This window comes from Chelonia mydas, chromosome 2, assembly GCF_015237465.2.
Source record: "Chelonia mydas isolate rCheMyd1 chromosome 2, rCheMyd1.pri.v2, whole genome shotgun sequence".
NCBI lineage: Eukaryota > Metazoa > Chordata > Testudines > Cheloniidae > Chelonia > Chelonia mydas.
In genome coordinates, this window is record NC_057850.1 from 126,317,657 (window position 1) to 126,461,835 (window position 144,179).

At 40.4% G+C, this 144,179-nt stretch overlaps 1 long non-coding RNA gene and 1 other non-coding gene across 3 annotated transcripts; one reads left to right on the forward strand and one right to left on the reverse strand.

The window, feature by feature from the left end:
- The first annotated feature begins 31,244 nt into the window (after positions 1-31,244).
- Positions 31,245-85,247, forward strand: LOC122464573. 2 transcript variants are annotated; one of them, XR_006288746.1, is made up of 4 exons: positions 31,245-31,367; positions 57,538-57,652; positions 70,791-70,898; positions 84,545-85,247. It is a non-coding gene; the product is annotated as an uncharacterized LOC122464573 (long non-coding RNA). The 2 variants fall into 2 exon arrangements; XR_006288745.1 differs by lacking the exon at positions 31,245-31,367 and adding an exon at positions 45,139-45,239.
- Positions 74,273-74,354, reverse strand: TRNAL-AAG. Its single transcript has one exon. It is a non-coding gene; the product is annotated as a tRNA-Leu (tRNA).
- Positions 85,248-144,179: the final 58,932 nt, after the last annotated feature.

Genomic DNA, 144,179 nt, shown 5'->3' on the forward strand with positions numbered 1-144,179 from the left:
CTACCCTTCTAAATGCTAATACAAAATGTATGAGAGAGAAATGACCAATTCCACCATCTTCCTTATTAGAAGCTGCTAGTACGTAACTGAATAAGTAGCTAGTAGGTAGTTTACAAATTGTGGGAATGAACTTTCCCCTCATCCCCCAAATGGTGGGAATGGGAGTAAACTCTCTTGAAATCAATGGTGTAAAACTTGTGCAGTGCCTAGCACAATGGGGCCCCATTGGCCCTTAGGCACTACTCTAATAAACATGCTTAGTATTAATTGATGCAGATAAATTGGGCTCATAATGGCTGTCATGAAACTTTAGCGAGTAGAAAACTTAGGCCCTGATCATGAAAGACTGGCCCTTCGTGTGTTGTAATCAGTATCGTTCAATCATAACACAATGTGGGCTTTTAAAATAATATACATAGCTTAAATCTAAAAGAAAAAATCAGAGAAATAGAAGTGGAGATTTTTTAAAATGTCCCAGAATATCCATTAGCTGAACATCACTATTCTACAAAATGACAACTGAATTTTCGCCCCAACTGAGCATGACAGGCATAGTTATGAAATACTATATTAGCAAATGTCAAGTCACAACCAAAGGTAATATTTTAAAAACCATTTGCTCTTGCATTTTTCAGATTACTTCCTCTGCTTCTACAATCATTATATGTTTAACCTAATTAATTGCATTATCTACATTTTATATCCCATTATTTTACCAGCAGTGAACTCTGGCCCAGTTTCAGCATGGTCATTTTGTGATGCAATATATGAACTCTTAATAAATCCTACCACTTCTGTTCCATGGATTGATCTGTAAATATTGTTCTTAGTGTACATTGGTGACTCATGGCACTGAATGTTTTTATTCATTGTTTGTGCTGTGAATTCTTCACCTCTCCATCTGGGATGTTCCTCAGTTTTGTGTTGGCCTAAATTTGGTGTAACTGCGAGATCAGAGGTAAGGCACAGAAGGAATTGCATCAGCTGTACAGCTAGCATTCCAGGTTTCATTACCTTTGTACTACAACGAGAGTGGATGGATATGAAAAGCAGTGCTGGTCTCAATGACTCGAAGGACAGGTCTAGTGTTTCATATAAAATGCACAATCCACGCCTCCTTTATAGGACTAGATGTCATGTACTATACATCACATGTCTTGAGAGCACATAGGGCCATTTTCCTAGGGAGAAATTCACTGCTGTTGAGAGGACCAGCACCAGACCTTTACACTGCATCCTATCCTGAAGGTTTAAGTCTGTCTTAGGGGTGCATATCTTTGTGCTAACTCTCTGCACAGGGTGAATTTCAATGCATGCAATTAAGCAGGTGAAAACTGAAGGCTTCTTTCTGTAATGTGAGGTTTAAATGAGGTAACATGCATATGAACACAGCAACACTATTAGCATACTTTCAGATGTATTCGTGCTGATAAGAAACATGACTGAAGTCCTGAAAAGCTGAATATAATTTTCAGTGATTTTTTCATGAGTGCTATAATTGTCTTGGTCTGAGCTAAACCACACTGGGACTAATAAAATCAGACACATTAGACCAACATTTTTGGGGGGGAAAAGCACAAAACAAGTTTTGCTGTCCTAACCACTGTGTTCATTACAGTGGAGCTGACCTTTTTGCACTGGTATGATGGAGCTGTTTAAGCCTGACTGGCACAGTGAGCCTTTTAGGCATTCTTTTGCTCCACTGCCTGATTTACTGCTAGCAGAAATAACAAGCCCAAGAGAGAATACCTTCAAAATAAAGTGTGTGTGTGTGTTGGGGGTGGGGGCGGAATAAATAAAACAAATGGAGAAATGGACTGTATCTTGTTTACCACTAAGAGCTCTCTTAATTCTTACACATAAAAGAGAGACAATCTTGTTAATATTACTGCAACATTGTTTTAAATAAAGACCCACTGCCTTGCACAGTTGGTGCCAAGAGATCTATGGCAATAATGTGATCAATTTAGATAAATTAAATTAATCTATTACAGATAAACAGTATCAACTTCTTCTAATCATTTTGCAGGGGTCAGATCTGAGATCTGCACCACTCAGGAGGTGCTCCTTAACTTGAAGCATCAGGTATAAAGATTTAGGCCAAAACTTTCCATACATGTGTGCCAACCAAGATAAGCAGCCTGAACCTCAGAAAGGTGAAGCATGTTTGATTTTGTGTGTGAGCAGAAAAATCAGACCACTGAATTAGATGCCTAAGTATAGGCAGCCACATCTGAAAATACTGACCTTACTACAGTATTGCTAAACAAAATAGTCAAGACAAAGGGCCCAATTTATCTCTGAAGTATGTTGATTTCAATGGGGTTAAACCACAGATGAATTTGGTTCAATTTTTTTTAGCAAATTGTTTTAATCAGAGTAAGTTTCCAGATATATACATCTGTCTTAATTCTTGAAGCAGGAAGCTATAATCGCACAAGGCACATGTGTGCACACACACAATCATTGTTCTGTAGCACGCTGTGGTAATTGACATCTTGTGATTAGCATCACATTCTTGTTGGCAGTGTCCAAATGGAATACATTTCAAGGTGTTGGCAGGGAGGGAAGGGCTGGGGAATCTTTTGATAATCAATGCTTTTTTGTTTACTCTGTTGCATTCCAAAGGCAAACTATTTGCTTTTCAGAAGTATCTTTAGCCAGGGATAGGAGTCACCCTTGGCAGGGATGGCTTAGCAGCATCCAAAGATGGGGCTGAGCACTACCAGACACAAGAAGATACCTTTATCTTTCCTGTTTCAAACAGTGCTTGTTGGTGTAGTTAAGGCTGTGAAAGCATTTCCTTTTTTACAGTAAAATCCCTAATTTCAATTCAGCAATACATTTTGCTTCAGTCTGGAAAAAAATATATATTTGGCTAGCTTTAAAAAAACCTTACTCTAAGAAATGATTTGTCATCACTACTGTTCCTGTTTGCACCAATTTTAATATTACACTTGTGTAAAACTGGATTAACTCCAATGAACCTGGCATGAAACTGGAGCAAATCTCTAATGAAACAGGCTCTAGCTCTTTTCTGACATTAATATCAGAATGTCTTTAAAAAATTAAATGAAATTTGAAAAAGTGAGTCGACATTCTAAACTAAATTGCTTTAATATTATGGCAGGTGACACCAGGGGGTGCTGTAACCTATAGTCTTCCAAGTTCTTTCTTAGCATGCAAGCCATGGTCAGCCTTGGGAAGACATGCTGTAGTATTTTTATGCCAGGTTCTATGTAGAAGCAATGATCTTTGGAGAGGGAGCTGTATGAGCAGCAATATATATATATATTGCCTTGGTCTCTGATTTGAGTAAGTTTTTGACAAAAAGCAGAGTGGCTGCCTGGGAACCAAGTATTGTGCTTGGTCTGAGATTCTTGAAAGATGGGATTGCCTGTATGATATTAGATTCCTTCTGTTCCAGGACTACGGGATGTGTATGTAAATAAAATAAATTAAAATTAATCATACCCACTGAGAAGTTAACCCACAATGTCCTGGACAAATGGTACTGCTTGGCCGGAAGGCAAAACTGGTGTCAGAATGGGATGCTGGTGCTGGATGAAAGGGCCACTAGTATATAATATATATATATTAAATCCTAGATATTTGTCAAGTAGTTGCTAGTGCTGGACAAATATGCCACCTAGATGTTTGGGGGGTGAGGGAGGGAGATGAAGGACTTAATGATGTTTGGTGTTAGAGAATCTGTAAACTTTCAGAATACAGTTGCTTAAGTTCATAAAATTCAAAATAACTTAATTTGAAAACCTACTGTGCCTCTTCAAGTAAACTTCTTTGGTTCTGACAAGTCACATGAGAGGAGATGGGGAATGTTCAGGTTATTAATTTCTGATGTAACATTTCAGAAGGTAAAGCGAGAAGCCCAAAATAGCAGAATTCAAACTTACAGCAACATACCAAGGTAGATAATTGCACTAGAAGCATCTCTTGGGTCTCTCATGTCTCTTTGGGCATGACTCTGAAGTCCAAAATACTCCACCAGAGGCTAGTTGGGGGGTCTACTGCAGAGATTGGCCTAGAGGGTTGAAAGATTATAGTCGTGGGGAATGGTCCAGTCTGAGAACAGTTTGCTGTTCTCCTTCCCTGTTTCTTCATCCATCAGCAGCCTCTCTTGCCCTAGAGAAAGGGATGCAAGCTCTTGCTCTTTACCTAAATTCCTGGATCTATAACAGAGAAATCGACAATAGATTAAAATACTTCATAACTATGTTTGAAACTTCTGGCCTAGGTGACTTCTCCAAGGTCACATACTGTCTGTTTGTTGTAGAGCAAGGAATAGAACATAGATTTTTATCATACTCAGTCCTGCGCTTTAGCTGCAAGACAATTCTTTCTTACTTGTTTTAAATTGTTTGCACAATTCAGATTTTTGACTTCTGTAGATTATTGAGTTAATAAAGTTCATTAAAATAGACTCAATGAAATACCCACCTGGTTATGTTTACCTTATCTGGCAGTGTTTTGTAAGAAGATTAGAGCTAAATCAACAAATCTAGCTAGAAATCCTCTGCCAATAGCAGGCAGGCACTGGTATATATCTTGCAGTATGCTGTAATGAAGTGGGGAAAGTGACCACCAATAGAAAGTTGATTATTTCATGAAAGTGTCAGGAGAGCAGAGGATAAAAAATCGCAGGTACATAAAGCTGTTGCCATGGTGTTCAATTTTTCTGCCAGTGCGTCTGGATTTAGCACCTTAGACTGAATTACAAAATCATATATTCCAAAGGCTGCTTATCATTTCAACAGTCTAGTAGTAAATGACAGTAGATGCATTACCTGTCCATGATGCCTAAGAGTACATGAGTAAAGATTGGATCCAGAGTTTCTAAAAGACTCACTTTTTTTATTGACATGTGTCTCTCCTAACATACATACAAGGTTTATAATGCTGAGATCATGAGTGGTATTGGGAGGAAACAAAATTCCGTGGCCATAGAAGTGTTCAGGAGACATGTGAGATCATGAAGGAAGAAGGATCTATGCAGTGTTTGCAGGTCTAGTCAAAGGTCAGACTTAATGTTTTTTCTTTTTTCTTTAAAGTATAAGTGCTTTTGTAGTTTCATAGACTAAATGAAATATTGGGAGTTAGGGGAGGGGAGTGTGAGAGAACCTTAGAAGACTGCATGCAATGTGAGGCCAGAGAAAGATAATAGACAATAATGGAAGGTCTTACTAGCTAGCAGAAGCATCCATACATTTAACTTGTGAGGTTAAGAGTTGAGGCCCAGCAGAGAGTTCTGGGGCAGTGAGATGGAAAGAGGAGACATACCTAATGAGGAACAGAGCAATGAGAGCAATAAGACCCAGAAGAGAGGACTAAAAGTAGTTTCTTGGAAGACTATCAGAGAGGCTAGGAGTGTCAACAGTTATGGACAACTGGGGTGAAAAGAAAAAGCCAACAGGAATAGTTCCTTGGAAGCGGGTCTGGAAAAGCTGAAACATGAAGCCCAGTAAGTGAGGGCATTTTGAAAGGATTCAGTGTGAATAATGGCAATGTAAGCTTTAAGAGTGTAAAACTTGTGTGAAAGTTACTGGAATGCATTTAGTGTGTATATATAAGGCATACATTGGTTCAGGGAGGGGACAACTCCATGACCAGGTTGATTTCTTCCATTACAAATTGATTCTTTGCTCCTTCAGTTCTGCCATCTTCCTAGCTAAACAGTTCTAACTCCAATTTAACTAAATCTCATGTTGGTCACAGCCACCTTTTTGCAACCTCTGATTATTTATCAAATACTCCCATCCTCTCATTTTCCCTTCTCTTCCTTTCTGCATAGGATCTTGCCAATTTTTTCCACGAGAAAATTGACAAACTACAAAATCCCTCAGCTTGCCTTCCCATCCCCTTCCCTGTCCTATAACCCTTTCCTTCTCCCATGTCATAGACACAAGTGTCTGTTCCGGTCTTCTCCCTTATCCCCTCCACTTGCACCAGTGACCCTCATCCCATTCCATCTTCTGATCTTCCTCGCACCCACTCTTTTCCTCTCCCTGTCTTCTGGCTCTTTCCCCTCACAATACAAGCATGCGTTAGTCACTCCTATTTTTTTAAACAACCTTGACCTCACCTCCCCAACTACTGCCCCATCTCCCTTCTCCCTTCATCGCTAAGCTCTTAGAAGACACTGTTTACAATTGTTGATTAAAGTTACATTTCCATCATAGAGTCTCTCCAATCTGGCTTCTGCCCCTTGCACTCCACTGAAACCACTCTTGCCAAAGTCTCTAATGACTTCTTCCTAGCCATATGTCAAACAGTACTCCGTCTTATAGAATCACAGAAATATTGGGCTTGAAGGCACCTTGAGAGTTCATCTAGTCCAACTCCTCCCTCCCCTCACTGAGGCAGGACCGAATATACCTAGACCCTCCCTGACAGGTGTTTGAAGGTTTTTAAGAACAGGTTGGACAATGACAGAGATGCCACAACCTCCCTTGGAAGCCTATTTTGGAGCTTACCTACCCTTAGTGTTAGAAACATTTTCCTAATATCTAACCTAAGTCTCCTTTGCTTCAGATTAAGTTGATTGCTTCTTTGTCCTACCTGCAACAGACATGGAAAACAATTGATTACTGTCTTCTTTATAACAACCTTAACATAGTTTAAGACTGTTAATGGGTCCCCTCTCAGTCTTCTTTTCCCAAAGCTAAACATTTCCAGTTTTTTAACCTTTCCTCTTAAGTCAGATAATTTTTTAACTTCTTATCATTTTTGTTGTTCTCCTCTGGATTCTCTCCAGTTTGTTCATATCTTTCCTGAAGTTTGGTGCCCAGAATTGGACAAAATACTCCAGCTCATATCTCACCAGTTTTGAATAAACAGGAACAATTGTCCCCCATGTCTTGCATACAACACTCCTCTTGATGCACACTGGAATGATATTACTCATTTTTTGCAACTGCATCACATAGTTAGCTCATATTCAATTTGTGATCCACTCTAGCCGCCAGATCCCTTTTTAGCAATACTTCTGCCTGCCAGTTATTCCCTATTTTGTAGATGTGCATTTGATTTTTTTCCTTCCTAGGTGGAGTACTTTGCACATGTCTTTATTTAATTTCATCTTATTGATGTCAGACCAGTTTTCCAATTTGTCAGCTGTTTTGAATTCTAATCCTATCCTTCAAATTTGTGTCATCCACAAATTTCATAAGCATACCCTCCACTCTATTAGCCATGTCATTAATGAAAATATTTAATAGTACCAGACCCAGGACTGACCATGAGGAACCCCACTAGATATATCCTCCCAGTTTGACAGCAAACCATTGATAACTATGTTGAGTATGGTCTTTCAACCAGTTGTGCACTCACCTTACAGTAATTTCATTTAGACCACATTTTCCTAGTTTGCTTATGGGAATGGCATGTAGGGTGTGTAAAAAAACCTTACTAAAAATATATATATATAAATATAAATATCCTCCTTGACTTGTCAGCCACCTTCAACACCTTTGAACAGGCTCTTCTTTAAATCTGTGACTCTGTCCCCTCCTGGTTTTCCTCCTACATCTCTAATTGGTTCATCAGTGTGTTTTACAGAGAATCCTCCCAATGCACCCTCCAACTTTGTGTAGGGATTCCCTAGGGCTCTGTTCTTAGTCTCTCTCCTCTTCTATCTCTAGAACTTATCTCTGAGTAACCTCATCTTCAAACATGCTAAATTTTACATCTTTTAATGCTAAATGATATTAAAATACATTGTACCCTGAATATCTGTAAAAACCAGGAGAGCCCCCTGCCCCCAGACAAACTGAACATCAAGGGGGATGAAAATTGAACTATGGCATATCATTGCCTTTGCCTCAGAGCAACCTGACCTGCTCTGTTTCATTGTGAAGTACCCACTGTTTACTTTAAAAAAAAACACAAAGCTGGAATTTGTTGGCAGGTTTCAGATTTCTTTCATGAAATCAGGAAAATAAGAGAAGGGAAGAGAGTAAATAAAGAGAAAAGTGAATATGGGAACATAACTTAAAATAATAAATTCAAAATGAGATTTAGAAGAGATACCCACATCCTTCATCATATAATCCAATCTCTAACTAATAGGGGATTAAGAGGAAACTTTTTGTACGGGCAGATTATCCTGTAGCTGCCCACTGCAGGGCTTCTTGCAGTTACATCGGAAGTATCAGTTGCTGGCTATCATTGGAGACATTACTCTGTGATCCAGTATGGCAATCCCTGTGTTCATATATTGGCATACTCTTATATTTAACAGGCAAGCAATTCTGTTTCAACTCATGGGATATATACTGCATCAAACATGACATAGACTGCAGTCTATTGATTTAAACAGATTACATTCATGCTATTATCATAGCAATCAAGAGAATATGGTAAAAACTGTCATGGATGTTAGGCTGTACAGAAATACCGACTAGACATAGAGTAAAATTTTCTAAGTGACATAGGAGCTCAACTGTAATTGAAAGTCAGTGGGATTTGGAGGCCTAAATCACTTTTGAAAATGGGATTTAGGCATCTCAACCACTTAGTAAAATTTTCAGAAGTGTCTCATAGTGAACTGCCAACACCACATTATCAAGTAATCCCACTCAGTTAATACCCAAGACATGTAGAGAAAAAATTTGAAAGGAATAGCTACAGGAAACTTCCATTGAACTGAAGGAAGAAAAACAAACAACTTGATAACCATAAGCAAGGTGCCCATCCCAGCTATGCCCATGGATACAGATTCTAGTTTCACTATGATTTAGTTGATGTTGATCCTGCTTTGAGCAGGGGGTTGGACTAGACGACCTCCTGAGGTCTCTTCCAACCCTAATCTTCTATGAGTCTATGATTCTATACTCTCTTATACTGACATGTGGAACTAACATTTGCCTTATCTTCAATGTTGTGATCCAATCCAGAGGGTCAAAAGCAATTTTACATGAGAGCTGGTCAAAAAATTTGAAATATTTAGCAAAGGAAGGGACACATTTCATGAAAAATTTCACACAAATGTTCCTGTTTCTCTACCAGCTCTACATTAGGCAATTCTCTTCAGACACACCACTCCACAATGTTCTGTGTGTAGCTGACCTAGTATCTGTCTAAATAGTGGCTGAATAACTAGCTGAAAATCCCATAATAATCCAGATTGAATGGATATTTTAGTCATCTGAGATAACAGGGCATACACATTTCTAACTTTCCTAACATCTTACCATGTAGCACCTGGTCCAAAACCTGGGCTAGAGTTGTATTACAACTCAAGTTATTTTCTCACTGAAGTGTGCTGCTACTTTTCTAAAAAAGAAAATAGCTGACAGTCTGCAGGTCACTGAATGGCAGAGGTACAGTAGATGAGGCACTCGCACTGTGATATCGCATATCTGGGCTTGTGAGCATGGGAATTTCTAGGTATAACTAAAGGTCCATCTTTCCAGTCCACTGGCAATATACATGGGAGACCCAGTGTGAACACCAAGGACAATCTGTCAGAAGCAGGAATCTTCATCTTGGAAAATATTCATGAAACGTAGATTCTGGAGATAATTCCAAATGGTTCTCATTTAATCCATAGAATGCACGCTGCTTTGTTTAGTGTTCATGAAGCAAAGACAACTGGTTTCTGTAGCCATAATGTGGGATATGGCTGTTCCCTCCCCATGATGGGATGCTCCATACACCAATTGGCTGGGGAATCAGGGTCAAAGTATGTAAACTTCTGAAGCTAATCACAAGTCTTTAGCTTCTTAAAAGCTTTATCTCTTACCTGTATGAATTGACAACACCATGAAAATGATTCAGTATTCTAGCCTAATCCTGGATGAGGAATGGAACATTAGTAGTAAGAGCTAGTTGGAAACTTTTTGACAAATCTTGTTGGGGTTTTTTGGCCAAAAAATGCCAGTTTGTGAAACCAAAAACTATTCATGAAACAGGCTAAATTTTGATAAGTCTTCCTACTAGAAAAAAAATGTTGACGAGAAAAAGCTTAGAAATTGATGAAATGTTCCATTTTGCTATTTTTGAACTGGAAGGCTTTTTTTCCAGTCAAAGCAACTTTTGATTTGAAGTTTTGGTACATTTAGACTAAAAAGTTGGGAAATAAAAGAAAAAAGATCCAAATTGAAATGAAACACATGAAATTATCAAAACAAAACATTCCAATTGACCTGAACTCCATATTTTTTCTTTCAAATTTTCAGTTCATGAAAATGTGAGATCGACCTTTTTGATGTGGTTTAGGACAGGACCATTTTCTCAATATCTCAAACTTTCACAAGAAGGGAAAACTTTTTTCTGCCCATCTCTAATGTTAAATAATTCAGTATTTCAAAAAGTGGACTCTCAGTTCTGGGCAACCATTTTGGGTCTCGACCTTTGCTGTTGCACTCTAAAGGCTAATAGAATCAATTACATGGCCCAAATACTCCAGACTGATGGAAGAATTCACATTCGTCTCTATGAACTCATGCAACCTAATTCTCCAAACTCCACTAGGTTTTATCTACATTGCTGATATGTTCCCTTCCTTTCTTGCAGGGTCAATAGTCTATCCTGTAAATAGCATTGTGATCCTGGCAAATCATTCAATATCTGATCTGTAGCTTTTTGGAAAAAGGCTGGTGTCAGTATGATCCCAGTTTGGTGTCTGACTGGTATCTGTATAGAGTTTTGTATGATACAGTAGACCTACCACCAGCCTTACTGCAGCCTCTGTACTCAGTTTCACCAGAGTGAGATTCCATACAAGAGTGGACTCATCCACTATTAATGTATAGGCCCTGCCACTGTGAGGATATGCACGGTTATTTCTATTGAGTTGTTCTCTGTTCTTCCTGGTCCTGCTCTAAAGCATGCAAGACTTTTTCCTTGCTATGTCTCATTAGTTTTTATTTCTATTTACTTGAGCTGTTTTTTCCTGTTGACATTTTCTTCTGCCTGTAGGTGTTTTCTTAATGTGTCCCTTTCAGCACACTGCTTGCATATCAAGTCTTTGAACCAGCACATTCCTCCTGAATAACCTGTCTTGCTGCATTCTTAATGTCCCTAAATACATGACATTGTGCTTGAAAATTTGTCTGTTATCTTGGCATTTTCATAGATGCATTCAGCATCTGGGACTATGCTGTTTCAATAGGAAATAGTTTTTTTTTCTCTCCCACAGCTTTCTGATAAGTGAAACTATGCTTAGCATTAGGGAACATGTCTATTGTCTCATGTAGGCTACAGGGAGAGCTGTCATGAAATATGTCATTTAACATAGCGTGCAATTTGCAATGTTCAGTGATCCTCTTGAAGACTGTCACAAATAGTGAATCAATTTCCCCCTCTTTTTGGATTCTTTGATTAATCCTGAATCTCTCAACAATCACTAGCAGCTTCAGAACAAAATATGTATGGTTCCTTGCACAATCATTGTGTAGGGTTTTTGTTCCTGTTCCATCTGACTGAATAATAGAATAATAATAATAGTGAAAGATTTACTCCTTTTTACTCATACCAGGGTGGGGACAGCTTCTCTAGTAGGACACTTGTAACTACAAAATATTCAGTATAGCATCTTGACTGCTCCATATTCTTCTCACCAAACTGTCCAGTAATAGCTGCCTTTGGGTGACTTTTTAAAAAAAATTCTAATTGTCTCCACTGAGGCAACAAACACTTGACCACAACCAACTTCCCCTTTTCTCTTAGATCTATTCAGCTGCATTTAAATGATATTGGAGTTTCTACTTTTTTAGTATGTAGCTCACTTTTTTCCTTTAACTACCATTCTCTTTCCTCCTCTGTATTAGGATCTGGTTTTCCCCTACAGGGAGCTTCTGTCTCACTTCACTGTATAGAAGGTTCTGGGAATACAAAGTCCAGTCTTTTCATGTACAGTACCAGATACACTGGCAGGTAGCCAATTGGGTCTTGTATTTCTCTTTGCCTGTTCTTTCTTTGCTCCACAATCTTCCTGTGTTCTTGTTCCTGATAGTGATGTCTCAGTGGAGTTGTTTGTTCTTGGGGGGGTTTTAGTGGTGATAAGGACAATCAAGTCAAGCTGGTAAAAACTGGATTTTTTTTAAAAAAGTTTATTTTTAATTTAAAATTATTTTGGTAGGAATAAAATCAACAATCAAACTGACACTTTTTTCAAAGTGAAACTAACTTTTCAGTAAAAAAAAAATCATTTATAATTTTCTATCCTCCCCCCCCCTTTTATTACTCCATTTGTTGTAGGAAAAGATACATTTAAAAAGTGAGGCAAAACCCACTTGCACATTTTTTAAATTTTTCCTACTGGTGGAAAAATAAATGACTTTTTAAAAATAAGCTAGCATTTTGACGAATTTTTGAAAACTTGTTTCCAATTTTCTTTGTTTAAAATGACAAATTTGTGTGGGGTGAAAACGCTATATCTAAATGTGTGACTATGCTTATAAAATAAACCCTATTATTATGGAGACTATGCTTATAAAATAAACCCTTATAAAACGGAGACTATGCTTATAAAATAAACCCTATTATTTTATAAGCATAGTCTCCATTATCTAAGTTATTAATGAAAATATAAAATCTATGGATCACACCAAAGTGGATCAGGTTTGCTAGCACTTTGGAGGACAGTATTAGAATTAAAAATGACGTTGATAAATTGGAGAATTGGTCTGAAATCAACAAGATTAAATTAAATAAAGACAAGTGCAAAGTACTTCACTTAAATGTATGGATCCACAGAAATGGATGGGGGAGTTGTAGTGGGTCACAAACTGAATGAATTAACAATGTGATTGTTGCAAAAAAGGCAAATGTCAATCTAGGATATATTAAGAGTGTCACATGTAAGACACAGAAGATAAATGTTCCACTGTACCTGGAATTGGTGAGGCCTGACCTGGAATACTGTATTCAGGTTGGGCACCACGCTTTAAGAAACGTGGATAAATTGAAGAGAGTCCAGAGAAAAACAATACAAATTAGAAGAGGTTTAGAAAACACAACCTCTGAGGAAATATGGAAAAACTTGTGACTGTTTAGTCTAGAGAAGACTATTATGTCCCCCATTCAAAGACATAAAAGTTTCTCATAAAGAAGACAGTGATCAGTTGTTCTCCCTGTTCACCAGGGGGAGGACAAGAAGCTTAATTTGAAGCACAAGAGATTTAGGTTAGTTATTAGGAAATCCTTTCTAACCTTAAGGATAGTTAAGCACTGGAATAGGTTACCGGGGAGGTTGTGGGATCCCCATGTATGATGCTGGCAGACCAAGTGTCAGCTCATGCCAAGGCTGCTAGACCTCACTGAACACTGACAAATGCAGAGCTGGAAACCAGGCTGGCTCAGATTGTTAGTATTGTTAAAATAGGTATTAGGTTTATAGAGATGTTCAGTGTTTGGGCTTTATGAAATTCTTGTGAGTTGCTGCATGCATTAATCTCACTTATAAGATCTGTATCCTACATTTTATGATAATAGTTAAGTGTTTGCTTTGTAACTATAAAAGCATTTGCTATGAAACTGAAAACCCTACAGTCAGGAGAGAAGCATTACCAAGTATAAAATACTAGTTTACCTCAAGAGGTGTTATCTCCTGCTCAACATAAGAAGACCCATAGACACTGGACAAACAATTGTGGAATGTCAGTGGACAAAATACTTTGATTGCTCCCCCAACACCCATGAAGGGGGGACCTACACAAACCTTTGTCCCATTACAGTTAAACTCTTGAGGAATAAAAATCCCTGATTAGCAGGATCTGTATTACTATGCTGCTTGGGATTTGGAGAGGACAATATTTCTAAGCATAAGTAAGGGATCCCCAAGCTTGACTTGGATTAGCTCTAGAGAACATAGAAAGCTTGCATATCACAGCAGTTTCTATTACATTTTGGAACCTAAGACGGTAACTCATTTGTGTGTGTGTGTGTTTACCTGCTTTACCCTTATAAACAACTCTCATTTCCTTTTCCTAGTTAATAAACATTTAGCTTGGCTACATGTATTGTCTTCGGTTTGAAATCTGAGGTACAATTGACTTAGAGTAAGTAACTGGTCCTTTGGGACTGGGAGTAACCCGGATATTGTGATTTTTGGTGAAAGGGACCCTCTATCACAATGGCAAATTTATCTGTGTGGCAAGATAGACCGGAGTACCCAAGAGGACTATCTGTGACTCCATGGTTAGGCTGCTATGGTGCTTGAGGAGTTCATCCTTGATACTTGGTTGAAGAAATCTAAGTATGCGCTAGGTTGGCACTCATGGCTGTTAGCAACTCCAGAAAGCTTGACACTGTGATCGGAGGTTTGACAAACACACCTGTCAGGGATGGTCTTAGATATACTTAGCCCTGCATCAGCACAGCAGGATGGACTATATGACTTCAAGGTCCTTTGCAGCCCTCGGTTACTATGATGTTTTAGAACCTTATAACTGGATGAAAGGCTTGATCCTGCAAGGTGCTGAGCCCCCTGATCCTAATGTGGCAAAGTACTTAAGTATATGCTTTACCTTCAGCATATGAGTAGTACTGTTCACATGCTTAATTTAGATTTTTTTTTTTAAAGAAGTATTTAGCCATTGTTCCACTTAGCATTTCAACCTCTAAGTCTCATTGAAAGTCAATGGGATTTACATAGAATATCAGGGTTGGAGGGGACCTCAGGAGGTCATTTAGTCTAACCCCCTGCTCAAAGCAGGACCAATTGCCAGTTTTTCCCCCAGATTCCCTAAATAGCCCCCTCAAGGATTGAACTCACAAGCCTGGGTTTAGCAGGCCAATGCTCAAACCACTGAGCTATCCCTCTCCCCGCTTTTGAAAATGAGATTTAACCTCCAAAATCCATTACACATTGCAACTCTGACTACAGTTATGTCTAAAAACTGGGCCCAAGAACTTTGCTTGATCAGAGCCAGCATGCTCAGCATCTAGCAGGATTGACACCTAAATGCTTGAAAGTTATTCCATAATTTCCAGATGAGCTGCAAAAGTATATATTTTGCTTTTGTAATTAGAGATGCTAGAATTGCATATGTCCTGAAACAAATACTTAACTATATAAAAGATTCAATACCATGTATGGTAACACTTAAGAGTGAAACTGACTCAGGTACAAGACCTATGTCATACCTAACTCCCTAAGTGCTGAATACATACTCCTTATTCTTGCCCTCTGCACATGAGTGAATATCATCCTAAAACGTCATTCCTTTAACATGCTTGGATGCTAAATTCCTATGCTCTGTTCTCTATCCAGCTTCTTATAGAGGCATCTGTCTATATTGTATTTGTTTTCCACACACCTGATAAACTCCCAGGTTCCAATATCTTCTCCAGATACCTTGATTCGGATTTTTATATCTTGTCTTTTTAGAATGTATATTCTTCAGGGCAAGGTCTGTTCATATGTTTGCACAGCTCCTAGCCCAACCTAGTTGTGGCACTTCATTCGCTACTACAATATGAATGTCAAATATTTATTTTGTTAATTTTGCATGCTAACACACACAGTTCCTTAATTAACATTTCTAATGACTAATCTGCCTTCTTCTAAATGAGTGAAAAATAAATGCCAAAACAAAAGACAAATGCATTGCTAAATTAAAAAGCACATTCACGCATGGGATTAGAAGAACAAGAATTAAGATTTAAATCCAAGCAGTTTTGTGTAACAACGCTGTTTAACAGCATTATTTCTATGATTCACTGAGAACAATATAGCAAGGGCAGGTCACAGGATCATCGTGACAACTAACTTTTTCATATTAATCTGAATCTATTTATATGTATTTTCTTCTGTTTAACATGACAGGACATGACAGTAACAAGTCTACAACAGAAACACAAAGAAATTTGTTCTGGGAAGACAATGTATAAAAAAACATTTTATAGATTACAATGCTCATTTTCTGAATACATGGCTATTTTAGAAAACACTGTGGGCTGATGCTTATTCACTGTGCTCAATTTTTGAAGTATTTGCATTCATGAATCAGTGTTTGATATTATAAAATAAAATATAAATATGTCAAAGGAGGCAATTTGAATTTTAACATAGGAATTTAAGCCCTAGTACTGTCATCTCTGAAGTCTTCAGTTCATGTTCATCATTTTTTGATCATCAAGCACAAATTTTCATTTATGTCAACATTGTATTTTATCTAAAACACTTTTTAAAAAGTTGATAAATGCATGGTGGCAAAAAGCATGACGAGATTAATAAAGTACTGAGTTTATTTTTATTTTCAGAAACAGAATTGTTCTCAGTGAATCAGAGAAATAAATGCTGCTATATGACTAAATTCTGCCCTCAGATGTATACCCTGTTTAAGTTACTGGAAATCTTGGGCATGAATCTAATGGTAAAATTTGACCCTAAATATTTGAGGACCTCCTAATAGGCAGGTACCAAACTGCCTGTGTCAGGATCAGGCCTCTTCCCCTAAACAGGGAAGATATCATTTTCTTTTTCTCACCCTAACAGAAATAGCTCTCCTTTAAGTGTTCAATGCACACAGATAAAACAAGCATGTAACAAAATACACTGTAGTGTAAGGCAAATCCATACTTAAAGGTTTTCCAGTCCGGCAATACTAGGAATGCTAAGGCTTTCCCTCTCCTGCCATTTCTACCCACTCTGGGTATGTCTACACTGCAATTAAAAACTCACGGCTGGCCCGTGTCAGCTGACTTGAGCTTGGGCTAAGGGGCTGTTTAGCTGCAGTGTAGACATTCAGGCTTGCACTGGAGCCCTGGCTCTAGGAAGTGTGAGGATCCCATAACTCTGACTGCATCCTGAGCCTGAATGTCTACACCACAACTAAACAGCCCCTTAGTTCAAGCCCTTCAATCCAGAGTCAACTGGCATGTGCCATCTCTGGCTATCTAACCGCAGTGGTAGACTTACCCTCTGTAGCAAAATTAATATTCCTTTAAGTACTGCCTGTGGTGCAATATGCCCACTTTATAACTGATGCAGCAAGACATGATGGATAAGAGCACAACTCAGTGAGCATGTCACCTTATATTACAAATGGAAAGAAACACCACTTTGGGGTTAAAAGCAGGTACAAGTAGATAATTGCCCATGAAATGTGTGCATTTTCCGTCTCCAGTGGATTGATGAGGAAAGAGGCTTTTGAGACTGCTAGCACATCTCTACTATTAGACCAAAGTGACAAAACAAGCTTTCAGGGCAAGGGCCTTATTCCAGTGCCCTGTGTAGCTCTCTAGATTTAGCATCACTTGAAAGAAAGTGTACAGATGTACAAAATTTTCTTATAGCCTCCAAAGATTGTTCTCTCCAGTCAGGTAATCACTTTTGTGGCCTTCACTTCACTTATACAGCAGATCACCTTCGATCTCAGGGACCTTGACAATTGTTCTTTCACATAGAGGAACTATTTCTACAGCAATTGTTCTTTCACATAGAGGAACTATTTTTCAAATACTTCTCCATTGTTTTTATAATATATAGACTACTCTTCAGCATGCAGCAAACAGCAATTTGTTTTCCACCTTCAGTATTTCTCTTCAACATTCTTTTGACTTTACTTATCATGGGCATACTGAGTTAGTGAAGACCCAAACAAGAATAATTAGTTTTTGATTTTGTGACAGACAATTACTACTTAAAACCAATAGCCACCTGTATTTCTTTCATTGTTTGATACCTATGAAGTATTCCATGCAGTTATACAATACTGGATATAATTTAGCTGTCTCACTTTTTCTCTGCCCCATGGTGGGGTTATCATTAGGGAGCTGGCGTTTCAATTCCTTTCAAGTGTCAGGTCACATGCTAGGTATATTACAGACTAGGAGCTAAGCATGTTGTGTGCTTCAGATGGTACATTTTGAAAGTTTTAGCACTTTTGCTCCCATTAAGTAGTCACATCTAATATCAATGGACTGGTAGGACTTGCAGAAGTCAAAGGCTGCAGATACCGTAGTTACAAAGTCCTAGTTAGACAAGGTGTACAGTTAATTTCTAGATGAAGCCCCTTGGAAGAGACAATAGATGGGTTCAAAAATAAATCTGCTTTGTACCCAACACCCCCCCCCCCCACACACACACAAAAAGCAAATGGTGGGTGTAAAGAACCTCCTGCTGAGGTTTAGTATCAAAAATACCCTTCAAGGCCTGCCCTCTCTTTAAGGGAAATAAAGCCATAAACTGTTATTCTCAGAGACTTGGGCTTGGGTTTGGGTTTTCCTCCAGTAGTCTGCAAACTGTCAGAGCCATGTTAGTAGGGGTATTGTCACAGCTCGCCAAAGCAAGGTGTCTTGTGCCCTTTGTTAGTCCTGTAACAGTTAGTTGAAGTTCAACTCAAAAATGGCCAGCTGGGCTTTTAACTCCACAACAAAATAAACAGTTTGTTGCAAACTTCTATCAAATGTACAGTCGGGTTGTGAGGCCCTGATCCAGGTTTTGGTACTCTTGGGCACTCCTCCAGCCCCAGTTACATCCAGAATTCCTCTTTAGGATAAGCAGACAAACCTTCTTATCTCAACTGGTGGATCCTGAGTGGGTACTGCCTCCTCATGGACCTTCAAGCTGCTGGAGGACCAAAGCTTGTTGGTTCTGCTGATAGCAAAGCCTGAGTTGCTTCTCTAGACAGTGCCCACAGGTCTAAACTCCCTCTTTCCCAGGTACACTTTTCCTGTGGGCAGGTGTGTCAGGGAAGCAACACCTCCAACAGGGAGCAGAGAAGGACTGGTGCATTTTCACAGGCACATTTTCAGTGTGAAAAAAATATTGTCCTCTGGTCTGCTGTGTCAAATCCTTTCAGCGGTTAAATGATGATAGCTCCTGCTTCTGACCTGTGGCTCAGGCATTCCATGCAGCCTCTGCTCAGATACTTGACTCTTTACCAAGCACTGCCCCTGTTTTGTAGAAAGTGAGTTTAGTAGCAATGTCTGTGATGGCTGCAGCTGCAGTCTCTCGTTGGTGAGCATACTCCAGCTTCTGTTGGCACCATTACTGCCAACTTTCCAGGTTTCTTTTGCACTGCTTTGGGCGTATTTAGAAAAAAAAAACACTTTATGTGAACTCTTTAAAATGCTTCTTTTATGGCCTCTCCTGCGTCTGTTCCATGGTTAGATGTGATACAGGATGGTCTTACTTGATCCATGCTCTACAGCTATGTGTATGCTGACTGACACTTATGAAAACTTTAGTTGCATTTTAGAACCCTTAATTTAGGGTTTTTTTGTTTTCTAAATATCTTGACCTTGGAGCAAATTGGGGTACTATGCATAAAACTCCTTATTCTGCAAGTTGTGGAGCCCCTCCCACAAGAATGTGTTTAGTTCTCATTGAAGTCAATGAGATGATGATGCTTGGCACCTTGAAGGATGGGCTTCTTCAAGTATTCAATCTATTTCTATCCCTTTGATATATTATGACATCTTGAATATCAACTCTGTCTCTCTCGCTTGGGAGCAAATCCTAGTCTTATTGAAGTATATAGGGCATTTTCCTGGGACTAGGATTTGGGTTCTCCTGCTTCCCTCACAAGAGATGCCCTGAGTTCAGTACACATCCATAAAGCAGGGAGTGTTTTGTTCTGCTTTTAATTCTAATCACTTCTGTCACTACCACCATCATGACAAAGCATTTGTTATATGGCTGTGTGCTATACAGCACATTGATTCAAAATGTAGCAGAGAATGCTCAAAAGGAGCTAGAAAGACAAGTTGGGTGAAGTAATATCTTTTATTGGACCAACTTCTGTTGGTGAGAAAGACATGGTTTCGAGCTTACACAGAGTTCTACTTCAGCTCCTGAAGTAAGCTCAAAAGCTTGTCTCTCTCACAAACAGAAGTTGGTCCAATAAAATATATTGCCTCACCCACCTTGTCTCTCTAATATCCTGGGACCGACAACATCGTTGCATAGAAAAGCAGCTAGACAGTCTCATTTAGGTGAGTTAACTCTGTATTATCTGTACCTTCCTAACTTCACAGTTTGGGAACAATGTGGCCAAATTCATCAAGAATTCTAATATCATCCTCACTGCTGGTGTCTTCCAGTGACAGTCTACACATGGTACATCATTCTCTGATTTCCACATGGTACAATCCCACTGAATTCCTTGGATTGCATCTAATGCAAATGAGGGCACATTTTAGTTAATGCTTTGTTCAGCTATCACTGTCAATTAAGAGGTATCCATTTAGGAAACAGTCCACAATGCTGGCACATTCTTTAATTACTCTAAAAAGATTTGGGGATCATATCAAAATCCAGATAAACAAAAGCCTTCTATGTATGAGCTCATTTAAGACATACAGATTGGATAAATATATTTTATTCATGATTGAAGGTATTTAACTTGAAACTATGAGAACATGAACACATTAATCCAACTACAACATTGATATCGGGTCACATTCCCTTGAAATCAATAGGGTTTTACCTGCTTTTGCCAGCAGCAGCTTTGGTTCATCATGCACAATGATACCAGTCAGGATTTTGTTATTTCCTTCTCAGTTAGCCATATTGAAATCCTTCGCCTTTTTAAAGAGCATCATTAGGCAATTTTAAGAACATAACGGCCATACTGGCTCTATCTATCTCAGTATCTTGTCTTCTGACAGTTGCCAATGGCAGATGCTTCAGAGGGAAAAGAAGAGAAGAGAGAAATTATGGAGTAATGCATCCCCAGTCATGCCCTCCCAACTTCTGTCAGTCAGACGCTTAGGGATACCCAGAGCATGGGTTTGCATCCCTGACCATCTTGCCTAATAGCCATTGATGGACCTGTCCTCTTATGAACTTATCTAAATCTTTTTTTAAACCCCATTATACTTTTGACCTTCAACATCCCCTGGCAATTCCACAAATTGACTGTGTTGTGTGACTATGTTGTGTGTTGACTTTGGCTTGTTTCAAACCTGCTATTAATTTCATTGGGAAGGGGCTGAGTAACCTTTGTCTTTTAATCCCACTTATATTCAGGTTCCTTACCAGCGGGTCTCACTTGACCCAGAACCCCCTTCTGAAGCCCAGGCCTCTTATCAGCTGCGGGAAGGGTCTCTCCTCTTGGGATGAAGTTCTCATAGTGAGCTGTGATGCTGCAAACCAGATGCTACGTCATGCTATGCCCCCTAGGCCTCATTGAACACTGACAAATGCACAGCTTGGAACCAGTCTGGTTCACCTGTGTGTTAGCTTTGCTAAAATAGATTTTAAGTTGATAAGAATGTGTTTAGGCTGGAATAAACGCTTATAGGATGCTGCATGTGTTGATCTCACTTACAACATCTTGGTATAAAGTTATATTGAGTGTTTGCATTGCAAACCTCTGTAATTGTGTCACTTGTCAAACAGAAAAGAAGCATTAATTAGTGTAAAAGTTCTGGTCCTACACACAAGGCCCACTGAAACAAAATGAGTCGTTATGAAACAAAGGACAAAGACTTTGTTGATTTTGCCTTCCTGCCCTCCCCCCCCCCCACCCCCCCCGCACACACACACCAATGAAGAGGAGACAGAACAGGTCCCAGTGTCTATCAGTTTGAACGCTGGGGGAAGGGAATAAAAATGCCTGACCAGAAGGAACTGTGTCACAATGCTGCTTGGAATTCAAAGAGGGCAATAGTTCTAAGCATATAAGCAAGGGATCCCCAGGCTGAGTAGGTTGGGTTAGTCCTAAAGGACATATAGAGCTTGCATATATAGCAGGTACTACAACTTTTTGGAACCTAAGACTGTAACTCCTCTGTGTGTGTGTGTGTGTGTGTGTGTGTGTGTGTGTGTGTGTGTGTTTAACTTTTTTATATAATTCATTTCTTTTTTCTAGTTAATAATTTTTTAGTTTGTATTATAGGTGTGACTATGGTTGGTGGAGGGGCTATGCTGAGAATGCTCAATCAGGACAAACTGAAAAGAATAAGACAGGCGATCTGTGTCCTGATGTCTGTTCGTCCCAGGATTCTCTGTTCTCTTAGCCCCCACTTACTGGGCATAGCTTCCTTTTTATCTTGCCCAGGTGCTTCCCCGCCTAATTAACTGCCTCCCATCAACTCAATTAGTTAACTAGTCCCAGGTTAACCTGAGTTGCTTCATTCCATCTTGTGGAGTGTGACTGTCTGGATAGCTTCCACACAGAGGAGGTAGGTGCCAGAGAGGCCTGGCTGAAAGGGAAAGCCCCAACTCTCTGGCCCTGTCAATCATGCATTATGGGAGGAAGTCTTTAAAAGGGGGAAAACTACAGCCGGGGATAATGGCACTGGACTGGTCCAAACAGCTGACTGCAGCAGGGACTCCTGAAACCATGGAAGGAGCTCCCATCCAGGACATCTTCATCCTGACCCTGAGGAGAATACAGCAGAATTCCAGGATAAGATGGACAGACTGAGCCTGACTCAGAGGCCCAAGCCAGAGCAATTTCCCCAGAACCCACTATGTTGGTGGTGGATTACTGGCAGCACTGTAGACTTGCCCACCCTTTGTTGTAGCTACAGGGAGGGATTATCCCCAAACATGTTGGTGTTTGTGATTTTTGTCTGGATCCCGCATCTGGAGAGACTTAAGAGGGCCCTAAAAGCTTTTTTTCCCCAATGAAAAGTTAATCTCCTGCTGTAAATTTCAAAGAATTTTTTTAGGGATTTTCTTGGGACACATGGATTAGAGCAGCTTAATAGCTGGTATAATTTATACCATTTGTGTAAGGTCCTTAAGAGACGATATGCTAATGACGGATCCATGTGTTAGAGTACAGCTCCACTGGGACCAAGCTGGCACTGAAAGTGGTTCTGCTGTTTTTATGCAAACAGCTGATTCCTTTATGCCATGGGAATTCTCTCTTGTCAAACTATGATCAGAATCTGGTCACTTTATGTCATCTAAATGGCTGGGGTAAAAATGAAATTCTGGATTTCATTGAGGGTAAACTATCTCCTCATTCCTTCAAGGTGATAGACCTAGAACAGGGTTGAGGCTGCTGGATTGGTGCACGGAAGTTAGCCTTGCTACTGTTCATTGCTATACTCTACCTATTCTGTAGATAAAGGACTTCCATCTCCAGGACTATCAATCCAACAACTTTAATGAGCACTACATTTACTTCAAAAAGGTCTGTCATACCACTGATTAAAAACCTCTAGCCATGACAAAAAAGCCAAGACCACATATTAGGATAGATAATCTTTCTGATCCTTGCTTCTGTGCCATATGTTTCTTCTTATGACACCATAAGAAGAAAGATGCAGACAAAACTAAGGAGGATTAGAGGCGATACATAATTGAAATAGAGGCACTGCTGTTTTCTCTAGGTAATTTTTTTTCTTCAGTAACACCCCCGCAGAGAAGTAAAGCCCTATCTGCTACTACTAAGTTTCCTTAAGCACTGACCACACATGGATAAATGAGCAAATGTGATTGCAAGACCATCCATGTTGAAATAAAAACTATGCTAGCTTCCATCATGTTTAAATGATTATTACCATCACTGTTTCCCTGACCATTTGTAGACAGAATCTTTTCCTTCTTGTATTAGAAAATTGTGCTATAGACAGTTGCACTTGTTGTAGGGATGAGGTTTTCCAACAAGACTATCAAACAAAATCCATCTTTCCACTAGTCAGGGAGAACTGAAAGCTAGTTTATCAATTAAAAAACACTTCTTCCAGATTCTGATACACCACTTTTTCTTGTCTTCCTACTGTCTACATCCACCCATTGAAACTGTAGTCAGTTAATTAAATCATGATGGGAATGAATAGATTTCTCATATGTGGACAGATTTCCTAATCAATATCTAAGTGTGAAGAGCTATTCAGACCTACTATACATCTGAACAGTTAATTCCAAGAGAAGTTTCTTTTGGAAAAAAGTGTTCTTGTTAGGTAAACTGGGCTGTTGTAAGCCGTTTAGAAGGATGCTTAATTTATGTTTAGAGGCTGTTGCAAGAATGTTCTTGCTTGCTTGTGCCAGAAGAAATTACCCTGAATGCTATGGTCTTGCAAGTAAAATGACATTTGTAGCGCCTCACATGGACATGATTGTGATGCTGGTAAACCAGCTGCCAGTTCTTCTCAAGACTGTAGGAGATGTCAGCTGAACACTGACAAATTCATAGCTGGAAATGAGACCAGCTCACCTATATATTAGTAGTGTTGAAGATAGGTGTTAGACTTTAGTGCTTAGGCTCTATAAAATGGTTGTAAGTTGCTGCTTGCATTAATCTTACTTGTAATGTCTGTCTCCCATGCTATAAGGTAACATGAAAGTTTTGCTTTATAATTGGGAAAAAAAATGACTGTTCTGAACTTGGGAACCTAGGCAGGAAGAGTGGTTCCCCTGCCCGTCAAGGAGGACTATCAAGACTAAATGGGCCATTGTAGGACAAACACACATGAAGTTACATGGAGGAGAGTTCATCTCATCGGTTTGAGATCTGGGGAACAGCATATGAAGATGCTCATGAGAAGAAATGTTCTCTCTGTGCTGCTTGAACCATCTCAAGGGCTTGAGCTAAGGAACAAAAGCAAAGATCCCCAGGGTCAACCTGGTTTAGCCCTAAAAGACATTTCAGTGCTGACAGATTACTACATCGGTTACCTTTTGAAACCATAGACTGCAACTCATTTGTGTTTATTTTGCCTGCTTTAACCTGTAAATAACTCTCTTATGTTTCTTAGTTAATAAATATTGTGTTAGTTTATGATAAGATAGGCTACCAACATTGTTCTTGCTGAGAGATCTAAGGTATAAATTGATCTGGGGTAAGTGACTGGACTCTTGAGATTGGGAGCAACCTGAATCCTCTGTGATCTTTGGTATATGGCAACCAACTGTCACTCAGTCCATCTTGACTGGGTGGCAAGATAGTCACCTTGGGCACTCTAGTCTGTCTGTGATTCTATGGTAAAGCTGTTACAGTGCTTCAGGAGTTTACATTTTTTACTGGGTTGATGAAATACAATTTTAGAACATACAATTAGTTTGGTGTGTCTGCCCTGCTTTTTGACAATCATGGTCATTAACCACTCCAGACAGAGTGACTATGAAAACTTAATTTACCATACTCTAACCATCTTTCATGGTGTTTAGTAGTCACTATGTGGTAAATAGTTTTTGATGGCCTAAAGAAAAGGTAAGAGACAGAGTAAATGTCTCTCCACCATTAGATTTAGGTGACTGTAACATGGAGCTTGGAGAAGCCAGGTGGCCTAGTGGATGGCACACCTGACCTCCAGCTGTTTTCTTCCCTTGTTGATGTGCCTCAGTCTTTTAAGTGGTGGGGTAGGGGATCCTGGCCTTCCCAATCCACCAGGTCCCAGCCCAGGTCTTTGTGTTAGTCGACCCCTGAACAGGAGACCCTCCCTTCAGAGAGTATAAATCCACTGCCATGGGCTCCTTCCTCCACTGTCCCTTCAGTTTGAGCCATGGCCCCTATAGTCCAATCTGCTGGGGTGGCTTGGCTCCAATAGTTACCTTTCATGGACCTTGGATGGCACACTATCGTGGTCCCAGGCTCCTTCGTGTGGTGCAACTGTAAGTTTGGCCATACCCCACAATATCTCTGTGCTTCAGTCTCTCAGTTACTGGAGGTTCCTAGGTTGTCTCCACAGTCTGCCTTTGCTTGGGAGACAGTGCTTACTCCCTGGTGGCTGCCTTCGCTGGCAGGCTAGTGACCCTTCCCCTCAGGTAGGGAGACAGTTAGCTCCTGCCTCTTCACCACTCAGCCCTGAGCTGAGCCAGTTTCTGTCATTTCCTCCTCCCTCCAGGCCTGTAATGGGCTTCAGGTATAACAAGGCGGGCCTAGCTGAGCCCAGAGCCTCTCTTTGAACCCTAGTGGACAGTTTCTCTGTTCTAGTCTATTCAAATTCTTATTTCCCTTATGTTCAATCCATTAGGACACATGTCATAAATATAAAGGGAAGGGTAACAACCTTCCTGTATACAGTACTATAAAATCCCTCCTAGCCAGAGGCGCAAAATCCTTTTACCTGTAAAGAGTTAAGAAGTTCAGGTAACCTGGCTGGCACCTGGCCAAAAGGACCAATAAGGGGACAAGATACTTTCAAATCTGGGGGAGGGGGGTGGAGGTTTGGTCTGTCTGTTCTGTGTGCTTGCCGGAGAGAGATCAAGAAAGCAAGCAATCCAGCTCCATTAGAATTAGTAAGTACTAGCAAGGAAATGTGTTAGTTTAATTTGTTTTGGCTTGTGATTTTCTCTGTGCTGAGAGGAAGGCGTATTCCTGGTTTTCTTTTTGTAACTTTAAAGTTTTTGCCCAGAGGGAAATCCTCTGTGTTTTCGATCTGATTGCCCTGTGAGATTAGCTTCCCTTCTAATTTTACAGAGGTGTTCTTTTACCTTTTTTCTTTCTAATAAAGTTCTGTTTCTTTTAAGAGCCTGACTGATTTCTCTATTGTCCTAAGACCCAGGGGTTTGGGTCTGTGATCACTTTGTAACCAATTGGTTAGGATATTATTCTCAAGCCTCTCCAGGAAAGGGGGTGTAAGGGATTGGAGGGATATTTTGGGGGAATACGAACTCCAAGTGGTCCTTTCCCTGATTCTTTGTTAAATCACTTGGTGGTGGCAGCATACCCTCCAAGGGCAAAGAGTTTGTGCCTTGGGGAAGTTTTACCCTAAGCTGGTAGAAATAAGCTTTGGGGTCTTTCATGCGGGTCCCCACATCTGTACCCTTAGAGTTCAGAGTGGGGAAGGAACCCTGACAACACAGTAGAGGATTTTAGGGCAGTGGCCTTTACCAAGATGTTTTTCCTTACAGAGATTCACTTTTCTTCCTCCCTTAAATAGCACTCTTCAGCAAGATGGCTTCTCTTTTCAGTCACATCTAGATTTGCACACTGATAGGTCGGAAGAAGCCCTTGTCATTAGAGTTCCCTTATAACTTAGTATTTACACAGTGCAAATATTCTTGCTTTTTTTGTTTCTGACTAAATAATGTTTAAGCACACTCTAACTTGGATCTGTTGCTACTTAAGGTTGGTTTTAAAGGTTTTCTATCTATCTTCAGTGTATGACAAGTCTGATTTTTTAAAATATTATTTCTATTGTGTCTGTCTTCTCACACCTTGACCAGTTTTCTTTCTCAACAATGAATGAATGAAAGGAGTTTAAGGATGATTATTCAACATTGTCAAAACTATCATGAAGAGTTTTAAGATGTGAAACATCATCCATTAGGACAACACTCTTCCTGGTATTACTGCCCTGCTCATGCCTTCTACTTTCAGAACAAACATACGGTACAGACTGGATAGTCAGAATTCATCTGATAGAATGAGCTATTGAAATTGAAGGATTTTTAGCACTTAGCTGGAATCGGAGAAGTCTCTATTAATGGGTTCAGGAAGACATCTTACGTGTCACCAATGTATTTGGCTGTCCTGTTCTGAAAGGAGGGCAGAAGAGCCAGTGCATATATTCTTGGATTCTTGTGAAAATGTAACACACTACCTGTACTTCTGTCTTAAGAGGAATTTGTTATGGGTGTAGATTTGGAAGTGCAGCAGATGAACCCCTGGTGGTGGTGATGATCCCAGACCAATGAATACATGTGGGGAGAGTACAATGGAGGATTAATACTGTGCAGAATAGAAGTGAGACCCCTTATATATGTGCTATTATGGCCATCTTTTTCTTTAACCTCATGATTTTGTTTAGAATGTTTCATATCTTTTCACTCAGGAGAGATGGATTTGTCAGAGTTCCTATCCAATCATAGCAGCAAAGAAGAAGTGCATCTGAAGAAATGGAGCTTATGCTTCAATACGTCTGTTAGTCTATAAGTTTCCACAGAACTCTTTGCCGCTTTTACACATCCAGACTAACACGGCTACCCCCTGATATTATCCAATCATAGAAATCTGTTTGTTTCATATATTTTTCCTGATGACATTGTTGCTGATCTGTAGCAGCATGAGATAACACTGACCCCTGTCACAAATATAAAGGGAAGGGTAAACACCTTTAAAATCCCTTCTGGCCAGAGGAAAAACCCTTTCACCTGTAAAGGGTTAAGAAGCTAGGATAACCTCGCTGGCACCTGACCAAAATGACCAATGAGGAGACAAGATACTTTCAAAGCTGGAGTGGGGGAGAAACAAAGATTGTCTCTGTCTGTGTGATGCTTTTGCCAGGAACAGAAAAGGAATGGAGTCTTAGAACTTAGTAAGTAATCTAGCTAGATATGTGTTAGATTCTGTTTTGTTTAAATGGCTGATAAAATAAGCTGTGCTGAATGAAATGTATATTCCTGTTTTTTGTGTCTTTTGGTAACTTAAGGTTTTGTCTAGAGGGATTCTCTATGTTTTGAATCTCATTACCCTGTAACGTATTTACCATCCTGATTTTACAGAGGTGATTCTTTTACTTTTTCTTCTATTAACATTCTTCTTTTAAGAACCTGATTGCTTTTTCCTTGTTCTTAAGATCCAAGGGTTTGTGTCTGTGTTCACCTATGCAAATTGGTGAGGATTTTTATCAAGCCCTCCCCAGGAAAGGGGGTGTAGGGTTTGGGGAGGATTTGGGGGGGAAAGACATTTCCAAGCGGGCTCTTTCCCTGTTATATATTTGTTAGACACTTGGTGGTGTCAGCAATAAAGTCCAAGGGCAAAAGGTAAAATAGTTTGTACCTTGGGGAAGTTTTAACCTAAGCTGGTAAAAATAACCTTAGGGGGTTTTCATGCAGGTCCCCACATCTGTACCCTAGAGTTCAGAGTGGGGAAGGAACCTTGACAACCCCTCTGATTGGTTTTAATATGCGATTCTTCACTTAGGGCCACATTGTTCACTCTGCCATAATGGGTGGATGAAGATGCATTGCATCCAGGTGAGTGGACACAACATGAGAGTGTTCCCTCTGCCACATCATTCTCCTTTTCCCATGGCTTGCAGCAGTCGGTAGGCCAACACTCCTGCAGTGTCTAAGAGGGGTTGGATATTAAGTTGTAGACCAGGATAAGGCAGCTGTGGAAGTAGGTGGGATTTGGAGAGGGATAAATGCTATCCACTGAATTATCTCCACCATAAACTTCTCTCTCCTGAGGAGGATTTCTTGAGGAAGAGTCAGGCAGGAAAACTTCTCCATCAGGAACAGAAGAACAGAAGAACGCTCATACTGTGTCAGACCAGAGGTCCATCCAGCCCAGTATCCTGTCTTCCATTAGTGGCCAGAAACCATGCTGCTTTGGGGTATCATCCAATGCAGGCAGACTGGCCTCCATGGAGCCTATGAGATTGACTGACTGGTTTTGGAGGATAAACCCACTCTTTTATCTGGGAAGCAAACCATCTCCCCAAGCCCGTAGAAGAATTAATCCTCCAGCCATGTGAGGGGAAGTTTGCTTTCTCCTGTACAGCAGTAGCCCATGTAGGAGGCAATGTGATTCCATACACAACTTCACCCCAGACTTTATTTTACATTCTGAATTAAGACATTTTTAGCCTTCCAAATAGAGAAGCGCTCAAGGTTTTTCTTCCACAGTTGCCTGTGTCCCCAACCCTCTCTTTGCAGAAGACATTAGGCTTATTGGGTTTCTTCACTATTTTTAGAACTATTAGAAGTTCACTTTGGTTCTTTCAATGTGAGGCAATTCTGGTGACAATACAGCATTAGTAAACAGTTGTTTATAAATAACGTGTATTTGACCCTCATCTTGACTTGACGATTGTGTGTATTGCAGAGGAGGTCAGAATTTTACTCTACCCTCATCAAAAATTCCATTATCCAGCTGACCTGTTGAGTGAAAAAAGGTTCATAGCCTGGATTCAATCCACTTTTGCTTTTTCTAAAAGGGATAACCACTGGATTCTCAGTTCACCCTTGGGTTCTGTAGTAAGAATCTTTCTAGCATGAGGCTTCCTGATATCTTATACGGAAAGGAAAGGTAGAGAAATTTCAGGCCAATAGGGAGGGCAAAAATGGTTTGGACCTCATGTTAATAGTAACAAACTCCATAAAAAACATGGGTTCACAGATAACCCTTCCTGTCTGTGTGGCCTTGAGAAAGTGCAAGGGTATGCAACATTTTCAGAAATCATCACAGAAAGTTGTTTAGACCTCAGGAAAGCTGGAGCTTGTCCCCAATTTGAGGGACTGTTTCACCTAAACTTGATTTTAACTCAGAGTCCTTTCAAAATCATTTATAACCTTATCTATTAGGATTCTTAATCTGGCAAAAAAAAAAAAAAACAGAAAGTATAACAAACACTGAAAGTCTTATGGCCTAAGTTCCAACTGAGTACAGCAATCTTATGGCCTGGTCATATGAATATGAGTTATGTGAAGGATGTGCAAAGATGTAGTCTTCACAAAAAATGAAGAGTGATTTTATTTTGGGGGGGGTGGGTGAAACAAAGGTTTCTTTCCTTTATAAACAATGCAATATTTAGTTAAATAATTTTCCACCAACAGCAATTGACTGATAAAACTCCAGATCAAAACAAGTTATAAACTCTCATTTTGCTGCGTGAAAGTCTGTACTCATTGCTGGAAATGTCAAAATTTGTCTCTCTGAAATGTCTGAACTCTTGTGGAAATCTGCAAACATCTGTTTTTAAATATGAAGAATATAACAACGTTTTCAAAATAACACAAGTGACACAAAGAGACATCCAAATAATCACAAACTCTGAGTAATTATGAGATCAATAAACAAACAACGGGGAAATTCTTAAGTCATTCAAGTGACCTTTTAGAATAAAGAGAGAAGGCTATGCATAATACAAATCTGCAAACAGATTACCTGCCACATGAATTTTATAATTGTTGCTCTGTTTTCTAAAGCACTTTTCATCAGCAGGAGTGATGAGTTCTTGAGTCAGCATGTTAAAGTCTTGTCAGGATTTAGACATTCTGCTTGCAGTATCGTAATGAACATAACAGTTTAGTTACAGTATTGTATATAATTTAATAAATGTATACATCTTCAGTAGTTGTGGGGCAGTGCAGAAACCCCATGTGGGTCAGGCATAAATGCAGACCATGAAGAGAGAGGATAAGGACCAGCTGAGGTCAATTATGACCACTGTAGAGATTTGGCTTTCAGACAGAACTCTGAGTGGAGAAAAGTGACTGCCTCCTCAGAGCCCTGAGGAGAGGATTCAAGGTTACTGAGCTATTGGATTCTGTAAATGGTTAAGCCAAGCACAAGATGTGGTCAGGGAGTTAGGCTGATTTGTGTTTCTCTGGAGAGGACTGGCTCGGAGTCAAGCCATTCTCTTTTGCTTTTCTTCGATTGGATTGCAAAAAGTCACAAGGCAGTTTCTTTTGTTCTCCGCTTGTGTGTCCTAGAGGGGAAAGACACCTTTCAGTATGGCTGTAGAGAAACATCGCCCTGCTTGTGACTGGAAAACTAGAATGCAGTCAGAGAAAAGCTGGGGGAGGATTTGCTCCTGACATAGAGGTAAGGGACTTTTCCACAGTAGGGCAAATAGTTCTGAGCTGCCAGTCATGTAATAATACTATAGTCAATGAGATGTAGTTACAAGAATATCTAGAACATGAATATGGGTTTGTTGAAGTAAAGTTACTGGACCACACTGTGTCCTTTCTTACACCTTGTGCGGTGCTATAGACTCCAATTGGCTTTCATGGGTGTAAGTCAAAGCAATGTTTACTACAGTTATTTCACTATGATTACCTGAAAATGCTTTGTTTCAGAGTAGCAGCCGTGTTAGTCTGTATTCGCAAAAAGAAAAGGAGTACTTGTGGTACCTTAGAGACTAACAAATTGTTAGTCTCTAAGGTGCCACAAGTACTCCTTTTCTTTTTGAAAATGCTTTATTTAGCGCATATAGTAGAAACTTTAACAAAGATAATTATTCTCTAATTGAGGAGTTCTCTAATTGACTTGGATGGGACCAGTATTTTTCCTCCAAATTTGTGAATGCCCACTTAACAAAGTTATTCTGAAATGTACAAAGCCCTGTGCATGATTTTGTTGCACTGCTTTGATTAAAATCAAGCTACATAGCTCAGATCCTCTGAAACTTTTTGAAAATGCATCCTCTTATGCACATCCATGTGCACCCCAAGAGCTGCACACACTTGACATATCAACGTCTTAACCTTCACAAGGGTAGTGTCTGAGAGAAAAATGATCACTTTGATCCTTAGCTTGACTTTAAGAATGAGCAACCAAGATTTTGAGATAGTTTGAGAACACTGTGGCTCCTGCAGCTCAGACAAAAAATGCTTTGTAAGCTCAAAGTCAACAGGTCAAAAAGAACGTATATTCTTTTGGGGGGTGAAGGGAAAGAAAGTGAAATGTCTATGCAACATTAAGGTTCAGTTAAAATAGGAAAGTCAAGACGTTTACAGTAGCATTATATTGTAAGACAGGCCTTAATCCTACAAAAAAGATCTGCATGTGGATTCTGATCACTTCAACAGAACTCTGCATAGTTAATGGTCCACGTGGGGTTTTAGATAAAATGTCAGTTTTCTTCCTTATCTCTGCCTCTAAATATTTTCACACTATCTGTAAACAATGCATGCCTATGATACGGTGTAAGGATGTGAATTACTTGGCCATCTGATTTGAACAGATATGTAGAATTTTTTTTTATTCCTGCTTTCCTTCTTAAGCATAACCCTGAATGCACGACTGAGGATATTTTAAACATGATTTTGAACACACAGGAAGCAAAATATGGCTAAGAAAGAAGTAATGTCAGAATCTTAATTATTTTATTTCCTTATGCTTTAGACATTAATTGTGCCACTTTAAACATGAAACACTATTCCTACAATGTTAATTAACAACGTTATAGTCCAATAAAGCCTAGTACTGGACGGGAAGCAGTTTAGCCTTGCTATAGGATACGAAACTTAAAGTGCTGTGCACCAGGATGTGCCTGTATGACTTAATAGGGATCAGAGGTGACTTTCATTCAAAGCAGAACTCTTATCCTAGTTCTATTAGCAGCTTAGCAATACCACCATTTGGTTTTAATACATAGCATAGCAACATTTCTTTTAAAGAGAAAATACTAAGACACACTGGCACAGCAGTCAGTACTCCTGGCAAACATGATGCACTCTTAATAAAATGAATGCATGTTAAAAACAACAAACAGAGTTTTCCAGGTACTAGTGCATGTATTTCTGGAGCTAATACATTTCCACTATTTAAGTGCAAGCACAGAATGTACAGTATTAATGCTTACTGGCAGGACCCAATGGCTGCAAGGGCTTGATTGCACAGGCTTGTCTGTAACTGGCTGCATTACTTACTTACCGAGGATTGTGGTGGATTCCCCAGCAAGATTTGGATGTTTTTTCTACAAGAGGGTCTCTAGTTCAAAAAGGCCACAAGATTTCCCTGAGTTAATTCCTGTGTCATACAGGAGGTCAGACTACAGGATCACAACAGTTGCTTCTGGGCTTTAAAGTACAATTCTAAATGCCTTTTTAAAATTAACTTTTGTTCAAACAATGTTAAAAAAAATTGAAGCATATTGCTGTAGTTGGACCTAGGTTTAACTGAAATATGTAGATAATTGCTAAAAGCTATTTGTGTAAATAAGTGCAGCCTCACTGAGATTACCTTATGCTTCCTAAAACCACTATGTCTAGCTATGTTGACCAAATTACGTAAGTGCCTCATCACAAACAACTTGGTTGAAACAATACATCATCAGAATCTGAGTGAAACACTTTTGCTTCTGTAAACATATAATTATGTGGAAGAGGAAGCACGTTCAGATCCTGAATGGATCCATTTGGATACAAATCACTGTGGTGTCAATCTTACCAGCAGAACAATGCAACATCACTTATTTTGCTTCCTCATCTGGCAGCATCTCATTTATTCATTATCTTGCTTCTTGCTCGTTCTCAGCTAATTATACAAGCGCCTGTAAGAAGATCTTTAAATCCTTCATGTCATGAAGCAAGCTCTAAACCAAATTTAATTTCAAAATAGCTATATAATTGATCTATCTGGCTGACAGCTTCTTTAAGATGTTTGAAAACCTTCACAAATTATCTTGAAGTCAAGTGCTTCTGTGCACCATAATCATTGTACGTTCATGTTTTTAAGGAAGGTTTTCTTTCAAACTGAACTGGGCATACTTCAAAGTCTCCCCACTTAGGCAGTAAGGGTGAACCATTTTTACTTCCAATTGCCAAAAGAACACACAATTTGATTTAAGCACAGGGTCTTCAGCTATATTCTCAGTGGAATGTCTGCTGTTGCCTTTGTACTTGCTTAAGTCAGTGTCTTTTGCATAACTCTGAATGGTTAGAATTGAAATCACGATATAGGCCACCAATATCAATGAAATTCTTATGCATAGAGCTTAGCCTGGCACCTTCATAACTATCCTAACAGCTGATAATCAACAAATCCTTGGAACCACCACATAAGGCCTCCCTTCACTCTCAGTTTAGCTTTCTTCAGCTACTTGGTTCAACTTGATGCTGTATCTAATGAGGGAACATCATTTAAGGTCACAGTGGTATTTGCCCCACCTCCCTGAAAAGTCAAGAGGAGCACATCATGCCACCAAACTATCTCTGACGCTATCTCTACTAAAAATAAAAAGCCTATGACAGCACAAATGGCTTTATTGTACTCATTTTGGTAAAGAGACCTTGGGTTTATCCTTATTTTGCTGAAAGACACTATTGTTCCAATAGTGCCAACAAGGCAAGTTAATATAAGTATGTATTTTCACATGCTGAATGGGACTATATACTTCCCCCCAAGTAGGTCCCACGTAAATGTAAGCAGCTTTTATATCAACTGTTCTAGATCACAATAGCGGCCAGATTCAAGTGACACAACAATATTCTATCGGCCAGTCTGGGTATGTTCTAACTAACTAAAGAGGCATAATGGGCTATCTGGTAAGAGAGTCCCCAGCTTGCTGTGCTCTAGAAAATTAAAAATAAGGGACTAATTTACCAGTCTGGAGCTTATTTCTGCAAGGGGCAGATGCTGAATCAGTTGTAGCTTCTAATAAAATCAGAGGGTGGCAACTCTGATTATCAACTTCCTAAGCAGCATGAAAACTGGATGTGGCACATTGGTATGTTAGCAGTGATTCTGTAAAGGAATTGGCCCTGATTCTGAGCTCCAATTGGTTAGATGATGGGCTGGGAGAAAGAATTGGCTACTTTACTCATCCAGAGTGCTGATGGATTAGAGCAGGCAGGAAATTCCACACCTGGCTTCATGCTGCCAGCTGGCCTCACACTGGAGGATGGAGATGGCACCCTAGGAGAGGGAACGTATGTTCCTGTTGTAAAGAAGCAGTAGGACAAACAGCCTGAGTTTGGAGATGAAAGGTGGGTGCTGGGAGCAGCCTGGTACATGGAAATTATAAAGTCACACTGCATGCTAGAATCTGTCCCCGCCCCAAAGGGAAAAATAATCCCTTAATCTATGACTGAGGCCACAGGATCAGTTTGGATTGGTTGCTAATCTAATGAATTGTTTAATAATAATGCTAAACTCTGTGTATGGTATTATGAGTCTTACAGTGTTTTGGGGATATATTCACACATTTTAGCTATTCTGCTAACTTCTGCCTTCCCCAAAGTTGTAGAAGGGCTCTGAACTTGCGTTGAGGGGTGGGTATCTGGGACAATCAAGGAAAAAGGAGCCCCACTACACAGGTAACTGACACCAGTGAAACAAGTGTTAAGACACAACCTGTGTGTCTAACACATTTCTCCTTCCATCTACGTTTAAAGGTGTCTGTCCTCTGGAACAAAGGGTTATGTCAAATCTAACTATTAGTAATGCTGATGCCTGTGGTTAGTGATCTTATATGTGCATTGTCTCCAACTGAACCATTGATTCCACCAGGTGTGTGAAGTTTGGCAGTATGGCTGCTCCCTGATACTACAAAGTGCAGGGTAGTAAGAAATGCTTGGTCTGGCTAGAGCCCAAACCAGCTGGGAAAGAATTTTGGTCTGGGCCTTCAGTACAGAAGATCACTTTCTGGCTAACCAACTAATGCAAACGTGATTTTGCTGGTTCCAAATAATTTAAGTGTGCTAAAAAACTAATTACATTGCTGATTGCATCTGGATTTGAACCAGTGTGGTGTAAAATCTGTGTTTTAAGGTATCACTGACTATTACCAATTCTAGACAGAACTTCTTCTGAAAAGTTTCTTTTGTTTGAAATTCCATAAGCAAAGCAAAATCTGTGGTAAGCCACTCATTTCAATCCAAATTTTCTTTTCCTTATTAGGTACCTGCAAATGTAAAATAATCATACTATATTTGCTTGGTAGCTTGATTTATGTTAAAACATCCAATATTCAAGAATTGATCAATGCTTTATTAAAGTTAACCAACCAGCATATGTAAGGAAACGTCCTTTATGTTGAAGTACTTATAATGTAACCTTTATACTGTTAGTGTTTTGCTTTTTTTGGTGTGACATGCAAAATATAATTTATAAGCTTCTACTTCGTTGAAGCATTTACTACTTTTGCAAATTTTAGTTATCAATATAGATTCTTTCTTAGGTTGTAATCTGAATGCTTGGCATTTATGAACTCACAGAATAAAATACTACAATAACCTTTGGTGTTTTGTCAGATATAATTTGTTGATTTATAGGACATCGTATTAAACTGAAAAATTTCTTCTTGCAATAAGAGCTAGACTTTCTTGAAATTAAATATGCCACTGAGAAATTCCCTTCCTTAAACACTGTAAAATTTAGTTAAGACATTTTTATGGCACAGGAACTGTGAACACTTAAGTCAGGATTTATATGTTTAATGTAATTGCCCATTAAAATGAGTACAAAGCAATGCTCAGTATAAATAACAGAAAATCAGTCAACAGAATTTCTACCATCATTATGTCTTATGCACTTAATATGCACAGACCATCCTACCAAACAATGACACCCTTATGCCAATCTACATCATTTTGGAAACAATATGTACAGTATTGTGTATCAGGTTTATTAGCATCAACAAATAGCAACCTTTGATGTAGGGTGTTAAATACACAAATCACTAATAACAGGTTGTAGAAGCATAGGACTGGAAGGGACCTCGAGAGGTCATCTAGTCTAGTCCCTTGCACTCATTGCAGGACTAACTATTATCTAGACCATCCCTGACAGGTGTTTGTCTAAACTGCTCTTAAAAATCTCCAATGACAGAGATTCCACAACCTCCCTAGGTAATTTATTCTATTGCTTAACCACCCTGACACTTAGGAAGTTTTTCCTAATGTCCAACCTAAACTGCTCTTGCTGCAAATTAAGCCCATTGATTCTTGTCCAATCCACAGAATTTAAAGAGATTTTTTTTCTCCTCCTTGCAACAACCTTTTATGTCTTTGAAAACTGTTATGTCTTCTCATCTTTACACTAAACAAACTTATTTTTTATAAACTTCCCTCATAGGGCATGTTTTGTAGACCTTTAATCATTTGTGTTGCTCTTCTCTGGGCTTTATCCAATTTATCCACCTCTTTCCTGAAATGTGGCTCCCAGAACTGGACACAATACTCTAGTCAAGGCCTAATCAGCGTAGAATAGAATGGCAGAATTACTTCTCGTGTCTTGCTTACCATGCTCCTGCTAATAGAGCCCAGAATGATGTTTGCGCTTTTTTTTTGCAACAGTTTTACATTGTTGAATCATATTTAGTTTGTGGTCCACTAGATCTCTTTTCCCCAGTACTCTTTTCTTGGCAGTCCTTTCCCATTTTGTACGTGTGCAACTGATTGTTCCTTCCTAAGTGGAGTACTTGCATTTGTCCTCATTGAATTTCATCCTATTTTCCTCATTTCTCCATTTTTTCCAGATCAGTTTGAATTTTAATCCTATCTTCCAAAGCACTTGCAAACCATCCCAGATTGCTATCATTCACAGACTTTACAAGTGTACTCTCTATGCCATTATCTAAATCATTGATGAAGATACTGAAGAGAACTAGACCCAGAACTGAACCCTGCATGATCTCACTTGTTATGCCCTTCCAGCTTGACTATAAACCACTGATAACTACTCTCTGGGAATGGTTTTCCAGCCAGTTATGCATCCACCTTATAGTAGCTCCATCTAGGTTGTATTTCCCTACTTTGTTTATGAGAAGATCATGAGAGACATTATCGGAAGCCTTACTAAAGTAAAGATATACCACATCTACCACTTTCCCCTGTCCACAAGGCTTGTTACCCTGTTAAAGACAGCTATTAGTTTGGTTTGACATTGACATGATTAGTTCTTGACAAATCCATGCTGACTGTTACTTATCACCTTACCATCTTCTAGGTGTCTGCAAACTTGATTGCTTGATTATTTGCTCCATTATCTTTCTGGGAACTGAAGTTAAGGTTACCGGTCTGTAGTTCTCTGGGTTGTCTTTATTCCCATTTTTATAGATTGGTACTATATTTGCCTGCAGTGGTCCCTTGCTCTCAAGTGCTCTTCAAGTGGGGAGGGAGTCCACTCCACTTCACAGCACCAGGCAACAATAGTCAGGATTGGGCCCCCTGGGTGATGGTGGTGGTGGGGCAAGTGACAAGCAGGCTATAGTTCAGACCCTCCTGGCTGGGGAAAAACAACTGTTAACAATCTAGAGCTCTGGCCCCGGGTGGGGTTGCGAACTAAGCAGTCTTTAACCCTGAGCCTCCCAGCTAGGGTGGACAGAAATCACCAGTCTAAGGCTCTGACCTTCTGTGTGGGCAGAACAGGGAGCAGGCTTTAGCCTAACTGTCCCTGGCTAAGGCAGCCAGCAAACACACAGTCTGGGGCTCTGCAGCCAAAACACAGCACAGGTCTTCCAGCCAAGGAGGAGTCAGCTGCCACCTCAGGGGTGGGGTTGGGGGTATGTCGATCTGGACCCCACCCTACTTCACCTATTCTCAGCCCAGGGCCCTAACAGTGGTGGAGGGTTCCACCACTGGGTCAGCATGTATCCCATTGAAACACGGTGACTTGCACTCTCTTAGCAAAACTGGACTAAAGTCGGGTTTCCTGGGCTACTAGTCCAGGGGAAGGGATCCATAGTCCAAGAGTCCTCCGTCTCCTTCAAGGACTAGGAGTTAGTCTGACAATCTTTTATAACCCTTTTTCCTTATATTCCATCACTGCCAGGACCATTGATTAGTTTTTGGCCTCTTGCCCCTGGTTGCAGTTCTAAGGGACCACAATTAGGATTCTGACTGCTAGTATAGTCCTCTTGAATTGATACATTATGCAGTGCTTTCAGTACATAAATCCAGCTGCTCCATGGTTACATATACAAAAAAACCTTTAAAAAAATCTGCTAATTCATTCTCAAACTGTTATTCTGAAGTTTGTATTTATCACAAGATGCATATTGCTAAATTTTATAACCCTAGATCAAACACTTGGGCTAAGTTATACTAACTGCTAGATTGTGTGTTAGGCTTCAAATTTATTCCAAAGCCAATTTAAAATCTTATTTTCCCCCTACTTTCATAATATCATTGTTTTTATTATCACTTCCTTATGCATCTTAGTTTTTCCAAACAATTTATAGTTTGATCTTAGGTAGGGACCTCCCAATATCAGTTCAGCGGTCAAAGGTCAACAAATATAACTAGTAAGTCTGAACAGATTCTTAGGGGTGTTAAGCACCAAGTAATTTAGTTCCCCAAATTACAAAAAAATTTATAATCTAGAAAAACAAAGTGGCAGGCCAAATCTTCTCTCTGTTAATGCCACTCCATGGATAAACCTCTCCGACTATTGTAATTGCATGAGGTTCTTTACTGTACCTTTGGCAACACCACAATTAAAGACAGGCAACATACTCACAATTTATTATTTATTAGTATCTTATTACTAAAAGGAAAAAAAGAAAACCAAAACAGAACACAAACAAATAGTAAAAATTGTACTTCAGTCACAGTCACCTCTGTATATTTCCCCGTGGAGAACTGTTAATAGTGACTACACCTTATGATTAGGTCCACTCTAATGGGGACACTTACCTAGGTAAGATACAACTACAATATCTTAATCCAAATATTGGTAGTGAGTCTTGTCTTATTGTAACGACAAGTAACTAAAATGGCTTATAGAAGGCCTATGGAATTTCTTATAATAGTTGGAAAATCCTGTTTGGATTATCAGGGGTAACCCAATTCATAAATGGAGATACGTAAATGATCTTAACTAAGTCACATACAAATTGAGAGTATTTAAATAGATTACTTAAAAAGTCATTCAAAGAACAGTCTTCAGATGAGAACATCATTAATCTTACATTCAATCCCACTAACTTTCTCTGTTTACAAATGTTATCTTATGTCTTCTTTCTAGAATACAATGTCTAAACTAAGGCTGTCAGTTAATTGCAGTTAACTCACAAGATTAACTCAAAAATTAATTATGATTAAAAAATTAATCACGATTAATCAGACTGTTAAACAATAAAATACCAATTGAAATTTATTAAATATTTTTGATTTTCTACATTTTCAAATATATTGATTTCTATTACAACATAGAATACAAAGTGTACAGGGCTCACTTTATATTATTATTTTTATTACAAATATTTGTGCTGTAATAATGATAAAAGATAGTATTTTTAGTTCACCTCATACACTTTCACGATAAAGAGATTGCACTACAGAACTTGTAACTTACAAATATAGATTTTTTTTTACATAACTGCACTAAAAACCAGAACAATGTAAAACTTTATAGCCTACAAGTCCACTCAGTCCTACTTCTTGTTCATCCAACTGCTAAGACAAACAAGTTTGTTTACATTTACGGGAGATAATGCTGCCCGATTTCTATTTACAATGTCACCTGAAAGTGAGAACAGGCATTCACTTGGCACTTTTGTAGCCGTCGTTGCAAGGTATTTATGTGCCAGATATGCTAAACATTAGTATGGCCCTTCATGCTTCAGCTACCATTCCAGAGGACATGCTTCCCTGCTGATGATGCTCGTTAAAAAAATAATGCATTAATTAAATTTGTGACTGAACTCCTTGGGGGAGAATTGTATGTCTCCTGTTCTGTTTTACCTGCATTCTGCCATATATTTCATGTTATAGCAGTCCTGGATGATGACCCAGACATAGGTGCCGACTCTGTTGATGCTCCAGACCCGGGGAAAAATCAGTGGGTGCTCTGCAACCAAGAGCAGCCAAGCTCCTCGCCCCGCCCCATCCCACCTCAACTCCTCCTCCACCTCAACCTTCTCCCCTGAGTACACCTCATATCCCCTCCTCCCAACGCTTGCTGCCGCCAAACAGCTGTAGGGAACTTTGGGAGGGAGTGGGAAGGAGCGGGAATGTGGCACGCTCAAGGGAGGAGGTTGGGAAGAGGTGGGGTTAGAGCGGGGATTTGAGGAAGGAGTCGGAATAGGGAAGGGAGGGGGGGCAGGAGTGGAGTTGGGGCGGGGCTGGGGGTAGAGGGGGGTTGAGCACCCACCGGCGCCAGTAGAAGTCAGCACCTATGGACCCAGCACATGTTCGTTTTAAGAACATTTTAACAGCAGATTTGACAAAACGCAAAGAAGGTACCAATGTGAGATTTACAAAAAAAGCTACAGCACTTGACCCAAGGCTTACAAATCTGAAGTGTTGTCCAAAATCTGTGTGTGACAAGATGTGGAACATTCTTTCAGAAGCCTTAAAAGAGCAACACTCAGATGCGGAAACTACAGAACCCGAACCACCAAAAAAGAAAATCAAGCTTCTGCTGGTGGCATCTGACTCAGATGATGAAAATGAATATGTGCCTGTCCGCTCTGCTTTGGATTGTTGTTGAGCAGAACCCATCATCAGCATGGGCACGTGTCCTCTGGAATGGTGGTTGAAGCATGAAGGGACATAGGAATCTTTAGCACATCTGGCATGTAAATATCTTGCGATTCTGGCTACAACAGTGCCATGCAAATTCCTGTTCTCACTTTCAAGTGACATTTTAAACAAGAAGCGGGCAGCATTATCTCCTGCACATTGTAACCAAACTTGTTTGTTTGAGTGATTGGCTGAAGTAGAACTGAGTGGGCTTGCAGGCTCTAAAGTTCTACATTGTTTTATTTTTGAATGCAGTATTTTTTGTACATAATTCTACATTTGTATGTTCAACTTTCATGATAAAGAGATTGCACTACAGTACCTGTATTAGGTGAATTGAAAAATACTATTTCTTTTGTTTTTTTACAGGTCAAATATTTGTAGTCAAACTGAGCACTGTACACTTTGTATTCTGTGTTGTAATTGAAATCAATATATTTGAAAATGTAGAAAACATCTAAAAATATTTAAATAAATGATACTATATTATTGTTTAACAGCGTACTTAATCAAGATTAATTTTTTAATTGCTTGACAGCCCTAGTCTAAACTAACTGGTATTTTAACAGCTTCTGTTAGTACCTTTTATATTAAAACAACATTTCAATATCCCATTAAAATAATTTTAACAAAAATTTTAAATCCAGTATCTGGCAGTTCTTTTGCAAACTCCATATCACCAATAGTGTTGAAGTCTTGGTGATGTCACATTGCAGAAACAGTGCTTGGGTTGGCAGATTGCTGCTTCTTGATGTTATATTGTGACTTCTTTGTTCTTATTATTAATCTTGTTGCCACTGCTGTTTGCTTGCTTGTAGAGGTGTCAGCTTGAAGGTGTGATGAGATGAGCAGCCTGAGCTGGGAAGGGAAGTGTAGGAGAGAACATAAACAGGTATGCATAAGAATAAGAATACAAGAGTAAGTGTCTGAGCAAATTTGTGAGGGTGCCTCAGTTAAGAGGAATTTGAGGAATAAGGTGGAAGGCACGCGTCTTTCACGGAATTAGCTGGATTCAAATATCAGCCGCTGTCACCATCTCATTGGCTCAACATCATCAGAGGATGGCCTTGCTAGCATCGTCAGCTCGTGAATATGCAGTTTGCTAATGCATATGCAGAAGGATTTTCATTCTTCAATTTTATGCACATTGCTTTTGTCTTGGAGTGGGAAATGTTCAGAACATCTTTAAGAAAGGATTTTAACTTTTTCTTTTATTCACTGCAATTTCTGAGCTATCCCTTCTAGTTCCATCAGGGTTTAATAGTAGTTGACATTCTGTTTAAAATGAGTCTCAACACTATAGAGTCCAAACAACTGTAGAAAAAGTCTTTGAGCTCTTAAAATAGCCTTTTGAAACTTAAATGATTCTTTATCTTAAATGGACATCAAAGTATTTATGGTCTATTTACTCGACAATACTTGTGTGACATTCAGGATACAGCCACCCTTAGGGGAAAACAGAAGGTTTAAACTCCACAAAATTGAGCAGCTGAATCAACTGACTGCATACTGTATTATCATGCTATAAAAGTATATTGAGTAAGTTCTCTTCTGAAAGCTTGTAATGTTCTAAACTTAATGGTTACCCCGGGAGATGTATACAGACTGTGGTTACAAATGTGTATATTTGTGTATCTAGAAATCTCTGCTCATAATTTAGTGCTGCAGTATTCAGCTACACCTCACAGTAGGGAAACCGAGGCACAGGTAGATGGTGCTGCAGCCCAGAATCTGCTAGGTGTGGTGACAGCCTGGTACAAGTAAGAAAAGCTGTGGGCCAGGACTCCACTGGGAGTAGGGAGGCCTACTGGGTGAGATGAGACAGTGGTATAGTTAGGCAATCAGGTGGCTCAGAGCGTCGCTATGAGCAGGGGAACTATGCAGGGCTGTTATATGACGTGGGTGGTAAAACTTTTGACAAATGTATGCTACCTGGTAAAGAGTCGGAAAAGCCCTGAAGGATGTGAAGCAACCTCTGGGGCAAGTGTAGATGTTAAGGAGCCCCTGCTGTGAGGTGGAGCTGAAGTTGCACACAAATTATAAGCACAGTTTTCTAGATACACAAATAGATACATTCATAACCACAGTCTCTATACGTACCTCATAATGCTCCTTACATTACAAGCTTTCATAAAAGATCTTATTTCGTATACTTTTACAGTACAATGAGGCAGTATCAGTTGGTTTGGCTGTTCATTTTGGGGGTTTAAACCTCTGTTCTCCCCTGATTGTCACACCTTGGAAAAATGGTTCATGTCTTTTTCTGGGTTTGGTAAGCAGTTGCTTAAGCCTTGCCAGATAACTAACTCCCCAATTAATATAAATATTGAAACCCAAAGGACTACTTATTAGCATGTCATTTGATTCCATATTTGTACATCAAACATCTCTCTCATATGCATCAAGAGTTAAAAGCAACCGGCAGGTAATGTAAGAAGGGCACTCTAAAACACTTACAAAAAGTTTATGCCGTTTTAAAACTTTTGAGGGAAAACAAAAGGTTTCCTCTTCAAGGAAAAATAAACAGATTAGAAGTAACAAATATATTTTGAGACATTTTCCAACCATAAATGTTCTCGGTTTAAAGAAATGAGATTCAATAAGGATATTCCTAGAAACCTTCTGTGCAGCTTTAAAACTAAAGGCTTTTTTTGTTTGCAAAGAGGAAGAGTAAAGAGTTCTGCTCTTGATTTGGGCTCAGTTATATAACTTAGTTATATAACTTTATTGCTCTGATAACACCATAAGCACCACTCCTCTCTGGAATAGCCCGAATAAAGAATATTCTTACTCTTTCACACAACCACGTCTCTTTCTGAAACATAAATATCCTGAGAAGCTTTTCTTGAGTTAAAGATCATATCTGTACAAGGCTGGTGTCTTGTACAACAGGGAAGATATCATATTTTCTGAGAAGATACTCGTGGTGGTTTACCCTCTAGCCAATGGTTCTTAAATTTGCAGCAAATCTACAACTTGCAATTAGACTCCCATCAAGCAATCAAGACCAGAATCAAATCACAGTAACTTACCCTTAAATACAACATTCAAAACATATTCTAAGAGATACAGAATGTTAAAATTTGATATAAACCTGAATTGCAGAGTGTGTGTAAGCACACTTGGAGGTAATAAATATGGTTTTATGGTAGAGCTAGATGACATTTTACAGATAAATAGCTTATTAGCTGAAAAATGCCATTTTGGGTTGAATGAAACTATACATGAATTTGACCCAAATTTACCAATTTTTAATATGAATTTACCAAACTATACTTTTTTTTGGGGGGGGGGGGGAGAGGGGGAAAGGGGTGGAAGAGAGCCAGATTCATAAGAAGACTTGGTGCTATTCACAAAACTGGAAGGAAGGGGTGTGTCTTATACCCAATAACCCAGTAGCTAGGCCACTTACCTGTGATATGGAAGCCCTTGTTTAGAATCCCTTTGAAACACAGGTCTCTCAGATGAGTGGCCTAATCACCAGGGTGCTGGCTATTCTGGGGTAGGTTTCTGTCCTTCTTGTTGGTGCGCTACTTCTTTTAAAATACATAAATATTCATTGGGCCAAAGTAACAAGAGAGTAATTGTCTAGCCTAGTGGTTTGGGCACATGCCTGAAATTTGGGGAAACCTGGGTTCAAGACCCCCTGCTCTGGAATGGGAATTCAAACTTGTGTCTTCCACATCCCAACTGACTGTCCTAACCAAGTGAGCATATTAAAAGAGCTCCCCTGTCTTGTGAATAGAGCCCTTTTTCATAAATACAAGCTTTAAATGCCTGGAAACAAAGGTTTTGTTTAGGATCAAACAAAAGATATTTGACCCAAAAAACACTTGTCAATTTTTTCAATTTGCTCTAAACTCTGAAATTTTGGTTTGTTTAGCATTTTGTTGTTGTTGTGTTGTTTTCCAGAGCTGCCAGTGAACAAAACATTTATTCATCCAGCGGTATTTTATTGCTTAAGAGATATAGTCATCTAGCTCGTTTGGTGCTTGTCACTGGTTGACTGAAAGCAGAGAATTTCTAGGAATTTACTTCATTAGTTTGAAAATTTTGTTTAATTACATAAGCATGTAAGCATATCCTGCAAACATTGTGTCTAAAATAATTGAAAGTATCTCTTAATTCAGTAAAAAAATGACATAAAATGAGAGTGATATATAATTTATGGGGGGGAGGTTTATTGGGTTTTTATTGAGGTCAACTTCCACAGTGGTATGAGAAAAAAGACAAGAATGACAAAGAATTAAAAAGAAAACTAACAGGTTAAAACACACTTGTGTCTACACTAAAGGGTGTGAAAGGGGGAGAGGGAAGAGGTAACATTGCCTGACACTTCCTTTTTATAAGACCTTATTTTCAGTTGCATAAAAGTATGCCAAACTTCAAGGAAGGAGAGATATCTACTTGAATTTTGGGCAGAGTTAAAGTTGTGGGATGTGGTCTGTGCTGCTCAGTTTTGGTAATTGTGACTTGTCTGTCTCTGGTGAAGTAGAGGGTATATACTGTTAAATAAAAACTCCTTGCTTTTATGGCTTTATTGTATATTGTATAGAAAACTTACCAAAAAAGCTGTATAATTTTTTGTGTTTATATATACACACTCTATGTATATACATAAAGCGTAGTATGTTGACACTCTTCTGTGGCTATAATCTTATAAAACTATTCCACATATTCATTCCTTTTTACCTTTACTATACAGTGTGAGAAATCCATAAACTCTACTTAGTGTGTTATAGACTCTTCCAGAGGCCTCTGACCTAAAGATGTCCAGAAACATAATTTGGAAGTGAAGTTTTTGTATACATACTAGTAACAATAGAGGCATTGCAAGCATCTGACTTGATTATTACCCATACTGGCACAAGTCCTTTAACTGATGGTTCAAAAAAGTGAGTGGGGCAAGAACTTAAGCTTTGAGTGTGTATTGGGTTTTTGTTGGTTTTTTTTTTTTTTGCTTGGTTTTTGCTTTAAGCCAATGTAGTCACTTAAGATTTACACCAGCACAAGCACATTTGGTCTTGTACTTAAATTTTCTGGCTGAAATGTCTTGCCAAGTTTCATTCCTGACTTTGCATTTCATTAAATGTGACTGATGCATCTTCATTATAACGGATGAGCCATAACAAAACACATAATATAAAATATTTGAAGGGGGAGAACAAAGCACTTATTTTTTTTTCCAAAAAATCCATCAGCCTCTTAAAATGTTTGGTTTTCTTAGTTAAAAGAAAAATTTACATTTTTTGTATCAAGAACAATTATAGGAGGCTGTTTCTCTCACCTAAAAGCACTGTTCCCTTAACTAAGAAAGCAAATTTGAGGTGTGTGTGTTGGGGGCGGGGTAGGAATCAACGTCAAGTCTATTTTTAGGTCTAACATAAAGAAAACACTACAGGCTAAGTATGCACAAAAACTAGGGAATTATGAAAATTCAGTGCTATTCTACTCAGTTATAAATACTTTGTGCAGAAGGAAAAGTGCTTTTATATATATATATTTTCCCTGACACAATATTCATTAAGATAGAGTGAAGTTATAAATAGGTATCTCTCTAACTTAAGGGGAAAACCTTTATGTTCTAGTTGGCGAAATCCTAATGTCTGAAAACCAGAAAATCCAGTGATGGGTGCAATTAAAAAAATATATCAGAGTTAGCGTTCTTAAGAGATATTAAAAAGTATGAAGCTACAATTGGAGAATGACAATGTATATGGTTGTCATGGTTTGTCTGTATTTAAAATGGTCTCTTTAGAGTATGCAGAGTTCCTAAAGCCCTAAGGAAAAGCTCATGGAGCTTAGACACCAAATATCATGAGACTCGCAATAGAATTGCAGAATGGTAACATTGCACCATACAAAGAAGTCCTTAATCCAACAATAATAAACCTTAGAATGTAGGAGCCTGAAAAACCTTAATCCAAAAATAACCTGCCTAACAGTGTAGGTGCCGGAAAATCTCAATCCTATTGGTAAATGGTTAAAAGATCAAGTCATAGGCACAAGAAGAGTGAAGATGGGAGGCTAGTATCACTACAGGGGCAAGGTTAGTGCCTTAACTGGGTATTTCTCCAAAGCCATTTTTTCAAATAATTGGGTTTCATTAAAGTTTTAACTATGCACTTCCTAGGTTTCTCATGCTTCTGCAGTTGACTTGTGTGTTTTCTAACTTCTAAATTAGTCAAACTGAAAGTGTAGATGTAATTGTTTCTTTTTTTTTCTGGGAATAAAAAAAGGATTGTTAGGTTGTATTGGATGGATGTGCCAAAATATTGGACAGATTGATAATGGAATACAGTGTACGCAGTAGTTTGCTGTGTTGTTGTAGCCATGTGGGTCCCAGGATATTAGAGAAACAAGGTGGGTGAGGTAATATCTTTTATTGGACCAACTTCTGTTGGTGAGAAAGAGAAACTGTTAATATTACTCTGAGCTCTTTGTCTTAATTTGATTTCTTCAGTATCTTTTTGATTACCTTTTTCCTTTCTTCACACTTTGGAAGGTGCAGTAAATGTTGGGTAAAAAGTAGGGGGGGGAGAGAACAAAGGGAGCAAGAAGTGGCCATGAACTCCTTTTCTTTTTGCGAATACAGACTAACACGGCTGTTACTCTGAAACCTTTTTCCTACAACAGTCATTCTGTTTATAGGGGAAAAGCTTTTCCAAAGGAGATGGCCCATAAAGTGTCAGGCTCTAGACTATTCTACATAGTCGGGGGGGGGGGGGTATTTTCAGGTTTTCTCAATGATGTTTCCAAACTTCCTTTGTTTTTAAAAATGACTGAAATAAAACAAAAAAATTGTTTTGGGACAAATGATGTTTTGTTCGACAAAAGCACTTTTTAAAAAGTATATTTTGCTTTTCCCTAGAACATTTTTTTTTTTGGCTTTAAATCACAGTGAATTTAGTTTTGATTCACCCAACCAGCTGAGAGAGTATTTGCACAGCTTTGGTCATGACCAGTGCCTTGAATTGGGAAGAAAAATGGGCAGAGAGCCAGTAGAGGGAATGAAGCATAGAAGGTATGCTTGTGGCATACTGTTTCCTTGAGGAGATGGCTGCCTCACTTTTAGTAAGAGGGCATCTTTTCATTGATTTTTTTCCCCCTTTTAGCCTCATACACTGTGAGTTACAATAATCAAGTCTGGAGCTGACAAGTGTGTGCATCATTGTATCTAGATTCTAGTGTAGGAGGAAGATGACTAGGAACTTTCTAGCAAGTTGAAGGTAGAAGAAGGCATTATTTTTACTTCTGACACTACATCATCTAGGCCTAGTAAAGAGTTAAATAGGACCCAAGACTTTGCATCACATGGGGGGAGATGGTATGGTGAAGGGGAAGAAGGAGATTGTTCTGAATAGTTCTGGAAGCATTTCCTCAGTCCAAAGACTGTCACCTGGTCTTTCCTGGGTACAGCCTGAGCCAGCTGTTCATCCAGATGCTATTTTCATGTAGGTATCGTGACATCCTTGTGACAGGGTTGGGTGTTATGTCATCCCCGACAGTGCAGCCTACAGTGATTTTCCTGAGAGGTGTGTCACTTTGGGGAATTGGAGCACTTACTTAGTACCACTCACTCGTTCTTTCTGGAGAATGATTGAAGTTCCCCTGGTGTGGCACCTACTCTAGCTATATCATAGAAGCAAGTCAGCAAGATTTTGCAGCTGACTGTCAAAAGCTGCAGATATTTATTGAGTATAGGTCCCTATTAAGACTAATGTCACCCTGTGCTGGGACTGTACACGACATAGCAAGTCGCATGCCCCAAAGAGTTCAGTCTGAAAAACAGAAGTTGTTGAGGTTACAAGCAAGGAGATGCAGGCTCTCTCCACTCTCATGGTGATGTTAACTTCTTGTGCCATCGGGGTTTTATGCTGTCCCCAAACCAAAAGCCCAATGGCAAAAAATCTTTAAAAAAAACACCCCAATCTAAAAAAAAAAAAATCCCAATGGCAAAAAACGTTGACAGATGTGTTGGAGCTTAGTTGTCATTCACTTGGGAATGGGAAGATGGAGACAGAGTGATATTTGGACAGGCTTTTTCCATAGTGCTGGCTTTTTGAAGATTGGACAGATGATTGCATCTTTCAGGGAAATAGGTAATTTCACTTCTCTGAAGGAAGAATTAAGTTGTTGCCATTGGGAATGGTTTATTCACTTTTACCTGCTGAAAGGAGCATAGAACTGTTTTGCAAGTGGTGGCTTGACTTCCAGAGCTGAAGTAGGGCTGAGTTTATCAGTGTAGTGAGGTCAGTGATAAGCAGTCCAGATCAGGTTTCTGGCTTGGCAAGTTCTTGTCTATTTGGTTGCTTTGCTGCAAAGCAGAATGAGAACTCTCTCTGCTTCAGTCAATATTTGCGACTGGGGCTTCGATCATGCTGTCCAACTTGATTAGGTGGCTCACAAAGTGAAAACAACTTTGCTGGCTATAATGGTGGAGAAGTTCTTTGTTTCCCTTATTGTGGTGGCTTTAGTCCTACTGGAAGCCTTCGTGTTGTTGGCAGATGGATTTGGAAAGAGTTTTGCTCAACAGGTAGTTTTCTGTAGTGCACCATGGTTATGTTTGTGGTCAGTACAGGGGTTGGCTTGAGTCCAAATAATCAATGGTTGAAATTAAGTTTGTCTTCTAGTTTGTTGTCACCTTATCCCAGAAGCTTGGTGGCTTACCTTCCTAACATAATGAAAAGCTAAGGTTTTTGGAAGCATCTCTGTTCAGCTTCCCTTATGGAATAGATCCCTTATGCTGATCACTGTCTGGATGAGGTAGTGGTCAGACAAGAAGAGTGGAATGTTAATTGTCACTCTTAAGCTGAAGATTGTATCCAGCTTGTATCTAGTTCAGTGGGTCCAGACATAGATTATGGAAAATCCATTGCTTCCAGTAAGATCTGATCACCAGTCCTACATGTATTCTGGCCATTGCAGGTATGTACGTTGAAGTTGCCAAGAACAATGACTATGGGATATTGCAGAAAAATGGCAATAGGTCCATTAATTCCTCAAATAAGTCCATTGGGCTCCATTTGGAAAACTTGTATGTCTCTTGCACACATCACAGAACGGATGGAGGTATCTGAAGCTTTGATTCTTAAGTGGATTGTCCTCTGTCTGAGGTTGGAAGTAAACAGACCTCCTATTCCACTTCCTCTCCTTTTTGCCTTCACCTGAATTATTCCTTTGTTTATGGAGTATTCAGTAGCCTGACACTAGCTGGACAAGAATCGGGGTTGAAGGGAAGACTAAACAAGGGCTTGATGGTGCAAGCATGGTGTCTCAGTAAATAATATTATAAATACTGCTGTTTTTTTCTGGCAGATGTCCTTCCATTTATGAAGGAAAAATGTGAATCGCTTCTTGTTTGGAGGCAGTTGCTGAGGGAGGGATTGGCCTCATACATGAATCCAGGAGTATTCCCAAACAGACATCTGTGTTAAAGAGGTTATGGTTAAAAGCTAGTGTCCTCATACTTTTCCAAAATGTGGAAATCAGTATCGGAAGGCTAAAACATCACAGAACCAGAAAACAAGCACAACAAAACAAAGCACACCTGCTAGGGTAATGCCTTCCACACCATACATCCTTGACTCTGCCCCTTTGAGGGCAAAAAAACCCAAAATCTAAACATCTGAAAACCAGAAAATGGAGAGTTAAGAAAACATCTGTCATGTGATGCTCAGCCTGTGATGCCTTCTAGCTGTGGCCCTCTGCAGTTCCTATGGCTGCCATGGCAATGGTACTTCCGGCCCTGGAAAAGACAGTGGTGATACCACAATTGTGTGAAACCTCTGCTGCTGGTGTACTTGGGGAACAGGACTGGGGGGCAGACTTGCTGGCTGGTGGCAGTAGTTAGCAGAGGAGTGTAGTAGGTCCTCTTGATTTTCTTCCCCTTGTTGGAGAGAGGACAGAGCTTGTCTGGATGATGCTGCTAGTATGATATTATGGTGGCAAGAGCTGGACAAAGGCTGAAAGAAAATGGCAGGGAAACACTTGGAGAACCAAGTCAAGAGAAGTAAGGTGGTGGTAGCCAGAAAATGTGATCTATCACTTATATGGTGCTATACAGACTCTGGACCAGATGCATGCCTGAATGCATGTGGATGCAAATTTCACCTTCTGTGTCTGAGAGTATCTGATCCCTGGGGAAAGTGGAGCCAGAAGCACTGCTGCTATCCCCTAGGGATTCTACAGGTGAAGGCAGTTTTAAGTTCTGGATGGGCTCCACTGACTACTTGGAAGATTAAAATATAAAGTGTCAATAGAATGTATAGGAGAGGAAGAAATACAATTTTGGATTGAATAGTGTAAGACGTGTCATAGAGTAGGGAGGGGAGAACATATCTTTAGGGGCTCTGCACTACAAGAATTGTGCACTAGTATGATTATTTGCCACAGTTAGGGACATGCATTCTATAATGTGTGAATGCCAAAATATGACTCTATCAGTGAGAGGTGGCACTGCTATAGCTTATGTATGGGATCATGTGGGTTGACAGACATTTTAGTGGCATGAGTTTTGATGTCTACAAAGCCAACAATGGATGGTACCCATTATCCAAAATGAGTATTTTTCATAACACACATGCTGAACTTGACATGCATAGTAAATTAAAGACAAAAATTTAGAAATGTTTTGGAAGGTTTAAATATTAATAGCTTTTTTTTTGTATCTTGTATACTTAGTTATGAGTCAATTGTACAGGTCTGAGGCAACCATAAAAACCTGTGCAAAGGGGCATGCCCTCACTCGGGTGGAGAGAAGACTAACAAACTCTTCTGAGCCTGTTCAGCACTAATTAGGTACACCTGTAAGGCTTGCTCTGCCTGGAAGGGGGGTGTGTGTGTGTGTGTGTGTGCGCGCGCGGGGGAGAGTTTAAAAAGGGAAAACTTGTGACAGGAAGGGGTGGCAAAAAAGAGGAGGGCTTTTCTATCTCAGACTGCTGACCACAGCAAGCGAAGAGCCAAAAGGGAGATAGTTGCAAGACTCACTGCTCCGGAAGCTGCAGACAAGCTGCAAAGCAGGATGCTGCAAGAAGCGTGCCTGGAGGTAGACCCTAATAAGACAATAGACTTACTTACAGGCCAATCCCAAAGTCTGAACCCAGAAAGACTCCCTGAGAGCCAGGCCACCTTTGCTTTTATTTGCTTTCACTTGGATTCCCCTCTTTCATAAGGGAAGGGAAAGAAAGGAAAGGATCCTTCTTATAGAATCCCTCATATGCTATGAACTTGGTGGAAGAACTGTCCCTGGGAGGACCCTTTCAGTGTGCCAAACACCCATTAGGGTCTCACTCATTCACCAGGGTAAGCCACTTGACTTCACCATCTCCTTAGACTGAACCTCCGAGCCTTTAGCACCCCTGCTTCACATTGTGAGCGCCTTTCAGTGAGTCTACTTGAGTTGGACATCAAGAAAAACTTGTACACCCAAAGGGAGCAATGCACACCCACCTTCAGCATCTGCTGTGACACTCAGCCAGTATCGTAAAAGCAGTAGGATTTATTAGATGTCTGGAACACAACAGTAAAAGTCCTTGTTTAGCATAAGGAACAGAAAGTTACGCCATGATCCATCTTGGTCAGCCCAGAGCCTTCTGACTGCTCTCTTGTCCCAGTTCAGGACAGTCTCAAGTTTCCAGCAGCCCACTCTTAACAACCCCCTACCTGGCCCCTCCTCAGTCCTTGTTCTTGTCCCTGGGCAAACATTATCAGCCCTTTGTTCTTCAACTGGTCAAACATGGTTGGTTTCCTGAGGTGGGGTGGGCCCTGCTTGTTACTTGCTAGGTACCAAATGTCAGGGCAGTGGGAGTAACCATTGTCTTCTCAGAATGGGGCCTGCACTCCACGTCCAGGGAGAGACTGGTAGGCATCAGTAACCCCTGTATGTCTGGGTCTGTGCACAGAATAAACAATCTTTTCTCACCACCTATATGCAGCATATAGGGGAACCTGAGGCATACACTATTCACATAAAATATTACAAAAAATTCCCATGCTGTCACAAGGATATTATAAACAACTTGAAGAGGCATCTGGAGGGCATTGGGGAGCCCCTACCCTTCACAACCAGTGAAAATAAGACCAACAGCAAAATAGGCTATTTTTACAAAATAAATTCTAATGACTTCGAAGGCCTAGAAGCAAGTGCTCCTGTGTCTTATCAGAAATTGGTTAATCTTCTTTTCCAACAGTCAAAAGCCCTTGTTTGATATCTTGCAGTGTTGTGAGGTATTAGAGATTTGGAGAGGCTTAATGTGGAGAGAGCAAATGAAGTGGTCAAAGGTGCATGAGATCTTATCACATGGATATCACCTCCATAACTCATGATTATATACATGGAAATGCTGGTGAAGCTCCTAAAACCTGTTTCTAATAGAAAAATGAAACAAGGGGAATGGGTTATGCAATTGTTAACAACGGTAGGGTGGCATTAATTACTCTGATGATAAGAAGGGGGATTTAATAGCAACAGGTGGTATTCCTTATTCCTCCGTCACATCACTTCTGAGACATTCCTTTATGTTGCTTATCTGTTGATGTTTACAGGTGTGTTTGCTTTTATTTATTGTAACACCTGAAGAAACAAAACCAGCACACTTAATGAATTTAAGCTGTTTGTTGGTTCTGCGTAAATACTTACATGAACCAATATGCTAAGCAAATTGTAACAGTACTAAGTCTCACCAAGACACAGTGAGTGACTATCAACATGACAGTGAATGTGACTTGGGAACAATGACAAAATAATTGCATTAAGCATGTGAAGAAATAGAGATATAAAATGACTCCCTGTGAATGTTTAAAAGAAGCTTTTTCCAAGTCTGAATTGATCTAGAGAAAAACCAAAGACTGCAATACTAATTTTACCTTATAATGTGGGATAGTCATTTAAATGTGTTAACTAAATCTCCCAGTACAAAACCATATTGTCCTATCAAAAAATTAGTCAGGCAAGAAACTGACTTCTGAAGCTGGCACTAGGTGTTATAAACTCTAAAGAGATTTTTTTAATTGTCAACCAACTAAGACTGAAGATATGAGGTCTCTTCTCTCACATTTTCAGACTTTCACTCTTCTGCCATATTTCATAAGATCACGTAGGACAGAATTCTGAGGCACAATACTTAAGTAGCTTATTAACCTAAGCTGCCCTTACAAAATGCACTTAGGTGTGCAAGTGGGTAATCTTTCATGGAGAGTGTACTGCTACTTGGAGATGCAGAAACACATCTAGCCAAACAGGTGACAATCTATGTGGCTACCAATTTTGAGAATGCAACTGCATACTTTGTAGGCCTGATTACTAGTGTGTACCCACAAACATAGTATTTATCAGTATACAGGCCTCTAGAGTCTTATTTTCCATTGCCTTCATCCTTATGTAGCAACTCCAGACCATACAATTTGGCGGCATTTTATAATCCCCTTGTGTAGCTGTTCTATGGAATGAAAACAATTTAAAAATACATCCTTGGCAAACCCCAAAATGCCATGACACTCAAGCCAGGACCCTTAGCATTAGGGCGTTAAACATTTAAACATTCACTTCTCAATTCTACCAACTTATATGTCTCTCAAAATATTTAGTGACACTAAAATGCCATTTTACAGGTTAAAAATAGTCTCTTACGCATCTTGATAGGGACTTCATCTGTCCTGATTTCCGAGGAATCAAGATTTTGCCAAGTAGCAGTATGGAGCTCATTAGAATGCAAAGCCAAATTAAAAACAAATTTTGCAAATTTAATCAGTATAGTACATTGGTTTTGGAGGCTTGCAGCTGTTAAGGTCAAAAGTGCCACAGTTTTCTCCCATGTTTACTACTCCTCTTACATCAGGAATCATGCATTCCTAGACATTGGACATTCAACCTACAGATTTTTCATAAACTATTTGCTTTGACTCTGAGGTAGTAACACCAGCACAACTCAGGTTGGAAAGCATCATAGAATGCCTTGGACCATGCTTCCTTCATGAGGTGAAACTATCTAAGCTCTGACTTTGTATGTGTCAGGACAAATGGTTCCATTGTTTACACTGTAGGTGGAGAAGTGTGCAACGTTTGGACTTGACTCTGAAAGCAGACTCCTATTAATGGGGAAAACCTAGAGATAGTCCTACTGGATGAGGCCAGTGGCCCATCTAGTTCAGTATCCTGCTTCTGAAAGTAGATGCTACCAGTTGTGGTAGGGAAGAAATCTTGAAGTAAGTGGTTATGGGATAATCTGCCCCAGGGAAGCTTGTCTCCTGACACCCAATAGCTAGAAGTTGGCTTATGACACAAAACTTGAGAGCTTATATCCCTTCCAAGTGATGTACAATCACTGTGATGCTCCATTAGGTTCCCTGAACTAATATTGTGCAATAGAAATAGATATAACTTTTTAGAAAAGGGATTGAATCCATGACCTAGATCTGATTACCCTTAAACTTTCTGTATATGGTGGACTGGGAGTGGAGATGGTGAGAATTCAGATCTTGATCCAAATTTTACATTTGGCACCTAATGTGTCTCTAATGAACTGGAGAAAACCATGGATCCACACATATCTTTCCACTCTTGAAAATTTTGAAATCTAGAACCTAAATTTGGCTCATGGGCTTATCTCTAAATCAGAGATCGGCAACCTTTTGTCACGTGGCCCTCCAGGGTAAGACCCCTAGCAGGCCGGGCCGGTTTGTTTACCTGCTGCATCCGCAGGTTTGGCTGATCGCAGCTCCCATTGGCCACAGTTCGCTGTCCCAGGCCAATGGGGGCTGAGAGAAGTGGCGGCCAGCACATCCCTCAGTCCACGCCGCTTCCCGCAGCCCCCATTGGCCTGGCATGGCAAACCGTGGCCAGTGGGAGCTGTGATCGGCCGAAACTGCAGACGCGGCAGGTAAACAAACCGGCCTGGCCCGCCAGCGGGCTTACCCTGACAGGCTGCATGCCAAAGGTTGCCAATCCGTGTTCTAAATGTTCAACATCTTCTTCAGTCTTTTTTTTTCTACTGTACTATTTTTCACCTAGTAAACACAACTATCAACTATATCTCAAAAGCTGGTCTCCTTTCCTTGAATGCATATTCCATGCCTGCCACCTGAAACTTCTGGAGTTCTTCCCTTCCCAACACTTCCCCTAAACAAACTTATGATGTGAGTTTTCCCTGTAGAATAATGTTTAAAAGCCTTACAGTTCAATATTCACAAACCTCTCAACTCATGCCTTTTATAGGGTGGTTCAGTGGCATCCTGCTGGTCTGTGCATAAAGCATATTAGTAGCATTAAATCAAGGCATCACTACTCACTTAAGCTGCCTGAACTGTGACTTGTTTTTACTTAAACAGCACAAAGTGTAGGTCATAGCATATGAGCTAGCAGATGTGATAGTGAAATATTTGCCTATGGGAGCCGTGGCCAATCATTCCTCACCAACATTAAAGCACTAAGGATGTTGGAGTGTGTTGCCTTTTACAGCCAATTTTTATCAATTTATGAGCCCTTAAATTACTGTACAACCTAATGGATTAAAGCATTAGTGATGGGTACAGTGCATGGTGCCTTGGCTGCCTCTGGAGACCTGCTGCCATGGTTGTATATTTCACTGGGAGATGGCTGAAGCAATGTATTGTTTACCATGGAATTCCAGTGGACATGCCACTCAGACATTAAAGAGATAAGTGACATAAATACCACAGAAACAAAGAGATACAGCTATTTAATCAATGTTTCGTTGTTTGACATTTGAAAACAAAAGGAGGGGAAGATTTGAGGCTTTTACTGCAGTGAAAAATCCTAACACTTGACTGGCTTCTTACAGAGCATGAAGGCACTGTGTAGCAGGAAGATCACATGCTTCTCCTGATGTCTGGATCGATACAGCTGTCCAAGCGTGGATTCTCTCTCTGTACTTGGCACCAAATTCATCTAAGCAGGTAAACAATCTGAGGTCCTTCCTTTTGGGTAACCAGCAGGTTGTCCCCTTTATAGTTACCTTTTCTCTGAGGGCTCCAACTGTAGGCTTTGTTCTTCTAGACTGCTAGGTAAACAAACTAGCTCGATGCATCGCTGATAACAGCTTGTTCCTTGAACAAAACTGTACAGATAAGAATCCCAGGACATTCTTGTTCAGGTGAATGCAAACTGTCTCTCTTTCCTGTTCACATAGACTCTTATCTCCTTGCTGTGTGCCCCCTAGTGGCCACATTGAATTGTAGCTCTAAACAGTCACAATTAACTCCACAGAGCTGAGAGGTCACACTCATGTAACAAGCTACCTTCACCCTGCTGAAGCCACCCTGGGTATCCTAATGTAGCTCTTCCTGACCCTATGTCATGCTGCTGCTGGACCACTGGGACATGTTGGCTGGAAAAAAAATATGGCCCTGCAATAAAATAAGTTCCTTCATTGCTACTGACAGTCCCAGGTGGAGAGCAACACTGTGAGGGGGTGGAGGAAGAGACCCCATGGTAGAGGGCCCAGGGAAGTGGCATTCCCTACCATCTGAGTTCAGAAGAAGCTTGATCTCAGTGCCTTTGTTGGTGAGGGGCAACACAATCGTGCTCATAAAAGACCCTGTAAGGCATTCCTGGAAGATGGCCACTGAAGAGACCCTGCCAGGATTTTTCACAGCTATGATAAGGGAAGTGAAGAATGTAGGCCACATTTTTGAGTAAAATTTGATGAGAATCTTTATGTAACCATTACCTGGATATTACAATGACAGGTGCATCAGGTAGAGAGAATTCAGATTTACTATAAGTGTATATTAAATAGCAGTGGAAATGACTGAAAGGTTTTTAAATGAAAAATAGCCATGGGTTGTAACTAGAATCCTTACACTATAGATGAAGCAAGAAAGTTCAGTCTGCAATTCACAGGTGAATGTCGAAGATGGAGAGAGGTTCCTAGCAAACTTGAAATGGTGTCAGCAGAGAAAGAAGTCTCTTCCTTTTGGAACAACTTGTTGACAAGTAGTGGTCAGGTGTGACCGTCACAAGTACCTTCAATTTGTTCCAAGTACATGTTTTTCTGTCTGCTCTCAATGGTAGCTAATTAAAACATGATAGTTATGCATATTATGAAAAGCAGTTAGTTCAAGATTGGTGTGTTTTGTGGGCTCTATCTTGCAAGGTGCTGACCACCACAGCCCCAATCTAATCAGACAGTGCAAGTGGTCTTACTGATTTTAATGAGACTGCTTTTCATGCGGCTGGATTACTGGATTGGAGCCAGAGTGTTCTGCACATTGCAGAACTGAGTATTCTAAACTTTGGGAACAGATGGAATTGACTGATGAGATACTGATGTTTGTTTTTGATTTAAAATAACTCAGTATTAAAATGTTTATTAATATGTTTAAGCGAATGCTTAAATTAAAACAAGACAGGAAAATGCTTATGTCTACAAAAACTTGCCAGACAGCCAAGAAAGAACTCTTACCCTCACTTCATTCCCATTTAGGCTGTCTGTTTTTATATATTTAGTAACAAGGCCATAATTGCTTTTGCTTCTTATATCACTAAAAAGTGATATTTTATAAGCAGGCTTACACATTCACTAAAAGCAACATTACCATACCCTACTCTCCCCCTGCCCAAACTTCTGTAGTGTGTGAGACTCTGAAACCAAAGAAATTTGTCCCCTAACTCTTTTACTTTTAAAGAATTTAAAGATCTTATACATATGTTCATCAACCAAAATATGAAGTTAGGTTTCACCATATGACTGATATAGCAGTATTTGGTGATGCAGACAAATTTTATTTCCATTTATTGTCACTTGAACTTTTAATGTGATTACCATTATTGATAGCAATATGGAACTGTTGCTTTGATAATTCTGTATGTGTCATATTTGCTATATATACTGACTTAACGTTTGAATTTTTCACACCAAAAAAAAACCACTTAAAGTCTGAATCAAGCCATGACAACCTTGGTATAGGGCATTTCCTGGAGGCTAATGGTAATCTGGGAGCACTCAGTAGTTTGGAGCCATTAACTCCAGCTGCTCATTAATTTCCAGGAAATGATCTTTGCCCTATACTAAGGTAGTCGGGTATTATAAACTGGAAATGAAGAAAAACATAAATGTAGTTTGAATCAGTAAATATACACAGGACATTTCTAGAGAATACTAATATCCTGGACACTCGCTAAATAGTTTTAATTATCCATTAATTTTATCACTTAATGGCTTCTGCCCTTCTGATGGCTTCCACAGCAATTGATTTTCTAAGAAAGGTTGCCATGTTAGCCCTTCTTATATTTGTCTTTTTCTGAGGCTGACACCTGAAGGTTTTTAGTATGTAAGGCAGGAATGCGTATATGCGAGCTTCTGCTCAGATTATATTTTATTACATCACAGTACCAACACAAGATTATTATCACTATCTGGAGTAGTTCATGACCATGAGTGCCAACCTGAGGGCAGATTGTCAAAAATGGGTGGTAAGTTCGATACATTTCACCAACCCAGTAACAAGTGTGAATTCCTGAAGCACCGTAACAATCTTACCATAGAGCCACAGACAGTCCCCTTGAGCACTCCAGTCTATTTTACCACCCAGACAAGTTGGACTCAGTGATAGTTGGTTGCCATATACCAAAGATCACAAAAGATTCAGGTTGCTTCCAGTCACAAGAGATCAGTCACTTACCCCAGATCACTTTTTGTACCTTTGACCTCAAACCAAAGATGATGCTTATAGCCAATCCTGTAGTAAACTATCTAAGGATAATATTAACTTGGAAAAATAAATGAGTTATGTACAGGTTAACACTGGCAACATATATACACAAATGAGTTACAGTCTGTGGTTCAAAAAGGTGATAGATTTAGTAATCTATGAGCACTGAATGTCTGTTAGGGCTAAACCAGGTTGACCCTGGGGATCTCTGCTTTTGTTTCCAAGCTCCAGCCCTGAAAGAGTCAAAACAGCAAAGAGAGAACATTTTCTTTTGTCTATGTTTTATACCTTTCTTCCAGCGTTCAAGCTCATGGGACAGGCTTTCTTGCATGTAGCACCTTAGGATCATAGAATCATAGAATATCAGGGTTGGAAGGGACCTCAGGAGGTCATCTAGTCCAACCCCCTGCTCAGAGCAGGACCAATCCCCAATTAAATCATCCCAGCCAGGGCTTTGTCAAGCCTGACCTTAAAAACTTCTAAGGAAGGAGATTCTACCACCTCCCTAGGTAACGCATTCCAGTGTTTTACCACCCTCCTAGTGAAAATGTTTGTCCTAATATCCAACCTAAACCTCCCCCACTGCAACTTGAGACCATTACTCCTTGTCCTGTCCTCTTCTACCACTGAGAATAGTCTAGAACCATCCTCTCTGGAACCACCTCTCAGGTAGTTGAAAGCAGCAATCAAATCCCCCCTCATTCTTCTCTTCTGCAGACTAAACAATCCCAGTTCCCTCAGCCTCTCCTCATAAGTCATGTGTTCCAGACCCCTAATCATTTTTGTTGCCCTTCGCTGGACTCTCTCCAATTTATCCACATCCTTCTTGTAGTGTGGGACCCAAAACTGGACACAGTAATCCAGATGAGGCCTCACCAATGTCGAATAGAGGGGGACGATCACGTCCCTCGATCTGCTCGCTATGCCCCTACTTATACATCCCAAAATGCCATTGGCCTTCTTGGCAACAAGGGCACACTGCTGACTCATATCCAGCTTCTCGTCCACTGTCACCCCTAGGTCCTTTTCCGCAGATCTGCTACCTAGCCATTCGGTCTCTAGTCTGTAGCGGTGCATTGGGTTCTTCCATCCTAAGTGCAGGACCCTGCACTTATCCTTATTGAACCTCATCAGATTTCTTTTGGCCCAATTCTCCAATTTGTCTAGGTCCCTCTGTATCCTATCCCTACCCTCCAGCGTATCTACCACTCCTCCCAGTTTAGTGTCATCTGCAAACTTGCTGAGGGTGCAATCCACACCATCCTCCAGATCATTTATGAAGATATTGAACAAAACCGGACCCAGGACCGACCCTTGGGGCACTCCACTTGATACCGGCTGCCAACTAGACATGGAGCCATTGATCACTACCCATTGAGCCCGACAATCTAGCCAGCTTTCTATCCACCTTATAGTCCATTCATCCAGCCCATACTTCTTTAACTTGCTGGCAAGAATACTGTGGGAGACCGTGTCAAAAGCTTTGCTAAAGTCAAGGAACAACACGTCCACTACTTTCCCTTTATCCACAGAGCCAGTTATCTCGTCATAGAAGGCAATTAGATTAGTCAGGCATGACTTGCCCTTGATGAATCCATGCTGACTGTTCCTGATCACTTTCCTTTCATGTACGTGCTTCAGGATTGATTCATTGAGGACCTGCTCCATGATTTTTCTGGGGACTGAGGTGAGGCTGACTGGCCTGTAGTTCCCAGGATCCTCCTTCTTCCCTTTTTTAAAGATTGGCACTACATTAGCCTTTTTCCAGTCATCTGGGACTTCCCCCATTCGCCACGAGTTTTCAAAGATAATGGCCAATGGCTCTGCAATCACAGCTGCCAATTCCTGTAGCACTCTTGGATGCAGCGCGTCCGGCCCCATGGACTTCTGCACGTCCAGCTTTTCTAAATAGTCCCTAACCACCTCTTTCTCCACAGAGGGCTGGCCATCTACTCCCCATGCTGTGATGCCCAGGGCAGCAGTCTGGGAGCTGACCTTGTTCGTGAAGACAGAGGCAAAAAAAGCACTGAGTACATTAGCTTTTTCCACATCCTCTGTCACTAGGTTGCCTCCCTCATTCAGTAAGGGGCCCACAGTTTCCTTGGCTTTCTTCTTGTTGCCAACATACCTGAAGAAACCCTTCTTGTTACTCTTGACATCTCTTGCTAGCTGCAGCTCCAGGTGCGATTTGGCCCTCCTGATTTCATTCATACATGCCCTTCATGGGTGTGAAAGGGCCATTAACCCAGTCTTGTGGCACCTTAGAGACTAACCAATTTATTTGAGCATAAGCTTAAGGTGCCACAAGTCCTCCTTTTCTTTTTGCGAATACAGACTAACACGGCTGTTACTCTGAAACCTATATAAGAACAGATCTCTGAACTGCCTATGGCCATTGAAGCATTTGAGACTGAAGTCTCACTCCCTCTGTCATTTCATGAGTGGATTTCAAGTCATCAGTGCAGACTGCTGCAGCTCAGCACTGGGGCCTCAGCTCTTTAAACATCATCCAAGGATCAGTGGGGAGATGCTCATGGCAGTTGGAGGTGAGAAAAAAGCAACACTACAACTTGAGTCTTTAAAGACACATTTGCCAAGAGCAATCCCTCTTCCATTTGAAAAGGGGCAGAAAATGCCAGTAGAACTACCACTTTTGAATCAAGAGGAGATCCCAACCACAGTCCATAAGCTGCTACCAAATAGCAGTTTTCTCCCTGTTTTACTTTCTCCGTCTGCCACAGCTTCTCTACTGACACAACAAAATTAACAATATAAACAATATACTTGTTTCTTTGAGAACTAAAAACTTTCTTTCAAATTGAGAGAACTCATAAGACTGTATTACAGTGCCATCTGCTAACTTCTGGCATAACAGCTGTGCTGTAACGTGTCTTGCTTGTGGATGAATGGGTCAGATTCTATTTTTAGACCTGGAAATAAGTAACTTGACCACAGCTTTGACTAAGCCAGTTATATCTGATGTCCTCTCTGCTTCCCCTATGCAATAGTGTTAAGTGTCCTTGCTTTTTCAATATCCAGTGACCAATACTCACCCAAACCGTTCTTTAAATAAGGAAATTCATACATCACTTAACATACATTTGGTCCATTGCAACTATCCAGCTGATATGTAGGTGCATTACCTAGCAAAATGGGGGCCTCACCTAACTGAGGTCTTTAGGCACTACCGCAATAGAAATGGTAATTGCAACTGGCTGTCAATGAAACAAAAAAGAAAATCACCAACAAATGCACCACTAACAGTTACTTCAGGTCAGGTACTTCTCCATACAGACATCAGACTACCCAAACACACACTAACTGCTCATCACCATAATAAATGCCTTTTTAATGTTTCCAGTGTACAACCAGCCATGCTCAGGCTGCAGATAATTTTAGATTGGACTTGTGACAATGTACAATGTCTATTGGTATAGCTAATTTGAATGTTAAGGTTTAGATTAATATATTAAATCTGAGGTTGAATGGAGCATGTATGTTAAAATTAAAAATGGAGTTTGTAACAGAAGAGTCTGTTTGCTTGTATTGTATTTGCGTGCCTGAATGTTAATGATGTACCTGGGCAATTTTAAGTCTAAATTTACAAAAACACATAAGGGGACGACACATGAGAATACTGCAACCCATTTCTAGAATGAACATCAGCATACTGCAAGGGGAGCTGGGGATTCCTTGACCAAGGACCACACAGGAAAAAGTGCGGTGAGATTGTTGTCTACAGCATGCTAAGATGAACTCTGCTTTTAAGGCCTCAGAGGAACGATCCTTACTCTGAACTGTGCACTGTCTACAGCACCATGAAAAGATGAAAGGCTGTGAAGACCCTGCAAGGATTTGAAGAGGGGTTTCTAGGAGTCTCCCTAAACCACTAAACCATACGAGAAAGTTCTCCAACAAAACTTGCTTATGATAATTAATAATATGAGTTGGCTGTGCGGTGAGGTGTTGTATACTAAATTATAAGGCTTGTGTATAATAAATAATCCCATTCATATTTTTGAGGTGACTTCTTGTTGTCATATGACTAAAATTGCTGTTACTCATTCGGAAGCGCAATACTGACAGCAATATGAAAATATATAACTGTAGGCGGAAGGTCTGGTGAGCAGCTGGCTTAATGGTCAGCTTGTGGCCTTGCAGGTTTTGCCCATCTAGTCATCCCAGAGTGAACTTCAGCTCCAGCCTCAATCACCTGCTTGTGCTCTGATTGTTCCCCAAGGGGGCAAAATAGGGGGCCTCCACCCACCCACACTACCAATCCTGACCTAGTGGTCTCTCCGTGGCCAGCTCAGTTTCTGAGCTACCCAAAATTGTTATATCCAGGTCAATTCTTACCAGTCTGAAGCTCCTCAGTTTGGGGCAGATTTAGCAGATTTAGCAGACTCTTCTCAGTGTCCAGTGCATTTAGTCAATCTCTCTCAGGACTTTCAACTCCCAAAGATGGCCGGGGAGCCCAAGTCCCTGACACGAGAGCAGAGTTTGCAGACCTGTTGCCACTCCTTGCACAGCTGTCAACATCACCTTTGCTTCCTGTTGCCACATGCAGCTCATTCAACCCCTTCTCCTGGGTGACCAGGGTCATTTTAAATTGGTCCTTCACTGAGAAAATGCCTTGCACCCTTGAGGGACAGGGCCTTACTAGCCCAGCGTTGCTCTACTTCCCACCCTGGTTCAGAGTGGAGCCTGTAGACCCTATCACAATAACAAAATCATTGTGCTTATTTGAAATGTTAAAGCCACTCTCAAAACATTTAAGTCAGTGTTTCTCAAATGCAACCACGCGTGCACCCACCAGGGGCTTTTCTTGCGGCCATAGCCTACTGGACTGTGATTGGGGGAGGGGAGAATAAAGTAGTGGCCCTTCCCCCTCCCTGTTGCTCCTGGAGGCACCGCCTTGGTGTTGGTTGCTGGGGCCAACAGCAGGAGTTGGACCCTGCCCTCTTCTGGACTCACCTGGGGCACAGTGCTGGAGGAGCAGGCAGCCAGTGAGTTCCCCACCTTCCCTGCGATAATGGGGCTCAGGCTTTGGGCTTCAGCCCTGGAGTGGCGGGGCAGCAGGCTCTGGCTGTGGGGCTTGGGGCTCCAGCCCCAGGCTCTGGTTGCATGCCTTCAGGCTCCAGCCCCAGGCCCCTTCTCCTTGCCATGAGGCTTTGGGCTCTGGCTATGGGGCTTCAGGCTCCAGCTCCCTGCTGCCTCCCTGGACCCCCACCCACCCATCCCCATTGTCCCTGGCACCTACTGCCTTCCCCGACCCCCACATCCAGGGCTTAATTTGTCTCCATGCTTGCCAGGACTGCTGTGAAAAGTAATACTTGTATGTTTGTTAATATCACTTTTCACAACAGACTTACTAACTAGCAATAAATTAAAATTATTTAGAAATGTATATGTCCATATCTATTTGATTTTCCTGAAGCTAATTAAGTATTTTAGGAAAAAGCGTGAGAGCGGCCACCAGCAAGAGTTGGTGACTCCACACTGAGGTCACCAAAAAATTTGTCCTGAGAACCACTGATCTAAGCCACAGTATTGATATGTCAAGGCACAGTGGGAAATATCATGCAATTCAAAATTAGGCTAGTCAAAGTATTAGCTCAATATGTGAAACTTGACTTTAATGCCATGACAAAGATAACACCTTCGTTTTGGTGGTGAAAGATAGTGAAGCATATTCTGTAGAGTGCCAGAGTTAACTGTTTTAAGCGGGTCAGAATGGACTGTAATATCTAATAACTGAGATTTTTCAAATGTTAGATTTGCTGCTATCTCCTTGTTGTGTGCCACGTTCAAGAACTTGATGAGACAACCATTTTCCAGAAAGGAAGGAAAATAAAATCTAGCTGTAGTATAGACAGAGACTTCAAGCTGGCATCACTACTACATAATGTGATTTAGTGTGCCCAATGAGCCCCCAGGAGGGGTAGAAAGCTTGGTGGGGTACAAGACTTGTCTACTAGCACTTTGAGCTGTGGGGACCTAATCATTGGTGGTCTTAAATGTCTAATAGAAAACTCATTAATTATTAGGGGGTAGACGTGTTAGTCTGTATCCACAAAAACAGCAAGGAGTCTGGTGGCACCTTAAAGACTAACAGATTTATTTGAGCATAAGCTTTCATGGGTAAAAAACCCACTTCTTCAGATGCATGGAGTGAAAATTACAGATGCAGACGTAAATATACTGGCACATGAAGAGAAGGGAATTACCTCACAAGTGGAGAACCAGTGTTGACAGGACCAATTTGATCAGGGTGGATGTAGTCCACTCCCAATAATAGATGAGGAGGTGTCAATTCCAGGAGAGGCAAAGCTGCTTCTGTAATGAGCCAGCCACTCCCAGTCCCTATTCAACCCCAAATTAACACCTTTGGAAGTGGACTACATCCACCCTGATTGAATTTAAGTATCTTCCCAAGGTCCAGAAGCAAAGCAAGGTTCAGATAGTGGGTCAACTTTGTTATATGTAACCTATTTAAGAGGCCATGGATTTATATCTCCTAGCCCTGCAGAGCTACAAATAGGAGCTTTGTTTAAATTGTAAAATTTCACTATAGACAAGGCAAAGGGTGGGAGAAAGGAAGTATATTTCATTTTACAGATGGGCAGCTGAGTCATATATGTGTTATGACATGCCTGCGGTCATGCATGAATATGAATCAGAACAAAAAGATGAACACAGATCTCTGGAGTCCCAATCCAGTGCCTTATCCACAGGACCAATCTTCCTGCTAGTTGCAAAATAGCTTCTGTAATGTATGTGGCATGTGCAGAGTACATGATGGTATAGAATATGGGCTTTATTGGTGCTCATTTTGCAACAGCTACCAAATTTGTTTGTGGCCTCTGGAATAATGCAACCATCTTAAGCTTGCACCAGAAATGTTGGCATACCCCCTATACTATGTATTTTCACTATATAGACACGTAAACAAGTCTGCCTCCTGGAACACTTAGCGAAATGATTGTCACCAGACCACTAGCTAACAGATAACACTAATACCCCTCACAGTTTGCTGTAGAAACCCCTCTGGAGAAGTGGGCCCCATACTGGCACACTTCCTGTATAACTGTCACAGGCTTGGAATTAATCCTCCTCACACCAGATCTTACAGGATCTGTCACACAGGTATCTGCAGTCAGATGCCGGATCCTACAGAGAGTTTTCAGTTCAGGCTAAATTATTTACCATAAGATTTATATCCCAAAAGGATGATATTGAAATTTTGATACAGCAGTAGAAATAAGCCAATTGGTGCTACAGGAATCTTATTTGGTCTTCATTGGTTTAGTAGGGTGTTGACTCAGTGCACTGAGCTCCCAGGGAAAATCACGCAGCAAATCCTTCTGGTTCTCTTGCATGTTGTCAACAGGGAAGCCCAAGAAGATTAATTAGATTGACTCAGACTGACTGTAGGAAAAACCAGCAGAGTAGGGAATTAGATGGTACTATTCTCAATGGTCCTTTGTTAACTTTTGCCATCATATATGGGGAAAGGGGAAAGAGGTCATGGGAGAATACTCACCATAGTAAGAATGTATCTTTCCTGCAGGAACAGGTGATAAATCAACTGTACGATAAATTGTGATATTCCTTGAGGGCAAAACCACCTCCTTTCTGTATGTCAGATGTCTCTGAATATGGTACTCCATGAAGTTCTGAGGCCAATATGAATGTTATTATATGCCGACACTGGTGTAACAAATGACCATTATCACCCTTCCAGAGTTAATCAGATTTTGGATTCAGGCATGAGGCCAATTAAAAACCTTTAGTGTCCTATGTTTCATGCTGTGCTACGGCTATGAAGCCATCCAGTTGACTGTCAGAACAAGCTTTTCCTGTTATATGTTCTGAATGAAAAAACATATGACAGACAGCTACAGCAGACTGATAGAGCATACAAATCAATAAGAACAGACTGCAACAATCAAGCAGTGTGAATGGTGATAAATTACTGTAAACAATGAAAAATGCCATTGTTTTAAGTAAGAATTCTTACTTATACCTGGGATTCATACATTTAAAATGTTCATGTATTGATACTACCCCGGGATACTGATTTGTAATTCAAGTAATAAAAAAAAATATATTATATGCAAATCAGTTCTTTGAATTGCAGATGCTTATGTGCCCTTATCAGAGATAACGAGACCTCATGCTGATAATAGTTAACTGTGCCAGAAATAAATATGAATGTAACTGCAGTGGGGTTCCTTTGTGATCTATCATTGAAACTGAGGTATTTTAATTGTTCATTGATTAGATTCCATTAGTTTGTAAGGACTCAAAAGAAGCAGTTTAGTGGAGTTGATATAGTTATTGTTCACTTGGCAAGCTTTATTCATTAAGTAAATTAGAAGCTGAATTGACTTTTGATGACACATAATTGGTTTATCTCAATGACTCACTGAAAAATGAAAGTAAAACTAATGGTAAGTGTTCTGGAACAATCTTGGTAACATTATACAAGATCATTAGATTTCAGTGATCAGTTTTCTTTAGGACAATTTTCAAAATTTGCCATTTGTTTCCTGAATATTTCTTGATTATTTTTTAAATATTTCTGTACTTAAAATATGCCAGCTGTGAATACACTAAAGAGATGACTTTTCCTACTGATTCTACCATAAAGAAGAGACCACAGTCAATTGCACTCAGTGCTCAAACTGGAGATGGAGGAAGTGAAACTAGGCCCTCAATCTGAGTGTCAGATCACTCTGAAGAGACACTTCTCCATTTGCACCTCCAGTGACCAACTACCCCCCCACCCCCCACATCTGCATCTCACTACTCCTACTGCTACCACCAATTTGGAATGACAGCACAGCAAAATGTAAGAAAATGATTAGATAAGACTTATACTTCATAAGGACTATTCTTCTTGATCTTTCTTTCCTTTCCATTTTTGTGTGTCTGACTTTCTCTACAAAAAAAGTAATATTTTAAAATAATAATAAACTGTTACCTATTGATTTCTCTGCTCTTAAGGTGCTAGTTTCTTAGTCTTTAGTTTACAGATGAGGAAATTGTGGCAGAAAATTGTAAATTCCTTAGATCAGAGTGAGCCAGTGGCAGACCTAGGAACAGAACCCTGCTCTCTTGAATGGCTGTTCTGTGGCCTGTGTTTCTATCCCTTATGTGTCTCCTCCTTGTGTGCCACTCCTGTATACAAGTGCAATAGCTGAAATCATCCAAGGTGTTCTCTCACAGTTCCTAGATTTGTGTAGTTGGAGACTGGAGAAAGGCATTTTCAGTGAACAGCTCTCAGTTATGGAATTGACTCCTGCTACTGGTTTGAACGAACGTGAATTTCTTGACCACCTGGGGACATTGTGAAATCCACATATTTTTGTCAATCTAGTTGGGAACAACCCAGCCAAACTCCTTAGTGAAGGGTGGAGGCATGTTTATTGTTGTGTATCTCACTGAGTTTGTACAAAACCATATTATCATCAGGGTATCTTTACAGTGTCTGAGTAGTGGACTGAGTATGGGGCTAGGAATTAGGTTCTCCTTCTGATTCTGCCACCAAGTCACTCAGTGAGCTCAGACAAATCACTTAACTTCCCATGGCTGAATGCCACCTCTGTAAAATGGATATAGTGTTTATTCACCTTCAGAGTACTTGGATAACTACCAGTGTGAAGCACTGTGTAGTGTCATCAGGGCCTTTGTATTTATAACATGATAGTAAACAATAGTACCACTACTCCATTACCTGCCAATATATTAACAATGACGGATAAGCCCATTAGTTGGGATGTTTCTGCTAAAATCTCTTCAGTGGGACTCAGTGCAGCAGCAGGGGCCCCACTGGTGTGGAAGCTTGCAGAATCAGGAACTTAAGTTGTCGTTGTTAGGCTGACGCTTGAGTTGACTGCGGTGGTTCCCAACTTTTTTTAGTAGAGCTGGTTGAAATTTTTGTGTCAAAAGTAAGTTAAATGAAAAAAAAAAGACTCTTGCATTAAACACATTTTTGCAGAAAAAATCATTTTTGATTAAATATTTTTCCATCTTAAAAAAAAATGTTCCTAGTAAAGGAAAAGAAACATTTATTTTTCCCCAAAACTTTCCACCAAAAGACTTGCCAGTCTTCAAACATCGCTATTCCTTGGATCTTATAATTTCTTTAGGGCTTTCTTAGACTATATATAGATTCTGACCTGTGATTATGTTCTGCAGCTAAATTCTTTGGCAGCAGTGTAAGATTATGTAAGTTCTCTGGCCTGTGTATGCTTTTTGATACCTATTGTGGTTTTTTGGCAGGATGTTTTGTAGGCAGTTTTCCTTGCACTTTGTTGGCTAAATTGTTAACTATAGTTCTAACTTTATTTTCTCTCTCTCTCCATTTCTTTCATAGAAATAAGGTGATTGGATAAAGCTTACATGAGAAAGCAAGAATATGGAGAAGAGATGTGGGGTGATTGAGGAGGGGAATGGAGAGATGGAAGAGGGCATCTTGGAGGAGGTGAGTGTAATAGAGTCCTTGGTGGGTTATGTGGCCTACTGGTTAAAGCACCTAATTCTCCCCCTGCCCCACCTCCTTGGTGGGTCAGTCTTCAGTCCTGGACCCCCTTTACTCAGAGGAGCAGTAAGGAATACAGATGGTTCAAGTTCCTCCTTTAATGGGGGCAGTGGTAGGGGAACCTGGATCTGCCCACTCCATTGGGCTCTGACCCAGGGCCCTGGAAGGGTCAACAGTATCTGCCCCCCAAAAGTGCCCTTGGAGTTATCCTCCATAGGTCACTTCCTACTTCTTCTTTTCTCTCCCTGCTTTCACTCCCAGATAAGGTAAAGAGAACAGAAAAGGGAACCAAACCATCAGCCCCAACTGGGAGCAGCATATAGTCTCAGCAGGAGCCTTCAGGAGAGGACTGTCCTCCTCCCCAGCCTCCTTTCTTTTGAGCTGGGTTGCTCCCTTTTCAACCTCTTCTCCAGGGGGAGCATGCTCTGCAGGGGTGGTGGAGTGCAGCTTCCTGGCCCAGTACTGGCCTTCCAGGCCAGTGTGGTGATTGTATACTCCATCATGGTGAGGATCAGCGGGCCAAAACAAATGGCAGGGTTAAGCTGGAAAGATCAGTTAATAGCAATATAGGTGGATAAGTTAATAGAAAATCATGGGCTACTTAAATAACATTCCAGTAAATCATTTGTTTTACTATGTGAATCCTCAGTCAATTGGGTCACTCTTTGTTTTTAAACAAAAAAAGTAACAGCACACAAGTACTTTTTGTAAGTTTTGTATATTAATTTGGGGGCTTCAGTGGATGCAGACAGTAGAGTTCTCTCGATAGCATCAAGATTTTATTCATCCTCCCCCAAAGGCAATTTTAATTATTTTGTTAATTCAAAGTGTCTTGAAATCTCTTAACTTCCAAGGGCCAGTAACTACCCGTACTCATCCAGAATAGCACCATACTCCCCAAGTAGTATGCTCTCATTTGCTCCTGAAAACTGTTTTAAAACCAATGTTTAGGGGATGACTATGCTGCAAATACCTGCATTCATATGTAAACAAGGACAACATACCCTATCCATGACAAAATTACTTGCCCTAGTTATACAGCCTGAGTAACTGAATCAGGGACCAGAACCAAAACGTTGGACTTAGGTCACCTATCACAGACGATGAATTAGGAATGGTCAAAGAGAAAGCTGAAGAAAATGGTAATCAATTCATAGACTGAAATATCTTTGCAAAGAAAGGTTTGGCCAGCTATGAATAAAGGGGGGGGGGGGGGAACCCTGTAAAATAGCCCAATTGGTACCTCTCGGGAATTAACCCCCACACACTCAGTTTGCATTTTATTTATTTCTACTATCTGTGATTTTTTCTCTCTCTCTTGCTTTAAGCCTTGGTTCAAAAAAGCACTTTAACAAGTGCCTGCAGTTAACTGTAACCTTAAATGCTTTGCTGAATAAAGGACTTAGTCTTTCCAAATCACATACCCAACAGAAGTTATGAATTATAGCCTAAGGGTGTCTATTTTAAGCACCCAAGGTTATAAGCAGGGTATTACAATATAAATACATATCAAGGTCTCCAAATTAAAACTCCAAAGCCTAGCTCAAAGCCCTGATCTTTTTTAATCAGCAGCCTAAGAGCTCTCTATTCCCTCCTGTGCTCCAGTTAGCTAAATGATATTGCTTAGATAAACACTATACCTATTCTGATTAGCTTCATGTTTATTCATGGAGTCAAAGAGTTTAGAGGTGGGGAAGAAACCTCCCAGGTCATCTAGTGCAACTCTTTGCCAATGCAGGATTGTTCCCAGTAGGATATTGCTAGGTGTTTTGTATGCTCCAGCTTCAAATGATTCAAACTGTGGGGCTTCTGCCACTTCCTGTAGGTTGCAGTGGTGTTCCCAAGGAAAACTTTTACCCAGATTAATAGACTTTAATCTTTAAAAAAATGTGATGATACAGTTTGCATTTTCCTTTGCTCAATTTCTTTCTATTATACACAGACTAGCTAAAGCAATGGCCAAATGTCCTTATTAGGGTATTTTTAGACTAGAGCTGGAGGTGTAATTTCCAGTTTGAGTTAACGTAACCATTCTCAATCTCATTGAGCTAACATGACACATATGGAAATGTTGCTATGATGGTGTGAGCCTGCCCAGGATTGTAGGCATATACTCGGGGCAGTTAGCCCCTCCTCCACTCGCTCTGCCTCGGCTACACTTTGATTTTTAGCCCGCCAGTTAGATCCGAGCTAGGCCTGGTCTACACTAGAAAATTAGGTCAGTGTAACTATGTTGCTCAGGGTTGTGAAAAATCCACACCTCTGAGGAACAAGTTAAGCCAACCTAAATCCCTTTGTAGACAGCACTGGGTTGATAGAAGAAGAAGGGGACTACCTTTGCCAATGGAAGAACTCCTCCCATTGGCATAGGTAGTGTCTACACCGAAGTGCTGGGTGACCTATGGAAAACACCTGAAAAATCTGGAATGCCAGCAGCAGCACTTTCTTTGGAAGATCCTCAACGTAAAGTGGGAAGCTTGTTGCACTAATGTCGATGTCCTCACAGAGGCCAACATCTTCAGTGTTGAGCTGAGGTGGAGCAGGAACTGTGTGTGCATGCCTGATCTACGCTTACCAAAACAACTGCTGTACACCCAACTCACCAAAGGAGAAAGGAAATGGGGAGGCCAAAAGAGATGTTTTAAAGACACCCTCAAGATAAACATCAAGAGATGTGGCATTGACACCTCACACTCAGAGACAGCAGCCCAGAATAGGGATAATTGGTGAAGACTTGTCTGAGAGGAAACATCCACTTTTGAGGAAAATCTCCTTGCCCTGGTTGCAGCAATGCCAGAAAAGAAAGGAAAGACAACTGTCACGCAGCAATTGTGGCCCAATATAATGTCCCAAAGATATTGCAGGAAGTTGCTCTGTCTGCCATAGTAGCATCATTACTGATCATATTTTATGTAATCAATTACAGGAGCTATGTAAATGAAATCTCAGTCTTGACTGAGCATCTGAAAGGATCAAGATAGTGACAGAGTAAATATATCTATTAGGAGAAACTTTTCATTTTACATTTTATCAGTTCAATAGATCTTTAATGGAGCTGACTTTTGTGATCTTATATTTATCAGTAGCGTGTACTGCATATATATAATACCATTCAGTGCATAAATATGAATGTGAAGATCATAGAATATCAGGGTTGGAAGGGACCTCAGGAGGTCATCTAGTCCAACCCCCTGCTCAAAGCAGGACCAATCCCCAATTTTTGCCCCAAATGGCCCCCTCAAGGATTGAACTCACAACCCTGGGTTTAGCAGGCCAATGCTCAAACCACTGAGCTATCCCTCCCCCCAAAAGTGTTGTGGCAGCGGTGGGATTCAAACCCACATCCCCGAAGAGACTAGAGCCTTAATCCAGCGCCTTAGACCGCTCGGCCACGCTACCTACCTACCTACAAGATAAAAGAGAGAAGCTGAACATTTTATCTTAAATAGGGAAAACAAACAAAAAACAAAAACAAACCTTTGTTTTATTTTATCTGCATTTTGATGAATTGAGGGAGGCCAAGTCGATGTAACCCTGACAGTTGCCTGGCCGTGACTTTTTTTCCTCTTTATTGTGTACAGAATTGCAAGTCATGGCTTTCAGGTTATGTAGAAGGCCAAAGTAGATTATCATAATGACCTCTTTGAGCCTTAAAATCTTGAGTCCTCTACTGAGAAATGTATAGATGGACTCTTGACCTATTGGGAATCCACAGGGATCTGCCCAGCTGTTTCCCAGTGCAGGATCAGAGTCTAACAAAGGCATATCCCTTTTCAGTTAAAGAGAACTACAAAGTCCATGGTGTGTCTCTTTTATGTCATCTCTTTCCGTAAAAAGTATCTTGAAGCTTGTCATTTCTGGCACAAGCAATTGTTCTGTAATGAAAGTTTTATTATATAAACAAACAATACAAATATTTGTCCACAACAATATATAATTCATGCATATTCTGAATAGTGTGACTGGTGACGGGATGAAAGGTTATTTTTTTGTTTGTTTGTTTGTTTTTTAATGTAATGAACCAGAAGTATACATAACTGTTATGAATGAATACTGGTCACTCTGCATATACCCACATCTTAAAGGTGGGAACATTAATATTTCACTTAGTATTAAAATGTAGAAAAATGTTACTTTTCTTGAGGATATATTTCTTTTTTTTTAAAGACGTTTGCATGAAAACCAGCATCTCAGGCATCTTTGTTGATGGTTCATCTGCTCCAGTTGGTTATTCTTAATCATGAACTTCTATTAGTTCCTCTTGTGTTTTGTACGGCCACACACTTGCATTTTAATTTTAATGTACGGGTTGTTAAACTGTACTTTACAATTTTGTAGAACTTATGATTAGCTCCACATCTTGGGCTTTAATTCAGTGAAATATTTAAGCACATGCTTAAAGTTAAGCTTGTGGCTCAGTGTTTTGCTGAACTGCGGTGCTAGAAAAGATAGGAATTTGGAAACAAGCTGTATGCAATGACAGATGAGGAAAAGGTTGGGTTTTTTTATTTGTTTGTTTGTTTTTAGATAGTCCTCATGCTCTCTCCAAAGTGGGGCTTTGTTAGTACCTTTCAACATCTGTGAATTAACAATCTGGGTGTTTCATGCTGTCCCCATAGAAGTTAACAACAAAACTCCCATTGATTTTAATTGTTCATGACTGGATCTTTCCTTGTTGTGTGGGGATTCTGAGCTGGTTAAGACTAATACCTTTCACATGCTTACCACCTCCTCTTGATATATTTGACTTGGGAATTAACACATTACAAAGCATCCATACTCTGTGCACTCAAGACTGCCTACTTGTGTGCCAGTTTGGTTTTCTTGTATCCTGATATACTGGTTCCACTCCATGCTGTTTGCTTGTATGTAGCCTAATCAAATGGAGGCACATATATCAATGTCGAACTCTAAAGAATGATAGATCACAACAATGCCCCAGCTGAGAAATTAGCACAAAGTGACAGCAGACTGAAAAGCCAGAATCCAGAAGCAATATCATGTTTTGTATTGTACTGTCCTTATTCAGGTTGGTGGACATTTACACAAGTAGTCATGAGAGCCAGTGACCAACGTAAGTAAAGGTTGCACAGGCTAGCACTAATAGGAGGAAACTAGAATTAAAGCATTCTCTAAAGTCAAGGACTTTCATTTGAGGGAAGATGAGCTTTAAAGATACTCTCCCAAAAATACAATAATAGTTGTAAATACAATAAATGCAATGGGATGCATTACCAAGAGCAAAACACAGTTCCTATAACAGGGAAGGAAAAGAGAAATTGTATGCAGTTGTAAATAAGAAACAAACAACAAGAAAAAAGAAAACTCAGTGATATGTTTCGCTAGAAGATAAGGGGAATTAACTAGCAATACATCCCTATAGACTGACAGAGCTGTGTAAAGCTTTCAAATTTAAAAAATGTCCTTTTAAAGGAATTGTAACTTCAAGAAAATAAAAGTGAAAGGAAGTGAATAAGATATCTAGTCAGCATGAAAGGAAATAGAAAGACAACCAGTTCATCCAAATCTTGGCTAATATGAGAAAATGTTTTGTGAGAATGAGGTATCTGATGATTAAATAGGGCAGGAAGAATACTGAAAATAAGGATTCCAACTAATTGGAGAGGGAGTGCATTAGCTTCAGTTTCCAAACGGAAAAAAGTGAGTCTCATGCTGTTGCTGTCAGTAGTTGGGCATTTCATTATCTGAACAGTGTATGACAATGTTGAAAATAACAGTAAACCAGCAATGTAAATTAGAGAAAAAGTGAATACACCGCTGCTCTATAAAAAGTTCCTTTTTTATTTTTTCAGTTGTAAGACTTCCCAGACCTCATCTGCATAGTCTGACAGCTAACTGAAGGGAGAGATAAGAGATGAATACAAATAATATCTCCTTCCCTAACATAGCACAGATATCAAAAATACTTTTGGTCCAAAGTGAAGAAAAGATCGAATGCTTTAATGCTGGTACTTTGGAGGGTATCTGCACTTTACCTGCTGTCAGTTTTTATTGTAGTAATACAGAAATTAGGATATGTGGTGCAAAGAGATTATGTAAAGAAAAATACTGCATGTGAAAGATGATCTCGTTGCATAGAATCAAATGTGCATTTGGTGTAATACCCCTTTTTCCCAGAGTGCATGTCTCTTCGGGGATTATCAGACTTTGGGGCAGAAAATTAACTATGAAAGACCATTCATTAGAATGCCTAGTTTTTGAGGTAGTCAAAAAAGTAGTCCTTTTCTGCAAACTAAAAATTCCCTTAAAGAAAGATGAATGGCATCATTTACCAATAGATAAACTGCTATAGTTAACACATCTTGTCCCATGGTGATATCAGTGGAGATTAGTATTGTGACCATTTGCTAGACTTGCAAGAACATCTGAATAGTTAGTGTTCAATAAGTGTCACCACTAAAACAGATTTGTTTTGGTTTCTAATGACCAGCAGCCAACATATTGTTTTCCCTGAAGCATAATAGAGATGGGTCTGAACCATACTACTGCATTCTGTTGAACTCTGGATCCAATCCAAATTCTGATTCAGGCCAATCTATAAGATTCATCCAAACTGTAACAACAGATCAAACCATCTCAGAGTTGGGGACATTCAGGTACAAGCTCTAAAGCAGGATTCTCATCTCAGTTACATCAATTTTATGTCAGTGTAACTCTACTTATTGCAGTGGAGCTGCTCCTCCTAATTTATGTCTGTGTATGTGGGAGGGAAGTGAGTGGCTTGCTGATTTTTATGTACTCCATTTGTCCTTTGCAGCTGCATACTTTCCCTTGATCCTAAAATATTTTCTTTATTTCTTTATTGAAAGCATTTAGTAAGATACAAGCAGCAACATAATTAAACATAGTTATAGGTATTTAGCAAAACTCAGTATGGTGTTCCCTGGGCATGAAAATTAATTCTTTTTCTTTTAGAAGTTAGTCAACTACATCTCCCCTTATGTGACTATAGCTGATAATGTTTTAATGCCCATAGGGCTCCTTTGTGGAGATAAAATAGTACAGAATATATTGAATTCAATCACTGAAACAAAAACAAAAAAATCTTACTGCTGAGTTTGACTTGAGACAAATAAAACATCATACAAAGTTTTCCCTGGAGTAGTTTCATTAGAATGTTAATAATAAATATTCACTGATTACTGTCCTTTCCTGAAATTGGAGTCCTGTGCTAAAGGGAGAACTGATAGATGAGATTATTCTATTCGAACTGTGAAGGGGATAGCATAGAAGAGTCTGGCCTCCTTCCTGGGTTCAGATCTCAGCTCTGGCCAACAACCCATTCCCCAAAAAAAGTTTCTAAGGAATAAGCTTTTATTAAAAAATAACTATAAAAATATTTGTGCAAACAATATTGCAAATGTGAGTCCAGTGCAGTGTTTTCTTCAATGAGTCTTCTAGCAAAAAGCTTTAACCAATAAAGTTGAGGACACCATTTCATCTCAGTGAAGAGAAAACTGTGAAGCATCATAATCTGTCTGAGGGATAACATAGGGACAGTCTAACAGTGTATTTGAACTTCTAGTAGGCTTTGGACATCCTACATGTCAAAACTTAGCACACATTTTGACCGATGGTTGTGAGGATAAATCTTCTATCTAGGAAGATGTGTGATGATCCACTATGTGGATCACTTATAAATCTCACAGTAAATAGTGTATTTGACCTTTGCTCATAAAGAAGAGGAGGTGTCAGTGAAACCATTGCTGTATCTAAGTCCTGTTCAAGTCTGAAGCCTCACTGGAAGTGATCTAAGATACCGAAGAAAGCCAAATGCTGTTGGTGATGATTTTCCACCAGCTTCTCAATTACATTACTAAAGAAAGCGAGATATCAGACAGGTTGCTAAGTTAGCGTTGTTAATGGTGATGTTTTCTTAAGTAAGGTCTGGAGGGCCATTTGTTGAAGTGCTGTGGGTAGTTTACTCTCTTCCACTGAAGGAATCAATTCTGAAGCACTAAGAGGAGAGGGAAGTGATCAGGAACAGTCTTCATGGATTCACCAAGGGCAAGTCATGCCTGACTAATCTAATTGCCTTCTATGACGAGATAACTGGCTCTGTGGATGAAGGGAAAGTAGTGGACGTGTTGTTCCTTGACTTTAGCAAAGCTTTTGACACGGTCTCCCACAGTATTCTTGCCAGCAAGTTAAAGAAGTATGGGCTGGATGAATGGACTATAAGGTGGATAGAAAGCTGGCTAGATTGTCGGGCTCAATGGGTAGTGATCAATGGCTCCATGTCTAGTTGGCAGCCGGTATCAAGTGGAGTGCCCCAAGGGTCGGTCCTGGGTCCGGTTTTGTTCAATATCTTCATAAATGATCTGGAGGATGGTGTGGATTGCACCCTCAGCAAGTTTGCAGATGACACTAAACTGGGAGGAGTGGTAGATACGCTGGAGGGTAGGGATAGGATACAGAGGGACCTAGACAAATTGGAGAATTGGGCCAAAAGAAATCTGATGAGGTTCAACAAGGACAAGTGCAGAGTCCTGCACTTAGGATGGAAGAATCCAATGCACCGCTACAGACTAGGGACCGAATGGCTCGGCAGCAGTTCTGCAGAAAAGGACCTAGGGGTTACAGTGGACGAGAAGCTGGATATGAGTCAACAGTGTGCCCTTGTTGCCAAGAAGGCCAATGGCATTTTGGGATGTATAAGCAGGGGCATTGCCAGCAGATCGAGGGACGTGATCGTCCCCCTCTATTTGACATTGGTGAGGCCTCATCTGGAGTACTGTGTCCAGTTTTGGGCCCCACACTACAAGAAGGATGTGGAAAAATTGGAAAGAGTCCAGCTGAGGGCAACAAAAATGATTAGGGGACTGGAACACATGACTTATGAGGAGAGGCTGAGGGAACTGGGATTTTTAGTCTACGGAAGAGAAGAATGAGGGGGGATTTGATAGCTGCTTTCAACTACCTGAAAGGTGGATCCAAAGAGGATGGCTCTAGACTGTTCTCAGTGGTAGCAGATGATAGAACAAGGAGTAAAGGTCTCAAGTTGCAGTGGGAGAGATTTAGGTTGGATATTAGGAAAAACTTGTTCACTAAGAGGGTGGTGAAACACTGGAATGCCTTACCTAGGGAGGTGGTGGAATCTCCTTCCCTAGAAGTTTTTAAGGTCAGGCTTGACAAAGCCCTGGCTGGGATGATTTAGTCGGGGATCGGTCCTGCTTTGAGCAGGGGGTTGGAGTAGATGAGCTCCTGAGGTCCCTTCCAACCCTGATATTCTATGATTCTATGATTCTATTATTCTAAGCACTAGCAATGTATCTGAGCATGGGCACAGGTACTCTCTATGCATCTTTACCAGTCTTGCAGAACAAGGCTCCAACTCATATGCTGTAGTATTGGTAAAGGCAAGCTCTCTATGCCATAATTAGTCAGATTTCAAGTTTTTTTTCCTCCATTGCTGCTCCACTCTTTTGCCACCTTGCTTCAACTGTTACAGGTAGGGTTGCCAGGTGTCAGGTTTTCAACTGGAAAGTCCAGTTTTAAGGGGACCTGTATAGTCTCCAGTCATAAGTATTGACCTGTCACCAAAAGTCCAGTTACCACAATTCCGATCTTGTGCCCCCCACCCCCAGCAAGCCCAAGGCCCCTTTAGCCCCCAAGTGCCGGCCCCAGAAGTTGCACAGGCTGCTCCCGGGGCTGGGACAGACCAACCTCTGGGAACCTCCCCCGGCTGCAGGAAGCTCCAACCCTTCTTTCTTCCCCCTTTGCTCCACGCAAACTCTTTGCCTCAGTCCCACTGCTGGATGGAGCCTACCTCTTCTCTTTATGGTGAGTTGAGCTTTGGATGGGAGGTGGTTCTGGTAAAGGGCAAAGGTACCAGACCCTTGTGTGCTGGGAAGCTCAGAGTTGTTTTGCTTTGCTTGGGGGAGATTGCTAAAGGAAGCCCCTGCACTTTCAATCTGAAGCCATTCTATCAAAGTGGCACATCAGGGCAGGGCATGGTGAAGAATATAGGGCTGGAACCCCCTCAAGGTGCCTGGGCTCTGCCTTGGAAAGCAAGTGCTGCAACAAATGGAAGGATTTGTTTGCTCTGAAGTGTTTGCTAATAATGGCAAGTCAAAGCCAGCTTCCCTTCTCCCCCAGGCCCCATGCATTCATCCCATTCGTTAGTATCTCAATTGCTGCTAGCGAGCTTGTTCTGGCTGTTTGATAGTGTATATGCGGGTAACTATTTGGTGCAGAACATTTTGACCATAGCTGTAGTGTCCAGTTTTGAGAAATTTGAAAGTTGGCAACCCTAGTTACAGCTCTTCAAGGAACAAAATCAATGCGTGGAGATTGTAGGGCGAATTAGGGGCCATTATACTGATGTTTACTCTAGCACCCTACCTACAATTCAAACACTGGTTCATTGCTAGGTCCGTGTGTTGCTATGGGATGACCTTGTGGCTCCCTAACACTAAGGGTATGCCAGCACAGTGATTTCACTGTGCTTTCAAAGGAGAAAGGGGAAGCCTTTACCTTTGTCTGGAATATATGTTGGTCAGAACGTGAAAAAGGGGTAGTTTTACTTTGCTCTCAAAGCTCAGGCCTGGCGACGGGGAGAGGGCCAAAGGGGGCAATTGCCCAGGGCCCCGGGTGATTTAAAAGGGCCCAGGTCCTTGGCCGCTGCCGTTGTAGTAGAGGCAGCAGCTGGGTGCCCGAGGCCCTTTTAAATCGGCCAGGCGGGCCACAGGCCAGGGCTCCAAGGTGTGCGCACGGTGGTACCGGTGGTGGCAAAGGCAGCCAGGCGGGCATGTGGAAACCCTGGCCATGCCGGAAAAGTGCACCCAGCAGTGCAGCTGGCAGCTGGCTGGGCACCAGTAGCACAGATGGCAGCAGCTCACTAGGCACCAGCCACCACAGGCGCAGCACCTGTGTCCGTGAGGCCTTGGGGTCCATTGACTGCTCTGTCCTGGGGCCCGGAATTGCTGTCGGTGGGCCTGCCAAAGCTGAAGATTAACTCCAAAATATTTGTTAGTGTGAATTAACATCACCACAGGTACTAAAGAAATTGATATGAGATTATTTTAAAGAATCCTTATTGTGGTTACAGGGACAAACCATCCCGATGTGTAGAAAGAATAGTAAATATAGCAGGCGACCAGCTTGGCTTAACAGTGAAATCCTTGCTGATCTTAAACACAAAAAAGAGGCTTACAAGAAGTGGAAGATTGGACAAATGACCAGGGATGAGTATATAAATATTGCTCGGGCATGTAGGAATGAAATCAGGAGGGCTAAATCACACCTGGAGTTGCAGCTAGCGAGGGATGTTAAGAGTAACAAGAAGAGTTTCTTCAGGTATGTTGGCAACAAGAAGAAAGCCAAGGAAAGTGTGGGCCCCTTACTGAATGAGGGAGGCAACCTAGTGACAGAGGATGTGGAAAAAGCTAATGTACTCAATGCTTTTTTTGCCTCTGTCTTCACGAACAAGGTCAGCTCCCAGACTACTGCACTGGGCAGCACAGCATGGGGAGGAGGTGGCCAGCCCTCTGTGAAGGAAGAAGTGGTTCGGGACTATTTAAAAAAATTGGACGTGCACAAGTCCATGGGGTCGGATGCGTTGCATCCGAGAGTGCTACAGGAATTGGCGGATGTGATTGCAGAGCCATTGGCCATTATCTTTGAAAACTCATGGCGATCCAGGGAAGTCCCGGAAGACTGGAAAAAGGCTAATGTAGTGCCAATCTTTAAAAATGGGAAGAAGGAGGATCCTGGGAACTACAGGCCGGTCAGCCTCACCTCAGTCCCCGAAAAATCATGGAGCATGTCCTCAAGGAATCAATTCTGAAGCACTTAGAGGAGAGGAAAGTGATCAGGAACAGTCAGCATGGATTCACCAAGGGAAAGTCATGCCTGACTAACCTAATTGCCTTCTATGATGAGATAACTAGTTCTGTGGATGAAGGGAAAGCAGTGGATGTGTTATTCCTCGACTTTAGCAAAGCTTTTGACACGGTCTCCCACAGTATTCTTGTCAGCAAGTTAAAGAAGTATGGGCTGGATGGATGCACTACAAGGTGGATAGAAAGTTGGCTAGATTGTCGGGCTCAACGGGTAGTGATCAATGGCTCCATGTCTAGTTGGCAGCCGGTATCTAGCGGAGTGCCCAAGGGTCGGTCCTGGGGCTGGTTTTGTTCAATATCTTCATTAATGATCTGGAGGATGGTGTGGATTGCACCCTCAGCAAGTTTGCGGATGAGACTAAACTGGGAGGAGTGGTAGATACACTGGAGGGTAGGGATAGGATACAGAGGGACCTAGACAAATTGGAGAATTGGGCCAAAAGAAATCTGATGAGGTTCAACAAGGACAAGTGCAGAGTCCTGCACTTAGGATGGAAGAATCCAATGCACCGCTACAGACTAGGGACCGAATGGCTCGGCAGCAGTTCTGCAGAAAAGGACCTAGGGGTTACAGTGGACGAGAAGCTGGATATGAGTCAACAGTGTGTCCTTGTTGCCAAGAAGGCCAATGGCATTTTGGGATGTATAAGTAGGGGCAAGCAGATCGAGGGACGTGATCGTTCCCCTCTATTCAACATTGGTGAGGCCTCATCTGGAGTACTGTGTCCAGTTTGGGGCTCCACACTACAGAAGGATGTGGAGAAATTGGAGAGAGTCCAGCGAAGGGCAACAAAAATGATTAGGGGTCTGGAACACATGACTTATGAGGAGAGGCTGAGGGAGCTGAGATTGTTTACGGAAGAGAAGAATGAGGGGGGATTTGATAGCTGCTTTTAACTACCTGAAAGGTGGATCCAAAGAGGACGGATCTAGACTATTCTCAGTGATAGCGGATGACAGGACAAGGAGTAATGGTCTCAAGTTGCAGTGGGAGAGATTTAGGTTGGATATTAGGAAAAACTTTTTCACTAGGAGGGTGGTGAAACACTGGAATGGGTTACCAAGGGAGGTGGTGGAATCTCCTTCCTTAGAAGTTTTTAAGGTCAGGCTTGACAAAGCCCTGGCTGGGATGATTTAGTTGGGGTTGGTCCTGCTCTCGGCGGGGGTTGGACTAGATGATCTCCAGAGGTCCCTTCCAACTCTGATATTCTATGATTCTATGATTCTAGTGGTAGATTTACAGCTGTGCGTGTTTCCGAAGCAATGGATGCTCAATAATGCTCACTGATAGTTTTGAGGATTGTGATCCTGCAACTGCCTGGACTTAATAATACTTTCCACTTATATATTACTTTACAAAATCAGTTAGATATCATAACACCCCAATGAAACAGATGAATATCTTTATATCCCTTATGCAGATGGGCAAGCCAATGCACAGAGAGGATTCAGCAATTTTTACTGAGGTCAGAAAGAATGTCAGTAAAGAGGATGAGAAGTTGGAACTCCTTGGTTCTATTCTCAGCACTGGCAAAGACACAATCACTAAGTTTTACACCCATGTAATTCAACTGTCACTCTGATTTTTCTCAGGCATAGAGGGGAAGAGGGTCTAACCTTCTTCCTCATTCAAACAAAGTTCTCTTTCAATGTCTGCATTTCCTCACAATGAATTTAAAACCAGACAATAAAATGTGTTAGCTAATTCTTTTATTTTTTTTTCAGAGCAGCTGATCATCCTTGTGAAAGTGTTCATTCCACTTTTACTTTTCTCTTTTCCTTGGAACAGTTCTTGGATGGACAGATGAAAAGATAGCATATCTCTGCTGATGCTTACTTGGGTTGTTTTAATCTTTTTCATAATAAAGATGAGTTACAATGAGCAGTCTTCAGTATCTGCTGTTCCTGAAACTACTCCTGGAATAATTTGTCTTCTGAGGCTTGTGACTAACTGCTTCAACATGACAACAATCACAAGTGTGTATTTCCATTTTACAGTTTTATATGGGAACTAAATCTGTTCTGTGTAAACGAAGCAAAATAAAATCCATGTTTATGATCCTTGTAAAAAACTGAAGAGAAAAAAAACGAAAAAAACCAACAACAATAAAGTTGGCTTACAGCCAGATTACTTTAGTATGGAAGCATGCATAATATCTTAAATGCAAAATCTGCCCATTAGAACAGCGCAGAAAGGTTCAAAAGTCAAAGGCTTGAGCTGCTTCTTAACATTGGTACATTCTCTCTAATTTTAAGGAATCCCATTATTGTAATACAGTGCCCCCCCTCCGCCCCACAAACACCCTAGACCACCATCCTGCATCCAAGTTGATTCAAAATCCAGTCTTCTTTCTTTATGCTTGTTCTGTTTGCCTGAAAAAAACCTTGTCTGGTAATGTCAAAACTTGCATGGCAGCTTAGAATTTGAATGGAAAAAGGATTTTAAAGTAGCAGGTTTAAAATAAATAAAAGGAAATTCTTCTTCACTCAGCGCACAGTCAACTTGTGGAACTCCTTTCCATGAAGAGGTTGTGAAGGCTAGGACTATAACAGGGTTTAAAAGAGAACTGGATACATTCATGGAGGTTAAGTCCATTAATGGCTATTAGACAGGATGGGTAAGGAATGGTGTCCTAGCCTCTGTTTGTCAGAGGGTGGAGATAGATGGCAGGAGAGAGATCACTTGTTAGGTTCAATTTCTCTGGGGCACCTGGCATTGGCCACTGTCAGTAGACAGGATACTGGGCTGGATGGACCTTTAGTCTGACCCAATATGGCCCTTCTTATGTTCTTATATTCTTAAGGATATTCTTCAGGATATTCTTCTTATGCTGACATCAGGGAAATTTGAGTTAAGGAAAGACATTCCAAGTAGTAGCAATGACAGAGTGCCATTAGAATAAGATCTGAAGGGAGCTATTCACAGCTCATCACTGCTTCCGCTACCTTCTCCAAAATAATGAAATGAAAGAGAATAAACTGTTATGAGTAATACCTAGGGCATAGCTAATATCCCCAGATTATTTGGGAGTTGAGATAACTTTACTTACAGGAAAGAGTGAAGTAACGTGTAATTATATTTTCTATCAATTGCCTTAACCAACCCCCTTCCCCCAAAATTTACGAGATGTTCACAGCCAGAGCTGAACTTTGTGGCTTTGTTCTTTCTGAAATAGATTAGGCAGACAGAAACATAAATGGGTTCCTTTATATTTATATTCTGAGTCTCTACTTTTCTGTTTTCAAACATTCAGAACTCTGTGAAACTTTCATCTTTGGAGCTGATACTTTTTATTTATTTTATTTGCCAAAGTGTCAGCAAAATTCATTCCAGCCATCTTTGAATTAGGGAAGAAGAGGGAAAAATGCATCTTTTTTCCTATGTAGGTATGTAAGTATGTATTCATTATTTGTATTACCAAAGCATCACTGAGCCCTATCACTGAAAAATATTCCAACCATCTTTCATCAACATCGCCAGCAAAGTGAGCTCTAAAAGTGAGACCCCCCCGCAAAATTGAGACTGGTTTAAATCGTGGGAGAAAGATTAACATAAGAGGTACATCCAAATTGAGGCATGTTTTTGGGGAGAGAGAGGATCTTTAACTCCATTCTGACTGATGGGACGGACACTCTTCCTAAAACCTTGCCCTGCTCCCCCCAACCATTTTCCAGAGTTCCTTCACCTTGGACATTACCCTGACTGGAGCAGAGTGAAAAACTGGAACTTCTGACTTAGAGGAGATTATGATATGTCAGCATTTGTTTTTGTCCCAACTCAGAGTAAAATGTCAAAATATCATTTTTTTGAATGAAAATTTCTGAAATGAAGTTTTTCAGAAATGTCAGAATGACCTTTTTTCCAGTCAGTTCAACTTTAAACTGCGTCTACATAAGAGGCTGTTTTAGTTTGGGTGTCTCATGCTTCCATTCTCCCCTACAGACTGGGCCCCGGTTGGCCTACTTATCCCACAATGTACTCATGTGGCTGCCATAATGCATCTTTGTTCTGACTGTGAGCAAGTTTGTGGTAAAGCAGATTGAAGCAGGAGGGGTAGCTATTGCTACACCAGTCAAGGAGAGGGTTTTGCAGGGGAGTACTGCTCCTCTAAGCCAGGAAGAGGAGGAGGAGATCTCCCCTGCTTTTGAATCTTGAAAACCTGGAAAGTTTTTTTTTGTGGGGAGGGGTCAAGTGGGACAGCAATTAGATATGAAAACAACATGAAAGCATAACTGGGGGGCGGGGGGGGAATCATGGCAGCAGCACCTTAGTTCTGATGCTGCCTAAGTTAGCAGCAGCTAGCTCACTCCCAGCCTCAGAGAGGGCTGTCCATTTGAACCGCAGAAACTGGTCTTAGCACTTTGGGTTAGACCTATGAAACAACAGGTTTCTGCCATCTTTAATGATTTCACTTCTCACTTCGTTCTCACAATTTCACTTTTTTCACTACCATGTCCAGGACATTTGAAACATTTTTGTTGATCTGATAGTTTTCTTGGGGCTTATTCCTGTCACCGTGCATGATTGTTATCAGTATAATGTTGGAAACATAGATACAATTAGGAACTAAGAATATAAATATAGCACCCTTGGAGAATAACTGGACCTGAGAACAAAGCTGGTCACTGGACATACACAGAGTAACATACCCACAACTTCATCTACTCAAAACCCAGCTACTTTCCCAGAGTAGTAAACAATCTAACATTTCAAATGCATATTTACAGCTCCTTCAACCTGAGCAAACAGACTTCTTTTTTGTTTAAAGTCTTCATGTAGCAACTACATTATTATCCCCAGTGTATATACGCCTGCATTATCAAAAAGGGCTTATTTAAGATTTAGCTTGATTTGACAGAAATTACCCTTTGTTCGTTTTCTGTTTTTTATGCAAAAAACACGTGCAATGAGAGATGGAGGTCTGAAACTTAAAAATGGGGAGAAGATGTCAGCTTTAGTGGAGCTTAACAAGGAAGCTAGGAATGAGATTGACATGGAGCCTGGTTCATTGGATTTCCTGAGTTCTATATGACTGTTTGACTTTGAATTTACTCACAAAAATGACATTACAAAAATTAAGATCATAAAGTCAAATATTCAAAGTTAGGATGCATTATGATACTATTAGGACTGTTGATTAATTGCAGTTAACTCACAGGATTAACTCAAAAATTAATCACGATTAAAATATTAATTGCAATTAATCACAGTTTTAATCACACTGTTAAACAATAGAATGCCAATTGAAATTTATTAAATATTTTGGATGTTTTTTCTACATTTTCATGTGTATTGATTTCAATTACAACACAAAATGCAAAGTGTATATAATTATTTTTATTACAAATATTTGCACTGTAAAAATTATAAACAAAATAAATAGTATTTTTAGTTCACCTCATACAAGTACTGTAGGGCAATCTCTTTGTCACAAAAGTGCAAATTACAAATGTAGATTTGTTTTTGTTACATAACTGCACTAAAAAACAAAACAATGTAAAAATTTATAGCCTACAAGTCCACTCAGTCCTACTACTTTTTCAGCCAATCACTAAGACAAACAAGTTTGTTTACATTCACATGAGATAATGCTGCCCTCTTCTTATTTACATCACCAGAAAGCAAGAACCAGCATTTGCATGGCACTTTTGTAGACAGCATTGCAAAGTATTTACGTGCCAGATATGCTAAACATTCTTATACTCCTTCATGGTTCAGCCACCATTCCAGAGGACATGCTCCTATACTGCTGATGGTTTCTGCTCGATTACAATCCAAAGGAGTGCAGTTCTGAATGTAACTTTTCAGTAAATAATCACAATTGAAATAATATTTTAAATATATATATAGACTCAGCTGATTAGAATGATAACACGTGTTTTAATTGCGTAGGAATAGAAGGCTGACTGTGCCATAATCAGTGCAGCACAATACCATAACAAAACCCGTTAGAGGGTACAGTAAGCACTTGTCTACATGGGGAAGGTAGTGCCCAGCAAGCTAGGGTGTGAATTTAACTGACACTTTCAAGTGTTTTAAGCTAAACCACCTGAGGCCACTTTTAGTGTGCAGATAATGTTTCCACAGGAAGTTAGTGTGGCATCATGAATGTGCTGTAAATTCATGCTCTAGCTTGCTGTGTGACACTTTCTTATGGAAATGTCTGGCTGCTAGGATGATGAGTAACTAATTCCAGTTTTGAACTTAGGTACATTGTTTAGGAATGTTTTTTATTTATTAGCCTGTGGAAAAGTCCTATAGAACTTAGAAGAGGTTATTTCAGTATCATTCTGTAGAACTTGAATGGGGGTATATAGAAACTGCACTAAAACCTATATAATTTTACAGAGAATTTATCCCTTTTCTGTTTTTGAGCCATCATAGAATTCTATACTGGGGTTTAATTTTTGATTACATTCTCTAAGGGGGTTAAAAAATAGAATGGTTATAAATTTCTATTACATACTGTAGGACATTTCCATAGGTGTAATATGTTGCAGAACCTTGATCTCAGGTTTAAATACAAATCATCTATATTTTAAAAACATTTCTGTTTCCTTCATTCTGGAGAAATTCTCCCATCTCTCAACCTCTGCCTCCTCATTACTGTTTTTGTATTAGATGCAGCATGCAAAATATAGTAGAAATGAGGTGGTCAGATAGTGATGGCAGCCAATATGGGAACCTGGATATTAGAAACTTTTCTATCTTCTCAGTTTTGATGGCGTCACATTTCCCCAAGACCTACATTTTGGGAAATCACGTATATCTGTTAAAGTTACTTCTTGAATGTGATCATTCCACTGTCTACCAACAAACTGTAATCTGTTTGGCACTATGGTTTGCCCAAGTAGATTGAAAGTTTCCTCCCTAAGGGCTAGATTTTGTTCACATTAAGTCAGTGGTAAAATACAAACAGATTTTAATATCCTTCCCTTCTTCCCCTACCCCCTGCAAGCTGGGTTCAGAAGGTTGGTCAGAGGAATGACTGCTGGGAGGGGCTAGGGAGGGGAGAGATATCATGCATGTAGAATCATAGAAATGTAGGGCTGCAAGGGACCTCAAGAAGTCATCAAGTCCAACCTCCTGTCCTGAGGCAGGACCAAGTAAAAGTAGACCATCCCTGACAGCTGTTTGTCTAACCTGTTTTTAAAAACCTCCAGTGGTCATGATTCCACAACCTCCCTTTGAAACTTATTCCAGAGCTTAACGCCCCTTTATAGTTAGAAAGTTTTTCCTAACATCTAACCTAAATCTCCCTTACTGCAGATTAAGCAGATTGCTTCTTTTCCTACCTTCAGTGGATATGGACAACAAATGATCACCATCCTTATTGTAACAGCCCTTAACATATTTAAAGACTATTATCAGGTTCTCCCTCAGTCTTCTTTTCTCAAGACTAAAACTGCCCATTTTTTTTTAACCTTTTGTTATCAGGTTTTTTTTTTGGTCAGGTTTTTTAAAATCTTTTATCATTTTTGTTGCTCTCCTGCCAATTAAATCTATCCTTGTGTTCATCTTTCATTCATCTGTGTGTTCTGATCAATGGAAGTAGAGCTGAGTCATAAGGCAATTCATTTCTAATATTCAGAGCAGTGAGAGAGCTATTACTGATCTCATCATAGCTGTCTGTCATGCTACCTCAATAGTCAGAGAATTACCATTATCAAACTCTTCAGTTTGCAAAACACTTTGGGATAGCCTCATAAGGAATAATCTGATCCTGAAATTTAACTTCATAAAGTAACACCATCTTTCAGATGACACAGGAAACGGAGATCCTTAGCATTTATGTTTATTGAAGATCCCACAGCAGTTTTCATGAGCATAAGGTTGTAGCAGGGTATCCTGATTCGGCCAAAGTCCAACTATATTATTTATTGTCTACCTGGGCTATTGAACTTATTGGAGTTATAACAATTTGCACTACCTGAAAACATGGCCAATTATTCTTCATTCCCTTTTCTAAACTGTTGTGTAGTGTTGCTGTGTCAAGCTAAACAGATGACATATTCTATCCCAGAGGTGGCTGCATTTCAATGGTGAGTGGCATGATTCTACTTTTTATCTGTCTCAAAAGAGTGTTTTAGAAGCTTAACTAATGTGCAGTAGGTGACAGGCTTAAGGATCTTCAGAAGTGAAGGAACTATATATGTTTAAAGTAATATAATTATATCAAAATGGGTAATCTAGGCAGATATAAAAATAGCATATCTTTTAAAACTCAGAATGTACAGACAAAAGCCAATCAAACCCTTATGTATTTGTTCCTTACTTTATTATATTACTTTAACAAATTTGTTAACTTATTCCTAAACTTTACTTTGATATCTCACTGATCAGTGAGTTTTGATTTTGAGGATAAATTGCAAAATGGTGATGTCATTCTGATTGATAGCTTGCAAATTTTCCTTTTAATGTTTCCCAATTTTAAATATCAATATTTGTATTTCTAAAACTTTGCATTGTTATGAAGAATATTGTACTGTTGAGGGTAATGATATGTTCCTGCTTTCAAAATTGCTTTTCCTATGACAAAACCATTACATTTGCAAGTCCTGTAGAATTTATAATGCTGCTTTGTGTATAGCAACACATTTTCCTTGATTCAGAAAGGAATAAAAAGAAGGTTTTTCTCCTTTAGTATGTAAAGTGTGCTGTTTTCTTAGTCTGAATTTATCATCTCTCTAAAAGCCAGACGGAGTATATATTAGGGCACTGATTCAGAAAGATACTTAAGCATGAGTCTTATTTAATGGTAGTTTTCAATTCACTGGCAGATCCAAAACAATCACTTTGGGTTGAAGGAAACATTCATTTTGATTACAAGCTTTTAAAAAATGTTTCTGCACTTTAAAGGAAATTGAAGGAAATCTAAAACTGTCCTTTTGACTGGAACAATGGAAATGTTTTCTTTCTTAGTTTTTGGATTTTCTTTTTTTCTTTTTGCTGAAACAATGCAGCAAAAAACACGATTTCATGAAATGTTTTGATGTAACCAAATCTGCATTTTTTTGCAAAAAAAAAAAAAGGGTTTAAAAATTTCACTCACTTCTAATATTAGGACCTGATTCAGCAAGATACTTAAGCATGATCTTTACTTAATGGGACTATTCAAGTATCTTGTTGAATCAGTGTCCTAGATCTGCAAAACCTTCCCAAGGCAGCAGTGGAAGCAATCTGAGACTATGTCTATGCTAAAGACCTTACAGCAGCACAGCTGTACAAATGCAGCTGCACCACTGTAAGATCTCTCATATAGCTGCTCTATGCCAAAGGCAGAGCGTTCTCCTGTCGACATAATTAAACCACACCCAAGGAGCAGCGGTATCTATCTTGGCAGGAGAAGCTCTACTGCTGACATATTGCTGAGCACACTACCACTTATGCCAGTGAAACTTATGTTGCACGGGGTGTGTGTGTGTGTTTTCACACCTGTGAGTGACATCAAGTTTACCAGTGTAAGTGGTAGTGTAGACCTGGTCTGAGTCTTCTGCTGGCTTCACTGGCTCAGAAGTTGATTGCTTTATTCAAAGTGCAGCCTAAGTAGGCAGTACAGTTAAGGGAAGATTTTCAAAGAGACAAATGGCAGTCATTAAACTTCCATTTTAAATCAATGAGAGAGACAAGATGGGAGGTAATATCTTTTATTGGTCTGACTTCTGTTGGTGGAAGAAATAAGATTTTAAGCTTCACAGATTTATTCCTCAGCTCTTGGAAATGTAACCAAAGTGTCACAGGTAAATACAAGGTGAGACAGATTGTTAAGCATAAGGGGTTAACACATGATGCAAGAAACCACTTAAAATGAAGTGGGCAATTAACACCTCTGCAATCACAGGACAAAGTTGGTTTAATAGGTTACAAATTGTTGAAATGGGCCATAAAACCAGGGTGTCTCTTGAGACCATAGTTTTTGGTATCTAGCAGAGTTATGAATTTAAGTTCCCATGCTCGTCTTGTGAAGGTGTTGTTCAGGTTTCCTTTGGGGATGAGGTGTGAGAGATCACATTTGGAGTGATCACTTTGTGAAAAGTGTTTGCCCATGGGTGATATGGTGCTTTCATCCATTTTTCTGTGTGAATTCATTCAAGAGTATAGAGATTGGCTGTCCTCACCCACATAGTAGTGGGGGCATTTGATGCACTGCATAAGGTACACCACCTGTTGTGATAGGCATGTGTAGGACTTATGGATTTTGAAAGGTATGTTGTGTGGAATATTGATCATCATAGCAGTGGAAATATGTCTGGAAGTTTTGCATCTGTTGTTCTGGCAGGGTCAGATGCCACTTTGTTGGTCTGCAGGGAGCTTGCTTCTGATGATGAGCACGGTGAGTTTGGGGAGTTATTTGAAGTCCAGAAGAGAGGATTCTGGCTGCATTTTCTGACTAGTTCTAATGTATTCCTTTCCACCTCGTTACACTCTCTCGATATACACATAGATAAATTTATATACATGTTCATACTAATTTTACTTTCCAAACATTATGAAAGGCAAAAGAAGGATGTCTTATGTTCCTAGCTATTAGCAATGATTTAAATAATATTTTTAGGCCTAATTCTAGCGAAGAGCGAAAATGAAAAAAAAAAAAAAGTTTCTTTATATAAAACCTTGTAATGACAATGAAGTCTATTGACATTAACAAGAATGGTTAGGTTTATTCTTCCTCATGAATGACATGTTTTGAATCAAAAATGTCCTGCATTTCACTGGTAAAGTGTGGGAGCGGACAAGTATGACTTAGTTTGCCATCAGTTCAATGACTTTAATAATAGTGCAGAGACTTTAATGTGACTGCACTGAACTGTATAGACTCTAATAGCAGCTTTCAGAAATAGTGATGGTTTGGGAATGAGTTTGAGCTGTCAGTCAGGACTGTGAGTTCTTGTAAACAAGTTTAGCAGATGTCCATGTAATCATTTCATTCATGTAATCCACTCTGAAGAAGTACTTGCTCCTAGAAGGCTCCTTAAGACTAAAAAAAGTATTTATAACACTTAAATGCATATACTTTGTGTGTATATGCTTTCATGTAGTACTTGCATATGAAAGACAAGTAGAGTTGATGAACACATTTAAAGTGGAAAGAATACACAGCCTTAGACTTCAAGAGATATTGTAGTGCAGAGTGCAAGATATAAGTTGTGAAACTTGTGATGTCCCTCAACTCCTCCACATGCACTTGACTGGAAACACTGTTGTATTAATTTGGGTGGAATATATGGGCTAAAGGTGCTAACATAACTCAGTCACTATCCAACATTAAACAAGGTTCAGGATTTGGTATACAGAGACTTCACCCTCCTTGGTACCATGGTAAACTCACCATGAAAATCCTTTTTTTTTTTAATTAGAGACACAGAAAAGAAGGGAAAACAGCTAAAGCCTTTGCAATGTAAAATATTAAGTAAGGCTTTCATTTTAACAACAGTCCTTGTTCTCTTTCCCTGTAACTGGAGAGAGTTTTAGGAGGAAAAACCCCTTCTTTCACAGTCTTTTAGATGGCATCAAAGATGGTGATAACTGTCCGTTTGGGTAAAAGAGAAGAAGTTAGTTGAGATGGGTTGGAGCTGTTGTTCTTGCTGCTGCTGTTAAAGTCCAATCCGGTTTTATCCCAGGCCGTGTTTGGGATTTAGCTGTAGCTGGTAGGGGTGACAATGTTATCTGGGTCCCTCTCTCTGCCCCGGGCTGGTCAGGACATCTCTTTGGATTAGGATGATGAAAGCCTGAGACACCAGGAGATGGTGGTTGTGGCAGCCATGATGGTGACGCTTAATTCAGTAGCCTCCGTCTGTTCTTTTCTATTTTCTTCCAAAGTTTCTTTCCTTAAGGTCCCACAAAGGGAATGATAGGAGGAATATTATTTTCCCCACCAATTAGGCCTAATATTTGACACACCACTGTGGGTTCATTAACTTCCAGCTCCATATCTTCTGTTTTTTTTCCCCACCTGTTTATAACATTCATTATTGAAAACAATATTTCATGATTAATTTACAAGTAGGCAAAAGTTATATAAACCAATTGTTAAACTGACACTGGCACTGTTTGTCCAACCTGCTCTTAAATATCCCCAGTGATGGAGATTCCACAACCTTCTTATGCAATTTATTCCAGTGCTTACCACTCTGACAGTTAGGAATTTTTTCCTAATGTCCAAACTAAACTGCCCTTGCTGCAACTTAAGCCCACTGCTTCTTGTCTTATCCTCAGAGGTTAAAAAGAACAAATTTTCTCCCTCCTCCTTGTAACAACCTTTTATGTACTTGAAAATTGTTATCATGTCCCCTCTCAGTCTTCTATTCTCCAGACTAAACAAACCCAATTTTTTCAATCTTCCCTCATAGGTCATGGTTTCTAGACCTTTAATCATTTTTATTGCTCTTCTCCGGACTTTCTCCAATTGTCCACATCTTTCCTGAAATGTGGCACCCAGAACTGGACACAATACTCCAGTTGAGGCCTAATCAGCGTGGAGTAGAGCGGAAGAATTACTTCTTGTGTCTTGCTTACAACACTCCTGCTAATACATCCCAGAATTATGTTTCCTTTTTTTGCAACAGTGTTAAACTGTTCACTAATAAAGGAACAAATTGATAAAAACATTTGAAAACATATGGATATACTGTTAACTGTTAAAATTATTTTACAAAATTGGGAGAATACTTCTCAACTATATATTGATCACTGGATATAGTCCATTCTTTGGATGTATGAATAGTTTGTGGGTACAAATCAAATTGCTGAGGTTCTGGCCTTCTGAATTGATAAGGCAGGTCTTCCCCTTCATTAGGACAGCTTGCAGTACCCCATTCATACATAGCTGTCCTAAATCTGTTTTATTGGACCCCTGGAGGATCTTCCTTTTGTAGAGAGAATCATTAGTTGACAAAGACTCCCAGGCAGATGGACAGGTGCAGGGGAACAAGGGAGGAGACAACTTGGGCAATAGGGAAAGATGTCCACAGGAGAAGGGACTCAAATATTCAAGCATCATGAATAGAGAAGTAGGCAGCTAGCTAGCACACACAGGGAGATGGGAGGGAAGACAGCATGTTCAGAGGAGTAGGGGGAAAAGGGACAGGATGGCCAATCAGTATGTGAAGAGGAGTAGGTGAGAAGGTGAGGTGGCGGGGGAGGAGTGCAGAAAAGCACATGCAAAGGGGGAGGAGGACCAGACAGCAGATTCTATGATACCCATGTATGGGAGTGAAGAAGAAAGCTCAGATGGCAGATAAACCTGTAGAGGAGAGCAGCATGTGTGAGAGAGGAACAGAAGGGACTGGACAGAGAGAAAGAAGAGTGAAAAATTAACACAAAAAGTGTTTTTTGTTTGTTTGTGGGGTTTTTTGTTGTTGTTTTTTTTTGCTTTTAAAGCACTAAAAGATGCAAACACTCTGCTAAAACTACTTTTCCTTGCAAGTAATTGCTGTAGCTGCCACGAGGATGCTATGGGTATCATGTTTGGGGGAGTAAAGGTCTAACATGATTTTCCTATTAAGATGTGGTCCACAGTATGATAAAATTTAAAAAAACCCTTTTTTTAAAAAAAAAAAGCACATCCAATATTCAATATTTTTGAGTAATATTAATATTAAGTAAGCTAACATTTGAACTTTATTAAGATAATTTGTGAGGATAGATCATAGGAAAAATTAAAAAAAATAAACAATTCTACATAAGAGATGTAATCAGACAAGGAATCACAAAAAAATATAATACAACTCTGCATGTGTTTTTCTCTAAGAAATTTCTCTTGAGATAAAACAGTAATAAGTTAGTGTGCAGACACATATCTGTCTCCAAAAGGGTGGAAAATGTACTGTTAACTGCATAGTACACAGGCATTATACAAAGCCTGATACGAAGTCCATTGAAATATATTTTTGTAGCAGTGTTTTTCTCCTATTGACCTTCAATGGGATTCTGATCAGTCCCCAAACTACTCAACTAAACAGTGTTTACTCACAGTAAAATAAAGCAGAGCCTGGGAGTTTCCCTGTACTATTGGAAATACAATGATATCTCAGATTCCACTGCAAATAAATATTACATTTTTAATGGTGGCCCCTGTATAATCATTTGCCACCAGTTGTTTACGAATAGTGACAAGGGAAATAATAGAGGCATGACATGTAATATTTCTTAAAATAGCATTAGAATCACCAACTGGTGCCAGGCCTGGTAACATCACTGAATAGTCCTGGATAGGCTACCCTTTCCAGTTTTAACTGTCAGTGGCATCCAGCTAAAACTTCATGGAAAATTATACAGCCAAGTTGCACATTGCCTTAACTGCCAGTGTGCAAATTGCAGTCATCATATGTCTTCAGATAACTTGAAGGACCTTGTAAAGCCTGCCCAATGAATTAGCTCACTTAAAAAAAAATACATTAGCTGCTCAGGCTCTAAAGCCCAGGGAGAACTTATTTCTAGTCAACGGGGAATTTAATAGTGCAAAATATTAGGACATCAAAGATGAAAAACTGAGATTAGAAAATCAGGGGAAAAATGGATGGATGGATCCCTCTTTCAACTCATTTCAAGTAAAGAACTGTCATGTGGCATATTCTGACGAAGCATTAGCAACAGTGGCAAACACACATATTGAACCTGATTCTTTCCCCACTCAGGTGGTGTTAACTTTATAGATTTCACTGGAGATACTTCTGGGTTACTCTGTTGTGAGATCAGAATCAAGCCTAAAATTGTGTATGTCACAAGAGATGGAGATTGATCACTCCCATCAGTGGAGTGTCCTCTCAAAAGAGCTCAGCTGTATCTATTGCTAATTGGACAGAGCAAAAGTGAATGAAGACAATAAATACTAGAGAAAACCAGAGTGAGCCTAGGGAAGGCACCACAGAAGGACAAGATAGATCTGGGTTTGTAGATGAAAAATGTAACTTACTCCAATTAGTTCTTTCAGTCAAAATACATGAGTCAATTATTGTCCTCGTCCCATAAAAGAAAAGATTGGGGATCCGGTTCTGCTGTCACACTGTGTAAATTGGGAATAACTTCATAAAAGTCAGTGGAATTGCACTGGTGTGAGCACCATCAAGCCTAAATAGTCTGACATTACACTGACACAGGGTAATCTCCCTTTTGCAGATGTTAACTTTAACATACAAGGGCTTATCAATATATTGTGCAAGGTTTTTTTCCAGGTCTTTTAATTTTCCTAACAAATGCAGCCAATGATGGTCTGGCCTATGATGCCAGTTGCATCTCACCTTGTGTAGTAAATTTCTTTTGTCTCCTTAAACCTGACTTTGAACATCTGTGCCCATGTCCCTTTTATGTGTAATGAGTACAGGCCTGTGAGTCTCTTGTTTCACCCACCAAGTCCCCCATCTCTCTTTGGCACAGGCTGGTGGCTGTCTCACACATAGGAACGTAGAGATGCCACCTTGGCAACGAGAGGCAGCTGCCACTCTGTACCAAAACTCAGTCCCTCCTAAGAGCATTGAACACAATATCACCACTAGTGAGGGCAGCATTTCCCACAGGGGGTGATGGGGAGGAAAGTAGCTGCTTTGATATCCCCAGCAGTAAGAATGCCTCTTGGAGAAAAACTTGCCTCATCATCACCATCTTCCCCTGTGGAAGGAGAGCCAACCCCACGTGCAATGTCATGGCACTACTGGAAGGAAGCAGGCAGTATTAGGGAGTAGCCCACCCAACAGGAAGTAGGAGCAGCAGGACTGTTGGAAAGGGATTCATCCTTCCCCCAGCCACAACAAACACTTCCCCTTCAGGAGCACCACAGCAAACCAGCATGAAAGGTTGGGTGGTTGAGGTGAGCTGCACTGCTAAAGGGGTGCTGTGGGAAGTGGAGTCAGGGTGTAGGAATGGTATCTGGTCTGTGTACTTGCAGCATTCTGTGACCTTGACAGTTCACACTGAAACAAAGAATTGTGCTTCTACTGTTTCATTCCAGGTTGTGGTGAGTTGGCAGAGAGTGCTGTTAACAGGCTCATGCTTCAGGGAGTGTACTTTCCTGGGAAGCTCTCTAATTACAGTTGTTGTGCTTGGAGCAAGGGTACTGTAATTAAGTGTCTGGAGGTGAGGTAGAAAAGCAAAGGTTTAGAATAATGAGACTGAGAGATTAAGTGAAATTCACATACTAGGGAGAGACTTTTCCAGATAATTCCATCCCATAAAGCACTCCAGAGAAATCTAGTGACAACACACTCAGCCACTGAAATGCCAGGTTCCATCCCCAGAACAAACTCCTGCTGGCTGATCTTACCCTAAGGGCCTGACACTGTTTCTAACTGCTTCTCAAAGTTCCCTCTTCCAAGTTAACCCTTTCATGGGTATCACATTTATTTCGGCACTGGATAAAGCAGCAGGGAAACAGAGTGTGGCTTTAAATAACTTGCAGGGTTGAAGCTTTTTATGGGGAAGAGAGCACCTGAAAAGAATACTTTTGATTCATCTGGAATCCCTCATGGGACTCTGGGCGGTATTATTGGATAGGCAGCTTTATATTTCCAAAAGGTGTGGAATGCAATCCCCTTTATGCCAGGCACAGATGGCTGGTACATGGTCTGGGGGAAAGGGCCATGACCCAAGTCTAACCATGTCCCTCTCCAGCCACTTTGGGTCTGCTGGCACCACTGGTGGCAATGGACTAGTGGCACACAGAGTGTAACTGGAGCTGCCCCCTTCAAAAGGCTGTCAGGTAGGGCAGTCTCCTTGTGCTTGGTTGTTCCCTTGGGTACCTTCACCTGGCCAGGTACTATCTGACTCGGAGGAGAGATCACTCATTTCATGCCTAGATCTGGTCAAAAAATGGAACAACAATTATTTGTGAAGAATTTATTTAGGAAAAAATAACACTTGTTGGGTAAATGAATGCTTTGACCAACTATAGTCTTCATCGTCAAACTGACTTTTTGCTTGTGTTCTACAACTTGCATAGCCCAGAGGAGTCAGACCCCTTGCAATGGTTTCTTGTTTATCCTTCTCCCTTTCACACTGTATTTGCATCTCTCTTCTAATTTGTGTACACACAAGTAGTTTATGAGATTGGCTGGGGAAAGAGGGACTTCTTTGAAGTGCCAGCGAAACAAGAATGAATGAAAATTGCAGTGGCAAGACTGTATGCTGGTTTTTCATTTTGCTGTGATGTAGAGAAGTGAACTTTCAATTGAGGGTGGCTGTAATGCTGCAGGTAATGTCAGAGCAACATAGATGTAGACAACAAATTAATATCAATATCCATTAAAATAGAAAGTTCCTATTTTTTTCCATTTATATGGATGTATCTTTCACTACCCTCCATTTTTGTAAGAAACAATAAAGCAGAGTGGATTGCTCTCACACACAAAAAGCACACTTTAAGTGCTGTTGCTGTTTTGTTGTTGTTGACATGTACTAACACCACACTCTCCCAGAGTAGTCAAATAATTAAAATTAAAGAGATTTTTCCAAGAAAAATAGGCACTTAAAATGCTTTTTTGTTATGCAGTACGTCCCCTCACTATTCTTCTTTTTCTCCTTCTCTCTGATGCTTAAACAGAAGAAAAAGTGATCCTTGATAGTGCTCTTTTGGGGCTCAATTACTTTTTTTCCTCATTTTCCATCACCATCTCCAATGCATAAGCCATAAAGTGAGGAAGGAAATCTCATTACAACAATATAAGAATACAGAAATCTGATTTCAGCAGTGTTCACATTCTTTTTATTGTAATTCTTTTTTAATTTCAATGAATTGTGTATTCTATGGGTCAAAATCTGTAGGGTGAGAAGTAATTCTCCTTGTAGGAAGTGTGCTCACTACTTTGCAGGACCAGTGAAAGGTACTGCATTGACATCCGTGGAGGCTGAAGTCCTTTGCCTATAAAACAGGAATGGCAAGTTGGTGACAATGGAAAAAATGTCCCTATATGAGCTTCAGTTCTGACTTGGGCGGGACCACCTGTAGTCCTAAGACGGTGGTTATGTCTCCATGTCTACTCAACACTTGGCCTGTCTACAGAGTCAGCCAATTGGCACAGTTCTTATACCCCAGGATCCAATCCGGTCAAATAAAGAGAACTTTCAGCTTCCAGTGAAATCACCTAGCACCACACAGGATATATCTCTGGCTCACTAACCTCTTCACCATGGTCACCAACTCATTTCCCATAAACCACAAAAGATCGATCCAGGGGTATCAGTTTTCACTCTTTGAATTCAGCCCCAGTAGGAAGACTGTTAATGTAGAATTGTGAAACTTCATATCATGTTAGCTATCCCCTTGAGCCATCCAGTCCGCTGAGCTTTTTTGCATTTTAACTTATATCTTACAGTACATAAGTAAAGCTGTGAGAGTAATCCACAATGAATAATTTATTGGATGAATTTATCTCTTTCTGTTCTCTGGAATATCTCCAAGCAGATTACAATTTCCTTAAATTTGTTATTCAGTGCCTCTTCAAATGAATAGTTCCCTATAAGTATATGCTGTTTCAGCTGTGGTGTTTAGTTTTGATTGGCTGGGGGAGTTGTCTTATATTGCTTCTGTTTCCTGAGTGAGGAAAGAACAACTTTTGGTAAAAAGCATTGTGTGTGTGTGACATTCTGTATCTTGGGGGAGTGCCCTGTAATCCCCATGTTCCTCATTTATCTGTAATTGTGATCTTGCATATAAAGAAGGATGTGTGAGGTATCAGGGGAAAGGTTATGATCTGCTGAAAGTCATTTTTCTATCCATATATGTATATCATTAATGCATATGAAGTTATGAGAATTGTGTTGTATGGGTTGTCACTAAAACATGCTGTAAATTGGGGAATCAGCCAGATATTAGCTCCCCAGAGACAACAGCAAAGAAAGTAACCAATGCCCAGGTGGGGTGTCAAACAATCTATCAATAGCCATTGTGCAGCAAGAGAGCTACAATTCAATGACTCACCTGCATAAGGCCACACCAGAGGAATTGCTCAACCTTGCCTGGGGACCCAGCAATGCCCATCAGGCATGCCTGGACTTGTATTCTCCAAGCACATGGGACTGAGGGTATAAAACAGAACACAGCAGGCCCATGCTTTGCCTTTCTCCTGCCCCTACGTATGCTGCAAGCAACAAGGACACTGAGAAGACTTAAGACTCCAACAGAGGAGACTGGCCCAGGTTTCAAGGGTGAAATCTGTATACTATGAACTTCAATATCCAGTGGGGTGAGAAAAACTCCTTAATCTAGATGTTGCCCAGTCTAATAGGGTTGAGAGTTAAGACTGCATGGTTATATTTTCTTTTCTTTTGGAACTAACTCTGATTTTTTGCCTATCACTTATAACCACTTAAAGTCTATCTTTTTTAGTAAGTACATTTGTTTAACTGTTTATCTTTACCAGTAAGTTTGCCTGAAGTGTGTGGCAAATCTTCTCAGGTTTGCAAAGGCTGGTGTATGTCCACTTTCTATTGCTAAAGTGGTGAACCAATTAATAAATTTGCAGTGCTCATCTTGAGCAGTGCAAGACAGTATATTCCTGAAAGAAAAGGAGCACTTGTGGCACCTTAGAGACTAACCAATTTATTTGAGCATAAGCTTTCGTGAGCTACAGCTCACTTCATCGGATGCATAAAGTGGAAAATACAGTGAGGAGATTTATATACACTGCACTTATATATATACTGCATTTAACAGTATATTCCTGAGGTACAGTGCTGGGAAGTGTAAGGTGCCTTTCTCTGTGTGATTCATGAGTGGCTCTGAGAGCATTCATGCAATCCAGCTGCGTGTGGGGCTCCACATGCAGTTGTGCTAAATGATAACAGCACCTGGAGGGGCTTGCTGCTTCTTACTAACAAGGCAATGTGAGAGACAGCCCAGGCTGGGGAGAGATAAGTAGGTACAGCGGTCCCACACTCCCAGGCTTCACCCTGGGGTCTCGTCACAGTGTGAATGTAAGAATTTGATGCACCAATTGCAAACATTGAATATGTATCTCCTGAAGTTCACTTTTTGTCAATATTTAGACCTGTAAATATTAATTTCATGAATGTTCACAGAAAGCAAGCACACAAGAGGCACAAACGCGGCCAAAGAATAGATGGGTCAAAAAAAAATTCAAAAAAAATTTTGGGGAAAAAATTTAGCTTTTTTATTTAAATTTTAAATTTTTACAAATTTTTTTTTTATTATTATTTTTTACAGTTTCCAGCCAGCTCTGAATTAAAGCTAGTTTATTCAAACTGCCAACAAATATTCACAGAATCTTTTGGGCATCATTCTCCCAGATGTACTCATTAGTTTTTTATGTTTGTTTTTCCCCCAGATCACTCTTCAGTCTGATCTTACATTCTTGAAAATACATTTTAACACAACCCTCTGAGAAAATAGTTTGATGGGCTTATTCACCAGCATTCAAATACTAGTAGCCAGGTTCTGATATTAGCTGTTCTGGGTCAAGCCAGAGTAACTCCAGTGTGTTGTGTGCATAACAGTAGAATCTGACCTTTATAAATGAAGAAGCCTTGTGGTAAATATTGTAGTCTTATCTTTTTGTCCAGCTTTAGTGAATAGTTTGTTTTTTTTTAAAGAGAATTGTACACTGACCCCTTCTATACATATTTTGAATTTTCTGAGAATTGCATGTTATAGAATCATAGAATATCAGGGTTGGAAGGGTCCTCAGGAGGTCATCTAGTCCAACTCCCTGCTCAAAACAGGATCAATCCCCAACTAAATCATCCCAGCCAGGGCTTTGTCAAGCCTCACCTTAAAAACCTCAGAGGAAGGAGATTCCACCACCCCCCTAGGTAACCCATTCCAGTGCATCACCACCCTCCTAGTAAAAAGGTTTTTTCCTAATATCCAATCTAAACCTCCCCCGCAGCAACTTGCAATCATTAGTCCTTGTTCTGTCAGCTGTTACCACTGAGAACAGTCTACATCCATCCTCTTTGGAACCCCCTTTCAGGTAGCTGAAAGCAGCTATCAAATTCCCCCTCATTCTTCTCTTCTGAAGACTAAACAATCCCAGTTCCCTCAGCTTCTCCTCATAAATCATGTGTTCCAGCCCGCTAATAATTGTTGTTGCCCTCCACTGGACTCTTTCCATTTTTTCCACATCCTTCTTGTAGTGTGGGGCCCAAAACTGGACACAGTACTCCAGATGAGGCCTTGCCAATGCCGAATAGAGGGGAATGATCACGTCCCTCGATCTGCTGGCCATGCTCCTACTTATACAGCCCAAAATGCCATTAGCCTTCTTGGCAACAAGGGCACACTGTTGACTCATATCCAGCTTCTTGTCCACTGTAACCCCTAGGTCCTTTTCTGCAGAACTGCTGCCTAGCCACTTGGTCCCTAATCTGTAGCAGTGCATGGGATTCTTCCATCCTAAATGCAGGACTCTGCACTTGTCCTTGTTGAACCTCATCTGATTTATTTTGGCCCAATCCTCTAATTCGTCTAGGTCCCTGTCAAGGTTCCTCCCCCACTCTGAACTCTAGGGTACAGATGTGGGGACCTGCATGAAAAACCTCCTAAGCTTATCTTTACCAGCTTAGGTCAAAACTTCCCCAAGGTACAAAATATTCCACCCTTTGTCCTTGGATTTGCTGCTACCACCACCAAACAAATACTGGTTACTGGGGAAGAGCTGTTTGGACACGTCTTTCCCCCCAAAATACTTCCCAAAACCTTGCACCCCACTTTCTGGACAAGGTTTGGTAAAAAGCCTCACCAATTTGCCTAGGTGACTACAGACCCAGACCCTTGGATCTTAAGAACAATGAACAATCCTCCCAACACTTGCACCACCCCCTTTCCAGGGAAATGTTGGATAAAAAGCCTCACCAATTTGCATAGGTGACCACAGACCCAAACCCTTGGATCTGAGAACAATGAAAAAAACATTCAGTTTTCTTACAAGAAGACTTTTAATAGAAATAGAAGTAAATAGAAATAAAGAAATCCCCCCTGTAAAATCAGGATGGTAGATACCTTACAGGGTAATTATATTCAAAACATAGAGAACCCCTCTAGGCAAAACCTTAAGTTACAAAAAAGATACACAGACAGAAATAGTTATTCTATTCAGCACAATTCTTTTCTCAGCCATTTAAAGAAACCATAATCTAACACGTACCTAGCTAGATTACTTACTAAAAGTTCTAAGACTCCATTCCTGGTCTATCCCCGGCAAAGACAGAATATAGACAGACTGAGACCCTTTGTTTCTCTCCCTCCTCTCAGCTTTTGAAAGTATCTTGTCTCCTCATTGGTCATTTTGTTCAGGTGCCAGCGAGGTTACCTTTAGCTTCTTAACCCTTTACAGGTGAGAGGAGATTTCCTCTGGCCAGGAGGGATTTTAAAGGGGTTTAGCCTTCCCTTTATATTTATGATAGTCCCTCTGTATACTATCCCTACCCTGCAGTGTATCTACCACTCCTCACAGTTTAGTGTCATCTGCAAACTTGTTGAGGGTGCAGTCCACGCCATCCTCCAGATCATTAATGATCAAGCGACCCTTGGGGCACGCCACTTGATACCAGATGCCAGCTAGACAGCGAGCCATTGATCACTATTCATTGAGCCGACGATCTAGCCAGCTTTCTGTCCACCTTATTGTCCATTCATCCAGCCCATACTTCTTTAACTTGCTGGAAAGAATACTGTGGGAGACCATACCAAAGCTTTACTAAAGTCTAGGAATAACACGTCCACTGCTTTCCCCTCATCCACAGAGCCAGTTATTTCATCATAGAAGGCAATTAGGTTAGTCAGGCATGACTTGCCCTTGGTGAATCCATGCAGACTGTTCCTGATCACTTTCCTCTCCTCTAAGTGCTTCAAAATTGATTCCTTGAGGACCTGCTCCATGATTTTTCCAGGGACTGAGGTGAGGCTGACTTGCCTGTAGTTCCCTGGATCCTTCTTCTTCCCTTTTTTAAAGATGGGCACTACATTAGCCTTTTTCCAGTCGTCCAGGTCCTCCCTCAATTGCCATGAGTTTTCAAAGATAATGGCCAATGGCTCTGCAATCACATCCGCCAACTCCTTTAGCACCCTCGGATGCAGTGCATCCAGCCCCATGAACCTGTGCTTGTCCAGCTTTTCCAAATTGTCCTGAACCGCTTCTTTCTCAATGGAGGATTGGTCACCTCCTCCCCATGCTGTGCTGCCCAGTGCAGTAGTCTGGGAGTTGACCTTGTTTGTGAAGACAGAGGCAAAAAAAGCATTGAGTGCATTAGCTTTTTCCGCATCCTCTGTCACTAGGTTGCCTCCCCTATTCAGTAAGGGGGCCACATTTTCCTTGATCTTCTTCTTGTTGCTAACATACCTGTAGAAACCCTTCTTGTTACTCTTAATATCCCTTGATAGCTGCAACTCCAAGTGTGATTTGGCCTTCCTTATTTCACTCCTGCATGCCTGAGCAATATTTTTTACTCCTCCCTGGTCATTTGTCCAATCTTCCACTTCTTGTCAGCTTCTTTTTTGTGTTTAAGATCAGCAAGGATTTCACTGGTAAGCCAAGCTGGTCGCCTGCCATATTTACTATTCTTTCTACACATTGGGATAGTTTGTTCCTGCAACCTCAATAAGGATTCTTTAAAATACAGCCAGCTCTCCTGGACTCCTTTCCCCCTCATGTTATTCTCCCAGGGGATCCTGCCCATCAGTTCCCTGAGGGAGTCAAAGTCTGCTTTTCTGAAGTCCAATGTCTGTATTCTGCTGCTCTCCTTTCTTTCCTGTGTCAGAGTCCTGAATTCAACCATCTCGTGGTCACTGCCTCCCAGGTTCCCCTCCACTTTTGCTTCCCCTACGAATTCTTCCCTGTTTGTGAGCAACAGGTCTAGAAGATCTCTGCCCCTAACTGGTTCCTCCAGCACACATCCCTGAGCGCAGCAAATTTCAGCGCTGTAAAGGGCCAGTGTAGACAGTGCAGCGGCGCCGGGAGCCGCAATCCCAGCTCTTGTATCTATTCCCCTCCTGGAGGTGTTTATTTTAAAGAGCTGGGAGAGAGCTCTCCCACCGCTATGCCGCGACTATACAGCCACGTTAAAGCGCTGCTGCGGCAGCACTGTAACGTTGCTAGTGAAGACATGCCCCCGTGTTGTTTGACTTGCAGGACCATAAAAACATCATTTTTAAAAAAATGGTTTGAAGGAAGATGGAGGAGATTGGTATTTTAGGGCTTAATCCTGTGCACTTTTCCACAGGTGAATTGTCCATAATTATCTGAGTGGTCCTGATGAATGCAATGGGATTATGTTCATGAGCAAGAAATGAATAATGGGTACAGGATCTGAACTCTATACTGTAATTTCAGAGAACAAACTTTACTTGGAATAAAATTCTCTTCTCAGATGTATGATAAATTCTGACAGAGATTCTGCTCTATTTACATGTGGGAACTCCCATTGATATCAATGAGAGATCCATGAATATGTCATCAGCACAGCAAAATAGCTGTGACAGGGCAATATTCTCCTCATATCTGCACAGCACCTGTTATAAATATAAAGGGAAAGGTAACCACCTTTCTGTATACAGTGCTATAAAATCCCTCCTGGCCAGAGACAAAACCCTTTCACCTGTAAAGGATTAAGAAGCTAAGGTAACACCGCTGGCACCTGACCCAAAATGGCCAATGAGGGGACAAGATTCTTTCAAATCTGGAGGGGGGGAAACAAAGGGTTTGGTCTGTCTGTGTGGTGCTTTTGCTGGGAACAGATCAGGAATGCAGTCTTACAACTCCTGTAAAGTTAGTAAGTAATCTAGCTAGAAAATGTGTTTGATTTTCTTTTGTTTAATGGCTTGTAAAATAAGCTGTGCTGGAGGGAATGTATATTCATGTTTTTGTGTCTTTTTGTAACTTAAGGTTTTGCCTAGGGGGGTTCTCTATGTTTTGAATCTGATTACTCTGCAAAGTATTTAGCATCCTGATTTTACAGAGGTGATTCTTTTACCTTTTCTTTAATTAAAATTCTTCTTTTAAGAACCTGATTGATTTTTCATTGTTCTTATGATCCAAGGGTTTGGGTCTGTGTTCACCTGTACGAATTGGTGAGGATTATTATCAAGCCTTCACCAGGAAAGGGGGTGTAGGGTTTGGGGGCGGGGGATATTTTGGGGGAAGACATCTCCAAGTGATCTCTTTCCCTGTTCTTTGTTTAAAACGCTTGGTGGTGGCGGCATACTGTTCAAGGATAGGCAAAGTTTGTACCTTGGGGAAGTTTTTAACCTAAGCTGGTAAAAATAAGCTTAGAGGGTCTTTCATGCAGGTCCCCACATCTGTACCCTAGAGTTCAGAGTGGGAAAGGAACCTTGACAGCACCTAAGAAATTAAAAGCAAAGGAGGATCATAAGGGAAAATAAGACAGAGATTCTAAGATTACTCTGCTTCTGTTTCATCCCTAGAAAATTCTTGTATTTGAATGTAAGAGACAAGGAAAAGGACAGTGTAGGAGTATCCTGAGGTGGCACAGCAGTATTATGGCAGTTTCTGTGTATTACAATAAATAGCTTCCTAATAGGGTCATTATAGCATAATTATGGATGGAGTCATGTCTAGGACCTTGAAGAACTCTCCTGTCAGGAAGTGCTTGTGTGGGCAGTAAACATAGGGGAAAGAATAAAGTCTGAACGCTGCACTGTCTTGGTTCACTTCTTTTTTATGCTCTCACATAGAGCTCTGTCCTTTTGAGCAAAACAGTTTGATGGTGTCTGGATGATGAATAGTACCTCGTGTGCATTCAGGGGAATACAGATGAGGATAGGCTCTGTTATGTGACAAACTGACAACCTCAGTACTGAAAGCTGATCTGTAGTCGCTGTCAGGCCCTAATGTGAAATGGAGATGACCAATGAGACACAAAGGACCAGCTCCTCAGTTGATATAAATTGACATAGCTCTATTCACTACAGAGGAACCATGCTTATATTTATTAGCTGAGATGTGGCCCAAAATGTAGACCTGAGGTGTGGGTGCAGAATGGATAATTAGAACATTAATAGGCACCTGGGAGGATTCAGCCCTCCATTTTTAATGACCTTTTCTAAAGTGAATTTACTGCTCATGAAACTTGCTGAAGCGAGAGCAAAGGGGACTAACTTCTGTCTGCAGAATAGATATAGTACAAGTAGAGGCAGACTGTTTTACAAATATGTTCCAAAGTTGTCTTGTGAGAAGCATTTCATGTTTCCCACATAACCACTGGGTCTTCTGCAAAGACTGTGAGCAAGGGCTCTAATTATGCTGCATTGAACTCATGGTTCTATATCCCAGAAGTTATCCCTGAACCATAAAGTTCTATTTCAGAGTTCTTTAACAGATTTTGTATTCATCGAGAACAACCTATCTAGTATGAAAAATTAGGGGAGTGGCGGGCTGGGAGAAACATCCTTGGGAAACTACAGATTCTACATTCAAGAGATAATATGGGAAAGGTAGCCAGCATGCTAACTCCTTCTTCATCTGTATATGCTAGAATGCCTATGAAGAAAGAAGGCATTCATTTAGAGCTAGGGTTCACTGAAAAAGATCAAATTCCCATGAAGCAGGTAACTGTACTGAGAGAAATCTATTTTCATTTGATTTTACAAATGTCAATTGTAGAAATTCAGGGCTGGATCCCTCAGTCTGCTTCTGTGGGGCTTGGTGCAGAACTGGTGATGGGAGAGGGGACAAAGGTTGCATTGTGGATTTCCAATCCTGATGCCAGCAAAAGCCAGTCTGGCCCATGGTGCAGTTCAGGGCAGCCTCAAGACGACGCTAAATTGCATCTTACTGCCTGTGATCTCAAGGAGGCATTCCAGCAGCCAGGGATGGCTAAAGAGTAGTGGCAGAGTAATCTCTGGCTAGACTTTCTTTCCCTTGTCTACATATTCTAAGCAGTGGCTGTAAAAGGGAATGGCGTAGAACTGAAAAATCTATCCTAGCCTAGAGTTTCCCCAGATGTTGACAGAATCCCTAGGTAGCTGACTGAAGTGACTCTACAGGCATTTTGTACAGTTAAAATTGTGCATTCTGTAAAATTATTTTTAAGGTAGATAAATAGGTCAGTCATTTTCTCATGGAAGTATCTGAGTACAGTAGAAAAACAGTTTTCAGTATTTTAGGCTAGTATAACTTCCGAATCCTCTGCAAGCATAGCACACGGTAGGTTTAAAAAAAAAAAGTAATTGAGATTGAAAATTCCCTGAACTCCTGCTCTCCCCCTTCTCTCTGGAGTCCTTCTCCTCAAAAGTCTCCCCTAGGTTTTATTTTTCTGCTTTCCCATTATTGCAGGGATTGTGTATACAAATGCATGTGTCGTGGATGAATTTTACATTGCTGCAGCAATTACACCATATTGCAGAGCAATTATGCTAATGGGTCTATTACTTTTGTATGCAAATAGTTGAAATGAGTGCATAGAAATGCAACATCCACTTAAACCATACAGTGAAAAAAAAATTGAAATGGGGATCTATCATGGTTCTGCATTTTTTTACCATGAAAATGGTTCAATTTCTCCTCTATTTCTTTAACTCAATTTCACTTGCATATCTCCATTTCTCTCTCTCTCTCTCTCTCTCTCTGTGTGTGTGTGTGTGTGAGAGAGAGAGAGAGAGAGTCTTTCTGCAAGATGGAAAGGATACGATGAATCACAAGGAAATAATAATTGATTCCAAAAAATAGTGTGTTCATGGGGTTTTGTGCAACTTCCACATACAATTTGAAAAAAGTCCAATGTTTATTAAAAATATACAGCAGAAAGAAGTATCTGACAGATACCCAGTAAAAGCAAGTTACCAGATATGAAAAACCCTGGAAGAAATATTTTAGCTACTTTAGAAATGTCTTCCAAAAAGGATGCAAATCAGAATCTATAAAATCCCATTGTTAATAAATGTTACAGACAAAAAGCAAAGCAAAAATAATTGCATTTTAAAAATATAACACTTGTGAAAATGGGCTTATTTGTAAACAGTGAGTAAATGCTTATTGGAGAAATGCTAATAATGTGGACACAATACAGATGTTTATAAAGTGGATTTCTTCATCTGAATTTCACTATTCCAAAAAGTTGATAATTTCAATGCTATAATCAAAAATATACAAAATAGCTCAAATTGTCTTTAGTGTTAGAAATGCATCATGGAGTTAATCCAGGGAGAGTTTATTTGTAAATTCTAAAATGTCCAAAATGTACCTGTTATTGTGGCTCTAGTTCACCTAGCCGACTGTAACAAGCTAAAATGTAGGACACAGAAAATCTTATATACAGAAGGGTAATGCCAACGAAACACTTGAAGGATAGTTCTGCTCTCACTTGCACCAGTTTTATACTGGTATAGCTTGATTGATCCTAAGCCGTGGGTTCAAATTCACCATTGCAGTCTTACCCTGGTCTAATGCCAATGGAATGTGTGGAGTTACACCGACCTAAAGCTGGAATAATGCAGTGGTGATTCAGAACCAAGAAATGCACATTGTAACTCCGGCAGAGGGGTACAAAGTAGGGCTGTCTGGAAAATAATTCTGTTTCATGAAAAATTTAGGTTTAGAAGTTTGTTTTTGTTTTAATGCAGAACACAACTGAGACCTTTCAAAATGTTTCAAGAAAGACTGACCCTAGAATCACCCAGTGGTGAGAACAACTGGCATATGGGACCAGGTTCAAGTCCCTGCTTTGCCTTGCTCAGAGCAAGGACTTGAATGTGGATCTCACACATATCAGGTTTGACTGGAAATTCCACCCTGGAAGTAAGAAATCTTCCTGGTGAGCTTTTAGTCAAAACAAATATGTTTCTGTGAAAAAAATCGGTTTTGACAAAAAGGCATTTTTCAACAGAAAAAAAGTGTAATTGATTTGTTATTTTGTACCAGCAATAGCACAAAGGTGGCTTTATCCATCTTTTGCACTGTAGTAATCTCAGGCCATATGTATACTAGTACAGCATCTTGGTGTAAGCTAGAGCGGGTTGAAGCCTGCTTTATCCTGCACTAGTGCAAATGCCCCCAACATGACATTACAGCTGCCAGGGATTTTTCTGTGGACTGTGGGGAAATCTCAGCCACATCTTCTTTTCCCTGCACACTACACTGAACACAGAGGAGGAAGGAGGGTGCTGTGGCATAGAATCCTCTAAGTTGTTTCTATGCCATCAGAGAATTCCCTTGCTAAATCAGCTTTCGGGCAGCTCTGCACAGGTAATTCAGCATAAAGGGGCTGCAATGTAGTCCAGGGCCATTAACATCAGCGGAGTTACTCCTGATCTAGAGAGGTATGAGAGGAGAATGAGGCCCCTTGTCACTTTGGGGGAAGGAAGTAAAATGTTAACAAGCCTTCTCAGCTTGTAGTCATATGTTCAGTAAGTTTCATGGGGAAACACCAGCCTTAGGAGCTAATTAACTGGTACTATACGTTAACACAGCTGGAAAAAAATGTATTTCTAATTACCTAGAGACTTTTCTTAAACACATGTAGCTGACCTTTTGTGGCAAGCCTGTTTTAATCTTACAGTACAATTTTGACACCTTTCTAAAGGTCATTGGCGAAAGAACCTCGGAAATGACTTGTGAACAAATAACAAAGAATTTAATTCAGAAAGACATAAGTTTGAAAGTGTTTATTAGTGGAATTTAGCTGCTGACCCCCAGAAATGTACATTCCTTTGTCAAAAACCACCAAAAAGCAAACAACAACAATAGCAAAACATCAACCACACCAACAAACCACCACCTAAGTGGTAGAAAATCTACAAATAAAATAATTAAGGGATCCAATCAAGGGACTAATTGGAATATAATAATCACTCTCACCCCAACCAAATTATTTGACTAATTGCTAATTAAGTTTGGCCTTTATTTTGCTGTTTAATGGCAATAAGTTGTTTAGATATATATGGTTTCTTTTTACATATTGTTTACTCAGAACTCTAAAGGGAACATAGTCCTGATGTATGTTTGGTTCGAGCTATGGGGTAAAAAATAACAAGATTTTTCATTTCACTGGCAATTTAAAAAAAAATGTTCCAAGTCAAATGAAACATTTTTGTTTAGACAAAATCAAAATCTTTCCTTTGATTTCAACCATTTTAAAATGTTTTTGATTTTTTTCTAAAATAGATTAAAGGAAATTTTAGAATAAAAAGTCCTTGCAAACTGAAAAATTGAAAGGTTTCCTTTTTGAAAATGGCAAAACAAAACATTTTGGTTTTCCTGAATTCTTTAGGATTTTTTTTCTCAAAATAGATTGGTGAAACCAACATAAATTTGCAAAATGTTTTAGAATTGCTGAATTGCCTTTATTTTATTTTATTTTGCTGAAAAAAAAAGTTTCAGCCAAAAACTCTTGCCCAGTCCTAACTCTGAATAATACCATACTCCGCAAATAGTTCCATTATAATCAACGGGAGTACAGAATTTTGGCCAATGGGGTTGGCAGTGCAGTGTATTTTTTTATAAATTGATTTTTGATTAATTTGTTAGAGGTTATGTTGATTATATGTTGCTGTAGGGTTATGCAAGGGTATGCAGAGCTTGGAAGTTTGCGATGCTGTATACCAAGTAACACGCACATACTGAGTAGCATTGCACTATTTATACATGTCATAGTATATTGGGAATAGATTTCCAGAATAGGAAGCAGGAATTTTAATTTCCTAGTAATGCATTTTTTGGACCTTTTTGTATATTTATTGCAAATTGGAGGGGCAAACTTAAGTTTGAGTGAGCAGAGTAAATCGTGTGGGATAGAAGTAAGTGATAAAGGATTGTATGGCAGTGGGAAACTGGATGGATTGCTTATTTGTACATTTCAAGGCTTTCTAACATTTGGGTTATTTTGAAGATGTAGATTTATTGTGACATGCAAGTTGTGTGTGTGTGTTAGCTGGATTCCACCAAAATACAGTTTCAACTCTAACGTCCGAAAATATAATTTTATTTGTCATTTTAAACCCCTCCCCAAAGTTTAAACTGTGTTTCCAAATATTGGGCCAGAAGCTCAGCAGATGTAAATCAGCATAGCTCAACTGATGCACTAATCTATGCAGTTGAGGATCTGGACCAAGATTAGCTGGAGGAGGGTCCAGGTGTGAAAGTTTTTATACTATGCTATACTCCCCTCCTGCAGACTTTATCAAATCAGTAGAAAAGGTATTCATAGGTGCTGGAACTAGGGCTGTGGGAGATGCTGTCGTACCCCCTGGCTTGAAGTGGATTCCATCATATACAGGGTTTACAGTTTGGTTCAGTGGCTCTCAGCACCCACACTATTAAAATTGTTCCAGCACCCTGGAAGGTATTTTCAGTCTTTCTCCACTAAACACTGATCAAATTGAATGACACACCTTCTAGGAGCTTATTGTAGGCTTTATATTACCTTGGGACTTCCCCTATGCAAGAAGTTTTCCAGCAGTGTTATTAGGGCAACTTTCCATGCCCCTTTGTGCTACAGGAATGTGATTTTGCCTCAGCTTGCCCTGGTGTTTAGGAAACCATGGGGTAGATTTGCAGCCATTCTTTACATAATTTAGTAAAACTTTAGTTCAAAGTAGAATAGAAAATCTGGGTAATAGCAAATGTAATAACTTGACAGACTGGAATCTGAATGGTGACGCTGATATACAGTTTTTATTCAAAATTATACATAAGTACGGTAAGTGATGAAACCTTCCACAGTGCATTAAAGGTATTAAGATGTGAGTCTGTATTGTTTACTCAACACTTGAATTTTGCCCCATTTCTTTTGTATTTCATGCTCTAGGACCAAAATAGACTATTACAGGGCAATAGTAATCAAGGTTAGTGAAAACAACATTTATAGAGAGGAGTGATCAGAACTAAGAACCAGAATCTCCTACATTTTAATCCTAGATCTGACACTGACTCCCCTCCCCCCCTTTAGATAAATAACTTATTTGCCTCAGTTTCAGCCATCTACCAATTGAGGAATATAATACTTAACAGCCGCACTAGGTTGTTGTCAGGACTAATTGGTTAATGCTTGAGAAATGCTTTGAAGATGAAAAGTGCTATGTAAGTACTAAGTAGTATTTTTATTCTACTGGAGTCACATTAATGTCAGAGAATGTCAGCTTCAAAGGCTCTGCTATCACAGCCAGAGTTATCACCAGATAGATGAAGTTATTTCAGTGTATATCCGTGTCTTGAAACTGTCATCAGCGAATCTGATTCTCTCTTTCATTCAATCCATTCCGCAAATACAAATAACTCTTGGGTGATCACATTAAATGCACTGTCACCAGTATAACATAAAAGTGATCATTGATAGGAGAGTCACAACATTGATGAATTACCAAAATCTCCCAGACAGGGCTAGCATTAAATGGGACTCAGGACATATATACTGCAGTGAAAGCCACAAATAATTTCTGAACAAGAGTTTATGAAAGCTCATTTGGACAAAGAGCAGGATGTCAGAGAAGCAACTGTAATGGTGTGTGAAGAAGATGTGAATATCTGGGAAGCAGATGAAGGGAAAAGTGGCAGAAAGAGGGAATAAGAGATAGATTTGAGCTTGGTCCAGATCCAGATTTTGGAAGATAACTCACCTCTCCACCAAAAAGTTTGGGGCTGGTAGGATCTGGGTTTTTTATTTGAACCACTATAGAGATATGGACAATGGAGAGATTTGGGTCTAGGTCTGTCTGCAAATTCTGAAACCATAAATCTCAATTGTAAGTTCAAGGGACATCCCTCATTTTAGTCCCAAAGCTACTTTTGTTCCATACAATTCTAGTGTCCCCTCAATTTTATTGTTTGAAATCTAAAACTAAAGGGTCATGAAACTGAGGTGCATAGAAATAGTTATGTATGCTAAAGAAAGACATCCTGTGGCATGTTAACTTCTCTGAATGAATAATTTGTTGTGCCTTTCATCTTGGGTCTCTGTTGCACAATTCTTCCCAGACTCGATCATGGCAGGTTGAGAAGTGTGTCTGAAATCCTGCCTCCCTGCTCCTTAAACATATCAAAGTTCAAAGGCATTGGCTCTGGGGTTTGGATTTCCATATTTATTGGGAAATGGAAGAGAGGAATGGGGAAGAGGGAAAATGCAACCATATACTTTCATAAACGAAACAACATATTTGAATTTACTCCAATTTCCAAGCATATGGCTTCCACTATTTTGTATGAGAAACTATTCCATATCTTACCTTATTGTTATGAAAATGTTTATTATTTTCTTAATATCTAGCATGTTCTGTGTTTCTCCAATTATAAGAGACTGACTCTAAGGTCTTGTCTACATTACCCGCTGGATCGCTGGATCGATGGACAGTGATTGATCCAGCGGGGGGTTGATCCAGCTGAGCGCTCTCCCATCGACTCCAGTACTCCACCAGAATGAGGAGCGCAAGCGGAGTTGATGGGAGAGTGTCAGCTGTTGACTTACTGCAGTGAAGACACCGTGGTAAGTAAATCTAAGTACGTCGACTTCAGCTACGCTATTCACGTAGCTGAAGTTGCGTATCTTAGATCGACCCCATGGTAGTGTAGACAAGCCCTAAGGGACTAGTCACTTCATCCTGAGAAATGCTGAACATTTCCTATCTATGTCAGTGGGATTCCTGCAATCAGTAATCAGTGCAGGCTACAATCCTGGGATGTCTCATGTGTGCAATCTCTGCTTAATATAGGTCCTCCAGAGCAAGACTGCTCATCTTGCCACACTATACACTGCTGTATGCAGGAAAATAAAGTTCTTAACTGGGACTTTTAGGAAAGTAATCGTCATAAGAATTAAAGGGTCTACTGTGTGCGGTGTATAAGAGATAGGAACAAATGAGAGCAGAAGAGAGTTCTCACAAGCAGGCATACTAGGCTACATTTTCAAATACATTCTCAGCTCTCTGACAGAACTGATGCTGAAAAGGTAATGTGAAGTGAATAGTCTAGGAACCATGCATATCTATATAGAACAGATAGTAGGCTTGATTCTCCACTGCTGTACAGTTTACTTTGCTCATGTGTAATGAATAAACAGTGCTTCCAAATCAAACTTCTCTTTTCACTTCTATCAATGGTAACCTTTCATACCTACTTTGCAGATGTGTAAATGATAACAGGAAGAGGAGGTGTAAAGAAGGGGAGAGTCAAGACAATTATATATTGAATGGAACAGGTACAGTTTGGATAATAGTCTCACAGTTTAGGGCAATGGCACCTTTCTGGATGGAGATCAGAGTTTCTCTCCCTTCTGATCATGGTATTTCCAGGGTGCACAGTTCTCTGCCATCACTGTGCTATCCCCAGAAAAAAACAGGCTGCCCAAGCACACTTACTTGCATTCTCTTGAGAGCCCAATAACTGAGTGATTGTCAACACTTATAAGTTACCACATAGCTCTTTCTATTCAAGCCTATTTTATCCTTAAGGTAAAAACACTACAGAGAAAACATACTAAAACAATAAAAGAACCTCAATGAATGCTAATAAGCTTGCCAGAGCTCACTCCAATCCAAACATGGGCTCTGGCAGGAACAGCCCTTCAACACCCCATTCATGGTGTTTCCTTTGTATTCACATGATCATCACAGCTTCAGCTCAGAACAAGTATCCAGTCCTATGGGCCCTTAATTGGCCAAACCCTCCAACTGTAAACTAAGGACTGGGTCTCCTGCACAGAGGTCCTGTCTATCCGTAAGAACAAGAAGAAGTCCCTGAGCCAATTTAAAACCAGCCTCTTTATCCAAAAATCCTTTCTTTGTCTGTTCGTCCCTGGAGACTCAGTTTTAACTAGTATGACCTTAGTTCTCCAAGGGGTGGCTTCAAAGGGGTGATAACAGAGGAAGTACTTTAACTTCCTACTACTGCTAGAGAAGGTACATACAATACAACATACACAATTACATTTTTAATACACTATACCCCAGAGGTTTTAACCCTATTTCATAAGATTTAACTTTATTCAATAAAGTTTATCTTAATTCCATAAAGTTTGTTCAGTATATTACAGGCTATAGTCAGTCTGTTGCAGATAGTACCTGGATGATCCATTAGTCAATGGATCTGTGGTATGCATGGAATGTGTCAGATCAAGAAAAAACATTCCCTAAGTCTTTGCTAAATTTAAATCCTACCTCTTTGTGCTGTTTCATCCCTGCTTCATGAGTCTGAATAGCTAGCCTTATATAAGGATTTAAAAGTAGTTAAAAGAACACTATCATAGAAACCCTAAACATAAGGCCTAGAAATCTAAATTCAGCTTCTCAGACCTCTCCTGTGACACTGATAAAAATATGTATAATGGCCTCCTCTGTACTCACTAGTTTGTCTTGTGAGAACTACCACCTTTGATATCAAGTAGTCAAGTCTCTGAATGGTCCATGGTCAGTGTGTATCCAGCTACTGATATTTCTAGTGACTGAATCCCTTACTGCCACAGTAAGTAAGCTCATCCCCTGGACGGAGGAGGAATAATCGGCCTCCTCTCCCTCTTTCAGAATTTGGGTCCCATCTAAGAGTGTCTCTCCTCCTATTCCATCTGTTTCCCTCCCATCATGAGACTCTCTCAGCTGGATGCACAGGTAGACAGTTCTGGGATAGAGCTGCTCTACAGTGTCCTGTGTATGTGGTCACTGTCTCTGTTCTCCTCTAATCAACAACTCTGACATCAAGAGATGGCACTTCAGCTCTGAAGAGTGTGAGCTGCTAGATCACTGCTACACATATATGACACTTGACACAAGACAAATAGTTGTACCTTCTGCACTCTGCATATACTGTGCAGCAGCCGCCCAGCAGGCTATCAATTGTCCGGCAGTCCCTCCCCCACTGCCCTGTGCTGCTCCTGCCCTCTGCCTTGGAGCTGCTCCCAGGAGCCTCCTGCTTGCTGTGCTGGTGTGTGGGGGGCGGGGGGGGGGGAGGTGCTGATGTCAGGGTGTACCCTCCCCTGGCTCCTGCCCCCGATCTGCACAGAGCAGGGGAGGGGACAGGACACGGGTCAGGATGGAGGGAGCTTGCTGGCAGCACCTGCTGTCTGAACTTGCTGATCTACTTAACAAGCCAGTGTACTTAGAGTGGGGTCAGCATACTTGTGCTAAATGAAGGGGGGAGAGGGGGAGCTCCCTTTTATGGACACCCAGCCAGCCAGTTAGCTATAAAGTCCCTCTTAGTGGCTGTTCTCTGCTTGCTTTACCTGTAAAGGGTTAACAAAGTTCCTCAGGTAAAGGGAAAGGGATGGGCACCTGACCAAAAAAGCCAATGGAAAGGGTAAAACTTTTTTAAATGGGAAAGAAACTTTCACTTTGTCTGTTATTCTCCAGAGAAGGAGAGATGGAGCAGCAATGCTATAAGCAGGAATGCTGTGAAAGGCTTGAACCAGGTATAAAAATTCATCTTCCATACCTAGAAGAAATTATTGGACAGGGCATGTTTAAATAGACACAAATAGGTTTTTGGGTTTTTTTTTTTTTTATTTTGGATTGTGGATCTCTTCTGTGCTGACCCCAGATGCTTTTGTTTTGCTTGTAACCTTTAAGCTGACCCTCAAGAAAACTATCTTGATGCTTAATTTTTGTAATTGTTTCTTTTAAGATCTAGCAAAAAGCCTAAATTCCAAATGTATTTCCTTTCTCACAAGGCAATGTAAGACACCCAAGGTTGCAGGGTAGGGGTGACCACTATGACTGGACTGTACCCGGGTATGTAATGGGTATTTCCCAATAAACAGCTTCCCCCTTGTTTTCCTCGAGGACTTTATCTGTGTCATTGTTTTACCATTTGTGCGTGGTTCCTTTAACAACCCCTTTTGATCAAACACATTTAGGCAGCAAAATATCACATAGGCAACCGGAAGGACATGTGATATAATTCCCTTATTCTCCAAACATGCTTTCTAAGCTAGATATTTAAGTATTTCTGAGGTGAAAACAAAATATATCATTAGAATAATGACTTTCCACATCTAATTAGCTAGTAAAGTATTTCTTAATTAACATCAGAATTGTAGTATATTTGATAATAGCAATTACTAGGTAGTATTGTTTATTTTTAGAGTGGCTATAACACTTGTTATTCAGGTACTAAAATAAGACAGGAGGCTTAATTAACAATTGCTGTAAGGGAATTTTTTGAACTCAAGCTACTACAAAGAGAGTTAATTAGAACAGTTAGTCTGTTCAGAACTCTCTCTGTAATTTTACTTTGAAAGCCTTGTTACACACCAAGTAAACACATAATTCTAAGTGTTTGTTTCTGCATTTCAAATAGAATATCTTACTATACTGATCAAATAGCCATAAGCTATTTTTTTATATATTTCAGCTTTTTAAGATCATAATATCCAAAAGGCACATAGTGTGCTACCATCTGTTTATTTTTTCTTACCATACAAAATTAGACTAAACTTTTAAAATAATACTTTTTGTTTAAAATAATATTTGGCAACACTTGGAGCGTGCCTGTGTATGTGTGGTAAATATTGATTTAATTTAGACTTGCAAAAATGTTGTTTGTAAATTTATTCTATAACATAGTGTTCTAGCATTAAGAGCAAAGCTTGTAAACTTTAAAAAGCCTGTTTCTTGCTTTTTATTTCAGACACTTACGATATTTTTATTGTTTTCAAATTCATGTAAGGGTATTTAGCAGAAAGAGATACATATTCATAAGGGGGAAACAATGTAACTAATGTGAAACAAAGAATAAAATATTTAACATCATAATAGCAAGAAGGCGGATGAGTATTCTTTAAGTGTGTGTGTGTGCATACCCTGCCCTCCTTCCCTCTCCCCTATCAATATGACCACTAGTTCTCCACAGACCACAGTTGAAGTAACCAGTACATTAATTCTTTTCTACAGCTGCTTTTAACATTCCCAACCTCTCAGGAGCTTCAGAGCTGCCAAGTATGTATTTTAAAATGAATCTCCAATTTTTCCCTCTTTTCTCTCCAAAAGTGGAAATTCTCCCTCAAACTAACCTGGTGCTGACCTTAACAAGCGACCGAGTTTTGTGAAGTACAGGACAATAGTAGTGCTCTGTCACTGGGGAGTTGGGGAATCAAATTTTAACCCCTTTTTATTGATATTGTTTCTAGCATAGTAATTAGAGGGATACTTGTCCTCAACAGTGATACTCTGACTAATTGAAAACTTGGTTTGGATTTCAGTTATTTTCCTTTCTTGTACTCTGTGGCATATACAGTAACTGGTGGGGCAGTTGGCTTCACATGCAAAGAGGTGCAAAACCTGTTAATTTTTGCAATTAATTTACTTTAAAATATATCATAAAGAAAATGCATGATGATAATGTGTGATATAAACATTATATCGAAATACTTTGTGATAACTTTCCTAATACGTTCATGGCTTCATCACAGATTAGTTTAGATTGGAAATATTACCAGTGTTAATGAAATACCACCCTCAGACTATAGTGTATTGTGGAGAGACAAACATTACTTAAGTATCATTAAAATGACTTTAATCTTTTAAGCAAATTTCCTAAGTGGTATATTGTTTCTAAGCCACTTGATGACTTTGGTAACAAAATTAATGGTAGAGCTATGATGTATTACATTTATCAGCTACTCAGTATGGATTGACCAAGGGCACATCAAGTTCAGATTTTAAAGACAGAAACATCATAACTTCTGTCCCAAATGGTAATCTAAAATGGGTTTCTCAAAAGCACTGGCCTAACTCTGCTTTTATATTTCAAAATGGGTTATAAGCTGGTAATAGGGACGCATTCTCTGCATTCTCTCAGTTGTGCTATCCAAGGCCAGTTCTTACGTGTGTATGTTTGTTTTACAGTTTCAGTTTTCACTACATATATCTGTAAACTAAAACAAGATGAATAGGTTTTGCAAAGTAGTTTATTCTGTGGCCTTGAAACCTCCCTTCTTTTGTTTAACCACATGCAAGCAGGATAAGTTCCTTTAGTGAAAAGGAAACCAGGTATCATCGCAGACTCCTCTTTTCTATCAGGGGTGGATCCTCATCCTGCCTAACATGAGTGGGCTGCAGCAGCCAATTATAGGGGAGGTCAGAGATTTTAGAAAGGGAAGGTAGAGAGGATGCCCATTCCTCCGAGACTCCCTCCTCAACCAAGTAACTCTTTCCCATATCTTACCTTATCACAGGTGAGAGTTCTGTTACTTCACTCTTGGTCCTCACCGTTACTACAAGCTACAAAGCTATATGATCCTTACCATAAACTATAAGCCGACCCCTAGAGTGGCAGTGTGGCTTCTACTGAAGCCAAGCTCTCAGGGTGAAGGAGCCATAAGAGCAGTAACTGTCCCTGAAGAGCTGCTCCTATCTTGGCTTAGGGGTCCCTTCCTTTGGATGTTTGGAACTGTGTGGCTGAGAGTGGGCATGGCCTCCAAAATCCACAGCCCGCAAGCCCGTCTAATTAAAAGAGGATGTGAAGAACCTTAAGGAGTTTTCCTTCCTCCAGGCCTCTCCCATCAGATTTTCTATGGGATGCTGTATTCTAGCTCTTTAATAGATAAGTCCTCAAGAATTATGACCTTCATGCGGAGATTTTCAAAGTCATGTGAAATAATGGGGAAATGGGCATCCAAATTTCCTAGGCAGCTTTGAAAACATTGTGTCCAGCTCCCCTGATTACTGATCAAACGGTACTGATTTGCCTGCTGCTTGATCAGTTCTCTTTCCAAATTCCCTAATCAGTTTTGCATGTTTACATCCAATGATTAAGTTTCTAGCAAAATGTTTTTTAAGTTAATTTCTTTGTTTAGTTTGTTCACTTTCTTTTAAAGTGAGACGGCAACATATGGTAACTGGGAGAGAAATTACTTATGCTCAGCATGATCTCTCCTCCCAGGCCCAGGTAATTTGAAACTATAAAACTACTGAGTGTTCCCTTTAATTTTTATTCCTATAGAAAATGCTACTTATGTTTATAGAATCATAGAAATGTTGGACTGGAACAGGCCTCAGTAGGTCATCTCATTCAGTCCTCTGTACTGTGGCAGAACTAAGTATTATCTAGACCATCCCTGACAGGTGATTGTCTAACCTGTTCTTAAAAACCTCCAGTGACAGAGATTGCACAACCTCCCTAGGTAATTTGTTCTAGTGCTTAACTACCCTGACAGGTTTTTTCCCCCTAATACTTAACCTAAGTGTCCTTGCTGCAATTTAAGCCCATTACTTCTTGTCCTGTCCTCAGTGGTTAAGGAGAACAACTTATCACCCTCCTCCTTGTAACAACCTTTTATGCATTTTTATGAGTGTTATAATGTCCACACTCCATCTTCTCTTCTCCATAAATAATGCCAATTTTTTTTTCAGTATTTCCTTGTAGATTTTCTAGACTTTTAATATTTTTTGTTGCTCTCCTCCGGATTTTCTCCACTTTGTTGACATCTTTTCCTCCAGTTGAGGCCTTACCGGTGCTGAGGACAGTGGAAGAATTACTTCTTATGTTTTGCTTACAACACTATAGCTTATACACCCCAGAATGATTGCTTGTTTTTGCAACACTATTACATTGTTGACTCATTTTGTTTGTGATCCACTATAACCCCCATATCCTTTTTTGCAATGCTTCTACCTAGGCAGTCATTTCCCATTTTGTATTTGTGCAATTGATCATTCCTTCCCTAGTGTTGTACTTTGCATTTGTCCTTACTTAATGTCATCCTGTTTATTTCAGACCATGTCTCCAGTTTGTCAAGACATTTTTAATTTTTATCTTGCCCTCTAGAAAGCTTGCAACCCCTCCCAGCTTGGTATCATCTGCAACCTTTATTAGTGTATTCTCTATGCTATTATCCAAGTCATTTACAAAGATATTGAATAGAACCAGACCAAGTACCCACACTACAAGAAGAATGTGGAAAAATTGGAAAGAGGCTAGTGGAGGGCAACAAAAATGATTAGGGGGCTGGAGCACATGACTTATGAGGAGAGGCTGAGGGAACTGGGATTATTTAGTCTGCAGAAGAGAAGAATGAGGGGGGATTTGATAGCTGCTTTCAACTACCTGAAAGGGGGTTCCAAAGAGGATGGATGTAGACTGTTCTCAGTGGTAGCAGATGACAGAACAAGAAGTAATGGTCTCAAGTTGCAGTGGGGTGGGGGTGGGGGGGTAGGTTGGATATTAAGAAAAACTTTTTCGCTAGGTGGTGAAGCACTTAGAATGGATTACCTAGGGAGGTGGTGGAATCTCCTTCCTTAGAGGTTTTTAACGTCAGGCTTGACAAAGCACTGGCTGGGATGATTTAGTTGGGGATTGGTCCTGCTTTGAGCAGGGGGTTGGACTAGATGACCTCCTGAGGTCCCTTCCAACCCTGATATGCTATGCTATGCTAAGGACAGATGCCCGTGGGATCCTATTTTATATACCCTTCCAGCTCAACTGTGAACCATTGATAAGTACTCTCTCTCTGGACAGTTTTCCAACTGGTTGTGCATCACCTTAGTTCACCTAGGCTATCTTTTTCTAATTTGTTTATGAGAAGTTTGTTTCTGGAGACACTTCCCTCTCTCTTTGGGAAAATAGGTCCCAATGGAGTGGAGTCTGAGGAACAGGGTGTTATTTCAGAGTACAGGGAGATCAACAGAAGGAAACAAAGGAGCACATGTTCACTTCTGACTTTGTATTACAGGCACTCCTGGCTGCATCCACAATCCTCCACTTTTCTTCCTCCATAAATTCTACCACTAGGCAAATGATCTCCTAATTCTTGCATTGGTTTTCTTAGGTCCTGCTTCTATAAGCAAGAAGCCTCCAATAGGTGATCTGAAATAAATATCACTTTGAGATCCCAAATTGTTAGAGAAAATATTTGTAATTAAGTCTACACCAATAAAGGGCCTAACCCTGTAGCCATACTCAATAAAAACTCCTATTACCTTCACTGGCCTTTAGGTTGAGTTGGGACTGCAGGATTGGGCCTATAGGCTTTTCAGAATAGTCGCTGAAAGTAGAGTTGACTTTCTACCAAGTACAGGTCCAAACTTCTTATGAGCAAAGGAGAGTAGGAAGGAATGGTAGACTCTATCCCTGATTGTGATGTGTTGTCCTTGATTTATTTAGCATTGCCCTTGATTTCCATTTTTGAGAGCTGAGAACATGGAACAAATCAGAAAAAGTGGGGAGGTGAGGGAAAAAATGGAAGACAAAAGGGAAGGCATGGGGGTAGGATGGGAAGAAATGAAAATACCACAACATGGGAAAAGGTAGAATAAGTCAGGAATGCTAATATAACAAGCTTTTCAACATGTTTGCAATGACATCAATAATTCTTGCCCTGGTAATCAGCAATCTTATAATCGATTGAGTCCTGGAAATCCAACAAAGTAGCTCAAGAAATAGCAATAATTTGAATTCATACTCTCAAAATTCTGTTGTCAGTTACAAGTAAGTAAACTGGAGGTGTGACTCAGCGTCTGTTATTTACAGTGGGTCAGTTTGCATTCTGCAGAAATGGGTAGGAGAAAGATTGCCTGACCGTTGTTTCCCCACTTGGGATCCTCACAAGTTAAAAAATATAGATGCAATCCAGTGAGGCACATTTTAAATCTAAAGGGCTGCTGATCAAATAAGGTACGGCCTGCAATCAGCAAGATTTTTTGTTTAGCAAAGCTGCAGCAGAACCTGTGATTTTCAGAGCGGTACTGTCAGAGAGGCCTTGTCTCACTGCTTCTGACATCACCATGCTGTACATCATGCTCATCAATCCTTTGCTAGCTCCATTCTGTCAGACATCAGAGTGGGCAGCGTAGGTTGCGCTGACAAGAATTCAGCTGCAGGACGTGACCAGAACAGTAAACACAGCCTTGTACTGTCAGACAAACTCTTTGCTAGATGAACTTAACAGGTCCATGTATGAGCACAAGGAACTCCTCGTCCAAGGAGAGGGCAGCACATCAAAACCACTTGACTTTCCACCAACGTAAACCGAGTACGGCAGCTGTTACGCTGACTGCAGTTTGTGAATTTGGCAGTAACAGAGGGTAGCACAGCAAGGCTGTGGTTACATAAAACTTGGAACTCCACCCATGGTCATGAATCATATGAAAGGCACCTGTTAACCAAATACAGTAATGATTGCTCATATGATAGGCACATATAATATCATATGACAGCTTTGTTGATTGCCAAATAGCTGGTTAATATTTGTTGCATGCTTTTGTAGCTTGTCAGAGTTATCTGCCAGACCGGTTACCCAACCATGACTCTATCCAATCAGCAGAGCTCCAGTGTTTTGTAACCTCGTTTCTGCAATCAAGAACTGTTTATTACTTGCCAAGACTCCAGAGTCAGTTGTCTCAGACCGGATGGGTAGCAGGTGGGAACCCGTGGGGAGTACTATTGCTTAGGAAGGTGAAGCTGTGTTGTGATGACCCCAGCAGGGAGCACTGAGCTAATGGACCTGCTAGAGCAGGCTTCCATGGTGATTATATCAAAGGGTGGAAGCCATTCTACAATATCTCAGCAAACAGAGCAAAAACTTCTCAGTGTTTACTCAGTTTTCCACAGTTAAGCAAAACATATCCTGCTATGTTGCAATATTTTTCTTTTCATGGGTTGTCTGATGTTTTCATTGATAATTCCTTCATCATCCTCTGGGCACAATAACTTCAGCTCTTTAAACCATCTGTTAAATTAACATATATTTTATAGAATAGGATGCTTTCTTTGCTGTTTTTCACTCCCTTTTCCAGAGAGTGTGCCTCTGCATGGTCAGTCTTAAGGGGTCCATGGATTGAAGCCCAGATCTGTGGGACATTCTGATTTGTCAGTGATTTTTTTTTCTCATCCTCCTCACAGCTGCTCGAGCTTGAGCTTTGGGTCTATGAGACCACTGGGAAGCATGTGTCTTTGCAATGGTGCCAGAAGGTCTACTAATGGCATGAGGGCCTCTACAAAGGTCAGTCTGGGTCTGTGGCCTTCTGAAGATGAGCTGCCCCTTTTTTCAAGTAGTGAGTGTGTCCCCCAACCAGAATAAGAGGAAGCTTAGTAGTGTGGAAGCTGGCAAATGGATGGAGAAAGGAATAAGCAAGAATAGTCCAAGAGTTTAAGACCAGAAGAGAGAGACACCTTTTAGGTTAGTAAATGCAATTAAGTTTAGTTAATGTCATTTCATTTATGTTGCTGTACTTCCCTGACAGATGACCTATGCTACTGTGAGTTTAGGACAAAAAGTTGGGATGGCTATTCTGAACTCTTATATTCTATTGATATTACTAGTTACTCTGGATTCTATACTTAAAAGCTGGAGAAAGAGACACCATCTGGATTCCAGTAGTATAAAGAATTGTAAAGGGGTCTGAATGGCTTTCTCAGGAGTTGCCTGGCATCAGAGGTTTCCCTCTGTGAAGTGGGGATGGGAGGAGGCAAATAATTAGGGGAGGAGTAGGCCATACATGGCCTTGCAAGACTGTCATAACTTGGGTCTTCTCTAAGCTGCATTAGGTGCTGGACAGATCCCTGGACAGGCCAGAATTCATATAGCATCAAATTGTCAGAAACCCACTTTACTCTCCCGATGCCTGATTTGTGATTTAATCTGGCCCAGAGAAAATAGTCAAAATGTATGCACAATCCTAAGAAAGATGGAGGTTTCACAGCCCCAAAACACCCAGTTTATTTGGATGATGAGCCCTTGGGGGAAAACAATGTCAGTTATGCATAAGGGACAGCACAAGCCTCTGGACTCTACCTGTCCTGGAGCAGAGGAAGCCAACAGGAATGTGAAGATCTCTCTGCCCTTCTAGAATGAGTCAAATGAGTTTTGGGAATTACAGGGAATCATCTCACCGGCCCTATTCAAAATCAGAAGGCCAATCCTAATCACAGTGACAATCCCTCTGGATACTAGTCAGTTAAGATTGAAGGAGGTGAAGGGCACAGCACAGTTCAGAATGCTAAGGCCAGCTGGCATGGTTGAGAGGATCTTCCAAAAGGGGAAAGGCTGTGAACCTGAAACGTTCACACCTATTCATCTAAATAGCTGAGGGAATGAACTCAGATAAATAGTCAGCTCACAAAATTGACTCCAGTGGGACAAAATTAGATGAGCACGCTATAGGGTGTGTTGCTGAGGGGCCAAAGAAAAAGGGCCTGATCCAGTATGCATTGAAGTTAATGGAAAGACTCTCTTTGACTTGAATGGCATCAGACCAGGTCCAGAATGAGCATATAGACTGAAGTACACTCTGAGCTCTAAAGGTGGTCCCTCAAATCATGTTTCAGTCAGGGGAAGCGTGCATTGTGCTCTATCTTCTCCGCTGGTGTCAGTCCTGCACTTTTCATGAGTAGTCCAAACAATAAATAAGTAAATAAAAACTCTCCAGTCAATTTCTGTTTCTGGATGAGTGTTTTTCTGTTTGTACACACATTTAAAATGCCTTTTTTCTTTCTCTTCATTTGATTTGTGAAAGACAGTTGGGCCGGTTAGTTGAAGCTTATAACTCCACTCCACTCACCCCACTCCACAGAAGACATCCATTTCACAAGGGTTTTTCCCTCTTTATTATTTGCTCTGATGTGAGCAGCAGCCCATGGAAAGAACTAGAGTGAACCATATAACATCCTTACTATTAATAGGCTCAGAAAGCACAGTCTGTGAAAATACACTAGTTCAGTTTAAAAAAAATGGAACTTTTACCACACCTCATTCACATGATGAATGAAAATGCTGAACCATTTCTACAAGACAGATGAACATTCTGAGCTAAAGAAGGTTGTTGAGGCAGAGTGCTTCAGTGAAACCTATGGTTATGAATGATGACTGCAGAACCTTTCTCTATCAGTATTAATGATGCTTAAAATGTATTCCTGAATATACACATCTGCTTACAAATATAGATAGATATGAAAGCATGTCATGGTCCATGACTCTTTTTTCCCTTAACAAATAGATTTGTGCAAGCGGATGCCATAGTTCAGCTTCATAAGTTTACTAATGTAAATTGAAAAAGTTTCGTTATAGTTTGATGAATGTTCCTGTCTGCATCGAATCCTCTGAACCATCATAATTTTTATCTAGAGATGTGCCAAAGTACCTGAGAATAATTTGGCCAGCTTGCGAACTGTGTTATCCACTAGTTCACAGACAGAACCTTTACCTGTTTGCTTCACTTCCTTCCCTCTTCTGTAAATTTGGCCAGAAAATTGCTATCCAACTTGAGGAGATATCACTTCTATGAATGGGTTTTTTATTTACCTTGTTACATAGTGTCACACTTCAGTCATATGTGACATAACACACATCATATGGATATAATGCCACACAGGACAAAGCACCACTTCTGAATGATTCAGTTGATGATGAAGTGATTTGTGATTGTGATTCTTTAGTGGGTCAATTTGTGGATTTTTTTTAATGGTAAGGCTTGCCAACTGACAGCTGTGGATGTATGTAAGTGAGAAATTGACAGCTCAGAAAATAAATGAAGTAGGGGCAATGCAAGATTTCCTATTCCATGCCCTATTTGTGTCCTCAGCCTTGACCTAAAAGGATGATCCCCAATACACATGCATGATAATTCAGTCTTTATTTAAAGTCTTTTTTTCCCCAGATTCTAACATTGGCTTTTATTGATTTTCTGTTGCCTGCAATTTGTGGGAAATCACTAGGGTCACCTATTTCATTTTAAAATAGTAACTCATCATTGGGCTATGCAGGAAACATCTTAACTTGTCGGAATATTTTAAAGGCTCAGAACTGGGGATTTTATTGCACTATTTAAAGTGTGCCATAATTTGTGTCATACATGGAAAAATGTTTTTCTTTCTGATTTGTTTTAAAAGCAATTATTATTGGAAGATGTATTATTGAAGCAGTCTAAATGTTACCATGTTTTCAAGTAATGGGCTCAAGTTTAGGCATCCCTTGCTCTTATAATATCATGTTAAAGTGAGCAGCTTACTTTATATTTTGGGTATTGATAAATAAGAATAATTGGCTTCTGTATCACTTACTGTAATTTTCAGTGGAAAATTACAGACATAGCAAGATGGTAATTGGTGATTGGAAATACCATAACAGAGCAGCTACACAAAGCATGTTGTAAAAATTAATTTAAAAGAATATAGTATCAGATCTGTTATCTATGACTGTTCCATCCAAAAATAGCCCCCAGTATTTTTCAGTGTGCTATGTGCTCCCTTTACTTATTTACTTACTCCCCTTGGTGAGTACTTATGCATGAAAGATGTCTCTCTGAAGCTAGTGAGACCCACCGTCCCCTAGTGAGTAAGCACTCACCAATGGGAGCAAGGAAACTTCTTGTTTGTGAAGATTTGCTTTCCACCTACAGGAAGGTATTCCCACTTGGTGAAATCCTTAAGCATTTCCTCTGTTCTTACTTAGTCCTGGGTGCAACTGGTTCCCAAAGAAAGTGTCCAGGCTGCAGGTACTCCCTAATTCATCCTGCCTCCTAACCATCCGCGGCAGGTTCACCAGATTATCAACTTGAAAAACTGTGGGAGGTGTCTAAATTTATGGCATCATGTACAGTACAGACATTACACCACAGCATGGATATAAATAGAAGTGTAGATGGTGAGGCACTGCACTGCTTTGGAGGGTAAAGTGCCCTATGTTCCTGAACCCCAGGATCATAGGCGTGGGAAGTAGGAGTGCGGGAGGTGCTGCAGCATCCCCAGGTTTTGTGCCCAGGGTCCCAGCTGCCAGCCCCGCCAGTGCCTGGGGGCTCGCTGCCGGTCCTGGGTCCTGTTCAGGCACCAGTCCCGCTTGGCCGCCGGCCCCATGCCCGGGGGCTCACTGCCAGCCCGAGGTTCCGCTCAGCCACGGCTTCCTGGCCGCCAGCCCCGCATGCAGAGTCCCAGACTCCAGGGAGTGGTGTCAAAGAAACAGAGCTGAACTGACCACTAATGCTTTTGGATTGCCCTATACAAAAGGAGTGGGAGGGAAAGATCTCTGATGTCAAGTTTGGGGAGAAGAACTTCAGTAAGGTGAGCCAACAAACCAGTGATTACTAAACCTTGAATATAGAACTGGTTGCAAATGTTTTGATTAAACATTCTGTGACAAAAAATGGCTTTTTAAAACTAATCAGAACTTTTCAGAGGGGTGGGGGGGAAATGACCATTTTCACTGAATGTCCATATTTCCACTGAAAACTGCAAAGCGGATTTTTCCTCTGTCCCTCTGAGTTTTGGCACTGAAAGTTGAAAAAATTCAGTTTTAAATTAAAAAAAAAATCATTGCTAAAAAGTAAGCAACTTGAGGCATTTGAGTTTTCATGTGGGTTTTTTTATGAAACTCCACTGAAATTAAAAACAACAACAAAAAAACAAATAAAAATGTTTAGTATGCACATTTTTGGGAGGGAGGGAAGGAAGAGTGGACCAGCTCTGTTGAAAACCTAGACCAAGGTGTATAAACCTTAAGAACATTTCCTGAGCTGAGTGTCATCAACAGAAGACTTTCCATAAACTAAGCTATGACTTAAGCTAATCAAGTCTTCAAGGCATTTGTTTAGATTGTCTTAAAATCCTACTGCACAGGGGGCTTTTCAATTATGGTTTTAAATATGCAAAACCCCAAAGAAACTAAACAATTAGGACTGTGCTCCATCTTTCTCCTAATTCTGTACGGCTGAAATAAATATTCTGTGACTAAAACACAACAGATCAATACTGAAACTGTAAAGTGATGCTGGAAATTAAGTTTAGCTGTCAGTGGTTTCATGAATGATTTTGGACTGAAATTGTTTGAGATAGAAATAGACCATAAGCTACTGGAAGTGGTATTACAAAAATGATTGTTTGAAGTTATTGTTTAAACTTCAAAGAGTGATAATGAAATCACAAAATATTTATTAAATGTGAAGGATGTGGTTTCAAGAGCACCTATACATAAAGAAAGCAGTCAATGAGTCAGCAGTGTGCCCTTGTTGCCAAGAAGGCCAATGGCATTTTGGGATGTATAAGTAGGGGCATAGCGAGCAGATCGAGGGACGTGATCATTCCCCTCTATTCGACATTGATGAGGCCTCATCTGGAGTACTGTGTCCAGTTTTGGGCCCCACACTACAAGAAGGATGTGGATAAATTGGAGAGAGTCCAGCGAAGGGCAACAAAAATGATTAGGGGTCTGGAACACATGACTTATGAGGAGAGGCTGAGGGAACTGGGATTGTTTAGTCTGCAGAAGAGAAGAATGAGGGGGGATTTGATAGCTGCTTTCAACTACCTGAGAGGTGGTTCCAGAGAGGATGGTTCTAGACTATTCTCAGTGGTAGAAGAGGACAGGACAAGGAGTAATGGTCTCAAGTTGCAGTGGGGGAGGTTTAGGTTGGATATTAGGAAAAACTTTTTCACCAAGAGGGTGGTGAAACACTGGAATGTGTTACCTAGGGAGGTGGTAGAATCTCCTTCCTTAGAAGTTTTTAAGGTCAGGCTTGACAAAGCCCTGGCTGGGATGATTTAATTGGGGATTGGTCCTGCTTTGAGCAGGGGGTTGGACTAGATGACCTCCTGAGGTCCCTTCCAACCCTGATATTCTATGATTCTATGATTCTATGATTCTAAAGCAAGTAGCTGCAGGATGAAAAGTTTGAAATTAATATGGCACAACTACTATACATCTCTTTAACAAAATTTGGCAAGCTCAAATGAGAGATCCAAAATGACCCCACTGTACAACAACTTGAGAGAATAAGTCTACATTGATGGTCAACAGAAGAAGCATGGGTTTCTCAAAGTATAAAATTGTATTGTGGCTGCATAGAGGAAATTGCTCTATATGATATTGCACAAAGAAAATGGTATCATAATTCCACACAATACACACACAAATTGCTTTGTTCAAAAAAGTGAAGCATAAACCACAGTGCATATCTGAATGCTGAGAAGTGCTAGAACAGAACATGGGATGATGTTCCCAGGCCTGAATGTTGCCATAAGGTATCCAAAAGTAAAATCTGATATGCGGGAAACAAAATGCAAAAAAAACACTGAAAACCATGTGCGATTTTTGATTGCCCTCTGTCCAAATTTGGCAAGATCTATTTTGCATTAAATAGAAAATATTACATCTTACTAGTCACGTACTATGAATTTTTTTAATGGAGCTCTTTCGTGATACATTGAGTAGCAATGTAATGATGGATTGTAAATATCAATTTGGGATTCCAGCTGAGTTAAAAGATAATGCCCATTAGGTAGCAATACAAGGAGAATGTATCTGATACTACAAGGCTCTTTAATTTAGCAAACCAAGGTATAATATCATCGAGTGATTACAGCTGAAGTTAGAAAAATTCAAATGGCAAATAAAGTTCAAATTTTAAGTGATCATAATGAACTATTTGAACAGATTACCAGGATATGCGGTGGCTTCTCCAACACTTTGTCTTTAAACTGAGACTAAATGTGTTTCTAAAATATATGTTATTTCAACCACACGTTATGGGGTTGAAATAACATGGGGTGAAAAGTGCAGATTACATGATTGTCATGGTGCCTTTGTCCGTAAAATCTATGGATGTATCAACTGGTGGTTTTAATAGAGTATTGTAAAGTAGATCGAGATATTCTAACACTATTAATTGGTTATTTGAATTGACCACAGCTTTTATTTTCTTAAGCTCTTTGCAGTCTTTTCTGCTAACCATTTGACTATGCACAGTAAGTGGCTGACAATGGATGCTTGAACTAATACATCAACAACAAGAATTGCCAACAGGAGTCACTGCTGCTATAGATGTTGGTCTAGTCTTCTCTTAACCTGTAATTGGATAAGATAAATAAATGGAGCTCCTTGTGTGTCTCTATAAGGAATGTTTTCCAGAACTTGATCATTTTTGTAGCTCTTTTCTGAACCCTCTCCATTTTTTCTACATAAAATTTAGAAATAAAAAGTTCAGAGACTCATAGGCAGATGGACATGAACCTTAGTGCCAACATTTAACAAGCTCATTAAGCGAAAAACAATTAACCCTGCAGTGGTTTTTAAAAAACACAAAACAATCTGAAAATCTGCATGGGGATGGGGGGGAAGCTATGACAAATAGTTACCCCATTGCAGGTTTGGGAGAATAATCTATTTCTCATAAAACCATTGCAGTTCAGTAATAGTAGCTATTGTCAGATTATCAATAACATACAGAATAATCCTCATCTCTCAAGGGGATTTAGGTTACTTATGATAGCCTGCACGTTAGATGTTTTGTGATACATGATTATAATTGGTTGTACTAGTTTGTGGTGGTTGTTTTTAGTTGGGGACAGGGACTGTCTTTCTGTTCTGAGATTGTACAGTGCCAAGAATAATGGGGTCCTTGACTATGGCTAGGGTTCCTAGACCCTATGGCAATACCAATAATTGTTAATATTTTTATTTAATTTTTCAAAAGAGCAAAGGAGGATGTGACAGTTTAGCACTACAGTAAATGGACACTGGCCCTTGCCATGCCATAGGCATAGTTACCTTTTGTAACCTTGACCCATGTCATGACTTGGGCCAGGAAATGAAGGCCAGTCTCCTACTATCTCCTCTGAGGGACACAACTTTATTACTCCCTCCATTTATCCCCACTTAACTTTTCCAACCTGTCCTATCCTCTACCCAGTCCCTTCAGTTCTCTCCTGCTAACCTAACTCCCTCTCACTCAGATATCTCCCTCCTGCCCATCGCAGCAGGCTCAAATCCGCACTCGTCCTTCCCTCAGAAACTCCCTCAACCTGGCTGATCCCACCATTCCTTCCCCCCTAGCCTCTCCAAGGTTCAGAATCAGCTCACAGCTCAAAATCACCCATTTGGCTCTGAACCCTCCTTCTCATTATTCCCAGGCTCAAAAGCCCTACTGCTCTCACTTGATTCCTCCTACAACTGTCCAAACTGAAATTCCCAGGAAATTTCCCTTCACACATTCAACTCCAAAACCTCCACTTGACACCATTCCAAAAACTAACACACTTTCTCAGCCATTTTAGAACCATCAGGTGTCCCCCTGATGATGGGGCATTTCAAGATGTACATGTGAAGTCCTTGCTACTCATGGCAACAAAGTCAAGATACTGGCTGACTTCTGAATACTGTTTAAAATAAAATGTATTTAAATGTGGGTATAGTTTTGTTAATAAACATATTTATTCTTTAAAATACTAAATGTTGCTTCTCTGTTTTACTTAACAGAAAATATTTGGTTACTCTAGTACTTGAATTGCTTTCCCATCTGATTTTCCTTTCTTCACATGAAAGCATCTACAAGTGGCTGTAGCAAACAAGGAACAGCTCAAAGCTCATGTTTGTTGTGTGCAAATTAATCTTATTTGTGTGTTTTATTTGTTTAAAAAAATCAGGTTTGTCAGTAAAACAGGCTTTAATTTAGTTTCTAGCACCACAGCCTGCAGCTCCCTCATGATTAATATCAATGTGAGATCCACATGCAGAGTGGCTTTAGGTTGAGGGTCCCAATTGCTTGTCCCAGTGCTAGTCTTCTGAGCTATTTTTTTGCCTTTATGCCACTCTTTGAGTCCTTGTTACACCTCTGCAGATTTGAAAACGGGTCAGATCTGCCTTTCATTTTTCTGCTAACTTCATTGGATGGATGCTTAACAGTTTATCTTAAACACTATGAGGAATGAAACCTGCACTGAATCCACTGTCTATTCAATTATTTGCTTCCTCACTCCTTTGGGCTGTTTCCAATCTATTACACGGGTGGGATGCAGATGAGAACGTAGAAAGAAGCATATATTGATCAAGATATCAATTTTTAATTGTTTAGAAATCAATATATTTCTCTTATTAACATGCTCTGTGTGAGTCTAATTTAAAGAAGGACAAAATAATATTATAAACTAGATCTGTATGGTTAACTGGTAATCAGCATGCTGACAATATATGATCAAGAAGTGTCCCCAAGCTCTTAGGTTGGCAAATCTCAATCTCACAAGGCAACATGTTAAAGAATTGACAATTCAAGAAATAGTATCATACAGTTTAGCATTATTATTATTTATGCTGATAAAATATTTAAAACACCTGGAGAATATATATAAAAAGAACTGGAAGCAGAAAGCAAAGTCAGAGAATATTAGTTTATAGAACCTTCAAGTGAAACTTTGTTTCATAGCCAATGTGCATAGATTTCAGTTAAGAGTTATACAGACACTCCCCGGGTTATGCAAGACCCCACTTACGCAAATTCGCACTTACGGAAAAAATTCCATAAGCCAGAAATAGGATTTTCGAGTTGCGGAAATTTTTACGTAACATACGGGTACACTTTTCCGACTTACGCAAAATTTGAGTTACTCAAGGCTTTCCGGAACAGAACGATTGCGTAAGTCAGGGGGCATCTGTAATGGGAAACTATTACCCTATGGGTAAAAAAGTGCCTGCTGGTGGAGGATAGTGCCAGCAGTCTCAAAATTGAATTATCTTTTGTTGTCTTTGCTAATTATATCCCCAATAAAGTTTTAGAAGCTATGAGTGCAGAGATTGGTAATTTTACATTCAGTGATAAAACCCCATGAATTTACAAAGCTATTGTAATAAGAGTGAGAATGGAAAGAGGGTTAGGGCTATGTGATTTCTCAGAGATGTTGTTTGGATGGGAATAAGCAGCCCCAAAGTAAAAAATGAATAGAAGAGAAAGAAATATGCATTGTAATTTTAGGGGAAAGTTCTGCTCTCTTTTAACCAAAAGAGGTGTACATGATCTGTTCAGTGGAATCTAAATCATATTGTGTCACTTCATCCTCTCAGATGTATGTGATAAAAATTGTATTTGCAGATTGGCATCTTTCCCAAATGTCTGAAGCCCACCGTATTTATGTCTCCATTCACTTCACTGAATGCATTTGAGAGCTCATTAACTCAGTGGAAAGACTTTCTTTGAGTTCTAAGGGTTCTGGATAAGGCCCTAGTTATGACTCACATGGTAGAAATGGGATATTTCATCTGTGTTACTACCAAACATATTGTAAAAGCTGTTAGTGCATTAGTGTCCCTGATTATATCATACATTTTTGTGGCTGATGAAATAGCCAATGGACAAACTCAAATACATCACTGTGATGGGGTGTATGAATTCCATACTGGAACAAAAGGGGTTAAGGAGCAGTTCTGGGGCCTGGGAACTCCTCCCTGCTGCACCTGCTCCATCTGAAGGGGTTGGAAAGGGAGCCAAACAGCTTAGAAGGATAGGAGGACAGGACTATGTTTAGAGCTCCAAGTATGGTACAGCAGAAATCCATACTGCAAGCAGCAGCCTCCCAATCCCATAGGCCTTGAAGAGGATCCAAGAAGGAGACTGAGGTGAGAGATAGCTGGGAGTTTTCTCTCTTGGTTGAGAGAAGCCTGGGATGTAGAGTCCTGACCTGGGAGCTTGACTAGCGATGGGCTGTTCAGGGTCTGCAGCCTGCCTGGAATCCTGCTAGAGGGGAGAAATATGACAGACCCCAGGCAAGGAGATTGTAACCAGGAAGTTGGGCCAGTTTGAAGCTGGGGGCTGGCCTGCAAAGAAGGTCACCAGCTGAGACCCGCTGGATGATTCAATTGTTTTTGCTATTTTCTGTTTGACTTTAAGACCTTGTGGGCAAGTGAGTGGTAGGAAGTGACCTAGGGAGGCAGCCTCAAAGCACTCCACTGTTTGCTAACTGCCGCCTCTCATAGGGCTCTGGGGTTGAGCACAGTGTAGAGGGAGGGACCAGGCTCCCCTACCAGCCACCATATTTGTGAAAGGCATAAACCCTCTTCTCTTCTCACCCTCCCATCCTCCTGCAGCCCTGAACCTCTGGAGATAAGGTGAAGATACAGATTCTATGAGCCCCGTGTCAAGGGTATAACATCCATAGGGACCCAAAGAAGTGTGGAAGACCCTTTCTGTTGTGGGAACCTTGGACTATAAATACTTTGTTGGACTGTGATACCCCAGAAGGGGGCAAACTCAACTGGTGACCTGGCTTGAGTGTGGAGTCAACCTACCAAAAGGTGGATCCCCACAGCTGCTCAAGGATACAAGGGATGGAGGAGAGCTAGGGCCCAGGGAGCAAACCACAAAGTGGCACCACTGACAAGCCCAATCCCTGTCACAATCACATACTGAAAAACTTGGGTAACAGGACCCCTAACAGGCATAGAAAGGCCATGTGCTGTGTACACCATAAAATGTAATACTGATTGTATAAAGTTATCTAGATACACAGGCCTAATGGACCAAACCTTTGAGCTCTCCTAGATTTCAGTGGCACCTGGAATAGGTCCGTCATCTGTAAAAATGATGGCCAAGCAATAAATATATAAAGAAAACAACATTCAAATATGCAGGATGTTGGAAAACTAAGAAGAGACAATGGTGATTAGTGCTGTGGCATAAGCCATGCTGAGCTCTCAAAGGCAGGCAGCTTAGTGGTGGCATGTTGCAGTTAACAAGGCCACACTACAACTTATTTGCAGTGTAAAACAATGTCCTTGCTTGTGAAAAGGCTGGAATTTGTCTAAGCGATTATCCCACCATAGCAAAGAAAGCTGAATGAAACATGCGTGTTTTTCTTCATGAAGATTTGTGTGAACAATTTCTTTGGTTTTCTTCTTCATGGATTCACCCAGGCTGCAAAGTCTATCTTTTTTTTACTAGGCATTTGGAAAGGGCTGAGGGGCTCTAGGTATAGTTTTTTGGGGAGGAAATCAAGGAAGGGGAGGCAGGGCTGGCCTTACCATGAGGTGAACGGAGATGGCCGCCTCAGGTGCCAGACTGGGGCGGGGGGGGGGGGGCACTAGGACCCAGAGTGTAGAAAATTGTGTCTGCTGCTGGTACATATGTATTCTCTCTGCTCTAGATGCACAGAGATGGTGGAGTGCTGTGCTGGAGGAAGGAGGGCACAAGAGACATGACAGGCAGGCAGGAGAAAAGGTGAGAGGGAATAACAGAAAGCAGCAGGAGCTGCAGGGAGAGAGAGGAGGAGGAGCCTCTTATATACCTCTCTAGCACCCCCAGGAGCCTGGACTGATTAACACCAGCTTCTCAGGAAGCTTCCTGTTTCCTGCTGCTTCCCTGAACCCACTTGAGGAGAACAGGTAGTCAACTGAAGTAGTAGGAGCCAGTTAGGCCCTTAAGATGCTGATATCTTCCCTCACTCATGCCCTGCTACCAGCCTGCTTATTTGTCCCCTTCAACTGAGTGTTGAGAGCCATGATAGCTGGCACAGAACAGCAGTCATGAGTGAAAGAAGAAAACGCTCCTCTGGGGCAGCATTCAGAAAAAGAAAGAAAACAAAGGAAGCTTTTCTATCTACGAAGGAAGGAGCTTTCCTGAGATACATAGACACAAATGTTCACAGTGAGCCTTCCAGCCCCAGCGAGGATGAGAGCGGTTAGGAGATGCTTGATTTTCCAATTACTGAGAGTGCAGCTGACCTGGCAGCTACTGCAGCATCCAAATCTGCATCTAAAATGGATGTAACCATGCACATTCCTGAAGAAAAGTGTAGATCAGAGAAGACTGCGGTGGAGGCGCAAGAAACAGCTGCTGCTGAGTTTAGTTCCTTAAGTCTAGATGATCCAGGACTGTGGACCCACTTGAGCAGTAGCCTGAGGGACTTCCTTGTACTGCATGGGCCACAGCAAGTGAAAAGCTTCATGGTCCCCAAAGACAATGAAAATAGAAGTTTCCATCCAACACATTACTGGCGTGAAATCCCCAATGGTGACAAAGGGGAGAGGCCATGTCTTATGTACTCAAAAACCCAGAATGCTGCATACTGTTTTTGTTGCAGACTCTTCCAGTCTAATATTCCAGCCACATTGGGTTCTACAGGAACAAAGGACTGGAAAAATCTGGCTAGAAATCTGGCATGCCATGAGAAGGCAGCAAATCACCAGAGAGCATTCCAAAGGTGGAAAGAGCTTGAGATGAAACTAAGGTTTAAGGCCACCATAAATGATCAGCACAAGAGAAGATTGCATCAGAGTCTTTTAACTGGAAAAATGTTCTGAAAAGGCTCATTGCCATTGTGCAAATGCTTGCTACCCAAAACCTAGTACTGTGTGGCACTTCAGATCAGCTGTATGTGCCAAACAATGGAAACTTCCTTAAAATTGTGGCTCTGATGGCTGAGTTTGATGCTGTACTCCAGGAGCATCTAAGAAGAGTCACCACCCAAGAAATGTACACACATCACTACCTTGGAAAAACAATTCATACAGTTACTGGCAAGAAAAGTCAAACAGGAGATTGTGGCAGATCTGAAGTTAGCAAGATATTACTCTGTTATTCAGGACTGCACACCTGACTTCAGCCATATGGAACAGATGACTTTAATGGTGCATTTTGCAACAACAAGAGAACCTAATGAAAATGTCCCTGCAATGGTGACTGTCAGAGAGCATTTTCTAGAATGTATTGACATTGATGATACTACAGGAGCTGGTATGACAAATGTGCTTCTTAAAAAGCCGGAAGATATGGGAATTGCTATAGCTGACATGAGAAGTCAGGGTTATCATAATGGTGCCAATATCGGAGGAAAGAATAGAGGAGTGCAGACACGGATCCGAGAGTTAAACCCTTGAGCTTTTTTTATCCCGTGCAGTTCTCATTCATTGAACTTGGTGGTCAGTGATGCAGCATCAGCTTCTAGTGAAGCTGCTGAATCTTTTAACGTAATTCAAAGCATCTATGTATTTTTCTCTGGGCATCAACTCATCGATGGCAAATTTTGAAGCAACATCTGGGAACATCCTCTCTGACACTGAAACCACTGAGTTCCACATGATGGGAAAGTCGAGTGGAGGCGATAAAGCCTATCAAACACCAAATTGGGAAAATAGATGATCCCATAGTTGCCATTATGGAGGATAATGCTATGACAGGAACTGTTCATGGGAGTACAGTGGCTGAGGGAAATGGAATCACCAGAAACATACATAACTGCAAATTTCTGTGTGGCTTAGTGTTGTGGCATGACGTACTGTTTGAAATAAATGTTGTAAGCAAGAGACTCCAAGGTGTTGACCTTGATATATCTGGAGCAATGGAACAACTGGACAAAGCAAAGTCATACCTACAGTCTTATCGATCAGATGAGGGATTTCAAAACATTCTGAAGAGTGCACAGAAGTTGGCAGAGGAACTTCATACTGAAGTTATTTTACCACCCATTGAAGAATACAAGAGTCACCGAAGCAGAAGACATTTTGATTATGAGGCATGGGATAATCCCATAAGAGACCCCAAACAACAATTCAAAGTTGAATTCTTTAACCAGGTGCTAGATTGTGCAATACAGTCAGTTGAAGAATGTTTCATGCAACTCAAGGAACACAGCAGTATTTGGGATGTTGTATGATATTCCAAAACTCCTCACTATTCCTGAAGAATACCTACCCCAGCAATGCAGGGCACTAGAGACAATGTTGACACATGATGACATGCGTGATATTGATGCGAGTGATTTAGGTGATGAACTGAAAGCCCTTTCAAGATACATTTCAGCAGGATCAACTCCAAAGGCTGTTCTGGAATATATGTGCACAAATAAGATGACCACCCTTTTTCCAAATACTTTTGTTGCTCTGCGCATACTTCTAACACTTCCTGTAACAGTTGCCAGTGGAGAACTCAGCTTCTCAAAGCTGAAGTTTAATAAAAACACATTACGCTCCACAATGACACAGGAGAGGCTGGTCAGCCTTGCAACCATCTCAATAGAGCATGAGCTGGTCCAGACTGTGGACCTTCAGCAGGAAGCAGTTCAAATCTTTGCAACCAAGAAGGCATGGAAAGCACCACTTTGATCATTCAAACAGATAAAAATGCCAGTGTTTACTATGCAAACAAAACAAGTTATATTTGCTGTTTAGGCGTTTGAAAGTTAAGTGTTACTTAAAATTTTTGAACAAGGCATTTTAAGTTGTTAGTTCTCCTTTACTCGGGAAGGTAGCAGAGCAGTGCCATGAGAGGAGTAGAACAGGAAGAAGGCAGAATTGAGACCTTTGAAAGTTTTGGCTCAAGCGAGGTGGTATGGGGGCCATCATTTGAGCTTCCCGTCTCAGGTGCCAAAATGTTGTGGGCCGGCCCTGAGGGGAGGTTTCAGTTAGTAATTTCTGCTGCCAGGTGGCAGTAGGGTATGTGCTATATCTTTAGTATTCTAATATATATTTTAAATAGTGGCAAGGGTAGGGATATGTTTCGTGTGTATTTGCATCTAAATAAATGAGAACAGATATGATCAGCTGCTACCTAACTAGGACAATTGCAGGCATTTCATCAAGACTCTAGCTAAGTCTCCAAAATTCAGTTACCATATCACTGTTATTTGTGTGCAGGTCACATGGGTGCCCAAAAGAGAGTTTTTAAAACATACCTAAATATGTTGTTCTAAAGTCTTTATAAGGGGTTGTCTGTTATACAGGCAAATTATTTTGCCACGTGGTGGTATACTGTTCCTTAGGGCTGTGTGAGTCTGGTACCTTGCATGTATAATTATTTTTGCAAAGACCAAGTTCACTGCAGAAACACATACCGTAATATGCTCACAGGGACAATACACAGTACATTAAAATGCTTTTAAATGTATTGTATTACATATTTATCAGATATTCTATTTTCTTATCCTAACTAAAGTGTTTCTGTCCTTATAACACCTGTAGATGCTTACTTAGGGCATACGATAAACAGGGCCGGCTCCAGGCACCAGCTTTCCAAGCAGGTGCTTGGGGCAGCATTCAGAATGGGGCGGAAGTCCATCCTGCGGCGGCAATTCGGCAGCTTTTGGGCAGCAGCTCCACTGCTCTTCTGGGCGCGGTGGCAATTTGGTGGCAGCTCTGGCGCTGTTGCAGCGGCAGCAATTCGGCAGTGACTGCTTGGGGCGGCAAAATTGGTAGAGCCACCCCTGACGATAAAACATCCCACTACTGATTATATGACACAGCCTCATGGATGAATGGTTTATAAGAGCTACAGAGTACAGAAAGCTTATATTATGAAGATACCAGGTCTTCTGCATACACCACAACTTGCAACCTTATGTTTCGTAATTAACTGATCACAACCTTCATTGCCCTGCTAGAAGTAGCTATCAGTATGATGTCATGTAGAAAGGGTGAAGTCCTGGTCATAGAACAAACACAGGTCTTGCTGGTTTATAAAGGAAAACAAACGTTTCCCTTTTTTAAAAACTCATCTGAAATAGTCAATATACAGCTAGTCGGTGTGTAAAATACAGTCTAGTAAGGCAAGTTAAGCAGCACTAAACCACCTCTGTGGGCACAGCTCTTACCAGAGGCAGCAGTTCCTCACGGGCCTCTCCCAACAGTTCCCATTCTCATGTACCTCTGCCTCAGAAGCAGTTCAAACCTGTTGTAATCCCTAACATAGTAAAGAGGTCAGGCTGCTCTCAGTCAGCGACAGCACAACACAATAGGTCCATGAGCAATAGTGATGGACCCAAGTTATTTGCCATAAAGCCACAAGTGGCTTTCCTGTTTTGTCCCTTGCACATCATTCACCTGAAGTGGGTAGAGCATGAAACACTTGAAGCTTCTCTACCAACTGTGTTTATCCAGACATAGGTTTGGGTGAAGCCTTCTGTGATAGGAAGGAACAGGGAATGATGTTTCATGGCACAAACAAAAAAAGTCAATACAGTGTCAGGAAATGACAGAAGTAACAAAGAATGGAAGTAAGCTAGTTTTAAGGAAATGCTTGCAGTGTTCTTCTGTGTGAAAATTAACTTTATTACAGAAAAAGTACACATGATATGCCTGTGTGTACTGTGCCTTACTACTGTACCTGGCCTAACTAGCTAAATGATTACAGGTACGGCTGGTGGTAGTGGGGTAGGGTGGAATTCCACTAACATTTGCATGCATCTTGACTGTGTACTATTAATATATGCACCTCACATGAGGATGTGATAAATTGGATGGGCCTCAAACAAATTGCTTCGTCTTAAGATAAATACACTTCCCATATAACTCCGGAATTTATCACATGCCTTTTGCCAGACTACCTGCCCACTAATTCGTCTCCCTGAGACTTAGTCTAACATTCTAATCTCAACAGCTTCAAAGATCCAACTTTCTTTAATGATCAACCTGCCAGAAAAATGTTTTCTCTTCCTTCTCCCCCACAAAATACCCCTGCCTGAAGCCCACAATGAGACAAATTCAGCTCTTGGGCCAGTAAAAGCTTTTCTAAACACAATGATGCCATGATTCTTAGATGTGATAACTTTTACACCTGCAGCACTGAAGCAAAATATTTGTACCATTGGAAATCAGAGCTTTCCCTACTTCTTAGTGGGCCACACAACATTGTCTTCTAATTCTACCACAGGGGTTCTCAAACTGGGGGTTGTGACCCCTCAGAGGGTTGCAAGGTTATTGGGGGTCATGCGCTGTCAGCCTCCAGCCCACACCCTGCTTCACCTCCAGCATTTAATATAAAAAAGTGTTTTTAATTTATAAGGGGGGGTCGCACCCAGA